At 35.4% G+C, this 144179-nt stretch overlaps 1 protein-coding gene across 13 annotated transcripts; it reads right to left on the bottom strand.

Moving 5' to 3' along the window:
- Positions 1-52192: 52192 nt before the first annotated feature.
- On the bottom strand, positions 52193-140439 carry LOC131046892 (uncharacterized). Of its 13 annotated transcripts, none has more exons than XM_057980712.2 (15): positions 140099-140439; positions 134915-135243; positions 110607-110708; positions 110166-110518; positions 109759-110018; positions 86468-86621; positions 80078-80187; positions 79835-79922; positions 79040-79099; positions 78550-78897; positions 78332-78406; positions 77415-78175; positions 77090-77198; positions 70882-71061; positions 52193-52595 (listed from the first exon to the last, which is right to left on the bottom strand). In XM_057980712.2, the coding sequence occupies exons 4-15, from the start codon at positions 110337-110339 to the stop codon at positions 52419-52421; spliced, it is 2496 nt and encodes an 831-aa protein (XP_057836695.2). In that variant the 5' UTR covers positions 110340-110518; positions 110607-110708; positions 134915-135243; positions 140099-140439; the 3' UTR covers positions 52193-52418. The 13 variants fall into 13 exon arrangements, with proteins under 13 accessions (XP_057836695.2, XP_057836702.2, XP_057836700.2 ...); XM_057980719.2 differs by having other exon boundaries at positions 110166-110536; positions 135183-135243; XM_057980717.2 differs by having other exon boundaries at positions 135183-135243.
- Between the last annotated feature and the right edge of the window lie 3740 nt (positions 140440-144179).

Genomic DNA, 144179 nt, shown 5'->3' with positions numbered 1-144179 from the left:
TGTAAATATGTAGGGAGGATTTCTAGAAGAGGAGATTGATATGGTTACCACCTTGTTCTAGGCGAGTCCAGGACCAACCCGACTAGAGGAGACAAGGTGAAAATTGAGAGCATAGTGCAGAGGTGAACACAAAAACTTAGCCAAATCATTTGGAGAGGTTCATGAGGTTCATACAGAGTTGACACTACAAGGAGAAGCCTTGACAAGGCTTTTAGATACCCATTTCACTAAAATTGACCAGTCACTGCCGGTTAAAGGCCTAGAAACCCTACCAAACCCTCATTTTTGGGTTAAGGGAATTGTACGGTGAGTTGGAAGACCAAAACCAACAAAATATCTTAAGATTGGGTGAGTGTTTGAATAAAAATAAACCTTGTTGCAGGGTCTTTTGGACTAATTTCCTCTAAACCCTTGAAAACCGGATTTTGGAGACCTAATAGGGGCTGATTCCTTGTAGCCCTATTTCTAGGCAAAATGGTGAAATCGGTTAGAAAGATAGTGAATGCAAACCACAAATGGACCCAAATGGAATTAATTCCATGGTAAATGCAACCTCCACACCTCTGCAATGATTCACAATAGTATGGGGGTGAAATTGACAAGTTGGTGTCACGTTAGCATGATTGAGCATATGGAAACACTTTGAAATGGTAGGGTTCCTAGTTAAACACTTGTTGCAAACACCTTGAGATTGGAAAAGAGCAAGAAATAGAAGAGATTGAGAAGGACTTGGAGGTCTTGGAGCAAAGATAGACCTGGAGTGGTTGGTGGAATTGAGAAACACCAACTAGGTGAAGTGTGAGCAAGCTAGGCAATCCCCATCAATAGTCCTTGCAACATCCAAAATTGTTTTGTTCTTTCTTTCCACCAATCCGTTTTGTTGTGGGGTTCTAGGTGCAGAAATTTGTCTCCTAATACCATTCCTTTCACAAAAGTTGTTGAACTCATCGGATGTAAACTCACCGCCATGATCAGATCTTAAGCACTTTATCTTTAGTCATGTCTCAGTCTCAACCATAGCCTTAAAGATTTTGAATTTCTCAAAAGCTTCAGATTTCTCTTTAAAAAATGCCACCCACATCATTCTAGAATAGTCATCAATAAGTAACATAAAATATCTATCACCTTGAAAGTTTTTAGCCCTTGCCGGTCTACACAAATCAGTATGAATTAAGATCAATAATTTTATTAGATTTATCATGTACACTTCTGAAAGAAGTCAAAACTTGCTTACCCATTTGACATTCTCTACATATCGGATTATGAGGTTTAACAATCTTGGGAAAATCTCTGACAATTGGTATTGAACTGATATTTACTATGCAATCAAAATTAACATGACACATCCTCTTATTCCATAACCAACTTTCATCAATCTGAGCAATCAAGCAAGCCTTCTCACTGAAGTTCAAATGAAAGATATTTCCATTAGTTTGAGTTCCAGAAGCAATCTCCAATCCAGATTTATTAATGATCTTACATTTTCTGTCCCGGAATTGCAAATTAAATCATCTATCCACCATCTAACCTACACTTAAAAGATTATGCTTTAAGCTTTCAACATAATAAACATTATCAGTATTAGTCTTACCATCCAATGATATTGTTCCTTTGCCTTTGATCATACATGCCTTGTTGTCTCCAAATCTGACCAATCCACCATCAAATTCTTGCAATAATAAGAACTTTCTTTTGTCACCAGTCATGTGATGTGAGTATCCACTGTCTATAACCCATTCATCCTTTTCTTCAATTTTAGCATCCAAGGCCTTTTCCTCAGTATGTGTTGCTTCAATGATAGATTCTGGAGAATCATCCTTGATAGCAATAAAGACCCAATCTTTTCCAGATGAAGACCCATTACCGGATCCACTCACAGGTTCATCATCATCACCATCATCATAAAAAATACCATCATCATCACCAACATAATAACATGATTTATCCTTATTCCTTCTGAATCTAGGTCTGCTATGATATTCAGGATTAGGTTAATAATTCCTAACAAATCTTTCATGATTCCTAACAGCTCTTTCAAGACATCTAGATGCAAAATGACCAATCTTATTGCATGAAAAACATTTAAAAGGGACTTTTCCTTCATACTTACTTCTAGTTGGTCCTTTAGGAATTCTTCTAGCAATCAGGGCTTCCAGCTCTTTAAGTTAAATGATAAAGAGTCCTTTGCACGTATGGCTAATTAGTGCAGGTCAAGCAATTATACCGGTAGTAAGTCCATCATTGTTGTCAATTGACACCTCGCAGGTTGTAAAGAAAAACATAACTGAGATGAGTCCTATTGAACTCATGATGATGGCTACACAAAAATTAATGAAGGAGGGATCTACGGATAAAGGGATTATTGATCATTCAATCATTGTTTTACACAGATTAGTTTCAGAGTGCAAGATTGACAGGGAAGCGAGCCCATCTGGGAAGCTTAAGACAATTACTAATCACATTTCAAAGGATTTTCAATCCTTGCAACAGATTTCAAACAGACAAGCACTGGAGAGGTTCACATATGCTAAAAGAGCTGCATTTGATTAGGTGATTGAATCCGAGAAGAAGAAGATTGATGACAAGCTGAAACTGATATACAATTCTTTGAAGCAGTGTACAAATATTTATAGGGTATGTTGTAACACATATATACTTACAATTAATGTGGATAAGAAGATAAAGGAATTTCAGGAGAAAATTGCAAATATAGGTAATTCTTTTGATGGATTGACTTCATTGACTACATCCATTGATGGTCAAATTTTGATTTTGGAAGCCCAAATTTCTATTCTCGAGAAGGAAAAAGACAAAATCATAAGAAGAGCCAGAAGTCTTAGAGGCTTGGTGAGTCCCCGATTGGATTCACTCAGTGTACATAAGAAGGAATGTATGGATATGGTTGGGAAGCCCACACTAACAGAGCTAAACGAGAAAGAGTCCTTTGCACATATACTGAATGGAATTGTATCTATTTATGACACTTTCAAATTTGGTTGGGATACTTATCTTGAGCTATTGGAGAAGGCTTATCCGAAAATTTTCAAATTTGTTAAGCTCCGGTAAGATATCTTTGGGATATTCATTGTACAATTTTTTTTGGATCTTTGACATTCTTTTTAGAATTTTTGATGGCATTGATGTCAAAGGGGGAGTGATATAGATGTGAAAAAGAATATAAGGAGTTGTATACATTAGGGGGAGACATGGAGTATGGATTATTTTGCATTGATGAATATTCAGCTAAGGGGGAGCATGCAGGATGAAACCAACAGATGAAACCTTGACCATTTTTCACATGAGTGTTGCCATCACTGCCAAAGGGGGAGATTGTTGGCAATTGACACTCAATTGGTTGGTTTCACTATGTTGTCATTGATGGAAACATGATATTTTGTTCCGGCTTCATGTTTTGGTTCAGTTGTGTACCGACAGGCACTTCACAGACACTACACCAACACTGACACTGGCTCCAACAGGATAGAAGGATTTCTTTGGTTACCGACAATGCAAGCTGACATGGTTTAGAAAAAGGTTATCAGTATTGGAGGCCGACATCTCTTGGATTTGACATCAGCAATTGTTTGATATTCATGCATTTATGTTATCTAGCTGACATGTAATTTGATATTGTAATAATATTTGTAAGCCGACATAAGGCATGATAAGTTGTATAGGGTATATAGGTCAGTTGGATTAGATCATTTTGATATTATTATGGCAATGAAAATGTAATGGAGATGTGAATGTGATATGATGCGAAATATATTAGAGAGATTATGTATGTGAGGATATTTATGTAAGGGTTATTTCGGTAAAGGGTTTAGGGTTTCAGACCAGAATAGACATAGCTTAATCGGAACTGTATTCTGGCATAGAAGATGCTATCTTTTGTAGTTCAACACTTCTCCATATCGTAGTCTGGATTTATATGTAGTCAGTGAGGCTCCTTTTGTGATTGAGCAATGTGCTCTAGGCTGTAAGCCTTCCTGCAAGTGCAAACCCCTTATATTTTGTAATATCTTTTCATATGGCCAGTGGATTGATATTGTGGGTCACAAATCCCACCGTGGTTTTTTCTCTTTGAGGTTTTCCACATATAATTCTATGTGTTATGGTTATCATTTATGTGATCGGCTTATTGGTTGCTTTACTTCTTTCAATACTGTATGTATCGATATACCGGTTGGTGTATGCATGTTTTAATAAGGTTAAAATTGGACTTTCTGGTATAATACTGATTCACCCCCCCTCTCAGTGTTATTGGATTCCAACAGAATTAGGATCATGAGGTGTATACCCTTTCTCCACTATCTCCCAAACTTCAGCTCCAAGACATTCAAGATGAATCTTCATTCGCTCCTTCCATATCTTGCAATTTGTACCATCAAATCTAGAACTCTCCTTCTAGTAAGGATTGAATGTGGAACTAGATGTAGTTGCCATCGAATCTCCTCAAGCGGTTAAGCTTCTGTAGAGAGGACCTCACTCTGATACCAATTGTTGGAATGCACTGATACCAACAGTAAACTGAGAGGGGAGGGGGTGAATTGTTTACTAACAATAACAACAATCAATTCAATTATAAACCTTAAACTAAAGTATAACCTAATGAAGAATATAACATGAAAGCACAACACACATAACACCAATACTTGACGTGGAAAACCCAGAAAGGGAAAAACCACGGTGGGAAACCCTACCCACAATCAGATGAATACTCTGTAGTAGTATTGTAAATAATTACAAAGGGGTCTGAACATGCAGAAAGGCCAACAACCTAGAGCTCATTGCTCATGACAAGGGGAAGTCTCACTGACTTACAAAATCATTGGACTACAATCCAAAAAACAATGAACTATGAAAGTAGCATCTACTAATGCCTGATACCATTTCGGTTAAGCACTGATGTTTTCTCTGCAATACAAAACCTTTCGAACCTTCACCTGAATGATTTGACTTTATTTTCACTTTATCCTTTCTCTGATAATGCAGACTTAACCAACCATAACCATCACATGCCAAATTAAATGAATAAGTCACCTATAAATATAGATCATCAACCTTATTGACAAGGTTGACTAAACCCTAAACCCATAAACCCATAATTATAAAAATTACATCACATGATACCACCAGACCAATATTATGATTTACATTACATAGCATGGACCTAAATAAAGTAATAAACAATTATATCCGCCGAGGATTCCGCTAAGACCAAAATCCAACACGCTTTACTTGTCGGTAGAAACCCTTAGTGAAATTTTAATCAGATTCAAAATAGGACCACCATAATAGCACACCATCCAATGTAAAGTCACCAAACACTCGGGATATGATCAAGAAACACCTTCAACATGAAAGAAATCGATTCCATAAGCCAGACCCAAAATCCACTGACCAAGTCACCAAAACAACATACCGGTAAAGCTAACCGGGAACGCTAGAAACCGGTAAAGCCAAAAGCTAGCCGATAAAGACATAAACCAATCGGTAACCAGAAATACCAAAAGTGATAACCAAACCATGAAACCACTAGAATATAGCAAGCATATAACCATCAGAATAAGCATCCAAAATCGATTCCAGAGGTCTGATCATATCGGATCAAAATCACAGCTAGAACAAAAAAGATCACCAAGACTAACCAGGATATATCCAACCGTGATAGTCTAAAACCGGGATACAATGTTGACATCAATGACAACACTTAACTAAATCCAACATATTGCCAACACTTTTTAAGCACCAAAATGAAGTCACCAAAATGAAGTGTTCACTATGCTAAAAAGACCATCGATTTCAAAATCAAGTCTTCGTCAAACGTCCTGCACCAAATGTCATTAGTAATTTCAAGATTATGATCTTTAAAACATGAGAATAGATGCCCTACACAAGACAAAACTCAAAGATCAACCTCCCAAGGTTTGCAACAAGCCCAACAAACAAAACAAACCCTATAGCTAACAAAAAAAAAGTTTAAACTAATAACAAAAAAATCTAGACCAAAACAAACTTTCTATCCTCAATAATAGAAAAAATATACAGAAAAACAAATCTATCTAAACCATTAGCTAGCTATTCTAAGGTAAAATTAGTCTAGTTTAACCCAATTAAAAAAAAATTAAACTAAAAGTCTAACTAACAAAAATAAAAATTAGTTGATCTAATTAACAAAACTTAAAATCTAATTAACAAATTAAAAATCTAATTTTAATCTAGAATTAAAATCTAATCTAAATTAAAAAATTAAAATCTAATCTAATAAGAAAATTAAAAATTAATCTAATTAATTAAAACTAATCTAATTAAATTAAAAACTAATCTGATTAACCCAAAACTAAATTTAAAAATCTAATTTAAAATAAAATTTAAAAATCTAATTAAGAGTCTAATTGTAAAAAAAAACTAATTAAAAAAACTGAAAATCTAATTTAATTCTAAAAGGCTAAAAAAAAGAAATCTTAAAAACACTAAACAAAAAAAAAAAAGTTGAAGGCCTCCCACGACTGCAAGTAGCCTACGTGGGGGCTCTAGGAGCCTCACGTGGGCCTCACAACCTGCGTGGGTTCTCCAAGGGCAACGTGGGTTTTGGAAAGGCCTAGTTGGAGAAAAACGGTTGTGAAACCTTCAATGCAAATGGCTGGCCAAAATTTATCTCTCCTCGTAGACCACTAGGAGTATGGGTGAGGAGAAATGTCTAATCACAGAAATGCATGCAAAATGCGAAAGCTAGACAAGGTGTGGGTTGTGAATGCATGGACAAGGCGTTAGAACTGTAAACGATTTCTCTGCAAGTTGAAGAGAGGCGTGGAGTGTAGTGGGTGTAAGAGAAGAAAGGCGTGGGGTGTGAGTAAGGGTGAAAGGGAGGTGGGTAGGAGTGCGTGGAAGAGGGGAGTATGGTGTAGTGTAGGGTGCGAAGAGAGGAGTAGAGGGTGTGGGGAGATGAGTGCAGGGAATGCGCTATGGAATGTGAGGAGGAAGCACTGCAGAATGAAAGGCGCAACAGGGAAGGGAGGATGGAGAGGTTGCAAAGAACACGGTATGGAGTGGTATGAGAGAAGCATGGGAAAGAGATAGTTGTGGCAAGCTATCAAAGTAGCCAATGCAGGCACGTGGGAGCATAGGCAAGGCAGAAAGCATATAGGACTGCAGGATATGTTCAAAATGGATTTGCTAATGTAAAACTTATGAACTGTTTTGAAGAAACACACATGGTAATTACTTAGTATAATGTCTCAACCTGCAAACAAGATGTCAAAATCCAAGCAAACCTGCAAGTGAAATATCAGAAACCTCAAATCAACCTGCAATTAAAACTAGTCAAGATCTAAAACTTCTAACAGGCGAAATCAAAACAATAAAAAGACAAATGCAAAGCCAAAAAAAACACAGACACGCATTAACAAGATTTTGCCTCCATTGTTCTCCTATCACTCAAGATCTTGTGTTCAAAATATGGGTGCTTCAAGATGAATGCAAAGTAAATCAAAATGTGAGATTGATCAAGGAACAAAAGTGCAAAAATGCATGAAAGATATCAAAGATACAAAAAAATGGATTTTGAATGCGAAGTTGTGGATGGGAAAATGGGAGAGGGGCTCTTCTTTTATAAGCGTTCTCTGGGTGAATCCATGCCGTGGGATGAATATGGGATAAAGAATAGGACTTGATAGTTCTAATCCCACATACGTGAGGTGAATGAAAATAGGTAGAGAAGAAAGCATAAATGAGCGGTGTAATGCTTATGCACATGTTTATGAAAATAGATGAATAATGCTATTATTATCAAATATATAGATGATAGATGATAAATATGATAAATGGAATAATAATATTAATAATAGATAAATGAATGATTTATAATAATTTTAATGAATTAGTGATAATATTAATAGATAATATTAATGCATAAATAATGGATAAATAAATAATGATATAATATTATTAATGATTAATATTAATGGATAAACGATAAATGATGATATTAATGATAATATTGATGATAAATGATAATAAAAGCATGAACTAAAAATGAAGTGGATCCACCCGGGCTTAGAATGATAAATTTTATGTGTCTACAAGTACAACAACCTGTAGTATGCACAAGATCATTTGAAAAACATTACTTCATCATCATGCATCTAATCCTCATCTTAATACCTCTAGTCCTCATCTCAATGCTTCTAATGCTCATCTTAATATCATCACTGCAATCAATCATAAGCATCATCATTGTCACTATTTTTCAACATATCAACAACATCAACACAACATACAAAGGGTATATATCAACACCGAGAAGGTGGACATCCAAAAAAAAATGATCTCTTCCAACTGCATAATACATCAATGATCACAAACTGCAACACAACATATTAACAACAACCCTCCACAATTTATTATCATCAATCATGACACCAAAGCATGTTGACCATCAACCATGAATTATCTACACAACACACATCTACATTCTTCACTTACACCACATATTCATTTGATCATCTGCACTTCACATCAATGTCAACAACTGGCACCAACACAACATACTGAGTGTAGACATCAAGACCAAGAGGGTGGATATTGACAATAAGAAACACTTTCAACCATCAAGCATCTACATATTCATTTATATCTCCAACAAATAGCTCATCATTAGTAACAACCAATAAAAACATCGACACCAACATATACTTCCATAAGATTCATCATCAACATATCATTAGTGACAACACCTAGTCATTAATGACAACAACTCCAACGATCTTATCATAGCAATCTCCACCATAGCTATGCACACAAATGAGAACACAATACTAAGGGTTGACACTAATGGACAACACTATAATTGTACTTACAACAATCTACAACATCCTCTTCAATACCAAGTCAAAAATCATTCCATAATATGACAATCACAACAATGAACATATCATTAATGATAACAAACATGTTGAGGGTTGACATCAATGACAACATTAAGTCATTAATGACAACAATTACCAACAATCTCCCCCTTTGTCATTGATGGAAACACTATGCACATCACAATACTTTCTCTCCACCTTTGACATCAAGGACAAAGGTCTCTCTCTCTCTCTCTGCTTTTCTCTCCTTTAGAGAAATCGAAATCGACTATATAATTAATAATCTCTCCCTTTGACACATGTTCTTATTATCAACAATGTCAAACAATTGCTTGTTCTACCTAATAGTAGCAAACAAACAATACCCTACTCTCCTTCAGCAGGAGACCACATCAATCTAGAGACAAAAGATATTCCTTGAATCTTCCCCTAGACAGATGCACTAGCATATGCATTTGCAACATCACTTGAATAATCCTCTCTTTTTGTTCTATTTAGGAATCTACCTTCTTGTCTTCATTAGTACCTCAATCGTCTCTCAAAAATAACTAGAACTATTAGCTTAAAAGAGAAGCCCCAACACTTATGGGGAAAAAAATATATGCATTGAATAACTCCCCCTAACACTATGCTTCCTTTAATGTCTAGATAAACCTTCTACATTGAGTAGAAGCTCAGATCCCTTTTCTTCCTCATTGTTCTTATTTGATCCCTTCTTCCATATCTCCTCCATCTTCTTATTTTCTTGATCCATATCAATCTTCTACTATGGAATAAAAGATCTTATATTCTTTCCTTTGTAGAACATAGCAATATGTATTGGTTTATTGTAGTTATAGCATGTAGTACCATGTTGTGGACCATTTACACCTCTTCTCATATTGCATCTACAATATACAACCTTGCGACGAAACTAGTTGCATGTGTAGTAGTAACCATAAAAGGATTGAGCAGTCATAACATTGTTCTTATTCTTGAAATTGTTCCTCATCATTTTACTTTTGCATTCATTTGCTTTATGACCAAATTTATTGCAAGTATAGCACTAACCATTAAATGGTTGAGACTTCATAACATTGTACCTTGAAGTCCTAAATGAATTCATGCCCATCCTACTCCTACATTTAGTAGCCTTATGTCCAACCTTATTGTAGTAAAAGCAATTACTATTGAAAGATTGAGAGTACTTGGTTTGAGAATTTTGATTAGGAGAAGGTTTTCTAAAGTTCTTCTTTTGGTTTCGGACTTGACTGAAATTTATCTTTTAAAATTCATCATGTGCCTTCTCTTCCTTCTTTTCAACTTTATCTTTAGCCTTATTTGTTTCAAATCTTTCCCACTTCTCAAATTTGTGTATCTCATCAATAATGTCACTGTTACCTTTGAGTTTTAAGACTTTGTCCATATGTTCCTTTGCATTTTCTAGTTCCTTTTTTAGACTAACAATCTCTTCCTCAAGCTTAGAGAGTTTAATAATTTTGTCATGAATCTTGGAGTCCAAACAATCAACAAATATCTTGTCTTCTTCAATTTGGATTTTTAGGTTGACTATTTCATCCCATTTGAGTTTGCCTTCACACTCTTTGCTTTCTTTTAGCTTGACAATTTCATTTTCTACTTTTTTAAGTTTGTCCTTGCCTTCTTGAGGCTAAGCGTTCAACTTGAAAATTATTTTTCTGTGTTATTGAATTTGATCTTGCATTCTTCACATTCTACCCTTGTAGCATCTAGGTCATCAAGATAAGACTGTAGTTCTTCTTCAAAATCCACTTCACAATCATTAAAATTAAAGTCCATTACGACATCAACATCACAATTATCAGCTTTACCATCATTCTTTTAAAAGTTCACCACTCTATTTCCTATGTGTTCAAGAGCAAGATATTCTTTAGCTATTACATTTAAAGATATTAAAATATTGGTCTCCTTTAAGTGATAAACATTGCTTCGAGTCCTTCTTCCTTTTTCCACCAATGTTCTAATGTTTGCTTTTCTAATTTCACAACCCTCATTATGAAATGTACAATGGTATCCTTTAATACACATTTGACTAACACTAAGAAGATTATGTTTCAAGCCCTTGACATAAAGGACATACTCAATAATGGTACCCTTTCCACACATTTGAGCAACCTCTTCACCATCGAACTTAACTGATCGACCATTCCATTTCTTAAGGCTGATGAACTTTTTCCTGTTACCGATTAGAACAACCACTATCAATTACCCAAGCATATGGTTCTTTTTTTGCATAGAAAGTAGTCCATACAATTATTGAATTTTCATTATTCTTGTTAGTCTGTATAGTTCCAGACTTATTATATTCCCCACTATCATTGTTACCAACATTCAAGGCCATAAAGAGTAATTCATCATTTGGGTCACTATGGTTAGGATCCTCATCATCTGAGGAATAGCTATCTTCCTTGGAATAAAGACTTTATTTATCTTTCTTATCTCTATCTTTTCCTCTTATATTGTTATACACACGCAAGTACACATACACATACACATACACATACACATACACATACACATACACATACACATACACATAGACATGTACATGTGTATATACATATGTATACGTGTGTGTTTATATACACATGTATATATATGTGTGTGTATACATGTATATGTATATGTATATGTATATGTATATATGCATATATATGTGTGTGTGTGTATGTATGTGTGTATATATATGTATGTATGTACACATACACATACACATACATGTACATGCACATGTACATGTATACACACACACATGTATGTATGCACATATATGTGGGTGTGTATATACACATGTATATATATGTATATGTATATGTATATGTATATGTATGTATACATATGTATATATATGCATATATTGTATGTATGTATGTATGTATATGTATGTGTGTATGTATATGTATATGTATGTATATGTATGTATGTATATGTATGTATGTATATGTATATATGTATGTATATGTATAGATATGCATATATATGTATGTATATGTATGCATATGTATATATGTATATGTGTATATATATATATCTGTGTGTGTGTGTGTGTGTGTGTGTGTGTGTGTGTGTACATATGTATGTATATATGTGTGTATATGTATGTATGTATGTATGTATATATGTGTGTGTGTGTGTGTGTGTGTGTGTGTATTTTAATGTATATATATGTATATATGTGTGTATATATATATACATATATATATGTATATATGTACATATATATACATATATATATGTACATATATATACATATATATATGTATATATGTACATATATATATGTATATATGTATATATATATGTATACATATTTATATATGTTTGTATATATAAGTGTATATGTATATATATGTATATATGTATACATATTTATATATGTGTGTATATATAAGTGTATATGTATGCATATATATGTATGTATATGTACATGTACATGTATATATATGTGTATATACACATACATAAATATCCATATCATTACAAAACACCAATTAGGTTGGCTAGAATAGGGGAAAAGGAGTAATCCTAACAAGTCGACCACCAACACATAACTGTGGTGAAAGTAGTCCTATCTAGGAGATAGAGAGGACCTATAAACATCTTAATAGATCATCCAATGCAATCCAAAACAACACACACATTGATGCACATCCTCCAAGGTTAGCAACATGATAACATGTAGGCAAAACATGTAGCACATAACCAGTTGGCCCAAAAATACTTCTTCCAAATAAATTCATATAATGAAGATCCACACATGGTATAATAGGACTCAAATGCATCTCAACACAAACTCCAACATTGGCAAAGACCCCTAGCGATACACCACAAGTAAGAGAACAAGCCCTGTCGACTAGATAATAGCAAATTACCCTAAAAACAAACATCGAACCAAATGTGATGCCAAACAGACCATCCAACATCATACATACCACATAGAGGCATTTCATAAATACTCAACAACAACATCATATACTTTTTCCATACTATCAAGCCAAAAGAAGTTGGAACAATCCAAACTGACACAAAATTCTTCATTACTAGAGTGCAAAAAATCACAATCATAAGATAAGCATTGACAGACACACTTCCAGTATATTTCATCACCTAAAATTTGAACTGAGACACTACACAAACATTATAAGCATGCATTCCAAGTTTCAATAATAGGAGAATCAATGTGAAGCAATGTAGAACATACTTTGCACTTTTCCTAACCAATCAACACACTGCCAACATATCGCCATCACCAGAAACATCAACTATAACACCATGGGCCTAAAAAGATGGGAGTGCAATATCCACAGAGCATAGACATTATAAATATCCAAAAATGCAAGATCATATCTACAAATTCAGAGGAATGCGAAGCATTCTTTTACACTGAATTCACCATAAATTTTCTACAATTTCACTATTAATCAACTTCCAGATACCAAAACAACATTTTCTTCACTCAGGGGTAATAACGGGGATACTACAAAAACTTTTAATATTGAAAAGATCATTTGAAAAAAATCACTTCATAATCATGCATCTAATCCTCATCATAATACCTCTAGTCCTCATCTCAATGCTTCTAATCCTCATCTTCATATCATAATAATTTATCATCTCTAGAATTAATCATGAGCATCACTATCATCACTATTTTCCAACATATAAGTAATATCACCACAAAATACTAAGGTCAGACATCAACATGAAGAAGGTGTACATACACAACAAAGGACCTCTTCTAGCTTCATAATACATCACAAACTACAACACAACATATTAGAAACAACCCTACACAACTACTTAACATCAATCATGACACCATAGCATGTTGAACATCAAGCATGAATTATGTGCACAACATAAATTTGTATTCTTCATTAATGACATCACACATTCATTTGATCATCTACACTTCACATCAATGTCAACATCTGGCACCAACACAACATATTGAGTGTAGACATCAACACCAAGAAGGTGGATATCCATAATAAGAAACACTTTCAGTCATCAACCATCTAAATATTCATCTGAATCTCCAACAAAAATCTCACCATCAACAACAATCAACAACAACATTAACAATAACATATACTTCATTAGCAACAACATAGAAAACACAAACCACCAACATATACTTGCATAAGATTCATATCATCAATGACAACACCTAGTCATTAATGACAATAATTTCAACAATCTTCAAAACATCAATCGCCACCATAGCTATGCACACAAATGACAACGCTACATTGAGAGTTGACACTAATGGACAACATTATAACTGTACTTACAACAATCTCCAATGTCCTCTTTAATGCCGAGTCAACAATCATTCCACAATCTAACAATCACAACACTGAGCATATCATTAATGACAACATACAAGGTGAGGGTTGACATCAATGACAACACTAAGTCATCAATGACATCAACTGCCAATAGCATGTACTAAAAAATAAAGGCTCCAAGTCAACTAGTTGAAGAGAGCTCAAGAGTCAAAATGTCTCAACCACTAATATCATTCTTGGAATGTGATTGCAAGAGCACATGCAAACTTATGTAAAGAGCAAGATAATACACTAATTGATGAGATGAGAAACTATGATCCAACAACTAGTAAGTTATGTTTTGTTAGGGGTCCATGTGAATATTTAAACCTGAATTACATTGGCCAATTATGTGTGTTATGTTTGGTGATTCATGATTGCGTCATAAATTCTACTTGCTAGAAAGTTGTGTTATGCTAGGTGATCCATGAAAAAAAAGAGAGATGCATGGATTCTACTGGCCAATAGGGTGTGTTATGTTGTGTGATCTATGTAGTGCAACAAATGATTATACTAGTAAAATCCATTATGCTAGGCAACCAACAATGATGGGATAAATGCTTAATGATCAAACTAGCAAGCCTCACTATAGTGGTTGATCAATGCTTCAAAGAGCATGCTCATGTTTTTCTAAGGATCAAACCAAAAATTTATATTATGTTAGAAGATCGAGATCATATGGAGTCACATAGGTCTAGCAAGGTGTATTATAATAGGTAGTCCATAGATAAAAAATTTTCTTAGAAAGATTACACTAGTAAGCCACACTATACTAGATGATCAAAATTTTCTAGAGTTAGATTGTTAACAACATCTCAAGGGTTGCTATGCAACACATCACCACCTCTTTCGAGGTACAACAATGAATAACTAAAAGATAAAAGGAGGCCACATATGCTCTTTCTTAATATGTCAACGTATTATAATCTTGATATTTTAAGGAAGTTAGAGATCTATATCAAGGACAAAAAACCTTCAAAACCAAGGAGACATCCTCAACAAAAATGCGTGTATTCTAAACTAGGAAGAAGATCCTTATAAAGACTACAAAGCTTGAAGCAATGAGGAGATAGTTGTAAAGATATTTTGAAAAAAATGTAAAGGGATCCTTATGGAGGATATATAGCTATTAAGGGGGGAGGAAGAGATATTTGCCTAAAGATATCTACCTCCCAAAAGAGACGAGATCTTAACTAAAGATTACATCTTCAACACTACATGAATACACACCTTCCCTATTGCTAGGAAATGGGATTCTTGATGAAGGATTGCACACTTTCAACACCAAGAAGAGATTATTTATAAAAGACACGCACTTTAAATCAAGGAATATTTCCTAATTAGAGATACATACCTCCAAGAAAGGATATGATCCTCAAGGAAACACAAATTTATGCAACAAAAGATATCCTCATAAAATATACAACTCAATAAAGTGAAAGTGGATCCTTAAGGAGGAACGTTTGAAAACTATTCTTTCTCCCCAACATAGATACAAGTTAAGTTGTGTTGCTCTGACAATTATGATTTCTCATGAAGTTGTACCACCATGAATGAAAGTTAGCCCCCAAAAGGTAAGCTACTAGTGTCACATAGTGAGGAATTACATGATCAACAAGAAAGATTTGAATATCATTTGTTATAAGAATCGAAGCATTAGTAATAAGTTCTCTAACATGTCCCTTAAATGTTCTACAATCAACAATAATATGACCATACACATGTTGAACAAACAATAATTTATGCAATCTTTTGGTAACTGAGCTATATATGCCCATTTATTATGAGAGGAAAGGTGATTTGACCATCATTTAGGAGTCTATAAAAGGTTTTTACTGCCATAGAAAAGGCTCTTTTCTCTTGTTGGGGGGGGGGGGAGATGAGGCTTTGATGAAGGAATTTATAAAGGAGTAGGAAATCATATGCCTTCTCTAGTATATCAGTATGAGGGCTCCATAAAGACCTTGATTCCTTGTTTTATACACCCAAGGCCATGTCCTTTACATCCTTGTTTAGAAATCATGTCAAATCCACGATTGTAATTTGTTTGCAAATGTGGTGGGGAAGGACTTTCATCATAAACCTCACTGAAATTTGTAGAGTAATTATATATTGAAGCACTAGAGGGATGAATAGAGGAATACAGATGGATCCTTGTAGGAGGATGCACATATTTATTAACATCATCCATGTCCACTTCAAAGATAAGAGAGTCCTTTTAGATTGAGTTGTTGTATTGAGAAGAATTACTTTCACCATCTAATGTTACATTTCTTCTCAATGTAATGTTAGGTGACATCATTAAGGATATGCATAACATCAATATTGTCTAAAAACATGTTGGTGGTCAAGATAAGCTCTAAGAGGATAAGGGGATATAATTTTATAGATGTGTTGAGAGTTTGATTATCAATATTTAAAGCATGTCGTCTTGCACCAAAGTAACCTTCTTGGAAGAGGATTCATCACTACTTTTCAATGTTTCATCTCTTTTAGAGAGATCATTGATAGAAGTGTCAACTACACGCTCATCAATAAGAGATACTCTAGTAGAGGTACAAGTATGATTAATCTCAACATCATTTATAGAAGGATTATCAAAGATGCAACATGAAACAACTACTAGATAATTTATGAAATCCAAACATTCTATAAACATCTTTAAAAATAACATCATATAACAAAATGAAATGTTTATGAAAGCTTTTATAAATTAAGTAAATGCCATAAAAACCCTTGAAACTTTCATTATTCAATACATTAAAATGCATTGAATCAATGCAAGCAATATGAAGTGAAATACGCCACCCTTTAACAAATGATTTTGATAGGTGTAGCTACTTAGTAATGTAATCAAATGTGAAAGTGAAAACCAAATAGGTTTTGTAGGATTGTAATTTTAGTGAAAGGGCACCTAGCACATTTGATACACACTTTTAGCTCCAAATTTTAGTGACAGGTTCCTTGCTGGGTATTATTTTCATATTTGTACCTCTTTGATAGCTTTTTGTTCAATATCAACCTGTTTATGCCGAATCTTGTCAATTTTGCATCATTTTAACTACTTCTTGCATCTTCAATTCTAATCATATCAAATACAACACAAACAAAATATGAAAAAATCAAATATAGCATCTATCTCTCATTTGGGACTGAAGTTGGATCTTATTGATTATCTGGACTCCAATAAAAAGTAGAAATAGTGATTCATTAAGTTCTTAGTTTATATTTTTAGGCTAGAAATATTCCTATTTCCTGTTGGCATATGATGAAGAGGTGATAATGAATGTTTTCATTGATGTTAATAAGTGCTCAAGTAGGTGAACCGGTATGAAGATCAGAAGCAACTATGGTCAAACGGGATGGAGTGGACCGGTGTCGGGGTTCACTAAGTGTGATTATCGGTTGGTAGTCTCAGTTCAGCTCTAGGGTTACCGGTTTGGCTTGTGCGGTGCAACCAATGATGTTTTATGACCAGTTAGTTAAGGAATAAGGATAAGGATCAAGATTCCATGTCAGCTATGTGCACGTGAAGGATTTCTTTGTGGTTCTTGCATGTGAAGATTGAATGCATTGAATGCCTACCTCAGGAATGAGTATTTTTCTTAGCGGTGTGTGAAGATCGCGTGATGGGTTATTGATTTTCAAATGCGGTGAAGATTGGATGATGCAGAATGTCTTAAGATCTATTTTAGATCATTTCATTCTATGTAATGTGTTTGGACGGTCAGGATTGGACCGCTTGTAAGTGTAAACTTGAAATATTTAGGGTTTAGGCTACCGACCTAATTGTTGTCTATAAGGTCAATGAGTTTTGTTATCGAAGTGGTTGGAAAAAGTTGTATTTGTGTTTGCGTGTTGGAGATTTGATACTTGCCAAACCAGAGTGAGGAATCTATAGAGTGTGATTGCAGAAGAGAGGAACTGAAAATGATTTGCCTTACCAAGAAGTGTTGTTATCAGATCGGTGTTTTACCTGTTGTCTTCTAACCATTTCAATAGAAGGTAAATCCCTTGACTGGGTAGCTTTAACAAGCTTTATTGTAAATCCTCTAACCAGGTGGCTCAAGGTTATTGAGTTATTTAAATCCTCTAGCGAGGTAACTCCTAACAGGGTTTCAACCTTTAACAGGGTATATAGCCAACCCTTAACCGGGTGATCCCTAACAGGATCGGTTCCTAACAGGACCTTTATTGTAAAGTCTTTAACCAGACTAGGCTCCTAACAGAGCGGACTTCAAAAGAGTTCACAAACAACTTGTGGGTATTCATTCCCACCATGGTTTTTCCCATTTGGGTTTCCACGTGAAAAATCTGTGTGTTATGGGTTGTGAGATTTTCATGTGATGATTGTGTGGTTTTGATTAAGTTAGATATGCATGCATTGTTAAATGGTTGTGATATGTTGGTAAAACTCATGTATGATTATATTAGTGAAGTAGTTATCAAGGTTTGAGATCTATTGAATGTTGTCTAAGGTATTTTTGTTTAACTGGTATAGCTATGGTCAAGTTCAGTGGTGAAGAAAACCGGTCAGCTGTGTTTTGATATGACAAAGTGTTGAAGCAGTTTTTTGTGTGTACTAATTCAGCCCCCCCCTCTCAGTACCAGTTAGGACCTTAGTATTTCATCATTATTCATCAATTGCTATCAGAGCTCATCTAGGTCCTCGGTGATATAAGCTTAACCGCTTGAGGCAAAAGATCTTGTTTTAATGATGAAGAGGGAGGGTCCTAAGTTCAATAGGGACAACTTTAAAATATGGAAGGACATGATGAAGATATATATCAAGAGTTTGGGTGCACAACATCGGAACTATGTTGAGAATGCCTATGTAATCCCCTCTGGCACTCTAATTGATGATTAGAAAAGAGAGATACAAGAAAAAGGGCAAGTCATGGAAGCCCTTATTAGCAGCTTGTCCGATGTAGAGTTCATTGATGTACAAGATAAGAACAATCCGAAAGAAGTATGGGGCAAACTGAAATCCATTTATGGAGGTGATGAACATGTCAAGCAAACTAAGGAAGAAAGTCGTAGAGGAAAGTTTGAAGATATGAGGATGGTTGAAGGAGAGACCATTCAACAGTATGGCATAAGAATCAAGATAGTGGTTGGAGAGATCAAGAGCACTAGTGGAACAATTGATGATGCCACTGTTGTCAGTAAAGTTCTGAGATCACTTTTACCGATCTATGCAATCAGGGTTTCCATTATTCAGGAGCTAAGGTCTATCGACAAAACCAAGGTATCTTTAGAATCTATTATTGCAAAGTTGACTGTATATGAATTGAATGGCTATGATGGTAGTGTTCAGAAGATGGAGTCAGCCTTTAGAGTGTCTGCTTCCTCCACACCAACCAGGAAAGGAAAAGAGGTCAGTACCAGTTATGAATCCAGTCCAAGCAGAGATATGGACAATGAGGATATTCTGATGGAGTTTTAAGCTCTTCTTTCCAAGAGACTTCCAAAAGGCACCAGAAAATACAGAGGTAAGCTTCCTCTGAAGTGTTTTTCCTGCAATAAGATATGACATATAGTTGTTAACTGTCCTAACAATGATAATAAGGATAAACCAGAGAGGTTTAGGAAGTATAAAGGAGTAGTTAGGAGAAATTGTCTTGTTGCAGTGGATGGAGGCGTTACCGATGAGGAATCTGAGAATGAAGAGAATGAGGACATAATGTTTGTGGCTATCAAGGAAGAGTTGTCTAACCAGAAAGCCCTTGTCTCACATATTAACAACTCTAATGAGTGGATCATTGATAGTGGGTGTTCTCACCACATGACTGGTGACCAGAGAAAGTTTCTGTCTCTTGAGGAATATGATGGTGCTGTTGTTCGGCTTGGCAATGATGCACCTTGCATGGTGAAAGGAAAAGGATCCATCTCACTAAATGGAAAGAGCAGTGCAGATGATGTCTATTGGGTGGAAGGCCTTAAGCATAATATTTTTAGTGTTGCTCAACTGAACGACAAAGGACTCATACTGGAATTCAAAGGTGGAGTCTGTAGAATAATTAGAAAAAGTGGTGAACTTATTGCCACCGGTAAGCATACCAGAGGAAACCTGTTTCAGCTGAATGCCAAGATTAGTCAGTGCCTGATGGCAAAATTTGATGATAGTTGGATATGGCATAGGAGACTTTGTCATATAAATTTTGACAATATTATAAAGGCTAGTAAGATCAAGGTAGCAAGAGGATTGCCTTTGCTGAACAATCCGGAAAATGCCTTGTGTAGAGAATGCCAACTTGGGAAGATGTCTTCCTCAACATTCAAAGGTAAGTCTTTTTCCATGGAGAACTTACTTGATCTAGTGCACACCGATTTGTGTGGTCCGATGAAAACTAGAAGCATTCAGGGAGATCGGTACTTCATGATTCTTATTGATGATTGCTCAGGAATTATGTGGGTCACATTCTTGAAAGACAAATCTGAGGCATTTGGAAAGTTCAAAGCCTTTAGGGCATTGGTGGAGAAGGAGAACGGTAGAAGGATAAAATGCCTAAGGACCGATCAAGGTGGTGAATTCACTTCTGATGAGTTCAATAAGTAGTGCGAGGAGAACAAAATTAAGAGGCAATTGTCTGCCCCAAGGACACCACAATAGAATGGCATAGAAGAAAGAAACAACAAGACTATGGTTGAAGCGGCCATAACTATGTTGATCCAAGGAAATGTCGCTCACACATTTTGGAGAGAAGTGGTGAGCACTGTAGTCTATACCATGAACCGGGTACTCATTAAGAAAGGTAAAGACAAAACCCCCTATGAGTACTAGAATGGGAGAACTCCCAATGTGAGTTATTTCAAAGTGTTTGGGAGTAAATGTTATATCAGGAGAGGTGAGTACCTGAGTAAGTTTGATGCTAAGTGTGATGAAGGAATATTTCTGGGATATTCCACTAAAACCAAAGCTCTCAAGTTCTACAACAACAGGATTCAAAAGATTGTTGGGAGTATCAATGTTAGGGTTGATGAATCCCCTGAGAAGCTTGAGGAAACCAGCAACGAGCAAATGGAAGATGAACCGGGTTTAGCCTTCTGGGAACCAGTTAAGAAAGAAACAAGTGACAAACATTGGAAAGACCTCAGTGTTTCTGTACTGGTAGAAGCTTCAGTGGGTGAAGAGGAAGATGAAGCGGAAAAAGAAGAGCAAAAGCAAGTGGAACCTACTACGGTCATTCCTAGGTATGTAAGACTGCATCATGATCCAAAGCAGATTGTAGGAGACAAAGATGCAAGAATACTTACAAGGAGAAAGGTGAAAGAAATTTCTTGCATGATTTCAGAATTTGAGCCTAAGACTGCTAGAGAGGCACTTACCGGTGAAGATTGGATAAAGGCAATGGAAGAGGAGTTGGACCAGATAGAGAAGAATGCAACATGGTCCTTGGTACCCAGACTAGAACACAAGAATGTCATAGGTACCAAATGGGTCTTCAGGAATAAGCTGAATGAAGAAGGCACAGTGGTAAGGAACAAGGCAAGACTTGTATGCAAGGGATATGCTTAGGAAGAAGGAGAAGACTACGGAGAAACCTTTTCCCCAGTGGCTAGACTAGAAGGTGTCTGAATGCTACTTGCATTTACAACATTTAAGGGATTTAAGGTATACTAGATGGATGTGAAGTCCGCCTTCTTGAATGGAATCCTGGAGGAAGAAGTGTATATTGAGCAACCATATGGGTTTTCTTTGTCAGAAGATAGTGACATGGTGTGCAAATTACACAAGGATCTGTATGGATTGAAACAAGCACCAAGGGCATGGTACGAATGGTTACACTCTCATCCTGTGAAGATAGAATTTCAGAGAACAAGTGAGGACAACAACATCTACCTGAAATCTGAAGGTGGTAAGATTCTGATATGTGAAGTATTTGTAGATGATATAATCTTCGGTGGAGATGATGATATGAGTCATGCATTTGCAGATGAGATGAAAAATGAGTTTGAGATGTCTCTGATTGGAGAGATAAAGTTTTTCATTGGTCTACAGATTCAATAGATGAAAGAGGGTATCGTGATTACCTAGTCCAAGTATATCAAAGAGGTATCGAAGACCTTTGGCATGGAGGAGAGCAAACCGGTTGGAACATTGATGGTGACCAACTGCAAACTAACAAAGGAGGATGATACAATGTTGGTGGATGAGAAGTACCAGTCAATGATCGGTAAGTTGCACTATGTGGTGCACAACAGACTGGATATTTCTCATGCAGTGGGCATAGTGGCCCGTTTTCAGAAGAGTCCAAGAGAATCCCACTTGGTAGCGGTAAAGAGGATTCTTAGATACCTGAAAGGGACAATTGATTATGGATTGTGGTATCCATACAATGGTGACTTTGATCTCAAAGTGTTTACCAATGCATATTGGGCAGGTAATGTGGATGATCGGAAGAGCACAACGGGTGGAGCGTTCTTCCTTGGTGGAAGACTAGTCTCATGGACGAGCAAGAAGCAGAGCTGTATTTCCTAGTCTATAGCTGAAGCGGAGTATGTGCCAGCATTTATGAACTGCACTCAGGCAATCTGGATGAAGCATGTACTAAATGACTTCAAAGTGATTATATCTGAACCGGTGAGTATATTTTGTGATAATACCAGTGCAATAAATATTTCCAAAAATCTAGTATTGCATGCTAGGACCAAACATATTGAGCTTAAGTATCATTTCTTGAGAGAAAAGGTTCAAAATAAAGAGGTTGTGTTAGAACATGTTTCCAGTAAGGAGCAGCTAGCAGACACATTCACTAAGCCCTTACCGAAGACTACATTTATCTATTAGAGAGGTGCATTAGGGGTTTTGCCCCTTCATGAAGTAAATTAAAGATGAGTGCTCCACACCACTCAGGTACTACTATGTCAGATCTTACATGATTGATGTGTTGAAGGATGCTACTCCATAGGGGGAGCAACATAGTGGAGCCCGGAAGCTTGTCACTCCACTTTGGCATTACTATCAAAGGGGGAGAAGATATATGTTTGAAGGTCAATATGCAAAGGAGAGATGAAATAAGTGGTGTGAGAAGTGATTGAGCAAAGTGCACACTAACCAATCCAGGTGGTGGTGGTGATTTTTTAAGTTGAACCGATATATTTTTCATCTCTTTTAGAGAGATCATTGATAGAAGTGTCAACTACATCCTCATGAATAAGAGATACTCTAGCAGAGGTACAAGTATGATTAATCTCAACATCATTTATAGAAAGATTATCAAAGATGCAACATGAAACAACTACTAGATAATTTATGAAATCCAAACATTCTATAAACATCTTTAAAAATAACATCATATAACAAAATGAAATGTTTATGAAAGCTTTTATAAATTAAGTAAATGCCATAAAAATCCTTGAAACTTTCATTATTCAATACATTAAAATGCAATGAATCAATGCAAGCAACGTGAAGTGAAATAAGCCGCCCTTTAACAAATGATTTTGATAGGTGTAGCTACTTAGTAATGTAATCAAATGTGAAAGTGAAAACCAAATAGGTTTTGTAGGATTGTAATTTTAGTGAAAGGGCACCTAGCACATTTGATACACACTTTTAGCTCCAAATTTTAGTGACAGGTTCCTTGCTGGGTATTATTTTCATATTTGTACCTCTTTGATAGCTTTTTATTCAATATCAACCTGTTTATGCCGAATCTTGTCAATTTTGCATCATTTTAACTGCTTCTTGCATCTTCAATTCTAACCATATCAAATACAACACAAACAAAATATGAAAAAATCAAATATAGCATCTATCTCTCATTTGGGACTGAAGTTGGATCTTATTGATTATCTGGAATCCAATAAAAAGTAGAAATAGTGATTCATTAAGTTCTTAGTTTATATTGTTAGGCTAGCAATATTCCTATTTCCTGTTGGCATATGATGAAGCGGTGATAATGTATGTTGTCATTGATATCAATAAGTGCTCAAGTAGGTGAACCGGTATGAAGATCAGAAGCGGTTATGGTCAATTGGGATGGAGTGGACCGGTGTCAGGGTTCACTAAGTGTGATTATCGGTTGGTAGTCTCAGTTCAGCTCTACGGTTACCGGTTTGGCTTGTACGGTGCAATTGATGATGTTTTATGACCAGTTAGTTAAGGAATAAGGATAAGGATCAAGATTCCACGTCAGCTGTGTGCACATGAAGTATTTCTTTGTGGTTCTTGCATGTGAAGATTGAATGCATTGAATGCCTACCTCGGGAATGAATGTTTTTCTTGATAGTTCTGATACTTAATATAAGTACAGATCCAATAACCAACAAGATGAGAGGGGGGGGGGGTGAATCATACAAACTTAATCTTCCATAAAAACATCAAATTCAACCTCGGTAACATATATTTCAGTAATATAACCAAAACTGTTAAACATGCAAACTCAAAAGCATATGAACATCATAAACCTCATAACACCAGATTTAACGTGGAAACCCAAATAGGGAAAAACCACTGTGGGATTTTGGACCCACTAAGAAATATATTGTTCTAGAGTATGCTCAGTTAAAAGAAAATCTCATTAAAGATTACAAACACATTGCTAGATGTGACCCGGTTAAGGGATTTCCCTCAGATCTGTTAGGATCTTCACCTTGTTAGAAGTGACCTTGTTAAAGGATTTCAAACACTCAATCAGAATGTCACCTTGCTAGAGGGTTTTACAAATAAGACTATTAAGTCCACTCAGTTAAGAGATTTTTTGTCACTTTCACAAAATAACAATAATAAAATCTATCTGCAACCTCACATCTAAAATGCTAAAGTAGATTCTTATTTGTTCAATACAATCTAGACATAGAACTAATCTTGTCTATCTGCTGGGCTTCTACTGTTATTCAAACAGGTCTTCAAGCTTCTGTGCTCGGTAATCATTATGTAGCATCCCTGTGCATACACTTGCCCGCATACATTGTTTATCAACAATTTCCTATTTATAAACAATTAGGTAACCGCTTAATCTCCTTGATCACATTTCCCATGATCAATCATAGCCATCAGATCTTCAATCTTGTCCAGGTTCAATGCATCTTTCGATCTGAAAATGTTTTACCTCGCCTTGGAACTTGCATTATAGTCTTGGAACTTGTGCCAGGGTATTGCGGTTCAATCTAAGCTGTAGATCTTCATGCCAACTTTTCATTGCCTTAGATTCGTTAACAAACTTCATTCACAGCTCACCAATCATTGATTAGTTCCAGCTCATCAACTTCCTTCATTAAATAACACATGTAAACATTTAATGCATTCTGTTATAGCTTGGTTACAACTCGGTAACAACTCGATGAATACTAAACTTCACTCGGTAGACATTCCACCTTCATTAACCGATAGCGATAACCTTAGGGTTTACCGACTAGGTTCCTTAGGGTTTACCGACTAGGTTCCTTGCTTGATAACATAGTATAGTATTAACCTTTACATTTTACAACATATGTATGATGTTAAAACAATCTAAACATCATGATCTCATCATTGTCTGACTCGGTACTAGTTGCCCATTGAATACCTTATTCACCCCCTTATTCATCATATTCTTTCCTGTGTCTTTTACTGACATCTTTATAATCTTCATATCATACTTCTCAAGATATGGCAACATCATACTGAATTACAAAATCAATTTCTTGACATCAATGACAAAATAATAATATCAAGACAGTAAACATCTTTAATCAGTTATATCCATAATCATCAACCACCTTCTCAATATCCTTATGAAATGCCAACAATCTTTCATTGTCTGTTATAATGCAATGTTGCCAACAATCTCCCCCTTTGGCATTGATGGCAAAACCAATTGATTTGACCTTAAAAGATTCAGATTGTTGTGATTCTGAAATGCTGAAATGCTCTCCCCCATACATTAGACTTCTCCTGTTTTCAGTCTTCTTTCCAATCAGGACCCCTAACTTACTTCTGAGATATTCAAAAGTGTCCCTTGGTAGTGGCTTGGTGAAGATATCTGTTATTTGTTCCTTTGTGCTAACATACTCGAACACCACTTTCTTCTCTTGAGCTTCTTCGCTAAGATAATGATATTTGATAAAGATGTGCTTTGTCTTAGAGTGCATAACAGGATTCTTTGAAATGTTAATGGCACTAGTATTATCACAGAATATAGTTACTGGCTCAGTAACTTTCTCATTTATACCTTCCAACAGTTGTTTGATCCATGCAATGTTGGTACAATTCAATGCTGCAGCAACGTATTCAACTTCTGCTATTGACAGTGAAACACATCCTTGTTTCTTGCTAAGCCAACTCACTAGTCTTTCTCCTAAAAAGAAAGCTCCTCCACTTGTGCTTTTTCTGTTATCAATGTTGCCTGCCCAATCAGCATCAGTATAAACTTTTAAATCAAAATAATTTCCTTTCTAATATACTAAGCCATAATCCTCTGTGCCTTTCAATTATCTAAAAATTCTTTTGATTGCTGTCATGTGTGTTTCCTTGGGATTTGCAGAGAATCTTACAACTATACCTACTGCATGTGCTATATCTGGTCTGCTGTGAACAACATATTATAGCTTTCCAATCATGGATCGGTAAAGTGTCTCATCAACAGATGCAAATTCATCATTCTTTGATAATTTGCAGTTGGTAGTCATAAGAGTACTTACTGGTTTTGAATCCTCCATTCCAAATTTCTTCAAGATTTCCTTTATGTACTTGGATTGAGTAATGAAAATCTCATTTTTCATTTGCAGTATCTGTAAACCTATAAAATACTTTATCTCACCGATTAATGACATCTCAAATTCTTTGCTCATTTCATTTCCAAAGTTCTTGCATAAAGAGTCATTTCCACAAAATATAATATCATCAACAAATATGGCTGAGATCAGTATTCCATTTTCATCATTCTTCATGTACATGTTGTTGTTCTCACTTGTCCTTATAAAACCAATCTTGATCAAATAAGAATGCAATCTTTCATACCATGCTCTTGGTGCTTGTTTCAAACCATATAAAGCTTTGTTCAATTTACATACCTGATCTTTATTCTTGTCTTCAACAAATCCTTCAGGTTGTTCAATGAAAACTTCTTCTAATATTCCATTCAAAAATGCAGATTTGACATCCATTTGATATATCTTGAAATTTTTGAAAGCAGCATAGGCCAACAATGTTCTTTTCCTTCAAGTCTAGCAACAGGTGCAAAAGTTTCACCATAATCAATTCCTTCTTCTTGAGCATAACCTTTGCAAACTAGTCTTGCTTTGTTTCGAATGACCTCTCCTTTTTCATTTAGCTTGTTTCTGAAAATCCACTTTGTACCGATTACATTTTTGTCCTTCGGTCTTGGGATTAGTGTCCATGTGTCATTCTTCTTGATTTGATCAATCTCTTCTGTCATAGCATTTATCCAATCTTCACTGTTAAATGCCTCTTTCACTATTCTCAATTCAAATTCAGATATCAAACATGTGTTCTTTCTCAGTTTGTTCCTTGTCATCACTGGATCATACTTATCTCCTATAATCTGACTTGGTGCATGATGTCTTCTGACATACTTGGCTAATACAGGCTCGGTAGGCTTTGTATGATCTTCTTCATCACTCGATAACTAGATATTCTCTTCATTTTCTTCAACAATCTTCTCGGTAGGACTTCTCAGTTGAACATAGACAAATTCATCATAGTCTTCTGGTTCCTTGGAATTTCCTTCATCATTTCTTTCTGCAAATTCATCAATTTTCACCTTTGCACTTTCTACTATTTTGTTAGATGATTTGATCAGACATTTAAATGCTTTGCTTCTAGAAGAATAACCTAAAAACGTTCCTTCTTCACTTTTCTGATCAAATTTGCCATTTCTATCATCTTTATGAACATAGTATCTACTTCCAAATATTTTTAAATAACTTACATTAGGTTTCTTATCATACCAGATTTCATATGGTGTCTTCAAAGTACCTTTCTTCAATTGAACTTGGTTCAAGGTGTAAACTGCTGTGCTTATTGCTTCTCTCCAAAATGTTTGTGGCACCTTCTTTTCAATTATCAGTGTTCTAGCACAATCCACAATAGATCTGTTTCTTCTCTCAGCTATTCCATTCTGCTGTGGAGTTCTCGGTGCAGAGACTTGTCTTTTAATACCATGATCATTGCAAAATAAGTTGAACTCATCAGATGTGAACTCTCCTCCTCTATCTAATCTAAGACATTTTAGTTGTCTTCCTATTTCATTTTCAACTCTTGCCTTGTACCATTTAAACATTTGAAAAGCTTCTGATTTTTTTTTAAAAACATTACTGACATCATCCTCGAATAGTCATCCACAAATAATATGAAATATTTATCACCATAATAACTTTGAACTTTCATAGGACCACAAAGATCAGTGTGCACTAGATCTAAAATTCCTTTAGAAGTGTAAGACTTACTTGTAAAGCTTGATCTTGTCATCTTACCCATCTGGCATCCTCGGCACATAGCATTCTCAGGTTTTTCAAGACTCGGTAGACCTCTTACTCTGTGCTTCTTGCTTATTTTGATCAGATTATCAAAATTGACATGACAAAACCTTTTATGCCATAACCAGGTATCATCTAACTTTGCATGCAAAAACTTATTCCGAGTTGAGTCAAGGTGAAATGTGTTACCTTTTGTTTATGTCCCAGTAGTAGCTAACTTTCCATTTTTGTCATGAACTTTGACAATTCCCTTCTGAAATTCTATTCGGTAACCTGTGTTGTTTAGCTGTGCTACACTCAAAAAATTGTATTTCAAACCTTCAACCCAATAAACATCATTGCATCTTGCATTATCAAGAAGTGTTATAGATCCTTTACCTCTCACCGGACATGGTGCATAATTACCAAATCTAACATAGCCTCCACCATAATCTTCTAATATAACAAACTTGTGTTTATCTCCTGTCATATGATGTGAGCATCCACTATCTATAATCCAAGAATCATTAATGTTTATGTGAGATATTAGGGATTTTTCTTCATACCTTTCTTCATCTGATCCATCCTTGATAGCCACATAAACTACTTCCTCTGTATCAGTCTCACCTGATTTATCATCGTTGGATTCCTCATCAGCTATTAGGCATGTCTTTCTATCTCTTCTTCTGAAGTCTCGGTGTCCTCTGTAATGATTATCTTTCTGTCTATCATCTCGATAATCTCTCTTTTCAGTAGAATCTTTGTCAGGACAGTTAGAAGCCATATGTCCTATTTTATCACAATTGAAACATTTCAAAGGTAGTTTTCCTTTATACTTACCTTTGCCTCTCGATAACCTTTTGGCTGATAGTGCTTCAAACTCTTCTTGCTTTCTGATTTCCTCATATAATTTGTGTACTGCCTCCATGTTCTTACAAAATCTTTCACTTGCTCCACTGTGATCTCCTTCAGAGTACTTATACTTTCTTTCATTGAAATCATTAGATTTATCAAGATGAAAAGAACTAAATGCAGATTCAACTTTATTTACTGAAGATCCACTGTTATCAAAATTACTTAACTCAAATGCATGTAGCTTACCAATAGTGGCATCTAAAGAAACTAGCATATTAGGTACAGACCTCAATTCAATGATTGCAGAGACTCGGATTGCATAAGTTGGTAGAAGGTTTCTTAACAACTTACTTGTTATATCATTTTCTTCAATAGTTCCACCTGCTCCTTTGATTTGATTGACAATCTCCTTTAGTCTTGTACTGTACTGAGTTATGTTCTCACCTTCAATCATCCTCATAGATTCAAGTTGTCCTCTTAGAATATCTACTTTTTTTCTTTGAACATGTCCATTCTCTCCATATATTGATATGAGCTTATCCCACATTGCCTTTGCATCATTGCAGCCTTCTAGATCATTAAACTCTGAATCGGTCAATGCAGATGTTATTTCAATCATTGCTTGAATATGTTCTTGCTTTGCCTTTATCTCTTCCATAGTCAATGGACAGGTGCTTGGTGTGACAAAATCATTCTCCAGATAATATACAACATATTCTCCAACTCCTGATAGATGTAGCTTCATCATTTTCTGCCATGTAGAGAAACTTGACTTGTTCAGCTTCGGTGCATCCCTCTTATACATCTTTGGATCTTTAACTCAAGTACCTTTAAACTTTCCTTCCAGAGTCCAAAACTCTGATACCTATTGATAGTTCTGATACTTAATATAAGTACAGATCCAATAGCCAACAAGATGAGAGGGGGGGGTGAATCATACAAACTTAATCTTCCATAAAAACATCAGATTCAACCTTGGTAACATATATTTCAGTAATATAACCAAAACTATTAAACATGCAAACTCAAAAGCATATGAACATCATAAACCTCATAACACCAGATTTAACGTGGAAACCCAAATAGGGAAAAACCACTATGGGATTTCGGACCCACTAAGAAATATACTCTTCTAGAGTATGCTCGGTTAAAAGCAAATCTCGTTAAAGATTACAAACACATTGCTAGATGTGACCCGGTTAAGGAATTTCCCTCAGATCTGTTAGGATCTTCACCTTGTTAGAAGTGACCTTGTTAAAGGATTTCAAACACTCAATCAGAATGTCACCTTGCTAGAGGGTTTTACAAATAAGATTGTTAAGTCCACTCGGTTAAGAGATTTTCTATCACTTTCACAAAATAATAGTAATAAAATCTATCTACAACTTCACATCTAAAATGCTAAAGCAGATTCTTATTTGTTCAATACAATCTAGACATAGAACTAATCTTGTCTATTTGCTGGGCTTCTATACTCTGTTATTCAAATAGGTCTTCAAGCTTCTGTGCTCGGTAATCACTATGTAGCATCCCTATGCATACACTTGCCTGCATACATTGTTTATCAACAGTTTCCTATTTATAAATAATTAGGTAACCGCTTAATCTCCTTGATCACATTTCCCATGATCAATCATAGCCATCAGATCTTCAATCTTGTCCAGGTTCAATGCATCTTTCGATCTGAAAACGTTTTACCCCACCTTGGAACTTGCATATTAGTCTTGGAACTTGTGCCAGGGTATTGCGGTTCAATCTGAGCTGTAGATCTTCATGCCGACTTTTCATTGCCTTAGATTCGTTAACAAACTTCATTCATGGCTCACCAATCATTGATCGGTTCCAGCTCATCAACTTCCTTCATTAAATAATGCATGTAAACATTTAATGCATTTTGTTATAGCTCGGTTACAACTTAGTAACAACTCGGTGAATACTAAACTTCACTCGGTAGACATTCCGCCTTCATTAACCGATAGCGATAACCTTAGGGTTTACCGAATAGGCTCCTTGCTTGATAACATAGTATAGTATTAATCTTTACATTTTACAACATATGTATGATATTAAAACAATCTAAACATCATGATCTCATCATTGTTTGACTCGGTACTAGTTGCCCATTGAATACCTTATTCATCCCCTTATTCATCATATTCTTTCCTGTGTCTTTTATCGACATCTTTATAATCTTCATATCATACTTCTCAAGATATGGCAACATCATACTAAATTAGAAAATCAATTTCTTGACATCAATGACAAAATAATAATATCAAGACAGTAAACATCTTTAATCAGTTATATCCATAATCATCAACAACCTTCTCAATATCCTTATGAAATGCCAACAATCTTTCATTGTCTGTTATAATGCAATATTGCCAACATTTCTTAGCGGTGTGTGAAGAGCACGTGATGGGTTATTGATTTTTAGATGCGGTGAAGATTGGACGATGCAGAATGTCTCGAGATCTGTTTTAGATCGTATCATTCTATGTAATGTGTTTGGACGGCCAGGACTGGACCGCTTGTAAGTGTAAATTTGAAATATTTAGGGTTTAGGGTTTATGCTACCGACCTAGTTGTTGTCTATAAGGTCGATGAGTTTTGTTATCGAAGTGGTTGGAAAAAGTTGCATTTGTGTCTGCGTGTTGGAGATTTGATACTTTCCGAACCAGAGTGAGGAATTTGTAGAGTGTGATTGCAAAAGAGAGGAACTGAAAAGGATTTGCCTTAGCAAGAAGTGTTGTTATTAGATCAGTGTTTTACCTATTGTCTTCTAACCATTTCAACATAATGTAAATCCCTTGACCGGGTAGTTTTAACAGGCTTTGTTGTAAATCCTCTAACCAGGTGGTTCAAGGTTATTGAGTTATTTAAATCCTCTATCGAGGTAACTCCTAACAAGGTTTCAACCTTTAACAAGGTATATAGCCATCCCTTAATCGGGTGATCCCTAACAGGATCGGTTCCTAACAGGACCTTTATTGCAAAGTCTTTAATCGGACTAGGCTCCTAATAGAGTGGACTTCAAAAGAGTTCACAAACAGCTTGTGGGTATTCATTCCCACCGTGGTTTTTCTCATTTGGGTTTCCACGTGAAAAATCTGTGTGTTATGGGTTGTGAGATTTTCATGTGATGATTGTGTGGTTTTGATTAAGTTAGATATGCATGCATTGTTAAATGGTTTTGGTATTATTGGTACAACTCATGCATGATTATATCAGTGATGTAGTTATCAAGGTTTGAGATCTATTGAATGTTGTCTAAAGTATTTTTGTTTAACTAGTATAGTTATGGTCAAGTTCAGTGGTGAAGACAACCGATCCACCGTGTTTTTATATGACAAAGTGTTGAAGCAGTTTTTTGTGTGTACTGATTCACCCCCCCCTCCCCCCCCCCTCTTAGTACTGGTTAGGACCTTAGTAGTTCATCATTATTCATCATTTCCAACCATTTCATTTTGGTGAACCCGTCAGTACTTTCATTTTGCATAACTAGCTGCATTTATTTACATCACCTTGGATCATATTTACATTTTCACTTTCACTAATTCTTAGATCTATTTTACATCACCTTGGACCATATTCACATTTTCAAAATTTTCATAGATTTAAACCTTAAATTTTTAAAATTTATAATTCAAATTCCCACCTTTGACCTTTTCAATAGCCATTTGTGCTTGGTTTCTATATTTAAGAAAATCTTCTCATTCATTTGAGATCATATAGAAGATATCGAAGACAATCTAGGTCTTATGCAATAATTTTTCATAGGCCATTTAAGAAGAGAATCAAATTAAAATTTATAGAGGACGTCATCTTAGGTTTATTACATGTTTGATTGATATCCTCGACCATTCTTAGAGTTATACATTTGGTATATTGTTTATGATTGAGAAGAAAATAACAATCATAATCTAATAGAATACCCAAAGGTGTTTATAAACATTTCCTCCATTTGTCTTTCAACACAAATTATATATAAGGATCAAATAAGTGTTGTTTTCATCCATTCAGATCTTGAACCTTTTCTCTTCATCCTCAAAAATATCTTGGTAGTTGCTTTCTTGGAATAAGGTTGGACTTATTAAACTATTTTCTTTAGTAGATATAGCTATAGGGTCCTTGATAGAAATTAGAAACATTGTTTTTACATCTGTGAAGGTATATTTTAATTGCTTTAATTGCATTTTCAAATAGAAAATCAGACAAGTATTTAGTCTAGATGCATTTATTGCCCCTACTCTGTTTCTATATTTTTTTAGCATTGTAATTAGATCAATTATAAATTTCATCACTCAAATTGTAAATATATATAAGCCTAGAAACAAAATATTGATCAAGAGGGATATACAAAAATAAAAAATAAATATTTTATTGGTTATAATGAACCCTCTTAGAACTATTGTTACAAAAATCGAACTCAAGTTAAACTTAGTAGACCAATTTTTTACTTGAACAAACTTGGACACACACACACACACACACACACACACACACACACACACATTTAAATAATTTAAAACTAGCATCATGCACCCTTCAACAAATAAACTCTAAAGGTATTGTAAACCAATCAAATAGACAAGTATGCATTCATCACATGAGTATAAAATACAATTTTAGCTGAAGGAAATACTACTTTTAGGTATATAAATATTGTCAATGAATACAAAACTCATGGACTATGAAATTCATGACATCAAAACAAACATCCATAGTTGTACAAAAAGTCCTATGAAAGTATCTAAGATAAGTCTTGGAGAATGATATAACCATGATATCTGCCTATGTATTAGTGACACCAACATCTAAGGAGTCTAGTTGTGCTTGATCATTCTACTTTACCATGGCTACCGACTCTACCTCTAAATCCGCCTCATAGACTGAGGAGAACAAGAACCTCATATGCTAATAAATGTTATTGGTTATGAAGCCTAATCTTGTGAAAGGTCTATTTTTTGAGGTGTTTTACACAACCATGTTTGGAGCCTATTTCATTTGGGGAGGGTACAGCGGAGGGGGGATTTTTTCATTCATTTTATTATAGATTGCTCTGCAATTCTATTTCTAATGAACTCACCAAAGGTGGTTTTATGTCTTAGAACTTAAGGTTTATAAACATACTTCATTATTTTTTACACTAATACAACTTCCTACTATTGTGGACATGCTATTAGAAGACTTCAACAAAGTTAAGAAAAAGGTGAATGATATGCCCAATAACAAAGATTCTATCACACACAATCATCTACATTGTATGCTAATTTCTTTTGAGGTTGTGACACATGATTATCTTCTAGTTTTGTTGCACCTAGATTTGAGTTATATAATATGAAATGAGTTTCTAATGTCCATTTACAACTCTTAATTACATGAAAATATGATTGTATCCAAATTGTTTCCAATAACCTTAAAGGATTGTGCTATTTAATGGTTTTATTCCTCGCCTCATTATCTATACATTATTTTGATGAGCTAGTTATTTCCTTCTTGAGATATTTTTTTATTAATATGGGCTTAAAGATAATTGTAAGCCTATCAATAATTATACCATTATTTTTCAATGATTATGAGGTAAAACAAAATTCCAATTAAATGATAATGATTCCTTGAGGGACTTTGCCTACTATTAAGAATACTATATATTTAAAAAGTTTTCCTTCTTTATGGACATGTGCACTCACCTTAAAATTCTTGAGACTAAATTGCTTGTATCAAATACTTAAGTGTGGGTCAAATAGCTAATACTTTCGATGTATAATTTTTTAAGTCTCACACATTTAGGAAATTTACCATGTCTTAAAATACCATGGACACTTTTCTTCAAAGTTTATTAATTTCTAGTTTAATTACTCTTCCACCTCTATATCCATTATATATAGCTATAAGGATACCCAATAATTTTAATGAGAGTCTAGGTTGCAGCTTCCATAGAGTCAATGAACATCATATAAAAGGTTGTGTGAATTAGATCATAAGAACAAGATTTGATAAAAAATAATATAGTTCATATTGAGTGAGTTGGTGAGAAATTATTCAATTTCCCCACTAATAAAAAATTAAACTTGTATACCAATTCCTTTCCTAATAATTCTAAAAACATCGATTTATATAATGAACATGATTCTAGTGCTATGAACTAGCATAAACGAGTGTCATATTGATTCTCATGCACATTCACATACACATGAATACAATCTAAAGATACATCTCCATCTCATGATACTCCATTTATCACATTTTAAAATGGGAAAATCCACTAAACAACCATTAGGATTCATTATATGTAGTAGGTCAAATAAATGATAAGAGTTATGTCTTTAAAAAAAAATAGAGAATGAACACTTAGCCAATGATTATGCTCATTCAAGAATGCCATTTAAGTTGAAAAATGGAGTATTGATTTACACTTTTGCCATTTTACTTTTTAAGGTGGGTCCTAAGGATGTCCAAATATTATATCAAATTATTCCTACTTTGAATATATTTTCCATTTTTCTTGGTAGACCATGGATTTAGTACTTGAAGGTTGTTCTTTTATTTGAGTATCAATGTTGTTAAATAAGTTAAGGATTTAGCATCATAAAGATTACATGAGATCCATAAGAACTGGAATACGTTGTTCACTTTTGATATTCATACACATAGCTCCAAAGAACCTCCTTGTAAAAAAGAGAATTGTGTAAGGCATATTTAAAGAGATTAGAATAACAAAGAAAATATAAAGATAAGATGGTACTATATCAAATATAATCAATTCTTTGTTCGGCCCAAGAAAGATAAGGGTTCTACATTGAAAAAGATTATATTTATGATAAAGACATTATTTCATGAATTCCAAAGGAAAATGTTGTTAGAGATATGAAAATATTTTTATTAAAGCACCTCCAAAGTAGCAAGAGAAATGGGTAGTTAAAGAAGTTATATAGAACTTCTTATTGGCAATGTATTCAATAATAACATTAGTTCCTGTAATAGGAAACACATGTAACTGAACAAGAAAGTCATGCACTTGAAGAAGAAGAATATGATACTATTTTTTTGGGGAGTTATATTTTTTTTGGAGGATGACCCTCCTACATATGTTTTGGATGAAACATATTGGGCATTTTTATCTTTTAATTATCTACATATAATATCATCTTTTACTTTTTATATGTTCTAAAACCTTGGTCTTTTAATTATGTCAAAATCTTGTGTTTCTCCTATTCTCATTTCACCTTATATAAAATATTTTAATTATTTGTTTTCCTTTGGAGACATCTTTCATATATTACTTGTATTATTTATCATGTCAAACTCCCTCAATTGCCTTTGTTTCTTTGTTTATTTTTCATGTTTTCTTATGTGTATTGTTTGATTTTCATGTCTTCCTATGGTCCATGTTTGTCATCTAAGTTTTCACATATTTTTTTTCTATTTTAGTTGTTCCTACTTTCCCATGCTTTTTTCATGCGATATTATTATCCAAGTTATCACATTTCTTGGTTATATTGCTATGCTACATAATTTGTGATATTACCATCTTCCATGCTTAAGTTGTGTTTATTATGCTAGTGTTTGCCACAACTACATATTATGATCCCCATCATGCTTGCCTATTTTGATTCCATATGTATGGTCCTTATAATGGTTAGATCTTACGATTACCTGTCATGATCCTTATCATGTCTACATCTTTTGATTCTATACCTATTATCTTTATCATGTTTATACTTGATGAATCCATGTCTATGATCCTAATCATGCTTACACTCTTACATGTTATGACCATTGACATGTCTATATCTTTTTGCCTTTGTTATGACCTTTTTCATGCCCATATCATTTAAATCTTATTGACATTTCCATGATATTTCTCTAGCCATTAAGGCCATCATTACCTTATCACTTGCCTATCTTCAGGAGACATTTTAAACATTAATTAATTATTGTCTCCTGCCTATTTGCTTACATGACTATTATATGATAACATCGTTAACTTTTTTCATGATTTTTCATGCTTATTTTATCTTTATCAAATGTGCATTGATGACTATTTATATGTCAAATGCTTATCATATTATACTAACTTTTAGACAACTTTTTATTCATAAATCTTGATAGTTTTTATGCCAACTTATGCTAAGTGATGTCACAAACAAGGGACCTATTCCCTACAATAATGCAAGGTCCAAACTCGTGGTCTTAGTGTCCTAGCAAGGACACAAAATGTTAGGACTAAGGATGATATTCACCCTGCAATCCTTTAAATTTATTTATTTAATAGGCAATGAATTGTGAACATCTCCAATGATCATGGAGATGGATATATTTGACAAGATGGACATATATATAATTAATTATTCTTTCAAGTGATTTGGAATACATGTGACATAATGTGGCAAGAAACATTATAAGGCATCAATAGACACTTGACATACAATGAAAGGGAATCTATAACAATGCATGACATATAAGAAGCCTCTATAACATTGTAAAAGGTGTATTTTTTTTATTATTATGGTGTGTAAGAAATTGGCTATCTTTATTGTTATTTGTCCTTTAGTGGGTTGTTTTTGCCCTCTAATGAAGTTTGATGACCAAGTTCTCATGAAAATTTAAGAGATGACTGAATCTCTTTAACACATTTCATGAGGCCTCTTTTGTGTGTTGACTAATTGAGTCCATTGTATTAGAAACCATTTATAGTTTCCTAGATTACATTTGCTTATATATTGAAGGCATCTTGTTGTAGTTCATATGGTTGTTTTACATGTTATGTTGTTATTGGTTTGAAGAGAGAAGTTGTGTTAGTGTACTCTATATTTGAAATTAATACAAGCTTGCACTTTCTTTGGTAGTGGTGTTTTATTAGAAAGAGTTTTAATATATATATATATATATATATATATATATATATAAGTGTTCTTGTGGTATTGCATATTTTTATTTTTCTATGTTATTTCTATTCCCACACATGTTCTATTATGTTGATAAACTTGTAAGCACTAAGGATCAACAATTTTGAGTGTATATTTGATTCTCTCCACCTTGATTTACCTAGTGGTGGGCTTGTTTGAACTCAGTTTGTCACCCTAAAGGGTTATAGGGGGATCACCCTATCTATATCCAAGCTTCATGTTGTTAGACTAACCTATCAATTCCCCTCGAAAAAAAATAAATATATTTTTTATATTTGTAATCCAAAACATCAAGATTTGGTATTAGAGCCTAGCTAGTTTGATTAGAGAAATGGACACCTCTTTTGGAGTGTTGTTGGAATTTTTGTTGTAGTGGAAGCTTTTGTGATCTTGTGAAAATCACACTCAGACGATAAAGATCATGACCAACATATCACATACCAATATTGAGAAGTTCAATGACATGGGCAATAAACATTGAAATTTGAAGATGGATGATCTATTGGAAGAAAGGAATCAATGTATAGAAGTATAAAAAAGAGAAAACTTGAAATTTTATTGAATGCAAATTGTATAAGGGGTAAAAAGATAATTTGAGTTACTATAAGGTTATCTTTATGATTCCATTTTTAAATTTTTTTTTTTTTATGAAATTGCCACACTTAAGTTATGGAAGGGAAAAGGTGAAATAGATCTAACAAAGAGTATCATTAATAAATTGTATCTCAAAAGGAAATTATATTCATTAAAAGTCAAGGAATGAGACACTCTTGTAGAACAATTGAATGCTTTCAATTTAATATTGAGTTAGTTATAGTCTATTGATGCAAACTGTGAGGAAATATATAAATGTATTTTACTTCTTGATTTATTACCTAATTCTTGGGATAATTTAATTGTTTCACTTCATGGTTGTGATGACAATTTAAAGGAACAATGAATGTGTGAGGAAGACTTGAGGAAAAAGATGGTGGTAAATATAGATCAAAATCTACGAGTGGATCTAAAACCCATAGTAAGAGTAGGTTGAGATGTTGGTGTTGGCATTTCAATAGAAGAAGATTGTTGATATTTATTAAGGATATTGAGAAGGTTGTTGAAGATTATTGATATAACTGAAAAAAGGATGATAACTATCTTTATAACATTATTTTGTCATTGATGTCAAGAAATTGATTTTCTGATTCAGTATGATGTTGCCATATCTTGAGAAGATTGATTTGATGAGAATTAAGATGTCGGTAAAAGACACAGAAAGAATGTGATGAATAAGGGGAGAAATAAGTTATTCAATGGGCAACTATTACCGAGTTAGACAATGATGAGATCATGATGTTTAGATTGTTTTGATATCCTACATATGTTGTTGATTGTAAGGTTAATACTATACTATGTCACCGAGCAAAGAACCTAGTCAGTAAACCCTAATGTTATCGATATCGGTTAATGAAGGCGAAATGTCTATCGAGTAAAGTTTAGTATTTACCGAGTTGCAACAGAGTTATGACAGATCGCATTGGATGGATAAAAGCATTATTTAATGAAAGACAATGATGAGCTGGAGATATTTAAATGATTGGTATGTCATGCATGAAGTTTGTTAAGGATCTATGGCAATGGAAGATCGACAAGAAGATCTATAGCGCAGATTGAACCGCAATAACCTTATGCAAGTTCCAAGAAAGGAATGCAAGTCCCAAGGCAAGGTAAAACGTTTTCAGATCGAAGGATACATTGAACCTAGTCAAGATTGAAGATCTGATGGCTAAGATTGATCATGGGAAATGTGATCAAGGAGATTAAGCAGTTAGCAATTGTTTATAAATAAGAAATTATTGATGAACAATGTATGCGGGCAAGTGTAAGCACAGGGATGCTACATAGTGATTACCGAGCAACATAAGCTTGAAGACCTGTTTGAATAACAAAGTAGGGAGCCCAATAGAGGGACAAGATAAGTCCTATGACAAGATTGTTTTGAGCAAATAAGAATCAACTTTAGCATTTTAGATGTGAAGTTGCAGATATATTTTTATTACTGTTATTTTGTAAGTGACAGAAAATCTCTTAACCGAGTGGACTTAACAGTCTTATTTGTAAACCCTCTAGCAAGGTGACATTCTAAATGAGTGTTTGAAATCCTTTGACAAGGTCACTTCTAACAAAGTGAAGATCCTAATAGATTTGAGGGAAATCCCTTAACCGGGTCACATCTAGCAATGTGTTTGTAATCTTTAACAGGATTTGCTTTTAACCGAGCATACTCTAGAAGAGTATATTTCTTAGTGGGTCCGAAATCCCACAGTAGTTTTTCCCTATTTGGGTTTCCACGTTAAATCTGGTGTTATATGTGTTATGATGATTATGTGTTTGTGAGTTTGCATGTTTAGCAGTTTTTGGTTATATTGTTGAAGTATAAGTTACCGAGGTTGAATCTATTGATTTTATGGAAGATTAAGTTTGTATGATTCACCCCCCCCGCACTCTCATCTTGTTAGCTATTGGCATCAGAACTTTACAGTTGGAACTATGATAAGCATGAGAATCCTATGAAAGAATATAGAAATAGAAAAAAATGATGATTCGTCTATGGATAATCCTTAAATGATGAAGGTAGTGGTGTCTCATTTATTTCAATCAACTTTTCTTGTGATGGCTTTTGTTTAATATACTTGGTGCATCCTACCATTTGAATCCTCAAAAGTAGTCCTTAACATATAGAACATATGATGGTGGAGAGGTTTTTCTTATGGATAGAAACACTCAAAATATTGTGGGATAAAGAGAGGTAAAGCTGATATTAATTTATGGGAGAAAAAAAAACTCTTGCTTTCAAGATTGGCTAAAAAATTATTATTAATTTTATCTAAAATAAATGATATTAGGTGAATGTATTTTGAAAAGAATGGTCGTAAATTTACCAAAGGAAACTTCATGCTAACTAGGGGTATTTGTTGTAGGAATGTATTAAAGATAGATGCATCAACATTCCAATTCTACACCTATAATTAAAAACTCAATTTTATGTAAACTATGGTACCACAGACTATGTCACATAGGTGAAAATGGTCTTAAAAATATCATTAATAAAACTATGGTTGATGGTTTGTTTGGTTATACCAATGACTTTGATTTCTATGAAAATTACATGTTTGAGAAAAAAAACATAGAGTATCTTTTAAATTGTGTGGTTCAAGACTAAAGAAAATTTTAAAAGTGATTCATAACGACATGTTTGGTCATGATGATTTTCCTTCCATTAGTAAATTTTGCTATTATGTTACTTTTATTGATGAATTGCTAGAACTTATGTTCAAAAATACTTCTTGGAATATAAATCTAATGCATTTTCTAAGTTTGAAGAATTACAAGCATTGGTAGAGAAATAAATATATACTAAAGTAAGAGTTTTGAGGTTAGATAATGGTGTTGAATGTTTCTTTAGGGAGTTTGACAATTATTTCAAACATATATTAATAGTTAGGTAGATGAAAAATCTATATACAACTCAACAAAATGAAGAGGAAAAATAGATGAATAAAACCTTGATCAACAAAACATCATGTATGATAAGTAGTGTTAGCATATATCAATCATTATAATTGAGGTTGTCAACACTACTTGTTAACTGATGAACATATGCCTCACTTATTCTCTAGTTGACAAGACACGCTACAAGATATGAATAGGTAAAACACATTGGCTTTCTCATTTTAGAGTATATGGTAGAGATGCTTATGTTCATGTTCCTAAAGAGAAAGTGTATAAGCTAGAATTCAAGGCTAATAAGTGTGTTTCCGTATGTTGTGGAGACAATATAAAATATTAGAAGGTTTAGGATCTTGCAATATTAAAAATTGTTTATGCTAAGGATGTAATTTTTAAGAAGTTAAGAGTACTCTTATATGTTGAACATTCCTAGGAAAAATTCAAAGAATATTGCATTTTGAAACTAAGAAGAGAAGGAAGATATACACATAGAACAAGGACATGTAGATGGAAAATAAGGTTTAGGGGAGAGTTCAAATGAAGATCAACAAAATCCTCCCATTACACCTCTACAAAGGTCCTCTAGATAATGAAAACTTCTTGAAAGGTATAACCCACTTGATTTTCATTGTGTATTTGCATTATCATGTACAAACAATGAACCTAGGTTTGTGAAGGAAACTATACTTTTAGAGGAGTTCAAGTCTTGGTTGTAATACATGAAAGAAAAAATGGAAGGCCTTAGATAGATTTGAGACTTGGGACCTTGTTGAGTTGCTTGAGGGAAAGAAGCCCATTGCATATAAGTTTGTATTCAAAAAGAATTTTAGAGTAGATGGTAAGTTGGAGAGATACAAATCTTGATTGGTAGCTAAAGGCTACTTCTAGATTGAGGGAGTGGATTTTGGTGAGTTATTATCTCTCATGCCTGAATTAACCTCTATTACATTTATTTAATATTTTGGTGTTGTTTATTCCTAAGAGGTAGAGAAAAAGAAATTCAAAACTATAATTTTACATGGAATCTTGAAGAGGAGTTTATATGAAATAGCTTGACAATTTTGAGGTAAAATGAAATAAGCATATAGTTTGCAAGTTAAAGAAGTTCTTATATGGTTTGAATTAGTGTACACATTTGTGGTATCAAAGGTTTGGTGTTTTTGCACTAGAGCTTGGTTTTGTTAGAATTGAAGTAGAAGTTTGTGTATTTTAATTAATTGGTGGTTGGTCATTAATTGTAATTTTGTATGTTGATAACATGTTATTTATTGAAATTGAAAAGGGGATGAATGGGAAGCTTAAAAATTAGCTCTCTAGTAATTTTAATATGAAATATTTAGGGGTCATAAAAATATATTCTTGATATGGAAATTTGTAGGGATCAGGTCAACAGAAGGGTTTGGTTAAATCAAAACAACTTTCAGTTTAACTAGACAAATGAGTGGATTCCTACTAAACTCAAACCCCTTGATGACACCTCTTTATTGTACTATGTCTAGTACATCAAATTGGATATATCCATGATAGTTATGCTAGACAATAAGAAGATCCATTCCAAACTTAGACTCCTATATGGCAATGTTTTCTTCTACTATATTTGAGCCATCAACTTGGATATAGTTGTGATTTTGGAACTACTTTCTACAATATTATGCTCCCATAAAACACATTGATATGTAGTATCATTTTTTGTGAGATGGTAGAAGGTAGACAAGTCATGGTTCAAAAGATAGACACTTGGGAGAATGTTGCAGATTCACTCGCTATGTTAGTGAACATTGATATCTTTTGTTGGTATAAGGAGGCTATGGGTATTTCTTTTAGCACTTGATTTTTTTTTTATTCCTTATTGTGTGATTGCAATGTAAATATCAAGTAGGAGAATGTTAGGGCTAGGAATGCTATTCAACTCACAATCCTTCTAGGCTATCACAATTTATTTATCTAATAGTCAATCATGTGTAAATCTCTAAAGATCATAAGAGGGCCAATGTAGATGCTCACATGAGGTTTGGGGCATTTATAATTAATTATTTTTATGTAGGTGACTTGGAATGTGTTTAAGTAACAATAATGAGGGAAACATCAATGGACATCATTGGAAACTTGACATGAAGTCAATATAGCATGTAGGAAGCATCTATGACATTATAGAAGATGTAAGAAACCATCAATAATGATTTGTAAGAGGTTGATTGTCTTTTTTAGAATTGGGGGTTTGTTATTTTGTTCTATAATGGGTTATTTTTGTCCTTTAGTGAAGTTGACAACCAAGTTCACAAAAAAGGTATTGAAGCTTCTGAAAAGATACTTGTAAGTTCTAGACACATCATGAGGTCTCTTTTGCATGTTGATTAATTGGATCATGATTTAATTCCATTGTATTGAAAACCATTAATGGTTTATTAAATTACATTTGCCTATATATATTAAAGGCATGAGATAGTAGTTTGTATGGTTATTTTATAACTTGTGTTGCTATTAAAATGCAACTAGATTGAAGGGGGAAGTTGTGTTGATGTAATCTACGTTTAAGATTAATAGAAACTTTTACTCACTTTAGTGATGGGGTTTGTATATCCGAAAGATTTTTTCCATGTATATTAATGTTCTTGTGGTATTGCATGATTTATTTGTGTCATGTTATTTACGGTTTTATACATTTCCATCATGTTGATGAATTTGTAAGCACTAAAGATCAATAGTTTTTGCTAAAATTGTACCCAAATTATCAACATAAAATCCCACAAGCTCAAAATTGCTTCGAGAGAGTTTGAACCTCAATGACAACAACAACAATATCAACTTTTTACCAATAGACTATGCCCTTAACAACACTATATTTTTTAATTGTACATACTTTATCATGCTTATTTTTTTTCTTCAATTTCTTGCATCCTTTGTAAGCAACCAATCGGATGAGATCATATGTCACTAATATTCATTCATAAGTCATGTTTTACAATCAAAGATTCAACGTGTCATTCCCAACTTGAGTGAAGTACTTATCAACCTATTTGGTATCTAAAATAATTCTTGAATGCAATCAAAGTCCTTTAAAATCTCATCTAAGATTTTTTTTTACATAGTCAAAGCTTTTTATCACCTTTTTGTAACACATGAAATCTCTTATGCTTCCCTTCTCTACAATTCAATTTTTGAGGATAGGTCCATTAAGTAAGTTGTAATTTAAAATTTGTTAAAAAAGATTCCCATTACATGCCTTTATCTGTTTTGTAGGTTTGATGGAGTGCTAAAGAAGAGGAATTCAACAATAATCTATTACTTTATATGGATAAGATATCCTTATATTGTCTAAATTTAAATATTCACTTTTCATGTTGATTGTTTGTTTGATTATACATGCATCTACCGAGTAATTCACATACACATTAAAGTGGAGGCCAATATAATTGTGAAAATTACAACCGATGCCCTCTTCCCTTATGTTCTAGGATTGAAGTATCATAAATGCAATAATCAACTTACAAGTGACATAATTGTGCGAGATTGGCTCATGAATCCCATACCCTAATCCCTTTTATCATTGATCCTTGAATTTGCATTCTTCATCCTAGACACATCGTTCCTTACCCTAGATTAGATATGTGGGTGCAAACTTGATTCAAGTCACTTCCATGATCACATACACATTTTATGCTTTAAACTTCACATTTTCCACTTTTATTATGAGCTAACTTAGTAAACAATAAATTCATTTGTGTTCACTTCGCATTTTTCACTAGTCATTATGAGCTAACCTAGTGTACAATAAATTGATTTGTGTTCTTAGTTGTATTTAAAGGCACTCACTTGTTCATTTGAAATCATGTAGGAGTTATCCATGACAAGTTAGGACTTATACAAGACTTTTTTATATAGCATTCAAGAAGAGCATTATCACAAAACTACAAAGCATGTACAAAATAACACATCATCCAAGATCTATTGCATTCTTGCTTGTCGTCCTCAATCCTTTTGCCCGAAGTTGTAAATATGGTCTTCAAGGGGTTTGATTGAAAATAATGACACATGCAATTTGATAAATTTCACAAAGGTATTTTTATATATCCTTACAATATGAAAACATTATTGATTGACACATGAATCACAAGATATATGTCGAGGCTTGCATATGTTGAAATCATGTTTGCAAGCTTATAGAGTTTGAAATCTTTGTCATGCCAAGCCTTAAAATTTCATAATCATGATAAGTCAATTTCTAACATATGACAATACTTTCCATCAACAATTATTAAACTAAGTATCACAATCAATTTATTCAAGTTCTTGATTTAATTCAACATTTACTTCAACATCAATTAAAGTTGCATTAGGTAGGTTAATAATTGATTGGCTAAATGCATTTATTTAATCAACCAAGATAATTCAAAGAAAATAATGTTAGTTTCTTTAGAATTGCTAATAAATTTAATGGTATTCATTATTGTTTTATTTTTATCATATACTTATTTGATGTTTTTGATAAAGAAAGCAGTAAAAACAAGGGTGTTGACCCTCAATACAACAGCTCGTAGGCAATAAGAGAACAACAAATGAGGGGAGCAAGCCCTAAAAATAAAAGGTCAGACAAGCCGAAAGGAAAACACCTGTCAAACCATCAACAACCTAAATCCAACTCAAGGAGGGGGAGAAACACTCGAGCCTTGACAATGAGGAGTTGGGGGTGGGCGGAGGGGTTGGGGTGAGGGGGAGGACTTCCTCTTCCACCTGCGACAAACCATAGTCTAGGTGATACTGTCATTAGGACCATCAAGAGAGATCAAGCGAGAAGCACCTCGCAGGGTTATAATCTGTAGCGCCAACAAAGTGTTGTTGTAGAACAACATTAGGAGAAGAATCAATAGGAGTAGAGTGGAGCTACAAAACAGGGGCAACGAGAGTTGAATCCTCAAGGATGGAAGAAGCCACAACAGTGGCATCAATAATAGCATCAACATCAGTAAGAGGCACTTCATCCCAGGAGGAGAACTCATCCTCCTAAGAAAGGCCAACTGAATCAAAATAAAAAACATAGGTAGTCAAGTGATCAGCTGTAGCATCCTTCCACCGAGTAGTAGCACCTTTGTGACGCGGAATAGAACAATCCAAAGCTAAATGACTCATAGAGAAGCATTTCTAACAACGAAAGGGGAGGCCTTCAAAATCCAATAGTTGTGTCCATTTAAGTTTTGAATCAATTATTAATTTATTAATTATTAGTAAATTTAGTCTAAAATAATAATTATTATTTATACAATTAATAATATATTATATTTACAAATAACGATAAGGAAGTGTATAACATGACATTTATGACTTCTTCAATCCCTAGGGTTTTCACTTGAGGTGTCCTCCACAAGGTGCTCATCTTCTCTTATGTTTTCCACTACTGGCAATGCCCTTTTTAAGGGTTTTAATTCATCTAAAAAGGAGTAGGTTTTGGTGGGCACCATCTCTAATGTGGTCTCTTTCTTTGTTGTGACCCCTTCTTTAGATAATTTGGCTATAATAGGTCCTACTATGGGTACCAATTTTTTTTGTGGCAATTGTTGATCGGGTTAACTCTAGATGATAATGTCTTTCAATCCCCACATATTATGCATAAACCAATTCAATCCCACTTGTGGTGGTTACAGGGCCTAAGGTCTTTAGGGGAAAAAAAACTCAAAGTTGGGATTAATATGTCACTTCCAAAATCATTGGTCAAACTAATAGTTGTTTGTATGGATTTCCAAATCTTAGAAATCATTGTTATCTATTGATTTGATACTATACCCTATGCATAAACATTTTTCATTGTTGTGTGGTTTGAAGGAAGGTCAACATGCTCTTTTGGAAGTCAATCCATGGTACTAGGTATCAACATTGCTTTGTATTAAGTTATGACACCCAATTTTTTTATATTCATCTACATGTTTTGCTTAAGCCATGATTGGATTTGTGTAGCAAACTTTTGGGAGCCTACAAGTATTTCAAAAATAGGAAACACCTTGGACAAACCCATTTGTATTGCCCATTAAAACATTAGCCCTCCCTATGAAATATCCCATTTACAAGTTCAGGATTGCATTTAGAAACAACCTCCTAACTATGAAAAAGACAGTTTTTCATTGCATATCATGTTTTACTTATGGTCACATGGCGAATGCTTAAAGCAAAAAAAGATGAAAAGGAATCCTCTTTTATTTTATGAAATGGATTAGGTTTGGTTATCCTTCGTTGGAATCTCCTCGTGAGGTTGGAATCTCCTTGTGAGGATCTTCTTGTAGTGAAAAACCCTATCACAAAGCTTGCTTGTTCTTCTCTATATCTCTCTTCCCAGGTTGTGTGCTCTTCCTTGACTTTGCTCTGCTTTGGGTTACCTCCTCTATTTTCATACGTGGTGTGCTCCACCCTTTCACCTAAGGGGTTCCCTCTTTGGCTTTGGTTGTTCCTCCCTCTTGGTTCTTACCTCCACTCAAAAGTAGTTGTAGTGTTAGAGGGTCCCTCTTGGTTCTTACAATGGTTCCTTGATTCTCAAGGAGAAAAAGTCTCCTCGACCTTCCCTTTTGCCCTCTTAAATTTATTTGATTTCATTGATAGAATGAGTATGTTGGTTAGATTTTTGTAACAAAATGAAAGTTGTTTATGGGAAGATATATTTGTCAATGATCCCTAGGATTAGTTTAGCTTCTCTTCCATTTTTTTTATCGATTTTCTTGCTTAATGGTGCCAAATTGTTTACGTTGTAATTTAATATTAAGGGAGGGCTCAACTCTTTCCTTTGTTTATTTTGTTGCTTGTATTTTCTAGTTTTGGCATGGTCGACAGCATAGTAGAAACCTTTATAAATTATATGATAATATATTTCAAACATTTGCATATAGTTTTTTATTTTAATATCTAGTATTTTCATAGGTTAAATTTTGAATTTTGATAAGCATGTTTTTTGTGCTATGCTTAGTTTTGTTGTATTTAGATAATGTAATACATTAGATTTTAATTCAATTAACTATCAATGGCCTTATAGGTATTTGTTTATGTAGAAATGCAACTTTGATTGAAGCCCAACCTAGGTCTAATAATCCTTTTTAAATAAATTTAGGGTAAATAAACAACACATATTCAAAACCTACTCTAGATTAAAAGAGTTGGGGATGCAATGATTGTATATAAATTAATGCTTCACAAATTTAAATAGTAAAATAATGGTGCTTAGCTAGAAACAATGACAAGTGACTTACGTATGATTCGATGTGTAGGGATGTCAATGATGATCAAACAAATGCTTCAAAATTAGTAAATGTTTTGCATGGGTAACCTCTATGACTCTAAAGTCAATCTTGTAAGTGCAGACTTCACCTTGCCATAGATATGATCTAAATCACAGACTAATCTCTACACGTTCCATAATGTCACTTTCAGCTCACCTTGATGTTGGCATTAAAACTAATTTTTGGTATTTGTTTACTTTCACTAGATTGGATAGTGGTTTTTCTTTTATCAAGCCATGTAAAGATACTAATTTTATTGGCTACATAAATGATTGAGGACACCACTTTCAAACATAGACAATACCTTTGATGCTTGGGAAATGCAAATTCTCTAATAAATGTTGTCTAATAGTGTGTGCAAATAACAACTGATAGTTCTAAGAATCAAGTCTAGCATGTAACAATTAGATCTAGGTGATGATGATGAGAAGATCTAAAATGAACTAGTGTTGCCCCTTTAAACATAACACCAAGGGTCAAGCAAACCGGTTTCATGCATTGGGTTGGCCCACAACATTCATAGAGGTAAAAGTTAGCCTCAAATTTGAATTTGAATTTGAAAATTTATGGGGTCATTTATAGGACTTTGGAAGTAATGTAGACCACTTATTTGTAGATCTGTCCTAGGGTAAGAACAGGTTAAACTAAAAGTCAAGACCAGTCCATGGGAATTGGTGCACGCTTCTTGTATGCTTGTTATTGCAAAAAGGGTTAATTAAGGGAAAGTGAGTGCTAAAATAATGTTAGAAGTTTGAGATATGCATAGTGCAAACATAATTTAGATCACTTCTACAAATATAGATGTAACCTCAATCAAGAAAGGGGTAAACTTAAGGTCTATACTGGTCCGTGTGAACAAATACAAATAGGAACAAACAAAGTTTAAATTTTGTGCCCACTCTCAACTCCATATGAGCTATCTGTATGCTTGTTAGTACATAAAGGGTTATTTGAGACAAAGAGAGGCCAAAATAAATGAAAAAAGTGAGATATGCACACCTTTGATTTTTTACATTTGCTTTTATATATCTATCATGTTATTTGTATACTTGCTATTGCACGAAGGGCTAACTTTGTTTTGGATTCATTTTGTGCTTCTATATATTATCCATATTGAAGGACCTTAAAAAATAGTAGTATCTCAGACAACTTTGATCAAGGCCCAAACAAAGCATAAAATTGCTAATAATAATATGGATGCTTTTAATGATCAACACATAATATATCTTTAAAATCGAACAACAATGGAGCCAACATTTGGTGGTGTTGATATGCTTGAGATCATGTTGCTCAACTATTATCATGTAAGATAAAAGATCATGGACTCTAGCGCACTGCAGAGACGTCCGCTTGCCATGCTAGCGTCCAGCGAATATGTTAGTTTGTAGGTGGTTGTTTGAGGGTTACGCTTGCACTCAGAAGAGTTTGTAACACCTTTGTTTGAGGCCACCGATGTCGGGATTCCTCATCGGGGGCTATATCTCATTCATTTGAGTCTTTCTTGGGACTTCTTGATCACTCAACAAATTTTCTAAGCTCTGGGTATATTCTACATCTCCATTATAGGTTTTCTAATCAATTTCCGCCATTATCACAATTATTTGGAGAGCTCTTGGAATTCAAATCTACTCATCCGGGTGAAGGTTCTTTGAGTGTTGAAGGGGAGTTTCTATCTTTCCTTATTTGCTTCAATGTCTATTGCTTCTATCTAGTTTACCAATTGCTTATCTATTTTACTTCTATTTTTATCATTTTATCTCTCAATCGTTGCTACTATTTGTGTTGTCCGTGGAGGTGGAAACATCAAAACAGGGGTCTGGCTAAGGCAGACCTCTAAACACAACCCCCAACATTTTCCTTTTTTGCTTGTGTGCAGGTTTTTGACCGAGGAGAGGAGTTTAATTAGCAAGAGGCTTCAATTGTGGACAGGTTGTAAGCTGCCAACCACCTTTTCTTGTCTCCTTTTAGCTTTTTGTATTCCGTACTTTTTACTTTGCTTGTTATAAAATCATTTGTTTAGTCGTACGGTCGTGTCTGTGTCTTCTATACGGTCTCTGTACTCTATCCGTACAGGACAGTAGCGCGCCACGCTGGTGTCCTAGTTTTGTACGTTCATCTCAAAGACAAAGGCTTAGCAGAGTCCTCCAGGAGTCCTGTCTATAGTTCATTTATTTAGTTTTGTACTTTGCATCCATTGTCTCACCTTTAGCGCCAATATAAGTGAGGTAGAGCGAAGGTTGGTTTGTTCCTTGAAGTTCATCACTTCGAGGGTAACAAATACCGTCCTCTACGGAATGAAAAAAGAATTGTTTGCAACCTTATTGCAGTTGATCATGCAATGTTGAAGTAGTTGTGAGATTCTAGACCGTGGTTACATCATCTTGGCAACAAAGAGGACCATTTGATATTTTTGTCCCTGTTGCTCATAAATCTTCTGCTAACACGTGCTTCTCTTCTACATAGTAGGGAAAGATCCAACTATTCTTACCCCTGCCGAATGAGCACTTTGAAAAGAGTTTAGTTTTTTGATAAAGTTCCATACCGTCTCGAGTAGAGAATAAATATTGATAGCATCACTTGCTCTCTGTTGTTACAATCTTAGTACCTCTCTAGGTAGCTAATGAGAATCCGCCCTTGTGAGTAGGGTGAAAGTCACTTAAATAACAGACTAATAAATTTTTTGCTACATATGCTTATCTTCCTAAGTCGAGAGATCCAGCTCTTCTTGACCCTGCTCAAACAAGCACTTCGAAAAAAGTAATCCATTTTTTGGGTAAGTTTCTAAACCATCTTTGTGCAAATGAGAAGAAATGCTGATAGAATCACCTGCTCCGTGTTTTTAGGATCTTAGCGCCTCTAGGTAACCTGAGAATCTACTCTTGTAATTAAGGTGAAAGTGACTTAAGATAAGACAGACTGATAATTGTTTCCTTTATATAACATTTAAATGAGAACTTTGCAATAAGAAATGGAAACAATAACATGTCAGTTGAGTCTATACCTGGTTTAGTTGAAAAACAGTCACTAAGAAGAACAAAACTGTTGATCACTCCAACATATGTACAGATAACATAGCTTCCATTAAACTGAAATTTAAAATGCATACGATGCAATAAACTAGCACATGGCTATACATGTCCTGCTGGCAAGTTTTGGCCAGTATCAATCAAATGACCACAAGTAACAATTTGTTCTCAGTGGAAGGTTTTCTCTAACGCCAAATTGGTTGAAGTGAAAATGCAAAGTTTGATTGATAATGACTTTATTCCCTAGTTGAGAACCATTTTACGCAGCTGCAGCATTGTTCATCTCATTAATGATGCCAGAAAATGTACTATAATCGGATGTCTGTGCAAAATTTGGTACAAAATCTGTACAAAACCTTAAAACAGAAGCCAACTTCTGCGAGTCCTTGGTCAAAACAGCTGCTTCAAGAAATAAACTGGGGGAAATTGAATGTACCTGCATCACACAATGTTTACTGCTTATGAATCTGAATTATTAAATAATGAACAAATATCTCTGACACCAAACTGCCACTAAATACTAAAAAGAACAACACACAATGAGTCCAACAGAACAAATCCATTCTATAATTATCCACAATAAATAGAGAATATTATTGATAAAATGCAGAAGGACGTTCTATGGGATGCTGGCATCATATGTGTGTGTGTGTACAATTGCATTTATAAGGCATTCAACACTCGAGGGTCATGATGATAGGTTTTAAAAATATATATAATTATTTTGTCATTAAATACAATAAAGCATCAAAAAAGTTTTGATCGGTAAAAGTAACCTTGGCTTGAGCCAATATGTAAATACCAGAATGTTATATTATATGCAAAGGGCATACTGCATTCGTATGAAGATAATTTCATTACTCCCCAACTTTTGGCCAATTTATGTGGGTTGCATATATAATACAAATATTGAGGATAACATCCCAACTTTCTACAATCGTGTTAAGAGCAATGCTCCATTAGGCTTGTCAGATGACCAAGAATAATTTCACTGAGTGCTGAACAATATCAGACAGAATTGAAATTAGAGAATAATGTAAAGTTAGAAGTTGGTGACTGATGATGGACAAGAAAAGTGTGGAAGGAATGGAAACAGGCACAGAATTGCAGATGATACACCTGAACTCAATAACAATGCTGCCTGAATTAGTTCAATGTTGTGGGATTTTTATCCTACCCTTCTCCCAGCAGATATTGCCTTTATTAATGCGTGCACTGTGGATTAAGTAAAACACAAATCACATATGAAGCAACATCATCTGTAAAAAAATTTAATCCCCATTCTGGTTTTTGAGTCTACCATTGCAAGATAGATGGAAATGAGATGAAGTTTATACCAGTAAAACAACGATTTTTATGAGGCAGACCTTATAATGATTTGACATGCTGATCAAAGTGTGTATTAAGCATAAGTGTGATCAGCTGCAAAGCAATGAGTGTTGACTAGCTTTTCCTTATTTACAGACACACATACACCAAGTTTTGTTTGTAGATCAGCCTTTCTAGGAATTGGACAAGAACTACTGACATGTGTGTCACATAGGAATTACCTTCACAGGAAGTAAAAACTTCCAACTAGAAATCCACAGAGAATTACTAGAAACATTTACAACCAACAGTAAGCTACCATCAATCTTAGCAGTTCAATGCCACAGTGGATCGCTGGCTGTAAGCCTTTATAAAATATTTTGCCACCTTGTTAGACTCACTGCTAACTTTGCAGTATAAGAATGCTTAATGCTTTCAGTACTCATGTACAACACCCCATGGTGGAAATAGCCAGTTTCTATTAGCCAAAATTAAGTTTAAAATTAGTTTGAGGTGGCAGGACCCACAGTCTACAAGCCACAAGGCCTTACCCTTAAAGGCAAAACCTATAGCATACTGGAAAGGGTCGAAAAGAAGTGAGAACCACTGCCTGATATCAGAGTGCAGAATGAGTTTAAGCAAAAGTGGCATATGGCAATGCTGAGAGAAATGAATCTGTAGATTACACTCCAATCAGTGTCCAAAAAAGGAAGAACAGAACGACACTTAGCATGGTAAAAACATGTGACTGTTCGTAACATGCTACCCAAGACACAGGAAACATAGGGGAGAAGGTAGTTCCCTTTATGTAAACACAGGGCATGGACAATGACAGCCCATTTTGCACAAAATCTTACATGTTAAGATCAAAGTTTGTAAAATAAACAACCTAAAAACTTTAATCTTTAGCAAGCTTGAGACTGTCCAATATACACTTGAACTTTAAAGCCAGGTTCATAAGGACCAATACCAAGCAAGAAGAAAATGATAGTATATATAACAGAATATTCAGTGCTTCAGACTTCAACACAAAACCCATTCATTTGTTGATGATAAGAAAAACAGTCTTACGGTTATCTAACTTTCTTCAAGTAAATTTTGAATTACAGGCTAAGATTGATACATACACAATGATGCCAAAATTGATGTGTTCCATCAAAGGCATATGGGGACGAAGGAAGAGCATGATCCCACAAAAGGCTTAATCTTTATGATCAAGATAATATTGAAGTGATAAAAGAATACTTAGGACAGTCAAACTTTAACTGATGACTAGGCAAAAACTGGAGCCACATCGTAGGCTAAGAGTTTAGTTACAAATAAAAATAAACTTGCTTGGAATAGCATTACAACTTAGGAGGATTTCTGCTGTGTGATATTTCAGACCCAGGTGGTGTAATGGAAATTTCAAATCCTAAAAATGCAAAGAATGGTACCATTCACACATTCAATGGACTCTATGAGGATTTCATAAAAATTGTGTACACCTTTCAGCTTTACTAATAACAACACTTAGAACAATGCTAATTTTAGGCACACTAGATTTACATTGATTAAGGATATAAACATTTGTTAAAATTCAGTCACGGTGAGAGAATTCTGCACTCAAAAAATAATCCTAACTGCAAACTGACTTCTATCAAAACTGCTGTCTTCTAATTACATTAACTTCCAAAACTAATCTGCTGAACGTACAAAAACTAATGAATAAATGAAACTAGAAAAAGATGATTTTTTCTGAGTTGGAAAAGTGAGCGTCCATGGTTGTTAAATAAACCTGCTGACTTAATGCCCAAAACAAAACTAAAGCACTAATTAAAACTGGACCTTTATCCCTTGCCCACCACATAGAATCTTTAAGAATGGTAAAGCTGATTGCTTGCTCTTGCACGCAAAATAAAAACAAAAAACTGTCAAAATTGTACCTAAATTTAACAAAGATAACATCAAATATAAAATCCTCAATTTAGGAAAGCTATCAATAAATAAAGTGTCCATTTATAGCAATTTTATTTGCTAAACATAGGATGTTTCTGCACCCAGCTAATTCACCAAACAGAGGATATTTATGCACCTAAATCTGCTACCATTGTACCAGCTGAAAAGAACAACAGCTGAGCGATAAAAAAAAATAATCTTTGCAAAGAAGTTATTCTCCACCAACCCCAACTTAGCTCTCAGAATGTCAAACATTCCTTTTGACAGGGACTCTGTCAAAATGTCTACAGCTTGGTCACCTAAGGATACATATTGACGAAGTAATATCTTCCATTCTAATCAAATTAGATTCAACTTTGGTTTCTTCCTAGATGGAATCATCCCATTGAGTGGGAAGCTTCTCACAAGCAGAGACACCCCGAACAAAAGGATCCTAAGATAAAGAGAACCCAATTAAGGCGCTGAGTTCAGTGATATTCATCGAGTAGATGGTTGCTGTGTATGTCATTCTTATGTGTGGCACTAAGCTTAATTTTTAGCAGAATCTTATGAGAGATGTTCAGACTTTGATACAGAGTGGTTAAGGTAAAATATGTTTCCTTTGTTGTTTCTTCTCTGTGATGTTAAGAATCAAAATATTCTTCAATGATCTCAAATGATTTGCTTTGACCTGGCCAGGATTTTGTTATGTTCAACGAATTGGATAGCATCAATAAGAGGTACAACCTTGGTTTCCACATAGACCCAATGATCAATTTCTTCCAATAGCATCTACACTAAGCACTTTCAAGTTGTAAAGTCAAACTAAACAGCTTAGTTGAAAATAAATCATAGTAGTAGCCTATCACATGTATAGATCAAAACTTCAATCACTAAAGCAATTAAAGGCATCACACCCTACAACCTCTCCTAGATTCAGATTACTTCAATCATTTAAGAGTACTAAAATCTTCTAGCAACTCCCTCCAATAGGTGACAACAAATTCATTCAGACACTACACAATTTCAATTATCATGCTCTGTTACCATGTTAAAATTCAAACCATGGTCAGCAGATTCTACACTCGAAAAATATCTCTAATACAGACTAAAACTTCAATCAAAACTGCTGTCTTTAGTATTTTAACCTAGAAAACAATATTTTGAAAGTACAATTACCAATGAATAAAATTAAATCAGAATTAGATTACTTCTTGTCTGAATATTCTTTTATTCTAAATTTTTATGTGTTACAAAAGGAAGCACCCATGGTCAGTGAATAGACCAGCTGACTTGGGTGCCCAAGCCCTTTACCCTTTTCCATCACTTAGTTACTCTCTAAAAATTAAAAAGCTAACTGCTCCAGCACCCTAATAATAACTAGCATCCGCTCCACCTCCGAATCAAGAAGATAATCAGGCTCCACTACCAATAGGCTCATGTTATGTTTGCAATACAGAGAGAGGGAGAGATAGGGATAGAAAGATGGAGACAGAGGAGGGGGGCAGAAGGGAGGGGACGGGAGGTTAAGGAGATAGAGATAGGGGATAGAGATATAGAAGAAGATAGAGATAGATATGGAGATGGAAAAGAAGAGGGATATGAAGAGGAGAGGGGGAGATAAAGAGAGAGGAGAGGGATATATAGAGATGGAAGAGATGAAAATATAGAGGAAAAGACAAGATAATGAGAGAGGGAGAGATAGAAAGATAAAGATAGAGATAGGAAGTGATATATAGAGAGAGGTAGAGAGAAGGAGAGTTATTGATGGAAAAGAAATATGAAGAGATAGAGATAGAAAGGAAAAGAGATATAGGTATAGAGGTATAGATAGCGAGAGAGATAAGAAGATATAGAGAGAAGGGAGGAGAAAGATAGAGCGATAGATAGATAGACATACAAATAGAGATGAAGAGAGGGAGAAAAGTCTAGGGAGATGGAGAGAGAGAGAGAGAGAGAGCAAGAGATATAAGGGAAGAGAAAGGGAGAGAGGTTGAGATAGAGATATAGATAAAAGGGATAGGGAAGGAGCGAGGGAGGGTGAGATGAGGTGAAAGTGAGAGATGGCCCAATATAACTTGAGAAAGATAGACAGAAGTGGGAGAGAAAGGGAATGAGAGAAAGGGAGAAACGGAGAGAAATTCTGGAGGGAGAAAGAATAGGGGGAGAGATGGAGAGATCGCCCAATATATAGAGGAGAGGGAAAGGGAGAGGAGAGATATCGATAGAGGGCAATATAGAGAGATAGAGAGGGATAGGGAAAGAGATTAGAGAGAAAGGGAGAGGGGAGGGAGAGGGAGAAATAACTTAATAGAGAGAGAGCGAGAGAGAGAGAGAGAGATGGGGTGAATAAGAGATAGAGATATAAAGTAGGAGAGATGGAGTAAATGAGAGATAAGTAGAGATAATGAAGGGGCATGGAGATTCAATTGTCACTATTAAACCTTTTAGTTATAAGAAATATTCAAACCAGATAGGATGTTTGAAATATATATTTGTAAAAGAATCTAACATGTAATCTCAAACTTCCAAGCTTAGTAATTTTTAGAATACTCAAGTGGCTAGTTTCATCAGATAATCTAGACACATAAAATCTGTGCACATGTATATACAGTGTATATATGTTCATGATTTGGACATTCAAGTAGATTTAGCCAACTACACTTAGAAATAACTCAATGGGTATCCCTCAAGGTAGGTGACTGTAGGGCTTAAATATCCTACAAGTCTCAAAAATTCGATATACAAGGAGCTGATTTCATAAAAGTAGTGAGAAGCTCATTCACATAATTTCAGCCAATCGTAGTAGTTCTATCAAACACAGGACTTGGTGAGGACATTCCATAGCTGCCTGTTGGACAAGGATACTATACTTTCTTGTTTCCTTTGCCTCTGGCATTGACATTCCATCTTCATTAACATCGACTAATATTTTGGTATGTTTGAAAATATTGCATATACAAAAGCTTGACATGTTTATTGGAGATGCTTTAAAATCAATGTTTTGTAGACAATGCTTTGTTAGCAACATACCATAAATACGTAATATACATATGCAGAAGCTTAAAATGCTTATTGAACATGATGCCTTGTTACCAACGTATCATAAATATTTCATAGTGTGTATACAATTTATGGAATTGATATGGATTGGCTCAAAAAAGAACAGAAAGAATTTAGATTGAGTTTGAAGGACACTCCATTAGAAAAATCAACTTATCAAAAGAAATTAAAATTCTTTCACCATTAAGAACCTGGGTTTTTTGTTCTAAGAATTAAATTACATTTTTAATAGCAATTTTACTCTACTAATTGGAAAATACTTGATATCTATAAAACTACACAAAATAGGATCTGTGAACCAATGTGATTTGTAGTAATAAAGCCAACAACCATGCCTAAAAAACTTGTGCATGACAGAAGAATGAAGCTTTATACCTGTTGTGACCATTTCACACATCGCCCCATTTAAAATGGGGACCCCCTCTTTTTGCTCGTTTTTGCTCGCCTTTCGCTTTGCTTTTTAGGATTTTGGTAGTTTGTCAGTTGTCTGGATTAGGGTCAAGCCTTAGGGTTTCCGTTACTGTCTTTTCAGGCCAGAGTCCAGTCAGTCTTGAGAGCTTTTTAAGCTTCCTTTTGTGGGATGCAATTTTGAATGGAATGAATTCGTCAGAGTGGTCTATTTTCAATTGGAATTTTGAATGCAGGGTCTTAATTTGTCTAAGTGTTGATGATGAAATTGCGAATTTTGTCCAATTGAGTGATTTTGACCCAAATTTTGAGTTTTTTGATATTTGATCCTGGGCATGGGGAATGATTTGTTTTTGCCTTGTGAAGTGATTAAACTCGTGAAATCATGATATTTTGGCCTGTAGGAGCAAAATCGCTCCTGTCCCTCAGTGAAGGACCGGAGCTCGTTTTCAAAAATCTTACTTTCTCTGCAGGATCAAGATGATTTTTCGAATGAAGGTAGTAAAGAAAGGCGTGATCTTTCCGTTGAATATAAATTGAAGAATTTCACGAACACAGAAATGCCTCAGGAAGCAAAATCGCTCCTGTCCCTCAATGAAGGACCGGAGCTTAAGATCAAACATCACCTCGTCCTTGCAGGATTTTAACAACTTGACGATTTGGAGAGATCCAAGGGAGTGCATTTTACCAGATGAATATAATTTGAAGGCACAAACACGAAGAAAAGTGGACCAGAATGCCAAGATCGCTCCTGTCCCTCAGTCAGGGACCAGGGCGAAATCCATTGTAGCTCCTGTCCCTCTCCCAGGGACCAGAGCGAAATTCTTCATAAGGCATGTCTTAGGCAAAGATCAAGCAAGTTTTATGTTTGATGGCAAGAAAGGAGGTGAATTGAACCCGTTGAAGACAAATTGAAGATTACAAAACATCTACAAGGGACCCAAATGCCTAAGTTCGCTCCTGTCCCTCAGTCAGGGACCAGAGCGATTTTTACCTTAGACAAATTTCTTGCCAAGTAAGAGCAAATTCCAAGGCATGGATGAGTGAAACGGAGCACTACAAGACCATTGAAGATAATTTTTGAAGTTAGCAAAGTGAGATGAAGCCTACAAGAGCAAGATCGCTCCTGTCCCTCAGTCAGGGACCAAGGCGATATGATGGTTATATTGCCTTTCCTCCAAGTTCAAGACACTCCAAGACGAAGTACAAGGTGGTGAGGACGTTTTAAAGCGTCTCAATGAAGAACGAAGTATCCAAGGTCGCCAATGTTGAAGGAATTACACCAAGACACCCAGTTCGCTCCTGTCCCTTAGTCAGGGACCAGAGCGAAAGTGTTCAAATGAGGTTAAATTTGGGTTGCTATTCACATTTTGAGTGTTTGAAAGGGAGTAAAGGATATTGTTTTGCACTTTGAAGATAATTGCAAGTTAGTATGATGAAGATTTTGCACTAAATACCCTAGTTCGCTCCTGTCCCTCAGGCAGGGACCAGAGCGAAATTCCTATGAAGACCTAGATTTTGAAAGTTTAACAAGTATCAAGTGGCCAAGAGGGATCAAAGGACTTCATTTTACACGATGAAAGTAATGGCAAGTTGTTAAAAGCAAGCATGAGCTCAAAACCTTAAAGTTCGCTCCTGTCCCTCAGTCAGGGACCAGAGCGATATTTACCATATTGGCCAAATCTCTCAAAAATCACGTTAAGTCAAGGTTGTGCGAGGTGGTAAAGGGTCTAAGGTATCTTAAGAAAATGATATACAAAGGTTTCAAATGTCAAACGACTATCAATTGAGCCAAGGAAGCTATATCGCTCCTGTCCTTCAGGCAAGGACCAGAGCGATTTTCATTAAATCCTTCATTTTCCTTCAAAAGCATGTCAAAACAAGGTCGCACAAGATCAAGATCGTCGTTTGGAAGGCAATGAACAAGAAGTTAAAGGTTAAGTACGAAGAATTTTGACTAGAACATGGAGATCGCTCCTGTCCCTCACCAAGGGACCAGGGCGATAATCCTCCAAACATCTATACGCCTTGTGGAAGTCAAGTGAAACAAGCGTGGAATGGAGAAACTATGTCATTGCTTGCCATATAAAGAGTATTGGTGATTAAAGAAGCAAGATCAAGGAGAGAAACACCAGGATCGCTCCTGGCCCTCACCAAGGGACCAGGGCGATATTTGTTAAAACACTTGTTATCCTTCGAAGATCATGTCAAAACAAAGTTGCAAAAGGTTTAAAACGTCGTTTGGAAAATCATGAACGAGGAGTTAAAATCAAGAACGAAGAATTTCAAGTAAGAACATAGGGATCGCTCCTATCCCTCTCCAAGGGACCAGAGCGATATCACCTCAAGAGGCACTCATTTGCAAAGTCAAGTCACCCAAGTTCGAAATTCATAGCAAAAATGCCAGCTTCAACGTAAGGATGAAGATTTTGAACGTCAAAAGCACAAGAATCAAGACCAAATTGAAATTTCGCTCCTGTCCCTCAGTCAGGGACCAAGGCGATGAGGTTTGCACTTTTCCATTTTCAAATTTTGGGCGCTCAAACATTTTTTTTTGAATTTATTTTAAATGCTAAATTCGATAAATTAAAAAATTCAATTAAAATAGCATTTAAATTTGCTCAAGATATTAATTAATTATTTTTGCCTTGTAAAAAATCGAATTTGTTAAATTAAAAAACGATGGCATTTAATTAATTAATTATTATTTTAAATAAATAAAATGGGGCACTTGGAATTTAAATTCTTTTATTTACAAAGGTCGGCCTCTTTATTTTATTTAAAATTTGCTTTTAATTACCAAAGTCGGCCTTAAGGTGAATATGGGATGAGCGCTTATAAAGGGAGAGTGAAACTTTCATTTTCACATCATCATTTATCATCTCTTATATGCGATTTGGAGAATACAAAGGAGAAGTGCGAATTGTGTTTGAGGAGTGCGAATTCCCATTTAAAGCAAGGTGTGCGAAGTGTTGGCAAAGGGGTGCGAACCTTAGTTTCCATTTGAGCGAACTTGCCAAAGACGTCAAAGACATCTCCAGAGGTGGCGAGATTGATAAGAAGGACGTTCACTTGAAGATCACGTGCAAAGGGCTATCTAACGTTAATTTTGCCTAGGCGAATTCCTCTATTTTGCATTCTAGAGTTAGCTCTCTAGTGAGGTATGACGATATGGTTTTATTGTTTTAATTTTGAATGTTGATCGTCATAGCTTCAAATTTTGAATTTTGAAGTTTTGAATTCCCCTAGCTCAATCGTTTTTTTTTTAGGAAATGATAACTCAAAGACTTATCATGATGTTTCCTAAAATTTACTCTCTAATTTATGATATATATTGCAAGATCTAGTTTCTCATTATGAAATGTTGTGTAGGTATGGCGACCCCGAAGGCGGGAGCATCCACCAGTCGTCCGGCTCTCATGAAAGAAGATCAGAAGACCGAAGAAGTGGAGACGAAGATCGTGTCTAAATGGAGCAACATTGGAGATACTAACTTGGGCAACTTCAGCACGAAGAAGTTTCGAGATGTCCCTTACATTGGCAAGCCATCACCTGTCGCCTGGAGGATAATTGAAAGTGGCATCATTAAGGCGGCCAGCTTCCCTTCAGCAGTACAATGTCATGAGTTGATGATCGAGTGCGCTCGTCATTATGATCCTCAGTCCAGAACGATCGTGTCCAATGAAGGAAACACTTTGGCGTACCTTTCAGAGGAAGCTATAAGTGAGGCTTTCCATCTTCCAGAGCACAGAGATATGGTCTACAAGAGCATAGAAGGAGCCAGGTCAATGTACGAAGATGATCCAGATGCTTGCCTAAGCATCATCAACAAGAACTGGTTACTCAAGAGTCGTCCTCGCCTGAGTAAGGTACCGAACACACCACACAGGATTGATTTCCAGGAGGAGTACAGGGATTTGATTACAATGCTCAACCGAGTTACAGGAGTCCCTCACGCTTTTTACTTTGAAAAGTGGATGTTCTACTTCATCCAAGTGATAGTTCAGGGTAAAGGAACAATACATTGGGCTAGAATGATTAGCCATTGCTTGGACGTACAGTTGAGGAGACTAAAAGCTACCAAGTCCTTCCACATGAGTTCATACGTCATCTATGCCTTGATCAGGAGCTTCGAGTATGCAGGACTACCTCATAGAGGAGTGATTGGAAGAGGATCCGGCGAGGTCAGGGTTTGTGATTCCTATGTCCACTTGCATCATCCGCCAGGAAGCAACTACAAGCTAGTTAATGATACCTTCACGATGAACATCACAAGGACGTTGCAAGGTGGGATTCACAACAGATTATCTCAGGATGCACAGAAATTAGTAAAGAGGTACGGTGCTTGGTTTATCCAATTTTCGAAGTTCACTTATATTAGAGTGCATGGATGTCCTTTACCTCCATACATATTGCCGAGATATCCGACAGACAGAATTGTGTTACTTGAAGTAACAAGACAATTAGCAGCTTATGCGAAGGCATTCAGACACAGACATGGGAATGGAGTTCCGGTACCTATCATTTTGGGCAATTCAGTTGAGGTATGTCCTAATGCTTTAGCTATGGATGACGCAGAGAGGGAGTTAGCCTTGTATTCTTTTTCATCCTTTGCTTTGAGAGAAAGCTTTGATCCACATGGACATTTAGAGGAGACAGTCGGTAGGAAGTTTAAGCATGAGTACCAAATTGAAGATTTTATGATGAATCTCTTAGATGATCTTGAAGTGAAACGAAAAATGCATTCTAGATTGCCTTTGGATTTCATCAGGAAATGTAGGATTTACAGGGTGATCAACCCGATCCAGGACAGAGTATTTGAGGTACTACGTACCATTCTTGGCAGGAGGATCGAAGTTGAGACAGATGTGGATATGCAGGAATTAGAGGATAGAATCAAAGTCATCTTTTGTAAGGACACTATCACAGACGAGCAATATGATCAGATGTTTGCCACCATGCTCCTGATTGAAAGAACAAAGGAACTTGAATCTACTTGGGACGCAGCTCTTCTAGATGCATTTGATCAGGTCATCCACTTGGAAGAAAGTATGAAGAATCTTCCCGGGATTCCAATTGCAGAGATCGAAGGAATTGTATCAAGATTCATTGCATATGCTAAAAAGGAACATTGGAAAGGGAATAAGATTCTAGATGAGAGGTTGTTATAGATGACATGGCACCTTAATTGTCATTGGTTTATGTCTCCTAGGTTTTTGTGCCAAATTTAATATTTGGCTATGCATTTAATATTGTTCAATAAAAAGGAGGCCATTTGTAACAAACCCTAATTAGGGTTTAGGTGTCATGATCTTGACCGTTGATCTGCTTTCAATCTGGACCATTCATTGTAATTGAGGATGCTATTTATACCCTCATTTTCATTTCATTTGATATATAGGAAAAATAGAGATAGTTAAGAGATTAGAGAGAGAGTTTGATGTATTAGAGAGATTAGAGTTTAGAAGCAATTTATTTTGTAGCAAGATTGAGTTTGAGGAAAGGAATTCAAGCAATTGTTGTACATGATGACTTTGGAATCAATAAAATATTGAAGTTATGGTGTTTTGTTGCAACTTTCTTGGTTATCTTCATGGTTGTTCAATTCATTTGAATCATGCTCAATCAAAGTAGTGTGTTAATTTGAAGGACATAGTGTGAGACTTGATCTTTGGTAGGATTCGTAATCCAAACCACTAGCTTCTTGCTGATTGTAGGAACGCCTTACGTGGTCGACTGGAGAAATTTGAATCACTTAACCTTCAATCATTATTGTATCTTGGATATGTACCTTCGTGGTAGTGTCTTTGATCTTTGATGCGTTGAAAATCTTTTGTTACCTTAGAAGATCGCATCAATTTCAATTGAGTTGTTATTTTATGGCGAAATTGAAGTTGGTAGAATCTTGCCAAGTCTTGTCCACATGAAGTCATTCTTAGGGTTAGATTAGATTAGACCTCTTGCAAACCCTATCCTTTTGTTATTTTTTGAAAAGCTTCTTTAGTTTAGTAAGACTTTCGGAGTGTAAGGCCCCTTAAGGATACAGCAAATCACATCATACCGCTGGAGCTTATCCACATGTAGAGACCCTACTAACCAGAACATTGGAGTCATCCTAACTGATCCTTCATGCGAATCTTCAGCAGTTAGAGACTTTATTCAAGAGAGGATAAGATGCCTTTAGGTATTTTATTCTGTGTATGATAGTGTACAAAATACACGTCAACAATACCCTTTTAAAATAAAGTAATAAAATACGATAAGAATCTAAATAGAATCTGTTATAAATGACAGTGAAATCAATGGCAATACAGTAGTGAAGGACAGTGTTGATTGTAACTAGGTAGAATGCGGATTCCAATTGCCTTAAGGCAACATTGGAATCCGCCAAGGGTTGGGCCCTTCTCATCCCACACGCCACTCTTAGGGCTGGGCCCTATACATCACGCTACTCCTCAATACCACGCTACGTGCAAGATAACATGCTTACATGAATAGGGCCGACCCTATCTAATAAAGGGTTTCAGTTAAAGTGATGCAAATAAATTAAAGGTTATGAATTCATCATAAGCCGACTTGATTAGGAGTGGTTGCTCTCCTATAAATAAGACATATACCTCTCACAATATAATTAATGCAGTTCAAGTAAATGCGAAATATAATTAATGTATGTGCTGATCTAATTGGTGATCACAGCGAACTCCATGTTGTGCTGATCTAATTGGTGATCACAGTGAACTCCATGTATGTGCAGCAGATCTAATTGGTGATCACAAGTTATCATCAAAGACAGGGATCTCCATTGAAGGCTCAAGCAAAGGACTGTGAACTAGTTGAAAGGTGCATGCACAGCAAGACAAGTTAGAAGGACTGTAAATCATGATCACTGTCAACAAACTAGTTGTGTAGTCCTCTATATCATCTTCCTTGTGACTGCAACTTCTATACTCCAGATAAGTGTGTAATTGTCAATTGAATCTAAAACCATAATCAGATCTGAGGATCTTTTCTGGCTGGGTTTTTCCTCCTAGGAGGTTTTCCCAGGGTAACTTTGTCTTGTCTCTTTTGCATTCATTTCTTACTATGCTTAAATATGAAAACCAATAAATCTAATTAACCTAGTTAGAAACAAATTCTGATTTTCTGAGTTTCATCTAATCTGAAAGTACTAAAATTAACATGGTATCAGAGCTATAGGCTAGATCAACTTTCAATTTTCAGAATTAGTACTCCTTTATTTCCAGATTGTTGTCTCATTCACAGGCCAGGTTAATGGGGCTGGAAGTTGAAGATAGGCTTGATGGAAATATTAGAGATAGGTTCGTACTAACCAGCGATCATATTTAATCATGTAATTTCAATCTCTTGTCCTTTCCTTCTTTGATGACATGTTTGTAAATATAAGGATCTCTCAATAAGACGAATTTGATAACAATGAAAACATTAAATGTTAAATGAATGAATCTTCTATTTTAGTCCCTGTTAAACCGAATATTATAAGAGGATGCTTGGTTAATTAAGATTGTTGTTAAGGGCTTATTATTTTTGGTTGCAACTTTATGTAGTGGTTAAGATCTGATCTAAATAAGAGTTGCAGATCTGATTGTGAAAGGGTGTGTCTTGCCAAAGAACATACATGATGAGGAGGTGTGACCTCTCCCTCATATTGAGAGACATAAAGGAAAGAAATCAAAGCATCCAGTGATATCACCTCGGATCGGATCGGATCATAACTATTTTTAAGTTACAAGTAGTAACATCTTTGTTCTAGGTGGTATGCATGGGGATGTGCTTAGTGCATGCTTAATATATGATACCTAATAATGATCTTATGCAGAATTTAATAATAATATTAATATGGACTGCAATATGTATGACAGTTATACTTAATTTCATTCATAATACATGACAAGTTAGTATACTTATAGCCTAATACTTGTTACTACTGTCAGTATTTAAGAAAGTTGAGAATGGAGTTGTTTCCAAAGAGGGGCAGTCTAAATCCAATCAATAGGATGATTCCCAAGATAGGGTAAGGGCTTGGAACTCTAAACCTTGAGGGAGCCTATTGTATCTTTGTCTCTGAGCGCTTTGGTAACATAGCCATCCCCTTCTTCCTTAGAACTGAAGTAGTAACGTAGGTTGACTCTTGCATTAAGAATTATGGATGATAAAATTAATTATCTAGTATGATACAATTAGTTCTCTAGTATGGTAAATGAACAATTTACTTATCAATAATTGATAAATTAATTGAAGTCATAAGTATTTTGAAATAGATTAAATTATGGTTAAAACAGACCTAAACCTAGTAGGGGAAATTTTGTGTACGTGCCTGTCTGTGACCTAATCAATTAAATACTAAAATTAAATATGGAAGTATGCCCACATTAAATATCTAGTGCTTAATTGTTCCAATGAGTGAGATCAACACAAAGAAGAAAAGTTGAACTTCATATATTTGTAAAGACATTGCGAACTTGACTATTTTCTCTCTGTTTTGAACTTCGTTTAATTTGTGTGTGCCTTTATCTATGTGCGTAAGGGAAAATAAGCCAGTTACATAAGTATCGCTGCTAATTGAGTAAATGAAGTATTCATTAATGCCATAAATAAGTGAGTTAGGAATTTATTGTTCAATGCTTGTATTTGTTGTTGGATATCTAGAGGTTGATCTGAAATCCTTTATCAGAATTATTTTATTATATATTGTAGCTTACTAATTGCTATTGATTCATGGAAGTATAGGCTCTCACTATCATTGCTTGGTTAGTATCTTCATTGGTAAGTATACTTCTTGTAAACATTCTATTATTACTTCCTCGCCTATGATCTGATTGAGCTTTTGACTATCAATTGAATGATTCTATAATAGTTACATAAAACTGACTTTTCGGTTGAGTATTTACTATCATGAAGTGTGAAGTATGGTGATGTACAAGTTTTCAAGGTTATGTGTTAAAGGCTGGCTCTTTTAATTTGTGTCATATAAGTATTGTCTCAGCATTCTATGGATCATTGGTTATACTGTTAAAAGAACGCATCTAACTTATCATGAATGTTGTGATCCTCACCCAAGGTCATTTTTATATAACCTCATATAGTAGGTGATGTATGTCGAGGAGCAAGGCCTTACTAACATCAGAAATCCATAAGCTTGGATTGATGCGACTTCAGAGGGAGCTTTGAAGTAAGGCATAAGGATCTTCTCACTCAATTAAAAGAAGTTTGAAGATATGTCCTGATCATAATTGCACCATGGGTCCAATTCATAAAAGGTGAAGTTGGCATTTCTCATCTTTGTTTATGAATAATTATGATCTATGATGCTTGGCTATCAGTCTGATATTGAGGATTAAGAGGGAGCCCTATGACCTTCAATAAAACTCTTGGTATGAAAGAGTATTTGATAAGCCTAGGGTTTTTGTATAGATTCTAACCTGTTCCTTAAAGTATTTGAAATGTTAATTCTGATGATCAAACTCTGACATAAAGATAGTTTCGTGATTTAATATAAGAAAGAATTAGCTCAGAATTGAGATAGAAGATCTAAACCTAAAATGCATTACTTCTAGGTTAGAAGTGTGGCAAGGATCTAATGAAATTGTTCTAAGCCAAGTTTTCTATTGTTGTGTTAGAATTATGGATTATAAACTTATATGGAAACTAACTTGAAGAAGTTGAGTATGTCTGCAGCCAACTATGATCTTGCAGATTCATCTGAATAGAGGCAGGTTGATTGGCGAGTGCTTCAACTAAGCATATTGTTGCAAGCAAGCATATTTTGATGTTTGCAAGACACAATTGATTATGGGTTGAAGTTGCTTAGGTTCAGATTGGTCAAGAAGTGTTACGGACAAGGAAAACACTTCGAGCATTCACCCGCTGCGATCTCTTGGACCTACAGGGACAGTCCTCAGTTGCATTAAGTATTACTGTAGCTAAATACATTGTTGCAAGTGTTGCATCAAGAGAAGCAGTGTGGTTTCTCCAAATTCTTGTTATGTTGTTTTGATTTATTATCAGAATTGTATAGTGATACCTGACAATTCAGTGTTTTATGGCAGGACAATCGTGTGTTGCAGATGTTCTCACCAAGTCTCTTGAAGCTTGAGATAGACTTGGAGCTATGGAGAACACCGCCTTGGTTGAGAGGGAGTCTCAACCTCTGTGATACATTGTGTTGTATCAACCACCCTCTGCGGGCAATGTAAGGTGGTATTGTAAACTTCTCAGGGAGAAGTGTAATTAGTAACCATCCTCTACGGGCAATGTAAGATGGTATTGTAAATGTTAAACCATCCTCTACGGGCAATGTAAGATGGTATTGTAATCTTCTCAGGGAGAAGTGTACTTGGTAACCATCCTCTGCGGGCAATGTAAGATGGTATTGTAATCTTCTCAAGGAGAAGTATAATTATTAACCATCCTCTGCGGGCAATGTAAGATGGTAGAAAAGATCCTCTCCACCCTCTGCGGGCAATGTAAGGTGGATCCAGTCTATGCTTGTGTGCGAGCTGGAAGATTATGTTATGTAGTTCCATTCTATGCTTGTGTGCAAGATGGAAGACTAAAATATTTCGATTATGTTTATTCCATTCTTTGCTTGTGTGCAAGATGGAGAACTATGTTTTCATTCCATGCTTATGGAGAGCAATGATTATGTATCTCCACTCTATGCTTGGGTGCAAGATGGAAGATTATGATGTTACATTCTTCTTTGGGAGAAGATTGAGGTAAAGACAATGTATGATGGATATACGCGATTGATGGCATGGAAAGACTCTATGATGTGCATGAATAATTGTGCATGTGTGCATCCACTCTCCACAGGCAGTACAAGATGGATAATATGGGCTACTATTGTGGCTACTTGTTGTGATCCTCTCTCAGGAATATTTGAAGTTGACAACTAAGTTCAAATTACAATTTAAACATTGTATGTATTACTTAGGGTTGGGCCCTAATCTTGTAACCGGGTTGTAAGATTATCTTTCTCCCTAGTTAAGAGGGAGTGTTGATTGTAACTAGGTAGAATGCGGATTCCAATTGCCTTAAGGCAACATTGGAATCTGCCAAGGGCTGGGCCCTTCTCCTCTCACACGCTACTCTTAGGGCTAGGCCCTTCTCATCCCACACGCCACTCTTAAGGCTGGGCCCTATACATCACGCTACTCCTCAATACCACGCTACGTGCAAGATAACATGCTTACATGAATAGGGCCGACCCTATCTAATAAAGAGTTTCAGTTAAAGTGATGCAAATAAATTGAAGGTTATGAATTCATCATAAGCCGACTTGATTAGGAGTGGTTGCTCTCCTATAAATAAGACATATACCTCTCACAATATAATTAATGCAGTTCAAGTAAATGCGAAATATAATTAATGTATGTGCTGATCTAATTGGTGATCACAGCGAAGTCCATGTTGTGCTGATCTAATTGGTGATCACAGTGAACTCCATGTATGTGCAGCAGATCTAATTGGTGATCACAAGTTATCATCAAAGACAGGGATCTCCATTGAAGGCTCAAGCAAAGGACTGTAAACTAGTTGAAAGGTGCATGCACGGCAAGACAAGTTAGAAGGAATGCAAATCATGATCATTGTCAACAAACTAGCTGTGTAGTCCTCTATATCATCTTCCTTGTGACTGCAACTTCTATACTCCAGACAAGTGTGTAATTGTCAATTGAATCTAAAACCATAATCAGATCTGAGGATCTTTTCTGGCTGGGTTTTTCCTCCTAGGAGGTTTTCCCAGGGTAACTTTGTCTTGTCTCTTTTGCATTCATTTCTTACTATGCTTAAATCTGAAAACCAATAAATCTAATTAACCTAGTTAGAAACAAATTCTGATTTTCTAAGTTTCATCTAATCTGAAAGTACTAAAATTAACAGACAGAAGGATGCAAAACAACTATAATTAGCCAATAAACTAGAAAAATGGTGGGAGAAGCAATCAGTAAAATTTAAAAGAAAAAGCAAATAAGATGTGCACTCAAAAGGTAGAAGGATCTCACTTTATTTCTTCGAATATATCGTAAAGCTTCCATAAAGCGTCCCTCTTGAAGTAGAAGTGCTACATATTCACTATGACAAGAAAGCTGTCTTAGCATGTCTATGCCCAGCTTACGAGTTGGTAAATGACAGGAACCTATTTCCAAGAGTTGCATTCCAACCTCCTTTGAAGGCTCCACAATCTACACCCAACATAAAAAGTTAATTTTATAAAGCTTCTGCTGCATATATAAATAATAAAACGCATTAAAATTCAATATACAAGAATGAATGAAGTTGCATTAATGTATAAAAATGTAATGTCCCCGCTTTGAAATATAATTTAATAATAAATAATGATAATAATATTAAAATACAATAGAATAAAAATAAAATTAAAATTAAAATATAAAATATTATGGTTAAATATAATTAAAATTTAATTAAGTTAATGAATGGTCAAAGACTCAAAAGACATGGAAGGAAAAGTTGTGACTCCCTCAAACATAATTTATAAAAGGGAGAAGAGAACCTCATTTGAGAAGGGGTAGAATTTGGGAATCAGAGGTGCAGATCTGGTTAAATAAGAAGTGCAGAACTGATTGTGAAAGGTTGTGTCCCTTTCAAAGGACAGGTGTGTCTCTTGCCAAAGGGCATACATGATGAAGAGGTGTGACTCTCCCTCACATTGGAGGATATAAAGTGGAGAAGTTTTCAATTGAGAAGTAGGGATCCATGGAATAGAAAAAAATATATGAAGCATTAGAAGCAGATTTAGGAGCAGACCTAAGTCAGAATTATAAGAAAATCTGGAAGAATGATATGAACATTTATCAAAGAGATCAGAACACAAATACAAATCTGTGAACAGTAATAAAGCAGGCATTGAAGGAAAAGAAGAGGAAATATTAAATCAATAACCAGAGAATCAGACTTGATGGAATAGAAAGGATTCTCATACACACATACACACATATATATCTGAGTTTAGGCAGCAGATCAGATTGATATAAACAGCAGACCTGTCCATTTGAAGAGGGAAACAACATCAAACTAAATCTGTCCAAATTAGCACAACAGGCTGAAAATAGACAACCTACAATAATTCTACAAGTTTATTGGGCAAAATTTAGTGTCCTCCCAAAAGGGGACATTACAAAAAATAACAAAAACCAACTGATTGTGTTAGCACCTACTGATTACAAAGTTCTTCAGCAGACATCTTCAAATTCAAATGGCACAAAGACCCATATCTTTTCAAATTGAGACTACTAAAATAGTTTCAACTCAATTTTTTTAATAATGTCAAAGGACTGTAAAGCTTCAATAGTCCAAAATGTTTTTAAATATAGCTTTTAGAAAACCACTATAGAATGAAAATGGAATCTCATTTTGAGTCCTTCAACATCCATTGTAAAGATAAAGTGACTAAAGATTGCATATATAGAACTCCTTATATAAATAATTTAAAAATTCCCATTAATTAACCAACCTCGCTCGCGTCCAAGTCCCACTACCCAAAAACAACTAAAAGTAATCAATAATGGCAATAATGGACCAAAAACAATATTGGCTCAAAATGGTAAGACTTAAACAAAGAAAACATTATTAACTAATTTCCAAGTACAATTGGGGGAATGGAAATAGTCAATAAATTAGTTAGTGAATACAAAAGGATAAGATTGAATCAAAGAAAATGTGAACACTCAGGTACAAGATAAATTAACCATCTCCCAAGACTGGGTTTTTTTCTACGTTACTCCGAGTTTCTAGGACAGGGACGGCAAGGGACAGGGGGACGGGTTTCCAAGGCGGTCATTTTTTTGCCAATTGTGAGGATGGCTAGGGGACAGCAAAGGGGATGGCTATATAAAATAGAGAAAATTTTAAATATATAGAGAAATTTTAAATGTTCAAATGAAAACATGGATAAAGCATGCATATATACATTATATTCATATGAAAACATGGATATAGCATGCATATGTAAACATTATAGAACCTTAAGTTTTAACAAACAATATTTGTGTTCAAAATTCATTGTCAATACTCAATATGCATCCATAATTCAGAATTCATTGTCAATATGCATGTGATATTAAAAAAAATAACATACAAAATGCCCAAAGGCCTAACTGCTTCGATAGTTTCATTTTCAATTACGATATTACAGAAAATAAAAAGTACATTGCTGCCCCTAATCTGCATCTCCTAACACAACATCAAAATCAAAGTCCTCCTTTGAGTCTCTACCACTGTCATGGTCAATGTCCACCTCATCCAATGAAATCCCAACCAATCCCCTTGATGTCTCCTCATCGACCTGGGCCACGTCTTTGGGATCAACATCCCACCGTAGATTCAACCACTTTTCCTTCTATCATGCTGCTCTTTCAATGGCTGCTTGCTTCAAACCCTCTTGCTGCTTCACTTTTTTTCCTCTTATACAAATGATCAAATGAGTCAAAATCTTTTGCCTAATGACTTTTAGGGCGACTTGGGAGGTAGGGGCCCATAGAACAATTAAAAAATGCCTTATTTGCAACTTGAAAGTGTTTTTTTTTTTCTAAAACTTTCCCTGACGCCAGGGATGCCTGGCTGTCCTTGGGACGGACAGACACTCCCAGCAACAAGGGACGGCATTTCTGAAAAAGGGGACACCATTTCTGATTTCGGGCAAAAAAGGGTATGTCAGGGAGACATCCCCTGGCTGTCTCCACATCCCTAGGACGTCCTTGGTACAGGGATGAGGTTTTCAAGACGGGGAATGTGTCCCTTAGTTTTGTAGGTTTATTTAAATAAAAAGAAAAAAAGGGCAAGGACAATAAATACATTATGATACTATGTAATGTCCCCACTTTGAAATAAAACTTAATAATAAAATTAAAATATTAAAAATTAAATTAAAATATTAAGGAATATAATTAAATTTAATTAAAATTTAATTAAGTTAATGAATGGTCAAAAGACATAAAATGGAAAGTTCTAACTCCCTCAAACATGAGATATAAAAGGGAGAAGAGAACCTAATATGAGGGAATATAATTTGGGGAATCAGAAGTGCAGATCTGATTGTGAAAGGTTGTGTCCCTTTCAAAGAGCAGAAATAATAAAGGGTTGCACTCTTTCAAAGGGTGCTAATGATGAAAGGGTGACTCTTGCCATAGCTAATACATGATGAAGAGGTGAGACCTCTCCCTCACATTGAGAGATATAAAGGAAAGGAATCAAAAGCCTCTAGTGACATCAACATCGATCAGATCAGATCAGAACTGTTATTAAGTTACATGCAGTAACATTCTTGTTCTCGGTGGTATGCATGGGGATGTGCTTAATATATGACGCCTGATAATGTTCTTATGCAGAATTTAATAGTAATATTAATATAGACTACAATATGTATGGCAGTGTAATAATGCCTTTCTATCTCTAATTGTTCATATGACGATTAAGTAAATTATATGATATTATGATGGAGTCTGTAATACCTTTCAATCTCACCATCCAATTATGGAGGGAGAATACAAGGAAGCAAGAGCATTGGGCTCCAAAAGGTACACCAACCCCAAGTGTGGGCAAGAGGCCAAGTTGACGAGGTCCTTGGTGCTCTTGGGCTTGTTGGAGAGGTATAGACTTGAGGTGCCTTGTGTGATTCTCCTTGAGCTCCATAATGGCGACAGGTGTAGGGAGAGAAAGGGTTGTTGAATCCTTCATATAAAATGGGCAATATATAAAGAATGTTGAATATATCATCTATGATAGCATAATGTCCCTCTATTGTACTGTGCACTAAAATTGTGATTCTACGTCAGAATATAAGAGGGTCCCATCAGGGGACATTACAAATGGTATCAGAACTTTGATCCTGCCATCCTACAGGGTAAAGAAGAATCAAGGAATCATTCTAGTCAATAAGAAGGAATCTAACAATACATGTATTTGCGTGTATGCTCCATATTTGCATACATCCATGTGTATGCTCCGTGTTTGGTTCATGCCTGATATGTTTGCAGCATGTTTATTCCATGTGTGTTTTCAAAGACATTTCATGTTGGAAGTCATTTTGAACACTGATCATTGCTTGAGGACAAGCAATCTTGGGTGCGGCGAACTGTAATGTCCCCACTTTGAAATAAAATTTAATGATAAATAATAATAATAAAATAAAAAATATTAAAAAGATTATTAAATTTAATTAAAATTTAATTAAGTTAATGAATGGTCAAAAGACATAAAATGAAAAGTTGTGACTCCCTCTAACATGAGATATAAAAGGGAGAAGTGAACCTCATTTAAGGGGGGATAATTTGGGGAATCACAAGTGCAGATCTGATTTAAATAAGTGCAAATTTGACTGTGAAAGATTGTGTCCGTTTCAAAGAGCAGAAATAATAAATGGTTGCACTCTTTCAAAGGGTGCTAATGGTGAAAGGATGTGTCTCTTGCCAAAGGGCGTACATGATGAAGAGGTGTGACCTCCCCCTCAAATTGAGAGATATAAAGGAAAGGAATCAAAAGCCTCTAGTGACATCACCATCGATCAGATCAGATCAGAACTGTTATCAAGTTACATGCAGTAACATCCTTGTTCTTGGTGGTATGCCTTGGGATGTAATTAAAATGAATGCTTAATATCTGACATCTGATAACGTTCTTATGCAGAATTTAATAGTAATATTAATATAGAATACAATATGTATGGCAGCGTAATAATGCCTTTCTATCTCTAACTGTTCATATGATAATTAAGTAAATTATATGATGGAGTCTGTAATACCTTTCAATCTCACCATCCAATTATGGAGGGAGAATACAAGGAAGCAAGAGCACTGGGCTCCAGCAAGTACGCCAAACCCGAGTGTGGGCCAAGAGGCCAAGTTGACAAGGTCCTTGGTGCTCTTGGGCTTGTTGGAGAGGGATAGACTTGAGGCGCCTTGTGTGATTCTCCTTTAGCTCCATAATGGGGACAAGTATAGGGAGAGAAAGGGTTGTTGAATCCTTCATATAAACTGGGCAATATATAAAGAATGTTGAATATATGATCTATCATAGCATAATGGAAATGTTGACTAACCTGTTGTGCAAGTTCCAAACCAAGCTTTAGTTGACAATAGTGTCCCTCTATTGTATTTACTATGCACTAAAATTGTGATTATAGGTCAGAATATAAGAGGGTCCCATTAGGGGACATTACATACTAGGCTCTATCTATGTCTACCCCTATGGATGATGGTTCTCCAAGAGTTACCTAAGCTAAGGTCCTTGTCCTTCTTGAAACTATCGGGATGCTTACCAATTTTTACAAGTTCCCCAAGGCATCACTCGGTAAATTGATTCCCATTTTCAACAACCCAAGCTTTCGATGCAAATATGGTGATTTGTCAAGCAGGAATGCTCTGCCAATGTTGATCTGTCAACCCTATCAAGAGGTATATCCCTTGAGTGCTCACAGATTCTTGTATCAATGGATCTCCTGGTCTACGAGAACAGATTATCAGATAAACTTCATTCCTTGGCTTCAGATCTATCATGTCCATTACTGATTTAGGTTTCTAATGTTGGGAGAAGCAAAAGTCAAAAGTATTTCTTCTCAAGATCTTTTTGATCTTGTTTAAGCCCTCCTCAATGTAGGGAAAGGAACCTTGAGGTTGTTCTCTTGACTCTGTAGACATCTGTCCTACTTATCTCACATTTGAAACGTACTAGAAACACATTTATTTTGTAGCCATAATATAAGCTGAAAAGATAGCAAATAAAGAAGTTTCCAAGCATTAAGATTCACTGCCTCGTGAACATAGTAATTATAAAAATAGGTTTTAGGCCCAGTAATTTGGCATAAACAAGAATACGCTATCCTGAATAAAAAAATGAAAACAGCCAAATACAAATGGTAGATAAACCATGAAATTGCTCTGAAAAATAACAAGGAATTGTAAGGAAATATTAAAAATGTGCATTGACGTAAATGTGAATTAAGTCTAGACTCTAAATGCATATAATATATTTTATGGTCACTACACATTGAGAGCAATAAATGATTGAGTACAACAAAAGGGAAGAGATCAAGATAGCCCTAGATGATGCACATGCATTGTTTTCTTATGACAGCCAGAAAACCCCAAAGATGAGAGCTATGAATACAAAAGAAAGCACCATTGAAAGCTTTCTACAAAATGCCTACTTGTTTTGTGAAGATGCTTCCAAATTTATATAGAAAAATAATTATAATACCTTGCTTGAAACAAATTGTCCTAATTCAGCATAGCGCTCACCACGTGCAAGTAACTGTACCATTAGCATATGTAATCCGGGAGGAACTTTGAGCTTCTCTACAGCTACACTGCAATTTTTTGTTTTAAAATGTCAACAGAATAACTGCAATCAATACAAGACCAGCATGCAACATCTCAATCTTTGGTCCTAGACTCCTAGCAACTATGTTCATACACACATAATAGCTGTTGTGAATTTGATGCATCACTTCTAATTTTCTTTCTTAGGAGACAACATAGGAAAAAAATATTATAAATCTCAAAGAAGATGGCAGATAGCAAACCTGCGACAATACTCCACAATAATAGCAACCATGTACATCGGATCCCCTGACATTTCTTCCTCAACAATAGCAAATACATTCTCAAACATTTCATCTGGTGAAATCATGGTACTTGTAGTTTGGGGTGTATCCAAATCTAGTATAACTGATTCTAGAGGCCCTCCAGCATCAATTTCACCACTTATGGACTGTGCAAGTGATTTTTCATGCCTTATGCTTGATTTTGCAGACTCAATACTGGCCCTTCTTTCAGAGCTTGTATTGGTGTCATCCTTGCTATTGTCCTTGATTATGTCAAAATAAATAAGACTTTGGGTTGCAGAGCTACCTGCGGTATCTTCTGGTTTGGCCCTCTCAACACCAGTGTTTAAATTTTCCTGAGAGTCTGCATCTCCAAGAGAGCTGCTTGAAGATTCCCTCCTGCCCGTTATTAGATTAGCATAAACATGTTCTTTCTCAACATCAATAGGAGCCATCTCAACCTTGGTGGCTTTTCCATTGAAAGAAGTAACTGGCCAATTCTCACTCAACCGAACATCTGACTTGAAAGCTTTCTCACTTTCATGTAAATGTGAATTCGAAGACTGCTGATTAACAGCTCTACTGGGTGCAGTAGTTTCAGGGGCTCCAGGCAAATAATTTGCCAATCTCATACCATGAGAGTACGAAACTGTCAGAATCTCCATTGCATTTGCAATCAAAGAAAGTGCTCTCCGCTCCAAAATGATAGAACGCATAACTGCCAGAGACAATTGCTTTGCCTGTTCAAAAGAATTTCAATCAGTGCCTTCTCCACGGAATTGTGCATAAATTCCATCCACAGTCCTTCCTAGTGGTATACTGAGATATTGAGCATAATAAATATCATATAACAGTTCAAAATTGAAGAAATCTTCTCCTTTAAGTATTCTTGTTACCTTGTCTGCTTCCAGCCTGCGCCGTTGCAGAAATGCTAACAAAGAAGGTACTTCTGAACTACTAGCTGCAATAGCCTGAAGCATATCTCTGGTTAGATAATTTTCCATTGCTCAATCTCATTTTTTTTCCTTTTACTGTCATAATATTAAGCACCAACTTCAACCATTCAAATTTTATCTAAATCTCAAGAAGGATATATCCAAATATATTTCATTACCTCTAGATCCAAATGAATTCTCCACAAAAGTCCATGAAGGTTGTCACATATCATATCAGGATTGAGGAAAGCCCACCCATCTATGTACACGCTATCTTGCATGGTTGTCAATGTTTCCGTTTCAGCTGACTGTGAAGAGCTGCTTGATTGCCTGTCTTTGTTTCTAGCAGAATTTATTGTTGATCCTGTTGGACCCCTAACCAAGAGAGGAAGTGGGGCAGATATTGGAGCCCTGGAATCTGCAAATATATCATATAGTAAAACAACTTTTGCATCCACCTGATGCACCAGAAGTACATTATCCACAACGCTGATGGCCACCTTTGCAGAGTAGATTGGCAGAGAACCCTGACAAGACATCTAGGTCTGATCAAAACCATAATACTATAAATGGTTCTCAAAAACTTAATATTTAAAATTTATCCAATATGGTGAGCTCCATGCAGTTTCATTTTAGTTTGAATGCTAATAGAACTAGCTTATGACAGACCTCTGGGTTCACATTCAGTGAGTCCAAGCAGCAGGTTAAACAACTAATATGTCGAAGTCCCTGAAACCATAAAATGAGAGACTTACAAGATCTATATGTTCCTACGATAATTTTGTGAATGAACTAAGAATGCAACTATTACCAAGAAATCACTTGGAGAAGCTTGAGCTTCTCACACTTTAAACTGAAACATGCTAGAAGAACACATTTACAGGTAAAAAAATTAAGAATGTCCAAAGTAGAAGTAGTTTATAATAATATTCAAAGCTTACTAAAAGACATGTGAAGTATACTTTTCCCTAGCTTGCTAAAAGACATATGAAGTATATTTTTCCCTAACATGTCTTGTTGAAATTTCACTTACAGTGTGTCCATAATAATAAATAATGTAGTCCTTGGGTAAGTTTTTTGTGAAAGTTGGTTCTTATGTATGTTTAACAGAAACTTGCTCCTGTGGAACAACAGTAGATGGAGGAATGCTGATTGTGTGGAAGGAGCCTTATGTACACATATTGAAAATACCAGGTATACTGCATATGCTTAGAGAAATTCAAAGATGCATGCATAATATATATAAGATTTTGAATCAATAAAAGCGCACACACACACCCCTTCCCCCATCCCCAATTTTCCTTGCCAAACCAAGACCCTACATAATATACAGAAGATATTTGTATTATTTAATTTATGTGGTTATTTGTTTCTATTCCCTTAAAAAAACTTAATGCAAAATTAGAGAAAATGATAAAGGGCTTCGTCACAATGAAACACGATTATTTCTGTTCTTGTATTCACCTGATGCACAACAGCATCCCGATAAAAACGATACAAATGAAGCTGCATTCCAACCCTATCAACCTGTAGACAATAGATTCTTCCATACCTAGTCACAACAAACAGTGGAAATATAATTCAGAATATGTTTTATTTCAAAGTAAACAAGTGGATGCTTGCATCAGAAAGAAGAAATAACTGCAAAAAACCTAAAGAACCACATCAATCAAGAAGATCCAAAAATAATAATTAATATAACCTCACATTGTAGCTATATGGACATCTTCCTGACATAGAATAGGCTTCTTATTCACTTCAGCTTTCATCATTGTGACATCAAACTTTGGCAATCGGATGATGCCTCCAGCAGAAAACTGAAAACCAGTAGTTATTAGACAAATCAACCACTCATATAGGAAGCAATGCAACTAAATTCATGTAACATTTTAAAATAAAATAAAATATTTAGCACATTTATTTTTTATTACTAATGAAACTTAACTAGTATAGATATCTTAAATACATCTATATAAAAAATTCTAAGATATATCATTCTAGAGCTATTTTATTTACTGAAAGAGTTATCTTATTTTATTTTATTTTAGAATTGTTTTATTTTATTATATTGTTTACTTTATTCTTATTTGAAGAGTTATTTAACTTTTGAAAAATCCACCATTCATTATTTTGGTAATTCTCTTGTTTTATTTTTACTTCAAAAAGTGTAGTAAATATTATGTGCTTTATATATTACTTTTTTAAAAGCTTGATTTTAAAGTTTTAGTTTTAGTTTTTTATTTGTTCAAATATATGTCAGCTGTGTTTTTGTTTTTATGTACATGGTCACAACTTGAGACTCCATGCCTTACTGTCATTGTTATCTTTGACGTAAAAGGATGTGGCATATCGCTACAGATGCATTGATATGATCAGTTTGGCTTGATGATCAGTTTTGGCCTTGGTTTACATTTTTCTAAGCTCTCTAGTTTGATTAAGGTTTGCAGAAATGGCTCTGTCAAAACCTCTCTAAAACCCTAAGGTTTGTTTTGGGTGAATAAACTGCATTATTGAAAATTGATGTTGACTCGTAATTGCCTGTTGTCAGTCACTTAAGTGATAACTTAAGCCTTTCTCAACATTGCAAATACTGGCCCTTTCACCTAGTGTGTTACCGACTGAACCAGGTGTCAAAGACCTTAATATTTCCTAAGTTGAGAGTGTTGATACATTCAGCTAGATTAATGGTTCAAGCAAGCTCGCAGCCCTCTGACATGTCAGAATTATCAGTCTCGCGAGGCTGCACAATTTGTCCGATTGAGTCTAGGAGCTGCTCATTCTACAATACATTGAAGCACTAAGCTTGTTTTTAATTGGATCGCGCTCGTGCAGTGTCAAAGCTGTCAGAGTTAAGTCAGCCTTGCGCCGTTGCGCAATGTTGACATGCCCGCTCGGTGTCTGGAGAGGTCGACGATTTGCACACTTGCACAAGGTAGTGTGTGGGACCAGACCTCCTTTTTGCGATTACAAGCAATGATGCCACATCTGTGGAGGGCCCAGATGGTAGTGCTTTGCAGGGGATTACATCTCGAGCATTCATTCTGTCGCGAAAAGAGTAAATCAACAATGCAGATTTAATCTGGAGTAGACAGCTGGTTTATGAATTCAAATGAACGTATTTTTGGTGTGATTGTGTCAGGGTATGGAAGAAAAACACGGTATGGACCGACATGAATCTATAGTGGTTAAGAATTTGCTAATAGGCCAACATTATTGACAAATCAGGTTTTAAGAAAAACCCTAGCCAACATTTAGATGGTACAGAGACATGTATATAAGTAGATCAATTCGTTATCTAACCATGGTGTGTATGAGGCAGAGAAAGAACAGTGAGTGCGATGTGGTACAGAAGGTTGCCAATAAGTGCGAATCATGCTATATCATTCAATGCTGCAGTAAAAGGTGTGCAGAATGAGTCGTTACATGCAGAGAGTCTATTAGTGACAGGTAGAGTTATTGTTGCTCAGAGATCATGCTCCACAATATAATGCAGAGGTGAAAGCAGTTACTGTTGTAGAAGATTGAACCAAAGCATAGCTAAATATCTGAAGAGAAGTCTGTAATGACAAAGCAGAATTACAAAGGTTCATTCAAATAACTTTTATTTTTTCAGACAGAGGTATGTTTGATTGTGTTAAGGTTGTTGTTTGCTCTTCCTGGGCATTCTCCTCCAGGCGAGCTTGTTGTGCCAACGATGCCTGTGCAAGCAGCCGGGGAAGATGGTTCATCAACCGATTTACTGCCGGGCTAACCTCCAACGCTGTCCACACGGCACTTGGTGGGATATCCGCCTCTGTGGCCTCTCGTCAGACGTAGGTCTCGATGGCTACCTGGAGCAGAATTGAAAATTCCCTCGTCCCAGTGTCTTCTCCGTTGTAGAGCTCTGTTTGCACGTCGTTGGCCTCTGGGTTTATCTCACCAACGGGTAGGCCCATCGTGTCCGTGCGCCATCCGTTTCTTCCGTTGCCGAGTATGTCTAGGCAACGGCGCCAAATGTTTACCCTCTAGGGTGAATAACTTAAAGTACACAGATAAAACACGTAATGCAGAATAATAATGCCATAGATATCAGATAAAATATAAGAGATGTTATTCCATTCATAATTGTCTCCCGTCACAAGTTACATTCGGAGTATATAAAGATACCGAGGGGGTGCGAGCGCCAACCGTCGCACCGCAACTGCCACCCCTCGATTGCCAACTAACCAAGACAATTACAACTTAATTAACTAGTTTTATTTTCATGTACAATATTGCCGCCAACAGTTGTAGCCTTCCGATGCATATAGGTTGGTGCCCTATTTGTTGTTATAAGGGAATTGGTGTTCTCATTGGATCGTTGCCCTAAAAAGATTCATTTAGTAAAGAGGATTGGCGTCTCCTGAAGGTTGGTGCCTTCAAACAGAGAGTAAACGTTTGATTCATATTTGAGGCTGGATTTGGGTAGTAGAGCCAAGCAGCTTGCTCGTCATGGTTTTTCCCATCTAGAGTTTTCCACGTAAATCTAGTATTATGAGTTTTGTGTGTTCACCTTCTTCATTTGCTTAGGTCAAAATTAATGTTAATGCTTTTTAAGTTTATTGGATTGTATGCAAAATTAGAAAAGGGCAAATTTGATGATACACTGATTCACCCACCCCTCTCAGTATTTTCGTAAATAGTAATTCTAAATAGTAATCGCTAACATGTTGCAATTAAGAAACAATGAAGGAAATTCAATAGACTATAATAGTGATCTTGTAAATTACTTGTGGAGGGATCTCCAAGGAGGCTTGAAATGTCAGAATTGAAAACTATACTCAGTGGTATCCAAATACATGATATTATGTTTGACTGTGAAAATCTAAAATATTTAAATACAACATATATGTTAAGATAGTTAGACCAAAGAAAAATTACTCTGGAAAAAATTGCGATTCAGAAAAAATCGCAAGGGGCGCTGACTGATTCCCCAATATTCGGGGAAGTCAACGATTTTTTGCGGATTAAATCGCTAATAATCGCGTTAAAAATCGTGATTAAAACCAGCTTAAAAATCGTTATTTTAATTTGCTGCGTAATTGCTATAAAAAAACCCTAAAAACGGCAGTAAAACGTCTTAAAACTCATTCTCCCGCCATAGACCAGGCACCATAGTCGCAGGCTAAGTCACTGCATTCAAAATTTGGCGAATTTCAATAAAACATTAAAAATTTGTTCAAATTCGGCCCACAATTCGTACAGAGCAAAACTAGGGCTTTTAAAACTGAAATAAATTTTGCCGTCTGATACACATTCACATTCAAGAGGAATAGGCATGAATCTCGGGCGGAATGAATAAGCGTATTCTCCTTCAGCTACGCTGGAACCATCGATTTGATTAAAATTGCTCTCACGCCATCGATCCACTGCGGAAAGACTTTCGAAGAGGAGTTTATTGGAATTACTATACATATTAAATATAATGATAATGTATAGCAATAATGATTAAAGGCTCGATATACAATAGTCGTGGAGAGCCCCCTACTCCACCACTTCGACCATTTAATGTATAAACTATAAAGAATGTATTTAAATTATAATAATTAAATAATGTATTTTTAATTTAGTAATATATAAAGATAATGTTTTATAAATTACGAAATATGAAGAGGAGTTTTTTAAATTTATTATAATGTATTATAAATTTATAATATAGATTTATTTTTAATAATTTAATTAACATTGTTAAATATTTATATTAATTTTAAATTTAATATAATATTATGTAATTTTAATAAATAATAAATTTGATGATTTCATTTCAAATTTATTTTATTTTATAATACTATTTCGAATCTATTTAAAATTATAAGTTATTGAATTTATTTTTTATATATTTAAAAATTTTAAATTTATATAGGCGAATTTAATGTTGAATTTTTTTCCGAATTTTTTGCCCTCGCCGAACTTCATCTGAATTTTATGGTTTCCGAACTCGAATTCGAATTTGAACGCGGTGACTTAGGTCGCAGGAACGAGCTTGCACAATCGCACGAGGTTTGGCATGAGGATTTCTTCAAGTCTCTGTTGTGACACAATTTAATAAATTTGAAGCCAAAATTTATATTTGTTTTGCTAATGTATTTACATTAATATATTGTTTTAATAATTTGATTTAGAACAAATGTATTTACAAATAGAAAAAATTTATTCAATTAGAATAAATCATAATAAGAAATTTAAGACTACTATTTTTTTAAATAAGTTTTTTTGAGCGAATGTTTTTTATAGCTTTATTATAACTATTTAATTATTTATGATATATTAATATACTATAATTTAGTAATTTTTTATAATTAACTGTAATTATATAATAATTTTTAATATACAATTGATTTGTTTAATATAGATTATTTAAAACCAGTAATATATTTATAATACAAAGAAACATTATAATGTCATTGAAAGTTTCCCTACACTGAGATATTGTAATCGACATTTTGACATCTATCACCATCTAGATATTATTTATGTTGTGGTATGTTTTTGTGCAATGTAATTAGCAATATGAATATAAACAACGAAAAACTATTTTCTACAATTCATGTGTTGAAGTGTCTATTTTATTTGCCTACAATATCTCTATGCTATGGAAATGCCCTTAAATATTAAAAAAAATAGTTTTTGATTGTTTTTTTGCAATTTTTTACGTTTTTTTGTAAATTCAATTTTTTCAAAAAATCTTATACTTTTGTTTTGTTGATTAATTCCCCAAAAGATTAAAGTTTCTTTGAGTTAGACCATACAAAAATTTAATATTTCACTCAAAGGATGTAATATGAATTCATTAATCAGTCATTGGGTGACATGTACTTAAAAATATAAAAGATTTGAACGTTAAGAGTTTATTCAAAGCACATTGAAACCATAAGAATATGAAACTTTAAAGGTTAGCTTCAAGGAAAAAAAGGTTCTAAATTAACAATACTTTCCACTACCTTATTCTTCCATTTCGCTAGCATAGAATTCCCTCATAAGGTTTGATCCATCAAGATTAGTATCACAAGACTTAGTCAAAGTCATGTTTGACTTGCAACCTGAACTTAGCTTAGGCCAGAAATGGAGAAGCTTAGGCTTGACTCTTAAAAATGATTATGTTACAAACTTGACTAAATCAAACTAAGTCAAAAAGTAATTTTTTTTGTCATTATTTGTTTTAAGAGTCCATACAAACAATTATACAAAGTTGCAAACTATAGTTATAAAGCACCCAATGTAGACTATTAAATTTGGATGTATGGGTGAGAGAGTGAGTGTCATATTATCTAATATATATATGGTGTTTGTCTTCAATTTTGGGGCATAGGTCAAAGATCATGCTCGTTTTTGAAGCTCACGCACAAAGTTGGGATGCTATTACATTGCCTATCTCCAAAAACAAAATCCAAAACTCAATAGATCAATGCACAAGAACGCAAAGATATGGTGGTTGCTATTACATCACTCTAAACCAAATGTTTTCAAAATATAATTAAAAAAGAATAAATAATGCAATGTGTCATTGTATGTATAAATGTGAGGCATAGTCCTCTATGTTACACCTAGCCCTAATATGATGTGAGGGAGAATAAACACTCTATGGCATACATTGCCAACAAATTCCCAACATTGGTAACTTCAATGGGCCTGATAAGAAATATTTTACAACTTTAAAAAGTTCCTTAAACACTCTTGAGAGAGCCCAAAGGAAGCATTCACTCACCAAAACTTGTATCTATTATCCCCCTAAAAGAGATAATAGAAGGTTCCCACCACCAACGACACAACCTGCTCCCCCACAAGCAAAAACTAAGGCATAATGAAAGATGCCACAAAAGAAAAGATGCATTAGACTAAAAGCCCCGCTAAACAATCAACTTTCTCAATCCAACAGATGGTGATGAATTAAAAATTTAAGGCCAACAATGATTCATGAACATATTAATCACCTAACATTTCCAGCCACAAGATATGATTGGACATTTCCAAGCACATGTCCTCATTTATCATGTTTTATAGTACAAGATAACTAGCATGTCCTCATTGTTATTAAAATTTGAAAAAAAACATAGAACCAAATAGTGCAACACTATGTACCTGAAACCCAGTCAATGTCTTGCACTGCATTCCCGAAGCAAGAAGTACTAACCGACTCTCATGTGTGTACACATACCAGCTGACATTAAATCTTTTTGTCTCAACAAACTTAAGGCCATTTAGTTCAAATTGCAATGAATATAGATCAAGTCCACTGGTGCACAAATTTATACAGAATTAGAACATGAAAACACACGGTCATGAAATGGTATATATTTCAGACTTCAATAAAATTTAGCGAAACATAATAGAGAGGTCATGGTGTCCTACAATATGGGAATACTTAATTATTACAACTTGAACATTTAAATGATATTTTTTTTACTTCACTGCTGCCCAAAGCATTAAAGAAATTTTCAAAGAAATAAAATGAAATGCCCTTGAAAACTAACTTCTCAAGATGTTTACGGATTTTTCTGACTATAATAAAAATATAATGCTATCATGCATGATCCAAGTATCATGAAAACAAATAAGAGTGCAAGAAAATAAACAAGATACTGTTACCTTGATTCCTTACAAGATAAGACAACAAAACTGGCAAGCCAACAACAATTTACCTACAAATCATCTATAGAGACACAACCTATTTTGATATCCTCAGTTATCCTTCACTTTTGTATCATTCCAAGAAGCAAGAGCCTTAGGTTATGTTATTTTTACTTCATCTGAATTATTACGTAAATCACTCAATTTTTATAATGATGGCCTGGCAAACACACTTGGAAATTCTGCTTTTTGAGAAAGAAAACTTAAGGATGCTTTTTCTATTCCTGGAAAGCAATAAGATCATCCCTCAAAGCAAATTAGTATATGGCTTCATATAGGTAATTGCATATAAGTAGAAACATCATGAAGGGATATTTGAATTACAGTAGACACAATATTGAGAAAATTAGATACTAGGTTCTAGCATCAAGCAATGGAGAGAGAGAGCTGTTAAGAGTTCTACCCATTGCTCTGAAGGTGTTCTTCCTTCAGCAGTACAGTAGCTCTCCCTCAACACAAAAGCATACCTAACAGCAACTTCGATCTATGGGCAGGTGATTTAAGGAGTGGTGAAGAGAAGTATCTGTATTTGCATGGCATGACACGGCAGTGATTATAGAATTTACCTTGGTTTCTAGGCAGCTGAGAGAACAGCATAGAGAGGTCATAGTTAAATTGAGAACAAGACCCATCCATGTAGGGAATAGTCTTGAGATAAGGGCCATGTTACTTACTTGAGACTTAAGTGATTTGTGGACATAACTTAGTCTCAACTACTTTGATTAGGAGTTATTAGTGGTTAGACCAGGTTGATTGTTTAGTAAGACTAGTTGATTGTTCAGCCAAATTCTGTATCACTCCAATGAGTTACAAGCTTAGCTTGGAGATTTACTCGGCACTTCAAATAGTTCCTCTTAGTTAGATTCATAGTGCACTTGTTATTTAGGCACATAGTCTGATTTTAATCATGACAAATATAATCTATTTCTAAAATTTCATTTCAATGCACTGTATTTCTTTTCAGATTTAATTTTTTTATGAGAAGACAGTTGCAGGTTTGAGAGTAAAATACTGTGTATTTGCAGTTCACATTTACAGCAATAGGTGTTTGTAGATTAACATAGTCAGATATTATTGTTTTGATTGAAATTTTTGTGTTTTAAGCTACCTAGTTTTAGGCATAGTTGGAAGACTCATGCGACTCTCCAAGACTCACGAGTCTATTGGTGGGCCAAGTCAACTCGCCAGGGATTCGGGAGCCGAGTCCAGACCAGTCCTAACACAAGACTCGTGAGTCTATGCCAAGGACTCGCGCGAGTCCTAAGTTGGGACTCGTGACGCACAGAAACATGCCCAGCAAAGGAGATAAGAACATGTCAAAAAATTATCTAAATTTTTTTTTTCAAGACAGTCTCATTCTCTTCATCAAAATATATACATGAAATAAAACTTAAAAGTATAAAAAAGGAAAAAGACATCTTTACATTTCAATATGTCTTTTTCTTTTCTTATACTTTAAGTTATATTTCATGTATATATGGCAGGATGTTTGAGAGTGGTTTCAGATCTCTAGGAGTTATAATACAAATTCTAGATTTTAGAAGATCTTTTAAATTTTCAGACAATCAAATTCTAGTAATCAATAGGCTCCTATTAGCATTCTCTCGCTCTCTCTATCTCACTCACTTTACCTGCCCTGAATTTTAGACCTATCTATCTCCCTATCACTCTTCCTCTATCCCCTCTCTCTACCATTCTCTATCTCACTCTCTCCTCTCTCTACCACTCTCTATCTCACTCTCTCCTCTCTCCCCCGAGATCTAGACCTATCTCTCTACCCCTCTCTCTCTCACCCTCAGACCCCAGCAAGTGGTGCTACCCTCAGCCTAATTTTGGCGAGCTGGAGAAGCCACATCAGACTCCTACAACAAGACCCTCTAGTTCTATCTCTCCCTTGGTTTTCACTAGAGCTGGGAAGTGGAAGATGTAGTCTTCTCTTTAGTTGTTCATTGTTGTTTTTCACATTTGGACATATCATTATATGTAATTTTGTAAACATTTATAAACTTATGCTGCTGTTATACATTTTAAAGCCAATTCAAATAATTCACAAGCAAATTGTTTGTTGCTGTAAAATGTAGTTGAAACTTGTATTCAAATAAGTCACATTATTTGTTGTCTATCCTTGTGTTCTGATTATAAGAGAATTAGGCTGGAATGTATCTGAATATTAATTGATGACAATTCTCCACCTTAAACCCTTGATCTACTTCTAGCAGCATTTTTTATATTCCTCAGTATTTCCATGAGCTTTTGTTTTTTATAATTTTGTAGAAGAATCAAAATCAGTTTGATTAGAATAACACTATGTTACCCCAAGTTTCTGGGACGGGGACACCAGGGGACGAGGGTACGCGTTTCCGGGACGGTGATTTTTTTGCCAATTTTGGGCACGGCTAGGGGATGGCAAAGGGGGTGGCTATATAAAAATAGGGAAAATTAAAATATATAGGGAAATTTAAAATATTCAAATGAAAACATGGATAAAGCATGCACATATACATTATAGAACCTTAACATATCAGAACTAGCAGAGTTCTTATGCTAAATTTGTGTTAAATTGAGAGTCAAAGTCAAATTGCTTATAGAATTCATTGTCAATATGCAGAATTTATGGGGATGTCCCCTAGGAGTCCCCTGTCCTTGAGACGTCTCCGGGACGAGGACGCCTAAAAAAACTACCGGGGACGCGTCCCCGGGTAACATAGGAATAACATGATTAAGAGAGCACTAAACTGTTGAAATAGAATCTGACTTCAAGAATGTGTTGATTAGAGATTCTGCAGAAAACCAAATCCATTAAAAGCACAACAATGTTGCTGATGGTACTTTGAATGGTACCATACTACACAGGGGTGCCAATTCTACCTCAAGTAGTCATACAAACCTAAGTTGCTGATTTGGGTACGGATGCAGGTACAAGAATAGGACCCTGATACGGTGGTATAGTAACTTTTTTTGCTTGGGTACGGGTACGGTATATATATATTATGTTCAAAAATATAAATTATAAGAATAGTGATACTCATAATTGCCAAAAAAAATGGAATTTTTAAATACCTCATATTCATAATTTGCAAAAATGAAAATAATCAAGTCTCAAAATGTCATTACACAATGAAAGTTCAAATTACAATTGACATGTAATATTCATATTGTTCTTCACCAGAAGCATCATATATAGTCTTGGGTACTCCATATTTTGCATACACTTATTTTGGTATATTTGCTTGGGTTAAACCCTTGGGTACTTTCGGGGTGCCTAGGTTCGTTGTGGGTCCTTCTGTGAAGGACCCCTAGTGAACCCGGGCACCCAAGGAGTACCCAAGCCATACCCAGGGCCGTACCCGAACCATACCCATACCCATACCCATACCTGTATCAGTACCAATACCCAGGCTTTACCAGCAGTACATGATAACATAGATACGAACCAAGAATTCCTGTTTGAAGCAGATGGTGAACTACACAAGACTTGAAACATGTAATCCAATGAACAAGAAGTTCAATTTGGTTATAGTGAATGTGATGAGCCACAATGAGATTCTATTCCTAAAAGTTGGATAACTCTACTTGAGAGAAGCTGCTTCCATAATTCAATAAACATCTATAGGTATTGAGTAGCAACATACATACGCCCTATGAGATCAGGAAAATAAGTTGAATAAGAAGCAACAGTTGAATCAACATGCCAAAATGAGGATATATGAATGGAAAATAATAAAATAATAGAAACAATTGAAATCCAAGAAGAGATTACCACAACAATGTTGAGGGATGAACTTCACCTAGCACAAACTTCAACCATATTGAAAAAAATTGCAACCATGCTGCGACAAGCAAAAATGTAAGAACCCCAACTCTATTTCTGCCCTGAATTCTGAGTTTAAGTTTGAATGATAGTCTTTGACCAACATATGCAAACAGGTGATTGATTTTTTTTGGTTTTTGCTGTTTGTAATTTTTTTGTTGTTTACCAATACAATATGGAATTTGAATGCAAAGCATAAACTAACAATGGACTGATGATAAATTGCAGACTTCTGATTTTATTTCAGCAAACACTAAAACCAAAATTTGAATAATTTGTAACATCCAGAATCAGAAGTGGCATACCAGGAGTCCTGTGCTGATCTAGGAAGGACTTATTTATTGCTAGAACTGATGAATTGAGCAATACAGGAGCTTCCAAGTGAAGACAATGGCTCCAATGCTATTTATTTTCTATAACTACAATTATCAAAAACTTTTATTGCAATAACAGGTAGATCTGAAGCTAATTCCTCCAAGTCGCCAGGCAAGGTGACCAAATTGAGCAAATTTCCTCAGTGTTTTGCTGATTCCACTCATGTATGCCTTGTAGAGACTGAAGAAACCTTAATTTAATTATTTACTGCTGCTAACAATGAGATTCCAACCATTTTCCAACCCTAAATACTGAAGATTGCTGCTGCAGGTGTCACGTGGACCTCTAGGAAGGTACGACTGCCATGAAGGGTCTAAGAAACCCCAATTCAATTGCAGCAAATCTGATCTGTATCTTCTGAATAAGATTTCTGCCTCCTCACTTACCAATATGAATTATCAAAACAAGTTCAACCACCAATCTACTCAAAAAGCTGATAAATCACTGTAACTTCTTCCACAAGCAGGCTGGGGTATCGTCCAACCTGAAAATTCTTCAAGAGTTTTCATTCTTGAAGAGAAATACTGCTGCAATCTCTGTGGCCAGAGCTCTGCCTCAATTTTGCAATGAACAAAAATAAACGAGAATGATCCAAAACGACCTCAAAATGCCTTTTTTAAAAGGCTCCAAACCCTAGGCGTCACTTTTAGGGTTTCCATATTCTCAACTTATTATTTTTAATAAAATACAAGTGTTCCTTCAAAAATCGACCCCTTAAGCATTATATTTTATTATTATAATGTTTTCCCCTTTTTATTACAACATTTATGCTCATACACCTAGGAAAAAGGCAACAAATTATTATAACTAATTTTATTATAAAATGACTTATGATATCACTTTATTACCAATTTATTTAATTCCAAACATAGGAAATATTAAAATAATCCAAATCTAGTCTCAAAACTGAATTCCATCTGAAACACTGTGATCTTTGATGCTGCCCGAGTCCTATAGGTTAACTGGCAATTCCACCTAAAAAATAGGAACTCCCCTAAAAATAGGAACCTCACTCCAAACTCTAGAAGCTGCTCAAGAAGATCATACTCTGCTCCATGGTCCCCTGGCTGGTCATCCAGTCAACTACTAGTTCTCCCTAAAAAATAGCAGACCTCCCTAAAATGTAGGAATTGCCATCAGAAAACTCAAAATAGCTCACAGAGCCCCTGAAAATCTCTCTGACCCTCAAAACAAGTCCCCTAACCATACCTTTGACCTACGGAAACTCAAATGATAGGTCAACCCTCTGCTCATCTCCTGTTGCCTAGAAAGGGAACATTACAAAAACAAATTGTGTCATCCTAAGAAATTGTGACCTTATTTTGAATTGTAATTACAAATAACAGTTGGTGAACATATGCTCCCAAAACTTGGGATCCTATATAAACATCTTACATGTATAAGGAGGCCATTATTTAAAATTCCAATCATGATTAAAGAAGATCTCAGAACTAGTACATTTAAATGATAACATGGGAATCGTGTGTTAGATCACTGCAGCTGGAGAACTCGTAACATAGTTGTTGTTTTTCAAAAATCAATTCCAAATTGGTAAAAATTCCAAGAAAATGTATGGAAAGCAAACCTATGATATTATAATTTTTTAGATCATAATAGCAACAATAGGTTATCCTATGTCTTTTAAATTTTATCTATTATTCCAAAAGAAGAGAAGATGAGTGGACAAGACCTAGGATAGATGAGCTCAAGCACAAGGAAAAGTAATCAAGCCGTCACAAAGAAAGAAGAATGCCAAATAGACTGAAAGCCAACTTGCTTGAGAAACCCTTGATCGAGGGTGCTTCAAAATTAACTTTAATGGAGTGTCAAGATGGAGCCTTGAAGAGATAGTTGCAAGCAGGGTATGTAGAGATAGTTGATAATCAAGGTAACAAAGTCTTTTCTAAAAAAGTTAGCAAAACCCTTAATAACAAGACTGAATTTAAAGCCCATCTCTAAAGCCTTAGTGTTAGCAAAACCCTTTAATAACAAGGCTGAAGTCAAAGCCTTCTCTAAAGCATTAGTATTGCAAAATTAAATGGACTAGAGAATTGGAAATGGAGGGGACTCAAAACTAGAATTTTTTGCTATAAAGGAGAAAAAAATTCAAAATTAGAAGTTAAAAGTAAGCCTGGAGGAAACAATTAATATCATTAAGTCCTTTAGAATCATCAAACTAAGATGTGTTTAAAGAAAGAATAAGGATGAAGATAGGACTGCAAATTTGGGAATAATGACAAAAAAGTGAATAACTGATAAGGAGTCAACAATATACAGGGTACCTATATAGCGTAAGAATGTAGGGAAAAAGTCTGGGAGCAAATATAACTTGTAAAATGCCCTTTCAAATGGATAAGAGTTTATACAACATGCATAGAAAAAGGATAGAAGGGAAAGCAAATATATCTTGTAAAATGCCCTTTCAAACGGATAAGAGTTTATACAACATGCATAGAAAAGGGATAGAAGGGAGAGCAAATAAATATAGCAGAAAGAAAGAATGAATTATATTAATGTCCACAAATGACCAAGAATAGATCAATGGAACCCAAAAGTATAGTTGTTTACAATAGAAAGTTCTAGGAAGATAAACCTAGAGAGGTCCCACGAAGGGGAAGAACAAAAATTAAAGAATACAAAAAAGAAAGGGACAACCAACACAAGTGGTCAAGAAACTAGTACAAATAACCAATATGGGGGAAACAAGAACCCCAAAGAGCAAAAGTTAAGGAATGCTAGAGAGATGAGAGAGTCTCATCGAGTATCAATATCTGGGCCAAAATGGTGAAGTCGTTGGTGTCATCGTCAATCACTATGAAGGCACCAATAGAAGATCAAATAATGCTCATCGAGGAGTGTCGAAGGTCGAAAAGGTTGTGCAAGATACTCTCCCTAGGATCACACCAACATCCAAGACCAAAGTAACTCCCATAATAGTGAAAAAGCTTGTAATATATGTTTGCCCTTGTGGCTAGGGGGTGGCCTAAGAGGAGTAGATCTATGCCCTCAAAGACGAGCAAAACCACACTATCAAAAAGAAGCAGAACTATGATGTTGTGGGAGAATGTGCTGGGGTAGAAGTTGTGAGAGATGTTGTTTCATAGGTCTATCCATGTCCATGTGTAATATTGTTGCTTGAGTTTGTGTCGAGTTAGTAACATCTCCCTTGAATCTCATTGCAAATGGGGCACCTAAAGATGAAAAGCTCCTTAGACTCCACCTCCATAAGGGAGGCAGTAGATCAAATCTGGGTGAAGAATATGATGATCCATTTCAACTTGTAGCTAGTGGAAACACACCCTCAGTTGGGCATGGGGAAACCTCAAGCCATGTGACTAATAATGCTAGAGATAGTGAGGGCAACATAATATACCATCTTCTATCAATAAAAAATGCTCAACATAAAAGGGAAGCTTCAGGATAAGTGGTATAGGAAGGGAGGTCCAAGTAACCTGGATGCATTGTTTGTAGATCTCCCTTCTATTGGCTTCAGTGATGGTCTCCTTCAACAAATGAACCGAGGAGGGTACAAAGAATAAACGAAAGGAGGTAGTCTATCAATGGAGATGATGATGGAAAGGAGCAAGCTAGCCTTAGAGTGCCAAAAATGATGGTACTGAATAGAACCCAATGAATTAACTCTCTCAAAAGAACGAAGAGGTAAGTACAGATAACTGTCACAACCCAAAGCAGAATCCCCCATGAATCAAGACACAACAAATGGGCAGTAAACCCAACCCAGACAATGCTCCAAGGAACAATTCACTTAGACCCAAAGAAACGGGAATCGCCATGAATCGCCTAAACTCAGCGAATCCAAGTCCGAGTCATGCTCGCCGAGTCTCTGGGACTTGGACTTGGACTCGCCGAGTTGGCGAGTTTGGCTCAAACTCGCCAAACTCCACGAGTCTCGAGCCCCAAACTCGGCTATTGCCTGGGTTAAGTATAATGACAAAAAAAAAAAATTAAAAAGTTTTTTTAAAATGAATGGTCTTGTCTTTGTTCACTACAACCTCCGCCTGAGAATGAAAAAAATTAGAGTTACAACATGTCAACCAATAGAAAAATAACACCCGACGCCTTTATTAAATAATAAGTTTTTTTGGCCTTGCGGGGCATTGCCTCTCAACCCCGCCCTGTATCGCAACAGGAAGCGCGCAAGGGGCGCTGCCCCTTGACCCCACCTTGGGGGCACTACCCCCAAACCCCCATCGAAAAATATGGGGGAAAACTGCGTCAATAGAAGTAGGGAAAATTTAACCTCCGAGTCTGACACTGATTGGATCGACCAGGTAGATATAGAGGCAGATAGTGACACGGATGTTCCTGATGTTGGTGAGCATGGCATGGTGTCACGGGGAGCGGCTATGGCTGTCAAACTCGAATCATCTAGAACCTACCTTAGACACCTTCGCAGGGGGCCGGGGCCGGAGGGTGCTACCATGCAGGCTCCTCTGAGCCATAGGCTTGTAGTTGTATTTACCTTTGGTATTTGTATGAAACATTTGATGATGATCATATGAGGACATGGATTTTTTATTCCATGAGTTTTGTAATATTGTATACATTTGACAATATTTATATATCTATGTTTGTTATTTCCTTCAACTACAATTTGCGTTTATGCTTATGTGATTGATGTATACTTGTGTATGTAATCAAATGAGCCGAGTTTGATGATGTTATTGTGTCTTTAAGGTGTATTCAATAAAGGGTGCCTGAAACAAGTTTTAAATCTTTAAAAATCTCTAAATTTCTTGATTTTTTCACTTTCCCGAGTCCAGCTGAGTCTGGAGCCGAGTCTGACGCCGAGTCCTGAGTCCGAGCCGAGTCCGAGTCCCATTTCTTTGTTTAGACCACATAATGTGGGGATCACTCACAATGGGAGAGTGATCACTACCAAGATTGGAAATGATTTTAAATGGTGCTAAATGAATTGTTTAAAGCTAAATACATGTTGTTCTACAGTCTGATTTTACTCAAAATAGATCTTCATTCCAAGAATACACTGTCAGTGCAAAAGTGGTATGTTCAGTCATCTTCAGGTTGATTGGAAAAGTAATTAAGACAAAAAACATAAAGAACATTCCATAGGACGGCAACAACAGAATTTGAAACCAGATCATTCCTTACTCATCTCAATATGCCAAGATAAACTATAATTGAGATAAAAAGAAACCATTGAGGGGAACCACATAAGCCAAGATGCAAGAATGATAGTTTAAAATACATTTACCATTCTCCCTCTAGATATCAGAGGTCAAATGGATTCAAGCAAATAAGATCACAAAGAGATGGGTGCCAACCCAGCAGGATAGCAAAGGAGGCATATATGCTGGTAAGTTTATGCCTTGCTAGCATTTGCAGCCATGTAAGATTTCATTCTATAATTATTTGAGAATTCTGAAAACTAATTACAAAATTAATAAAAAACCAGTAATATGATATTTGTAATTTGCACATGTGATTCAGTTTGATTGGTGCATCAATGACAACTCTTGAAGGATATGCCCTGTCATGTAGAGTGTTGTCCTCATTTTTGAACTTTCAAAAAATTAGGCAACTCCTACAAATTTTTGCTCAAAATGTGTCGTTTTTGTCTCTAAGGCACGTTTTACGAGGTGCAAAACTCATATTTGTTAATATCAAATCATCAGGGGATGCATTTGCCATCGTTGTCCAAGTTTCAATTGATTTTTGCCTTCCTTTTCCTAGCTTTCTGTGCAATTTCGAGTTTCAAGTCAGTCACTGCAAGTAGGAACTTTTTGCTATCATTGCAAGTTAAGTCATTGCAAGTAGGAACTTTTTGACCTCACTGCAAGTAGTAGGAACTTTTGGATGACATTACAAGTAAAAGCACTTACTTGTAATCAAGCCTCTAAGACCCGATTACAAGTTAGTTCATTATTTTAATTGTCAAGTTACTTGCAAAGTTGGATCTCTAGAGCATCATTACAAGTTGTATTATAACACTTGCAATCGGGTCTTCAAGACCCGACTGCAACTAAGGTCCCTTTAGTTGAGCGTTCTTGTCAAAGTCAAGTGGGGGTTTTATGTCCAACATTGCAAGTAAATCAACTTTACTTGTAATTGAGGTTTTCAAACCCAATTACAAGTTCGCTTTATAAAAGAAAAGAGACACACTTGGTCACTTGCAGTCGGATCTTTAGAACCCGATTGCAAGCCCTTCATGCTTCACCATTGGCAATGTATATTTTACTTGCAATTGGGTCCTTGAAACCCAATTGCAAGTGTGCAAGTACTACCCTTCCACTTGTAATTGGTCCACAAAACCCCAATGCAAAGTGTCTTAGCCAACTCACCTATCTTTTTGAGTGATGAATGCAAGCGTCTATCTATCTTGCTAAGCCTCTTTTATGTGTAATCGGATCTTAAGTGTTGAAGATTCATCAGATTTGAATATAGGGTATTTGAAATTTTTATCTTAGAATATAATCTCCAATTCTTATTTACTGTATTAGCAATCTCTAAGAATATTGATTTACTTTCAATATGAACTGCTGTTCACAATGATCGATTTATATCAATATCGTTCTCTTTGTATGTGCTGTTTAGAACAACGAAGTAATTGATATAATGCTTATCGAATTACCAATATGTATATCGTTGTAGTGAAAGTGGCTGTAGATACTTGTATCAACACTTAATGTTTTTTGTATGTCCACAAGTACCAATCGACCACCTCTATATATATATAAAGAGGAGGCATGCCTCTACACGGAGCATGTCCACGTAGAGACATGTCTCTACATGAGCATGTCTCATAGTTTCGGCTGTCACTAAATACGCCGATTCACAATAGCGATATATATTGGTTAATCAATAATTATTATCAATTTTGATTTGCTTTATCATTGATACACTTTATCAATTATGATCCACTTTGAATATATAATCTGATCAATACTCAATATCGATTTACACATGATTAAAGTATAATTAATATAATCAATTTAATTATGTGTATGTATTTAATAATATATAAATATAAATTATTAAATACATACATATGATTAGTTCATAATCATGTTTCATAGATTAACAATTAAAGCAAGTAATCTTAATAAGCACATAAAGCAAATAATCCGATTATGTCTTGTGGAGGATAGATGTCAAATGCTTAAGGCCGACAAGCCAATTAAGTATTTGATTTCATCAGTTAGAATAATCTGACTGAAGCTACAAAACATTAACATTAAGGTCCCTGCGGCAAATTTATATGCAAACTCGCTTACTTGCATTCGGGTCTCCAAGTCCCGATTGCAAGTGAAAGTTTCAGCATCTCTTCTCCATTTTGCACATCCCAAACATTCAAGACTTGCTAGCTTGCTATCAAATCTCCAAGACCCGATTACAAGTGCAAGTGTAAAAGTTTTTCCCTACATTTGCATTGGTCATTTCCACCTTTTCAAGCTCGCTACTTTTCCCTCACATTCCACCTCCCAAAACCCGAAATTGGTCCAAAATGCACTCAAAAACACTTGAAAATGAGTCTCTAGGATCCAATTACAAGTGCAAACTTGTATTTTCCCATTACACATATGAAGCTGCATGTTCGTTCTCCACAATTGCAAGTCAATGCTCTTGTTTTTCCACACATGTAATGCAGTCCTCAAAACCCGAAATTCACTTGTGAGCCCATTTTTGCATCAATTTATCCCTTCCCTTGTCAATCTTGTTTGCACACATGACCTATCAAACCAACAAATCAAGGCATTGGCATTGTTTCATAACAATTTCATCTTGAATAAGGTGTTATGGGTTCTACATCAATGAACAAAAGAAGAAGAGATACAACAGTAATTCATGGGACAGCCCAAGGGTCAATAATCCTCATGAAGTAATCTATAAATAGAAGTCATCCAATGACGAAGTGAATCAAGCATGGAGAAAGAACACAACAAAGAGAAGAATTTCCCTCTTGAAGAAATGTTACTACCAAAAGCAAGTTCCAGCATCTTGTAGCAGCATGAAAACCTCTTAGACAGAGGATGATGTAAATAGAGTCATGTCTTGGACACTTAGATTAATTATGCATTTGTAATTTCATTTTGACAAATTACATGTAATGTCAGAAATTGTAATTGCAGGAGATCATATCACTTGCAAAGTTGTAACTTGCAATTACATGTAACCACATTGCAAGTTGAAATGCAATAGGACTTGCAATGTTGAAAAGGTCATAGTTGGTTAGTTAGTTGTGGAAAAAATCTTACTTAGTTAGAGACTTCTCCCACATTTTTCTCTCAACCTCTCACCTATGATAAGACAGGTGCACTTTGTAATGATCATCTTTTGGCAATGCAACAAAATTCTACCAATTTGTATGTGCACTCTAAGACTTTGAGCTTAGATGTAAATCAAATTGCTTTCAATAAAAGAGGCAAGTTGTGTTGAGACTTTGTGCCAATTCAAGTTGTTATGTGACGACATTTTCTAGAATTGAATGTGATTTTTGTTCTATTGTTCAAAAGGAATTTAAATTCAATCTTGCAGACTTTGGGCTGCTAATTGTATTTAGAGTCATAGGTTTGGTTTTCAGACTTGATCTTGCAGACTTTGAGCTACTTATCACGTTTGAAGCTAGTGTAGAAAGCTCAAGTAAGGAGTTAACTTGTAGACTTTGTGCTGCTTTTATTTTTTAAGACTTGTGCATGTAAGGTGAAGTGCATCATATAGACAAACTTTGAGTTGTTGTGTGTTGTACCCTGTTATCATTTTGAGAAGGTTGATAAGACAGTAGGAGTGTTGAAGACTTTGTGCTTTCATTTCTATTTTCCTGTCCGAGGGAAGTGACAGAAGTCTTTGTGCTTTCATGGAAACTTTGCTTCCCTTTATGTTTTAAAAATCCTACAAAAAGTTTCATTTTTGTATTTACTGTTGTTGCTGTAACTTCTTTTCTGAAATAAGAAAAAGAATATCATTTCATCTGAAGAAAGAGAATAAGATGTTATCCCACCCAAATTAGATTAGTGTTAGTAGTAGTAATAGAGGGGGAGCCTTCCCTAAATTAGGAGAGTTTTATACTCACACACTGTGGCTGAAACCACAACTTTGCACATCTTCTCAAGTGTACAAAATTTTCAACCAACAAAGAGATCACTTACACTGGGAGAGAAACTAATACAAAGATTAGGCATGATTTTAGATGGTGCTGAGTTAACTGTTTAAAGCTAAATGCCAGTTACCTTAATTGTCCTTCTACTATCATTCCTATTAGAAAGTAGAACTTCTAAACAAGAATATAAGATCAAGGATCATGGGAAATAAGTTGCCTTTAGCTCCCTGCCTCCATATTACTCTGTGTGATAATGCATGCAGGCTCACTGCTTCCCATCCTGATTTATTTTGATCACGAGGTGCCAACATCAAGCCTTTTGAGTGGCTTGTTCCACCATTAAGAAGTAGGATCATCCTATAATTCCAAATTAGAAGCAGACAGAATGACATATCTCAAGGAAGAATCAAAAAATCAGGGGAAGGTGGGGACAAATTTTGCAGACAAATAGTAAAAGAGAAACAAGCTTATAATGGATTGAAATAAAGCATTAGAAGCTCCTGTTAAGGTGATGAAAGAATCAAAAAACAGGCAAGAGGAAAAAATCCAGACAATGATAGGCTTAGTAACAGAAACATATAAGTTGTCAGCCTCTTGTGGAGGAATATAAGTTGTGAGCCTTTTGTGGAGGAGGTGGTGGAAGTTTAGGGCAACAAGCTGATCCTAAGCAATGGTTGCTGCATTTATGAGCAACTTCACCTAGATGAGGACTTGAACCACACAGGTCAAGATTAAGTATGTGGGTTCTAATTCTAGTTCTAAAATTATATTTTTTAGATACAAGGACATATCCAAACCAAGGAAGCAATAATCGTTAGGGGAATCAATCGGCAAAACAAAAGTATAAGATTTTTTCAAAAAATCGGGAGAAAATAGGATTTACAAAAAAACATAAAAAATTGCAAAAAAACAATCAAAAACAATCTTTTTTTTTTATTTTAGGGCATTTCCATAGCATAGAGATATTGTAGGCAAATAAAATAGACACTTGAACACATGAATTGCAGGAAATAAATTTTAGTTGTTTATATTCATATCACTGATTACGTTGCACAAAATATACTACACCATAAATAATATCTAGATGGTGATAGATGTCAAAATGTCAATTACAATATAGTTTGTGACTTTGAACAAAGTCAACTTGTAAACTAAGTACAAAATTCCAAAATATCAAATGTAGGCAATGACATGCTAGAGGGCAGGAGGCCCTGATGATGAAGCTCCCAGGTGAGAGTCTGTCCTAATTCGTTCAACCCATTGAGGACCAAAGTTGGCTTGCCTCATGATATCAAAATCTTCAATCTCAAGTGGACGATAAGCAACATCATCATCATCATAAACATCATCATCATAATCGACATCATCAGCAGCAATCAACTCACACTCTAGATATATCTCATCGAGGTCAATTGGCAAGCCATCCTCAAAAGTTCCTGATTTTGCCCATGTAGAAATTAGTTTTTCCCTTACAAGTGAAAAACACAATGAATAGTGAATACAATTTCAAAAATTGCAACTATATATTAATATTCTCACCTTGAGCTTTCCTTATCTTCAAGCGGAGGTTGTGATGAACAAATACCAAGTCATTTGTAATGTCCCCTACTAGGTTTAGTCTCTTTTTGACCATAATTAATCCATATCAATGTACTTATGACTAAAACCAAATTGATTAGGAGACAAAACTATCTTAAACATCACATTTCTTAAGGTACTGATAATCATAACAGAGAAACATAACCTTCTAGTTGATATCAAATTAATAATTCCATCTGATTTATAATCTTATATTTACTTACTCATTCAAATTACTATATATATATATATATATATTCAACTAGAGAACATCCCTTATAAAATATTATAATAATTGCAACCATTATATTATTCTCTATAATTATATTATTACTTATTTTAAATACTATTGTAATATACATTGTAATTCAGAGCAGTTCTTATAAACTATTATAATAATTATAATTTTATTATTATTATAATTATATTATTATTTTTATCTAAATTTATACCATTATTAACACTAACAAGTCAGATTTATTATTAGTGTTAATTATATTCTTAATACCAAGCAGAATTAACAGTCCCATATATTCATACTTTACCAGTCCGTATAACTGCTGCATTAATAGTATTATATTTTATTAATAGTATGATATTATGTTAACAGCATCATAATGTGTTAACATTAATAATATTATATTAACATCATCATGTTGTATTAATAGTATTATTGTTATATTATCGGCCATCATATTGTATTAATAACGTCCTACGATTTATTAACAATCTTAGATGTTCATATTCTTACCAGCTGTATTACCCAGGTCATGGGACTGCTGACCTCTCTTTATTTTCCTCTTTCCTTGTCCCCTTGTTTCCCTCCTTTTTCTTCGTAAAATCTCCTCCTCCTTTTCTTCACAAGATCTGATATAAAATATGTATGTGTATTTCTACACGATACACCACTCACATCACTCTTTTCTCAGAGATAACTTTTATTTTACATTCAACACGTATTCACAACATTATTCACTCCATACTCTTTACCCATGCAATCTCTATTTCTTACACACAGAATTATATATTCAGCATTACACTCCACTCTCTTATTCCACACCTACTTTATTCACACTCTCATCATATTACCCATTACTGTGGATGTTATATATTTTCACTCACTTTTTCAGCACTATATTCACCATATATCACGTCACAATGATTCCATCTCTACTTATATGTGTCTTACGTGACTCTTCACCAAGGGTCTTTATTTCAAGTCACCTTTGGAATAATATTACTTTGAAGAGACGTGTCTTCCATTTACTAAATGCTGGCTTTATTCCTCATAGAGCGTGGATACCTTAGTCAGCATGTTTCTTTTAATTGATGCCCGTGCCTTTTAATTGCAACCACGATATGTATTATAGTTAATAAACCAGCCATCCCTTTTACGTTTGCTTAATTGATGACATTTAATCGATGCATACACATTTTATTTGTTTGCTTGTTGACTTGTCTCTTGTTTTATATTAAGTCGGTATTATTTTCTTGATACATATCGTATCATAGTAATTTTTGTTCACTGCAGATATAAATTTATTAGTTCTGTTTTGTCAACGTTGTGGTAAAGTCGTGGTCTATAATGACTTTTACCACTATGAATTGAAGCGCTGTCTTCTCATATCAAATTGCTGCCCTTATATAATCGTTGTGTTGTGTATATTCATTTTAATACTCTTAACAGATCGTTGCGTTATTCCGATCACTACATATTCGTATAATCACTTTAGTTATTTAATCATTAACAATTATGTTCTCTATGAGTGCTGTTATACTGATTTCTGTGTCTTTCCACGGAGGCATCCTCTTCATATAGAGACGTATGTCATCTTCTAGCATGGAATCGCATCTTCTAGTATTTGTCCAAACATATTTTATTATTAATCACCTTTGACTATTTCTTAGTTCGGAATTGGTCATATTAATCTTTAAATCGTTGCCTTCTTCATGATTATGGTTGCCACTCCTTTGAGGTAATCGCTTAAGTCTTAATCATTGATCATATAATCATTGTCTTCACTCAACATACAGAATCGACCCACAATAATGATAATATTTCTTTCTTGTATCACTAAGAACATGTCGCACCCATAGAATATTAAGTCGCATTTAGGTTCATTCAAATCTTTAATTTGAATGAACAAATAACTCATGATTAAATAATTGGTGCATAAGCCCATTCAGATATAAATTATTATTATTATTTGACAATACGGGGATATCACACGTCACCAGATGTGGGGTTATGACAACCCTCTCACTTTAGAGGAAAATCGTGAAGTCTCATAAATGAAACGATTTTCCCATATTATTAAATGTTAATTAATAAATGTTTTAATTATCGTATTTATTTAATCACAATAATCCAATGTCCAAAGAGGGGTTATGACATCATTCATCCGTTGTTGTGATAGGCGGTTGCGTTTCTTGGAATGTACATGTTCAAAAACACTCCAATTACACTCACAAGCTGATGAGCTGCATGGTTGGCTCAAATGCGCACTGCCATCCACCTTAAATTTGGTATTTCGTCTCCAAAAGAAGCCCACCATGCAGCTGAAAAACACATTATATGGAGATGATATTGTAAGACTAAGAATATCTTATAATCTTGTGGGCCTTATTGAGCATGTTGGCAAAATAAAAAGATTGTTAAAAGTTTATAGAGTCTACCTAGTTGAATGGTCTTTTTGCTTTGTATAGCAGCCCTAGAAGAGAGAAAACCCTTAGAATGCTTGTACACTTCCAACTATTTCGCAGCCGCATCAAATTTTTCCAAGTCAAGAAACATTTTTTCCATGCACTTGAAGAAGCCTTGTTTGATCTCAACATCAATTTTCATGAAGTCAGTCTTATAGAATAACAAGGGATTGAGCAAGTATCTCACAGCATGGAGAGGAGTGTGCATCTGTCCATCCCATCTCCTATCAATTATGTCCCACAATGGCATATACCTATCCATGTTATTTTCTAGCTTACTCCTTATCACCTCCTTGGCCCTATCCATGGCCTCATACACATATCCCATGGGGGGTTTTTCCCCATCCACTAGTCTCAAGACTTTTTCTAAAGGCTCTGAAAAATTCTACAATCTGTTCAATAGATTCCCAAAAGGTGGTAGAATACATATACTCTGCCACAGCTATGCCATTTGCTTGAGTTGTGAAGCCAGACTCCATCCACTCAGCTGAAACAAACATTCACCTCAAATTACCTTTTTGTTCACATAATGTTTGTAATGCAAGAAAATTTGTTGCCAATCTTGTCAGCCCTGGTCGAACTAGCTCCTTGCCTCCTATGAAAGAGCACATTATAGCCAAAACCCTCGTGTGATTATAAACAAATTTGGTAACCTTGTGAGCCTTTTGAAATGCCGCCTTAACCAATTCAATTTTTCCAATGTCCTCTAGGGTTAGATCAAGGCAATGTACTGCACATGGTGTACAAAACATGGAAGGGTATTTATCTGTCAAAAGTCTCCCTGCAGCAACACAAGCAACAGCATTGTCTGTGATAAATTGAACCACATTTTGTGGCCCTACATCCATAACTACCATGTCATACATCTCAAACAATGCATTTGTGGATTTCATCATATTAGATGCATCCACAAATTTCAAAAAAACGGTGCCAATCTCACAAAAGACAAGGAAGTTAATGAGAATTCAGTCCCTTCTATCTGTCCAACCATCTGACATGATACTGCAACCAGTTCTAGCCCACTGTAACCGATGTTGTTTGACATCTTGAACATCCTCTACTACATCTTTCAGCATACCAACCCTCAATGACTCATAAGATGGGCCTTGAAACCCAGGTCCTATAGTTGCAATAGCATCCTACCATGGGTTGCCAATATGGATTTCTGCAAGCATGGAATGCCATGTGAGAGGAGTACCAAAAATTACCAATTGCCTTCTTTGCTTGTTCAGTGACAGTTTTCCTCCATCCTATACTCTCCAAAGTGGTTTGTGATCCTGGTGTAGTATGAGGTTGGAAGAAAGTATTAATGTTTCCTCCACCTGTGTTTGGTCCACGTGCTATAGAATTAGGTGTTGACCCATCCACATTCCCTGAAACTCCCATCTTCGCCATCTCCCTCACGCAAACAGTTGCTCCTGGGATCTACAGAACTAGAACCTAGTTCAGCTCCAATTCTTGCCTTTTTGGCCTTACTCTCAGCAATCCCGTCAAGAGATTGCTTTGCCTGATACGAGACATCTGTAGGGCGTTTTTTGCATATCTCGGTGTTATTTCCTCGTTCTTTTGACAAATGCCATTTGAAACAATAAATCCCACCACTAATGTCCTCTAGACACCAATTGCACTTGACCTTCGTGCTACCTGGAACTGCTGTGCAGTGTGTCCACCCAAAGTCTTTTTGACGTGGCATTGTGATTGATAATCAAATCTGCAAAAAATTACATTCAGTCTTTAACTTTTGAGGGATCTAGGGTTGGGTTTGTGTACAATAATTGCATTTGAATTTCATTGACATGGGAAATTGTAAGTGTTAATCTAATTGAATATTAAGTTTACAACAACTGAAGATATGGTAGAAACCTAGCAAAATAGAAATTTCAAAAGTATTTGTAGAACTGTCAAATGTATTATGAATCCTAATTGTTCCTATCAAATGTAACTGTCAAATATATTATGAATCCTAATCTAATTTAAGACATAATAATGCATACACAAATTACAGTAAATTTCAAATTATTCAGATGATAAACGAAATAATTATGCACAAAATAAATCTGTAATATATCAGATAATAAACGAAATAATTATACACGAAATAAATCTCTAATAAATCTGATAATAAACAAAAATTATTTATTTCTGGACAATACTGATAAACACAGAATTATTATCTGTGTAATTGATTATCTGTTGTGATTTTGTATATCTGTGTATAATACATAATAATATACACGAAATAAATCAATAATAAAATGCAAAATAAAGTATCACAGAATTATTTCTGATTATCTGATTTAATTTCAAAATAGTAATAAGCAACATACAAAATACAAATTACACTAGAAAATTACAAAATAGTATCATAAAAATAACAATTGTCTTATTATTATTTTTATTTTGTATTATACACAGAAAATAATAATCTGTGTATTATACAAAATAAAAATAATAATCTGATTATTACCGACCAAAAAATAATAATAATAATCAGATAATACAACATACAAAATTATCTGTGTATAAAAATAATAATCTGTGTATTATAGTTTCATAAAACAGATTATACAAAATAATATAATACACAGATTATATAAAACAGATTATACACAGAAAATACGGAAAGAAATTAAAGAAATAAAGAAAATAGCACAGAAATAACACCGAACATTACACAAAGAAAATACACAGAAAAAAACCTGGCTTCTTTGCTGGCAATGGCGGGCTTCTTTGCTGGCAATGGCAATGACAATGGCTTTTTCCTTCTTCTGCAACCCGTCGACCTCTACTTCCCGTCATCCACTCTTGCTTTTCCTCCCGTCGTCCAGACACTCTGCCTCTGATCCGAGCTCATGCCACAAACTTATAAGCAAAAATTCACCTTTTTTCAATTTTCACGCTGTTTAGGGTTTTCACGGGGTTTTTTTTGGCTGCGCTGGCAATTTTTTCCAGATTAATCACGCCCGACTATTCCGTTTTTTCCAATTAACCCAAAAAAATCATTGACCCATTGACCAAAAAAACCGCGATTTTTTTGGGAGTTTTGATCGGCAAGGCTCCCGATCAACAATTAATCGGGAATAATCGCATTTTTTTGCAGATCATTGCTTCTATGATCCAGACCACTAAGGTTTTTACCATATGGTTTTTGGGGCTATACTGAGCCATGAAACTCTCAACCTTCTCAGAGACAAAACTCACTGGATTTGGTATAATTATTTTTATAATATATTATTTACCTTATCAAAAAAGAATTTTTATTGCAATATATGCATGTTGTAATGTCCCTTTCCTGTATTACCTTTTAATTTGCCCTAAATTCAAAAAATCCAAATGAAACAAGGAACATAACTTAGTTAGAGGGATAATCCTTACCTAAGAATAGAATGGTAAGTCTGTCTTGGAAACCTGCAACCAAGTTAGATAATAATGTAGACATAATACATATAATATATCCATCTCTAGGGTTAAAGGAGACTGAGAAACACACTTATTGTACATAAATCCAAATGATCTCATAGGCTCAACCATAACGAGGATGGAATTAGGATGGTCATGTTGAGGTGCCCTAAATATCTCCGGCCCTAGGCCCAAGAGCGAAACCCCTGTCCCTCTTGGCCTTGTGGTCCTTAACCATGCTCATGAGGTGGTGTACCTAGCGGAGCCTACACACCGTTCCCCTCCATCATGCTATTCTTCTCTCCCCTTATGATTGAGGATCCCCTTTCTTGTCTACCTCAATAACTAACCCCTATAGAGTTTGGAGGGAAGATTACAATAGGGTGCCCTTGACTCAACCCTAGGCCCAAGGTTAGGACCTTATCCTCCTTGGCCTCATGTGGTCCTTAACCGATGATCCTTAACCATCATCATGAGGTGGTCTCCTGATCCTTAACCAATGGTCCTTAACCATCTTTATAAGGAGCCATACCTAGTGAGGAATCTTTCACCATTCCCCCTATTGTGTCCCTTATCCCTCTACCACAATTGGAGAGACCAATAACATACAAATCATGTATCACAATACACAAACATTGTGCAGCATTATCTTTACTATCGATATACATAGAGCATGTTTGCGAAAATATGAATTGCATGGATATTAGATTATTCCAAGAAAGTAGTTTATAAATGCATAAACATTGTAAATGCATAAATATTACAAGTGCATGGATATTATAAGTGCATATTATTATATCGTTTTCATCTATTCATACCAGATCACAAGGGTTACTGTCCTCCATGCTGGATGCCTGAGATCTGATGTTTCTTCCTTTTCTGATTTGATCATCCCTGCAGGTTATATGTATTTGTACATAGGGATTTCTGATCTGCTATTTCTGCTATTTTCTAATCTGCTCTGATTCTACCATCCATGGGATATAGATGATGTTTGATTCCTCCACTCAATTTGTTTATATAGCCCCAAACACCCATTCACCCAAAGGAGGTGACTTCTCTTAGGAGGGTCGGCCTTGCAACATATTAAATTTTATTTTATCCTATCTAAATGTGGCACTCCACCTAGGCAGGTCGGCCAGCACCAAGGGTGTTGTCTCTTCCAAGAGACACTAGGTTCAGCCTGTTAAATGCAAATTTATTTTATTTTTAAATCCTTTCATGGGCGCCAAGATAGGGTTGGCCCAATTTGCAAAGGTGTGGGTTAAATGGTTATTTAAGGCTGTGACTTGTGGGATAAAGCCCTAATCTCACATGGGGCACGACATATATTTCTTATTTAAGAAATGGAAAGACTTGCCAACTATTATATACATGTAAAAAATAAACTTAGGTCATTAAAGATTTCTCTGTAGATAAGCAAATTATATTTTTAAGTATCTAAGCTGCACAACAAGTTGATGTGGACCTTCATGCTTGCAATAGTGAATATTACATCCAAATATAGCATAATTGATCTCTTATAATGCATTTACAAGGTGATGTGTATCTCTTCAGATTGAAATTTTGCACCGCTAAAGCAAATATATATCCAGAATACCTAACTCCATTCTTCTTTAACAAAATCAACCTTTTAAATCTAAATTTAGTAGACACAACACCATCCTTAAAATGATCAAGAACCATAAAATATCTTCAGGTGATGAAAAATGCTCAAAAATTGGACTCTGCCTCGTCCCTCATCTTCAAGTTCAACTTTACACTATACAGATAAGCCTAATCTCTATGAATACATACCTTGTCTTTACAATCACTATATCACAGCTTGGGCAGTCTGTCCAGAAGAAGCCAAGTATACATTCAGATTCTGTCTTGCAGCGGTGACTAAATACAGTAGATTTTTCTCGATTTATGAATTCAACTTCTTGTTGTGATCGTTGAACTCCTATAATTTTGCCATCCAAAGAATACCTAATAGATAAAATAGGTCCCTCATTTATTGTAACAACATTAGGAAAGTCCATTGACATAAATTGGTTTACTTGCCACGAAAATATCTGCAATAAATATTACAATAGTTTTAAGATTTAGCAAAAGAAAGTTATCTGCAGCTATATATAACACTCAAATACAATTGAAAATGGGGATTTTACATTAGTGCATGTGATCTCTTACTTAATCAAAATACAGACGAAAACAAATACCTGATTGGATGTTGGTGCAAGAACTAACTTATTTCCATCATCATAGTGCAGTCCCACAACTCCTGGAACACTGCATCTTAAAGGTGGGTATTGAATATAAACATGAGATAAAGCACCAGATCCAGCTAAAGCTGCTCTGGACCGAGAGCCAAATCCACCTTGTGATCGAAACATATTTTTAGCTTGCTTCCTTCAAATAACAGAAGTGGGCCACAGAGCAAAACTGAACTTGCCTTTTCTTCAGACAGTAACTTTGAGATCAAACTCGTGAGCCAATGGAATCTAATAAATATCCATATTTACTTTGCAAGTTATTCTTCAGATTCTAAGTATTATTTGCCTTTTCTTTTCAGCTGCACAAAGATTACAATCTGAAAATTCAAACTTCAATGTGTAAGCAAACTTTGGACCAACTTCTAAGAAGACAGACTTCAGACGTACCACATTTTGCATACAGGTCTTCAGTGCCAAGAACTCCTTTAAGCACATGTCACGCTCAACCGCTGGAACTTTATTTGCTACACAATACCCGTATTCCTTGACCTGCAAACATGGCTAGAACATAACCTTTTAGAGGCAATACATCTTGGGGACAATGCTGAGAACATCTCTTTTCTTTAAAAAATGATGACAAAATAACAGCAAAAGTAATGCTAGCAACTTCATTCAAGCAGAATTAGAATAACATATTTTCCAACTTTCACCCATTTTCCTTTTCTATGGTCCTTTCTTTTTCACTACCCTGTCAGAGGATTAATCAAGAAATGAGCAAGTCACAACTAAAACTGCTTTGAGCTTTACAATAGATTAAAGAAATACAATTGATAAAATCATAGAACATACATGGAATATCATAAAACCAACATGGTCATAACTACTAGAAACACCCAATAGCTCAAAATCCCTGCACAGTATGTTCTGCACTAAAAAAATTGCTGCATAGTTCCTTCTGTACCCAAAAATCCAATTTGCAGTATCTTATGCACACAGAAATTTGATGTGCAGTACTCTGCCAAATTCTCTATGCAGCCTGATATTCTACCAAACATGTGACATAAATCATAGCAGAAGAGTGGCAACTACTGCATAAGTATAAATTCCATATTTTCACAATCAAACCCAGGATCCATTGAAGCCCACCATGAGAAGGATGGGAAAAGCTGAACTTTGACAGAGTAAGGAAGAACAATCCTGGAGATGCTGCCATTGGAGGAAACACCAGAATCCTAAATGCTACACATGCCTTCACTTTCTAACAATATATAGGATCCAGATTAAACATATGGCAGAACTATGTGCTATGTAAACAAATATAACAAAGACAATAGAAGCTGTAATTACAAAATTAGATAAAGGAGACTTTCTGCTTACAATTGAGAAAGATCAAGACATCAGTGACAATAGGCTCCCCAGTTTAAAGTGAACAATGGACTTTGTTTGAACCAAATTCTTGAATTGCTGAACTTTTTCAGGCAACCAAAGTTAACAATAAGCCCAGGAAAGCCAACTAAATTACCATTTCCCTAGCAAATGAAGCAATTGGTAACAAAAACAGAGAAAAGGCAACTTCCCAACTGAATTCAAAGGATGATTTGTTCACATTCAAAACAATGTTAATGATAAAGAGTTTTCTACCACAGCAGAGATGATATCTTAAATTCAAATTAAAGCAAAAAAGAACAAAGGCAATATACTTCCAACGAGTAGGGAAGATGAAAGTTCAAGTATTAGCACAAAGCCTCAAGGCATGATATTCATTTCAAATCTACAACCAATACATCCATCAGCTAAAAATTAACTTGTACCAAAAATCACCAGAGAAGAGAAAGGATTTGAACTTGAGACCAAATGGCTATTTTGTCTAATCAACCAGTAAACACAATACAGTCAGTGAAACATCTTCGACATCATCCACAAACAGACAATAATAGAAATAACTCAGCTTACACCGTGGACTCATAAAAGAAAAGCAACATGAGGACAAAAATGAGGTCAACTCAACAATCATCAACCCAGACTGCAACCTCATGCAAAAGGACAAAGTTGTCACTGGTAACATTACAGCAATCATAAAAGACACATCCACAAACCCTCAAACCCACATTATAATCAATTGCAACAACTCTGCTATTGAAAAATACATGTCCACAGGCCCTATTGGACTCATGTATACCAAACACCTCAAGTCTGTAATTTCCACAAATTAATAACCCTTAAAAAGCAAACAGCTGTCTCCCATAAATCAAATGCCGCATACTCATAGAATGGTGGGTGATTCAAAATGGAATTTCCATGCCTTCTTCAGCTATTAAAGTTGACCACCATCTGTTCATTACTTCTTATAAATGCATCAAAGAAAGCTGCACCATGATAATATATTCTGCCCGTCCAGGATTGCCATAAACAATCTAACCTAGATGCTGCATGTCTAGTAAAGTTGCCCAGATGAATTTTCACAATAACATATAGATCCAGCATCCATGTCAAGCAGGAAAGTGATAATGTTTACATATGCACAATCCAAAGATGCACTTCAGAAAATCAAAATAAGGTCGAATATATCCAGATCACCCCTATTGAAAGCATAAAAATTGAACAAATTCCAGAGAATAAAATCAACTTTAACACCTTGATTCTTTATGGCACAAGGACTTGGACAGTTTCTCACTCAATATCTTTGTCAATTCTGCAAGCATTTCAAAAGGTCATTTCAAATAGATTTGTTATCATTAAGGATTCAGATAGCCATCACAAACACGAAAACCCAAGCAAAGTTACATGGGCACGGATACAGATATGGATACGGATACGGTGTCAGATACAGATGCAACCAAGACCCCTAATATGAATACATCTAGATGCAATATTCATAAAAAACACATACACGTATATTTAACACAGTTTTCTAAGTTATTAGAGGAAATTTTTATTACTTTTGTAATAATATAGACACAATATTGCTACAAAAATAATTATAAGTTGATTTAACAATTTACAGTATAAAACCCAGGACCTATAATTAAATTTACAATAATGTCATTTAAATCTAAATTAAAATAAAATAAAGTAAAATTAAATAATAAACATCTAAATATATTAGTAATTTAAAATTTAAATTTAAATATAAAGAATTATATAAACAATAATAATCTAAACTTGGGGGGGATGACCCTGCAGAGTGACAGTAAGTCATGAGCCTTGTTGATAGGGCGGTCATCCCCGCAGGTGCCCATGGCATGGCACACACTGGCAGCAATGTGGATAGCAGGGTGCAGGACGCTGCTGACGGTGGAAACACAATGCTGCTGGCAGAGGTGGTACGTGATGGTTGGGAGATATAAGGAGAGGCGCTTGATCGGCAGCGCTCCAATAGCACACATACCTGCACACCACGTAGTAGGAGAGATGGTGGTGTGTGTGACTGTGGAGGACACCTGTGCATGGATGACAGAGTGATAAGGATATGGTGACCCTGCACACAGGGATGGAGTGATAAGGAGATCGACACCTGCACGCGGGGATGGAGTGATAAGAAGATGGACACCTATACACAGAAGACAGAGAGATAAGGAAATACCTGCACGCGATGATGGAGAAATAAGGTGACGCCTTGGCACGGTGACGGAGAGATAAGGCAATGCATGCGCTAGGCAAAGGAGATATAAAGGCAAGCTACCATGCACGCGCAACAGAGTGATAAGGTGGAGATGCTAAGCATGCGCAATGGAAATAAAAACATCTCTGAGGATGAGGTCCCTCAAAAATGTGGCCTCACTGGTTCATAGCTCCAGTCAAAAGCATAAAAAACAGCTTCTGCCCCTTACCAATCAAACAAAAATAATAATCTAAACTTGAAAAAATAAAAAATTCACTTTCATGTTTCACATTTTATTTTTTAAATTTAATTAAAATTAAAACCAAAATAAAATAAGTAAATATAAATTTAAATAATATTTAAATTTAAATATTAATAATTTAGTAAAGAATAAACAATTAAATAAATATTAATTAAATTTTATTTATATTCAAAAAATAACTTTTATTTTTTAATAAATCTCTAATGTTTAAACAACAACATAAATAAAAAAATTATAAACAATTAATTTTCAATATCTGTAAAATTAGAAAACCAAAAAAATTGAACAGTTGCACTAAACAAGACCCAAAAAAATGGGTCACTGATACTGAAAAAAAAAATTACATGAAGTTTTTTTAAATTAAGTTTAGGAAGGTTCACGTCAAACGTTTTAAAAAATCAAATCACACAATATCCAACATGGCTAGATAATTAGTGTTTATTGGCACACATGGGTACAGTATCTGAAGCATATCCGAGTTGTATTGTACCCGTATTCATATCAGGTACGGCAACATGCACGCCTGGGGAGGGACATGAGCATACCTGGCTACTCTACATTCAAGGATTCTCACAAATCTATCAAATAGATACTGTAAATGCAAATATCTTGAGCAAATTAACACTGTAAGTAGAAGTGTCTCCCATTACATATTGCCACCCAAAACATACTCAAGGAATAAAGCAAAGTTCACTACTAAAAACATGGAGATGTTCAACTTGCTGCACCAAGCTACAACAAAAATGCGCAGCAGCAAATATGAGTACATCACATGCTATTTACTTTGAGGATGACAGTTCCCAGACAAGGGAGAAAGAGAGAAGTTATATTAATGTCCACGAATGACCAAGAATAGGTCAATGGGAATGGATTGTAAAACTATTACAATAGAGAAGAACGTGGGATCCACCAAATCTTCAATTTGGAGAACAGCTAAAACACTATCAAAATCTGCCATTTTTTACCTTTCTTCAGCTCACCACCTGGTCCCTACTTTGCCTATTAGAATCCTATGTGATACAGGGCTTTTTAAAGGATCCCATATGCCACCTTATTCACAGTTTTTCTTCACCAGTTACACAGTCTATACCAAATCCTTAAATTTTTCCAAACTTAAGTTATAACTGTAAAAAATACCAATTTCTTGTCAGTTAGGAATTAAGAATAATGGCACCAAAACCTTCAATCCCAATCAATGCACTACTCACCTACCTTCCATTAGAGCATGTAGAAATAATTTACATAGAAGACACTAATCTATATGCATAACATTGTCCAACATATATGATACTCCCAATGGCCTGCTAAGTGCAATGGACTCCAAATAAGTTGAAATTCCTGAGAAAATATTGCATTGTTGGTATCTTACATGCAGCCGCAGAAAGACAAAGGAATGCCTCTTCAGCCAATCTGAATGCTTCAATCTTCTGATGCAAAACTTTGTAAGCCTAATGAATAGGGCCAAAGCAATAGAACAGATTCTATCAACAGAAAAGGCAAGACAACAACTCACTGATGTCATTAAGCAATATAGAAATTGGATTGCTGACTGATTCTCAATACATACAAGGGGTCATTCCTCTACTGAGACATACTTCAAAGGTGAAGAAAAGAATGCCAATTGGTGAATTCAGTATAGAAGAGAACATGGATGGGTTTGGGCACAAAAAGACCAAGAAGTGAGGCAATCAGTATTAGAATAATATCTTTATTCAGTTAATTTAATGGTCAATTTGGTAATATATTGTACATATTAGGAGTTTTTATGTTTGCGTCTGTTATCAGTTGTTTCTTTTTAGAAACATTGATCTCTCTTGTAATCTATTTAATGATCGTTTGATCATTCATTAATTCAATTCAGTTTTTACCAATAACTTTGTAATATGGTATCAGAGCCTGCCCAATCTGAATCTGTGAACCGATGAGTCTGGGATCTTTGGTCCATCCATAAAGGATACAAAAGTCTGAAGTGCCCTGGACATAGCGCAGGATCCGCCTCACTGCAGCCCAATGTTCTGATGTAGGAGCTGTCATGAAGCGGGATATGTAACTCACTGCATAGCTCAGATCAGGTCTAGTGGAGGTGAGATATATTAAACTGCCCACTAGTTGCCTAAAATTGGATTCATTCTCAATTGGAGAACCGGATTTGGCCGACAATTTCAGGCCTTTCTCCATAGGTGTAGATGCAAGTTTGCAGTCCTGAATTCAGGACTTCTCTAACTGAGCCCTGGCATATTTAGACTGAGAGATGAAGATGCCATGAGACTGCTGCCAAACCTCAACACCTAGGCAGTAGTGCAGAAACCCAAGGTCGGTCATGTCAAAAGACTGGCATAAATTTTACTTGATTCCCTGAATCAAAGATGTCGAACTGCCAGTGATGATCAGATCATCAACATAGATAACCAGAATGATGATATCACTGCCATAGTCTTGACATACATATTTGAGTCAAGACTCCTCTAAAAACCCTGATCTATGAGGTACTTATCAATTTTCATGTACCATGCACGAGGAGCTTGTTTCAGGCCATAGAGTGCTTTCACCAGTTTTGAGTACTTGGTGTTCTTTTCCGGCAACCTTGGTGTTGTGTCATATAGACCTCTTCCTGTAACTCACCATTTAGGAAGGCACTCTTGACGTCCATTTGATGGACCTTCCAGCCACACTGAGCTGCCATGGCTAGGACTAATCTAGTGGTGCTCATCTTTGCTGTCGGAGCAAAGGTCTCCTTATAATCAATTCCTTCACGCTGAGAGAAGCCTTTGGCAACGAGACGAGCCTTGTACTTATTAAAAGTACCATCAGCCTTGTATTTGACCTTATAGACCCATTTGCATCCAATGGGTTTCTTCGTTGGAGGAAGATCTGATAGCACCCAAGTGTTATTTTTCAACAAGCTTTGGTGCTCAGTTGCTCATGTGTCTGTTCCTATGGGTATGTCTTCAGTTTGGGCACAGGTGTTGTCACTTGGACCAGTAAGAAGCAGCAGGCCGTAGCTCTTTCTTCAACCGAAGCTAAATATCGAGGAACAGTCAAAGCAGCTTGTGAGGTAGTTTGGCTTTGAAGAATCCTTTCAGACATTCGGTTGTCTCAAGCAGGTCCTACACCCCTCTTTTGTGACAATCAAGGGGTGCTAAAACTTGCCAAAAATCTAGCCTTCCATGAGCGGACCAAGCATATTAAGCTTCATTGTCACTTCATCCACAAGCTGGTTGAAGATGGATCCGTGGATTTGCAGTATGTTCCTACTAAGGACCAAACTGCAGATATCCTCACCAAGTCCCTACATTCGGATAAGTTTGTTAAGTTCAAGGGGCAACTTGGTGTAGTAGACAAATTGACCATTAAGGGAAGGTATTAGAAACATATCTTTATTCAGTTAATTTAATGGTCAATTTTGTAATATATTTTAAATATTAGGAGTTTCTATTTTTGCGTTTGTAATCAGTTGTTTCTTTTTTAAAACATTGATCTCTCTTGTAATCCATTTAATGATCATTTGATAATTCATTAATTCAATTCAGTTTTTACTAGTTACTTTGTAATAATCAGATGCACAAATGTACCCTTCTAGCAGCCATCACTGCCTACATCCTCCTAAAAGATACTCAGATCTTCCTTTTTATTTCTGCTTAATAAGTGTCAAAAATAGCTATTGAATATTACCATGTGGCAATAAAAAACCTATGTTCCTACTGATTTGTATCTCTTTTAGATATTGCTGTTATTATGTAACTACCGATATTTGTACTTTTCTTTATTCATCAGCCTATGGCTTGGCACAGCACCCCATGGGAATTTTGTAACATCACCTCTCTCTCTCTCTCTCTCTCTCTCTCTCTCTCTCTCTCTCTCTCTCTCTCTCTCTCTCTCTCTATATATATATAGTAGTTAAAAAAAATCCAAGATTTTATTTTCTTCGCAAATCCAAGATTTTATTTTCTTCGCATCCCTTGAAAGTCTATATTCTTCACATCATTTCCCTTCTTGGAGATACACCTGTTGAGGATCTCCTTGTAGACGTCTACAAATGCATATCAAACTTCTTTCACATTCCTTTCAAATCTAATGATAAACTTATTGATACAATTCCCTTGCCATAGTTTCAACCTTTTGTTGCATTTTCATCATCATCTTGCAAAGAGCTGGTGTAGGATTCACTATATAACATTTAGAACCCAACGATTCCTCACTGATATTCCTCATCTTGTTTCTTCCAGATTTTCTCCTTTATCCTTAAGGTAAGTCGAAGGTTATTGTTTTGCATTTAAACAATCCCTCATAGAACCATTTCTGAAAGGACAAAGGATGGTGTTTGTAAGAACCTAGGTTACCGATACGGCTAGGTTTTCCTCCGTATCCGAGTACGGATTCGACTTGGAATTGGATTCAACTTGGAATCCCTGTGGAATCGAACAGGGTTCCTCTATTTTGTCTTGGAATCGTATCTGCGTTTTTACACCCGTATCCGAACGAATGTGATGCTGATGTGGCGTATTTCTGACGTTTTTTCAACGGATCCGCGTCGCGCGCGAATTTCAAGATTTTTTTTGTTGACTTTCGCAAAAGGAAAAGGTCATAAAACCCTAAAACGTAAAGCGGAAGGAAAAGGTCATAAGATTTTTTTTGTTGCCTTCGTTTGTCTTCGTATTTCTCCCACCAAAACGCGCGGCAACTCTGTCTTCGGCGACGCAGGTGATGCAACACAAGCAACGCACCACTCACGCGACACAGGAACGCGCCGCTCACGCCGTCTTCGGCTCTCAAGCGACACGGGCTCGGCTCAAGCCGTCTTCGGCTCAAGCGACACGACGCAGCTCCACTCAGGCGTCTTCGACAGGCTTGAGGTATGTAGTTTTAAATTTTTTATTTCTTTCAAAAAAAATTTAAATTTCTATAGTTTGTTTATAAATTTTTAATTTTTTATCAGTTTATAATGTTTATTTATTATTCTAGACTCTATTTTATCAGTTTAATCGATGAAAGGAAATATAATTTTGAATGATTTAAATTTTAATTTATATAAATAATAAATGTGAAATATTTATAATTTTGAATGATTTAAATTTTATTATTTTAATTTATATAAATAATAAATGTGAAATATTTAAATTTCATTTAATGTGAAAATAAAATTATTCATAATGTTTACAATTTAACTTTTTAAGTAAATGTATAACCATATTAATATATGATAATAATATTTTTACAAATTTTTAAATTACAAAATTGAAAATAGCTGAAATATTCATATTTATAATTTAAAATAAATTATAATAATAATATATTGATATTTAATTTTAATTTGTATTATTATTATTTAAAATATGAATATTTTAATTTATAATTATTGTGTAACTTAGAAATATATAAATTGTTAAATAACTTAAATACTTAAATATTTAAATTTTAATAATTATTGTTTAACTTGTTGCAGATAGCATTATGGCAACGTCTTCTAGCTCTATTCCTCAACGGACTTTCAAAACCGACCCAAATTCACCTTTATGGAAATATGTCAAAATAATAGACCAAGTAAAAGGTGGTGGAACATTTAATTGGATATGCAACTTTTGTAGTGTGAAAAAAACTAGCTCCTACAGCCGTGTCAAAGCCCATTTTTGTGCCATTCCGCAACAAGGAATCAAACCATGTCAAGGAAAGGAGGGAAATGGGTTGCCACCTCAACAAATCGCAAGATATATTAGAGAGCAAGAGGAAGCAGATGCAAGAGTTGGTAATGCCTCAAACCATCCTTCGTTGAAAGGAAGAGGAAGTAGATCAAAGAGGCCCCCTACTTCTCCATCTCATAGTAATTTTCTTGATATCGTGGTACAGAGCCACCCATTCTTGAGCATAATTGATGAAGAACCTGTTATTGTGAAGAGAAGCAGGGGCCCATTAGAGAGAGCATTTAAAAATGATGCTAGAGAGATTGCAGATCAATCCGTTGGAAGATGTCTATATGCAAACGGTTTGTCATTTAATGTGGTACGATCACCATATTGGCAGGATATGTTGAGAAAGGTAAATGAGGCTCCACAAGGGTACACAGGGCCAGGTTATGAGATGGTGTGTAGCACCTTACTAGCAAAGGAGGTAAAAAGCTTAGAAAATGCATTGGCTCCCATTAGAAATTCATGGAAACAAATAGGAGTGTCCATCATTTCTAATGGATGGAAGGATACCAAAAATCGACCATTAATTAATGTAATTGCAATGTGCCCTAAAGGGGCAATGTTTTTGAAAGCTGTGGATTGTGAGGGACAGGTGAAGGATGCACAATTTATTGCTAACATCCTTATACAATGCATTCAAGATGTGGGACCTCAAAATGTTGTCCAAGTAATAACGGACAATGCAAAGAATTGTAGAGCTGCAAGTATGTTGATTGAGACACGGTTCGAACACATATATTGGACACCTTGTGCTGTCCACTCTCTCAACCTCATGCTACAAAAGATGGGCAGGAAAATTGATTGGATCAAACAGATTTATGATGAGGCTGAAGAGATCCAAATGTTCATCCAAACCATAGCATGTCACAGGCCATTTTCAGATCATTTTCACAGTTGGAGTTGCTAAAGGTAATTGAAACACTTTAATTTCTAAAATCTACATTTCACTTTAGTAATCACTAATCCTTAATTTATTTTTTAAATTTGATCACGTCTTCTTTGTATTCTAATTTTTATTTTTTAATTTTTTAATAGGTTGCTGAGACTCGATTTGCATCCAACACAATCGTCTTGAGGCGACTTGTGAAGGTGTGGGAGCCGCTTGCTAGCATGGTAATTAGTCAAAGTTGGTCCCTATGGAGGCAATCCAATACTGAAAGGGCAAGAAATGTAAAACACATGATCCTAGATGACACTTGGTGGGATCGAGTGGAATATCTTTTGAGTTTCACTGAGCCCATCATGAGTATGATCCGTTATACTAACACGGATCAACCATGTTTGGGAGAGGTATATGATGGCATTGACTCGATGATTGAGGAAATGAAAGTCATCATCAATGCAAAAGAACAAGATCCCGAAGAAACTTTCTTCAAAGAGGTTCAATCTATTTGTGTTGAGCGGCGGAACAAAATGACCACCCCACTACATCTTCTTGCATTTGCATTGACTCCCAAATTTTATAGTGATGAAATGCTTGCTAAGCCATCAAGGTTACCACCATATAGAGATTTAGAAGTTAGTGAAGGGTGTAGGACAGCACTTGCTAGACTCTTCCCCGATTCTGAAATGGAGGATTTAATGTCAACTGAGTTTGCTGATTTTGTAGCCTCCAATGGTCAAAGTGTTTCTGCTCTTCGTGACAAGTATAAGAAGGATGCTCATGCTTGGTGGTACCTTAATGGCCATACATCACCAAACCTTCAAATTCTTGCAATCAAACTTTTATCGCAAGTGAGTTTCTTAATTTTTATTGCTCTCTAAATTCATATTTTTTACTATCGTCACCCTCTAACTTTGTGTCAATTATTCAATAGGTTGCCAGTTCCTCTTCATCTAAGCGAAATTGGAGCACATACTCCTTTATCCACTCAGTGAAACGCAACTGATTGGCAGCAAGTAAGGCGGAAGAGCTAGTTTATGTGCATTCAAACTTGCGCCTTCTTACTCATAAACAAAAAGAGTACAACGATGGGAGCACAAAGTTTTGGGATGTAGATCCAGAGCGAACTGATTTGGATTTTTCAGCTGCCACACAATCTTTACTTTCTGGGGAGTCCAATAGCCAATTTGCTGCGAGTGCAAGTGGCAGTGACGCTGCATGTGGTTCCACTACTCTACCTACATCATCTGATGTCAATGATGATGTTGATCTTGATCTTCCTAGTGACCCATATGATGCTGATTATTAATTGTGTTATTTTATTGTTGAAACAATGAACAATGAATTCGATATATCTATCATAACTGATTCAAATTTTGACAAATGGAAATTAGATTAGACTTACAGTAAATTTGTTATATTTATATCATATATGATAGTTCCAAGTTTTGTTTAGCATATGGATGATATTTGGGATTCTAAATTTAATTTTTGTTTCTACTGTTTAGGCTGCATATATGTATATATTTATGATTTTTACTTTTTTTTGTACGGACGTACCCAAACCCCCCTCCAAAAAAATTGCCGTACCGGCGTATCGTACCCATGTACCCGTACCCATACCCGCAACTTAGGTAAGAACCCAAGTCTGATAAAACTATAACCATTATCATTCCTCAACCATATATGATGGAGATGACCAAACTAGAAAAGCAATCACAATCCCGTGCAATTCTCTTATATAAATGACTTTGTCTCTATGGCAAAATTAAAGTCACCACTGCCAAGGGAGAATGAAACAAACTCACCAACATAAACACCCCCGCATACCGCTCAAAAGTTTCTTGACTAACACACTAAAAGTAAGCAAGCATGGCTGTTTATCATATAGAGCGGTCAAGCATTATATGTGCATGATTGAAATATTATATTATCATCACAACAGAGTTTAAGAGTTGAAGAAGTAATAAATTAATAATACCAATAAAGAAAATCCAAATTTTCACATAATGAAAGGATACAGCAATTATAGAAGACGAAGCAGATCCACTCCATTCCAAGATACTTTTCCCAAATACACTGATATATGAAAGCAAATACCAACCTCATCAATATACTAATTTCTAACAGCAATTATACCAGACATAACATCCTGCAGTCCCTAAGATATCTCTTTAAATACCAACCTCATCAATATACTAATTTCTAACAGCATTTATACAAGATATCTTTTTAAATAATCATGTTCTTTTGTTAGACTTTTATTCTTGATCGCTGCTATCAAATAAACTTTCTTTTAGACTTGTAACTTTGTTTTGATTGCTGCCTTAAGAGTTAAAATAAACTGCCTTTTGCTGCCATTATACTTTGTATAAACTTTGTCTGTGAAGAGGTACCATAGAATTATATGTAATTTGTTTGTGAACTTTGTCTTAAGGCCACCTTGATGGGAATCAACCAGCATTAATATACCTTCTAAATACAGAATCAGCCAACATTAAATCTTCAGAATTAATATGTAATTTAATGTAGTGATCAGCCAGCATTTAAAGTGAATTTGGGCAATGCATAAGTGAATCGATGAGGGCAACTAGCAACTAGAATTTAATTTTATTAAGCAAATTCCTTTACCCCTTTGCAAATCAATGACTATGTAATGTAAAGCATAATAATCCAAACTTGTGTATGTTCAACAAGTGTGCAAGCATCATCCAATATGTTCATCGATCTCCATGATCCTTTGACATCAACAACAATAATTTCAACAATCTCCCCCTTTGTCATTGATGTCAACCTAAACAATCTATGAATATGGTATGAACATAATGCTCCCCCTGTCTTTATCTCTTCCCCTTTGACATCAATGGCAAAGGGAAATTTAGTACTTTCACAAAGAAAACTTCCTCTTCTTGCAATACTTCCTCTTGACATCAAGGACATCATTTTGCTTTCTGCAATAACTCTACCCCTTTCTGAAATCAATGGCAATGAGATGTTTCATCATACTCCCATCCACAAATAGACCACGGCAAAAATCTTATTCTCTAGTATTCTATGAGACTTCATCCTTTGACTTGTCTTCTCCATGGAGTTGAAAGATAATAAAATGATTAGCTTGCCCAGAATTCATACTTCTCCTCATGAACTTAATGATACCTCTTGTGCATGAAGTAGAATTTGCACAAGCATGGACTTCTCCCTCTCATCATCTTGCTCTTGTTTTCTATTCCAAACTTTCATAGTTTTTCTTTTAGCCATGGTATCTTGTTTCTTTTTCTATCTAGGTGGTTCCACAAGACCACTTCTACAAAAGCGTTCTATATGTCCATAATTGTTACACTTATAGCATATAACATTATAATCCACTAGAGGAACGAATGAGTTATATTTCCTACTTGAAAACCCATAAGAAAGAATGTTGAAACCTGGTCATACACACCTGCCTTAGGGGAAAGGATTTTTTGAATTTGTCCTTGTTAACTCTTGCAAGAGTGCTTGTTTTTAGTAGAACTTTATTTTATTTCTTCATGCTACTTTCACTTTTGACTAGGCTTTTTAGGGTTTCCACATAACTCTTTGGTTCTTTATTTGACTTCTTTTGTGCCTCTTTGGAATTTTCTATGTTGCCCATTTGACTTTCTCCATATCCAAGGCCAATCTTTATGGATTGTGACCTTTGCTCATTTATAATATCATTTAAGGTCTCAGCGCTTTTCTCAAATTTGAGACTTCTATTTAACTTGGAGGTTGTTTTTTCTAGTTCCTCTCTTAAGGAAACAATTTCAGATTCCAACCTCTCATAATCTTCTTCCTTTTTTTCAACTAGTTTCTTACCTCCTCTTCAATCCTTTTCCCTTTTGCAATTTGAATTTTCAGTTCAATGATCATTTTTTTAGACTATTCAACACTTTGTGATAACTTCACCTTAGAATCATAGTCCTCTTGGAGTTGTTATTTTTGCTTCCAATTCTTCTTCTTAAATTTTGTTAATTCATTTAAGGCACATATGAGTTCTCCTTCTAAATCGAATTCTCCTTGATTTTCGTCATATTCTTCTTCTTTTGACTCCATCTCTTATTTTTCTTCTCTTACAAAGTGGTCTTCAGTTTCCAATACATCATTCCTTGTTTCTATTGCCATGTGTGCTTTTAAGATCTTCCTTCTAGCGATTAAGCTATTCTTGAAGGAACCTGGCTCTAATACCAATTGATGAGCACGCACTTATACTAAGAGGGGGGATGAATCAATATAAGACAAATCTTTACTTTTTCAAAACGTGGGAACCATAACAATATCAATCACACAAGATCTAACAATTATGCAACACAAGAACACATGATTTACATGAAAACCCTTTCAAAAGAAACCCACAACAAAAAATTGCTTATATAAAATTCTCTTTACAAGCTTTGTAGGCACCAACCTATTGGAGACACCAATCCCCTCTTCAATGATTTGTAGGCACTAACCCACTAGAGACACCGATCCCCATGACCAAGCACCAACTTAGTAAGAGACACCAATCTCTTCTATGGAATGGCACCAAATTCTTCCCATCACAAGTCTGCTCAAGATCTCTTCTCGAATCTGCCCAAACTCTCTTCACAAGTCTGCTCAAAACCCCTTCTAAAATCTACTCAAAACTTTCTTCACAAGTCGGCTATAATGCTGCTCACAAATTTTCTTAAGATCTGCTTATAATTCTGACTCAAATCTGCTTCAGTATGCTTTATAAATCTTCTCAATTATGTTTCATAAATCTGCTATAATCTTTCTCTTAGGTCTCCTTCAAAAAATCTGCCTTTGACTAATCTTCTACTATATTTTTTTCACATCAATCTGCTGGTGTTATCTATTTATCTTGTACACACATTCACAAATCTGCTCACGTTTTAATGATTTATCTTTATACCACCACACTTCTCTCTTGAATAAACCTTTCTTTTATTTCTGACATATCTCTATTCAATTCATATATACTCTCCACACATTTATTATTTCATTTAGTATCCTCATGAAAAGGATCAATCATTTGAAGAGAGGCATTCTTTTAAAAGGGAGATATCTCTTTAAATTGTGATGTCCTTTTGTTAGGCTTTTATTCTTGATCCCTGCTATTAAATAAAATTTCTTTTAGACTTAAGCACTGCCATAGGGAATTAATTAACTTTGTTTTAATCACTGCTTTAGAGTTAAAATAAACTTTCTTTTGCTGAACTTTGTTTGTGAAGTGTTACCATAGAATTATATGTAATTTGTTTGTGACCTGTGTCTTGGGCACCACCTTGATGGGAATTGATCAGCAGATTCAGCACTAATATATCTTCTAAATATGGAATCGGCCAACATTAAATCTGTTAAACCCTATTTTGTCATTAATGTCGAATTAAGTTAGAATCAGATCGAAATGCTTTCTGATTGAGTGATTTATGATACACATAGTACCGAATATGGTCATATGATTGATGGTTTAGTTAATTGCAGCGATACCTCAATCTGCAGATACAAATGGTCGAATTCTTTGTAGCAAAATTAACTTGTGTTTGACGCCATCATTGGGTCTTAGAGGCGGTCTGCATATTGATCAATATGTTTTATCCATAGTTACTAGGAGACCCGTACCGGTACCGGAGACATACCGGATGCTTCTTCGGAAACTTCTTGACGCATAAGGTGCTTTTGGCTGCCGTCTCCTGTCGTCTCCAAAGTCTCCTGACCAAAAATTGACGTCTCCTCCTAGATAACTTAGGGCAAAATGCAGTAAAAAGGCAAAAAAAATAAAGCAAACAAATAAGATAAGCTTGCAGCAAAGCAAAGTCATAGGGAAAAGACTAATAAGGAAATTGTTTCACAGGATGACAAAAATCCATGCAAAGTTATAGCGATCAGATCTATTGACGGTGTAGACTTTTTGAGAGGACTGATTTCTTGTTATTGTAATAGTCTAAAGAGAAATTGCCTTTACTATTTAGCCGACAATATTGAGTGTGCTCAACATCTATAACAGCTTACTTTTGTTGAGAAATGGACCAGCTAGGACTCGAACCTAGGACCTTCCATACGTGCTGCTGGAGTGCTCTACCACTGAGCTACTGGCCCCTCTTGGACCAGTCCATCGTCGGTCCGGGTGTGGCTTATTTCCAACACCAACACCCCCCCTTAAGCCACACCTCTCGTGTGCTTGGGGCTCCTAGCCTAGACCTAGCTCTGATACCATGTTGAGACATGGACCAGCTAGGACTCGAAACTAGGACCTTCCATACACTGCTGGAGTGCTCTACCACTGAGCTACTGGCCCCTCTTGGACCAGTCCATCGTCGGTCCGAGTGTGGCTTATTTCCAACACCAACAACTTTCACTAAACAATTTAGACTGGCTAAGGTATCAGCAATATAAGCAATTTTAATTTCAATTTTTGTTCAATTTTAAAGTTAATGTTAAACTTTACCACTATTCTTGTTTTCGAAGTTCTCTGTCATGATATGTTTTGGAAATTATTAAATATTATTTATTAAAAAAAATTGGCGTCTCCAAGTACCCTCGTCTCTTATTTTTGAAAATTAGTCGTACCAGTCTCCGGAGTCTTCAAGTACCCCTGTCTCCTGGTAGCCTTGGACTTTGATCTAAATTATGTCGATTGATTTCTTTTCAGAAGATAGTATGTTGGCATTGATGTCCATTTTGACAAGATCAGATTTGTCTTCTGATAGATTGTTACTGTTCCTGTATATTGAAAATAACAGTGAATGCGTTATTGCAGACATATATCTTTACTACATGAACACAGAGCACAATAATGAAAGAACAGGATGTTGTTACCATGTAATAGTCACTGGAAGTTCAGTCTTCAAAACACACGTGAATAGTTATGTTTTGCAGTATCCTATATGCTTTTATTAATGAGGAAAGTTGGTTTGAAAGTTAGGAATCGGTTCATAACTGTCTTCACAAAATGCCTAACTAATACTATGATCCCTACAAACTTATTCATATGGTTCTTGGCAAGTACTTTATTTATATGTTTTGTCATAATTTGTGCTTAAGGAAGTTCGAATCTTAAAACACTTACTAAGACAGTTTTAACTGTCTTAACTTGCATCCTTGTTTAATATATGTCGTTGAGGGAGTTCGATGTATGTTGGAGTTGATGTGAAAGTTACAAGATATGTTGAAGCTTACATCATTTATAGAAGACAATAAGCACGAGAGACAATAAGCATGATCAAAGACAATAAGCATGATCCATTTGATAATGAACAAGGTTATGTACACATTCGAGAATTGAACTTGCAGAAGGGTTCGTTGACAGTAATTTCTGAAATAAAGATTTCAGGTCTCAGGTGATAAGGTATTGTCAGATATAACTGTGTCTTTTTGTTTAAGACTGTATTTCGTATATATCTTTCATATTAAGAACCAGAATATAATAATATATTCAGATTGGTTCAAATTGGTTAATATAAATGTGAATATTGCTAGAGCTCTGAGAAAAGGTTTACAGGATAAGCAGTAATCTGAAGTTTGCAGATCTTCACATTGATTTCCAATTTTGTTACAGAGCTTGATTCCTGCAGAAATACAGAGACACTTGGCATTAAGTGATATTTCTTACTTTTCAGGGCATCTCTCTTCTGTTTGAATTGCTTCAAATTGTCAAAGTTAGTATATCTGATTTGAAATTGAACAACCTATATAACTGGACTGTTTCAGAGATTGAATTTTGAGTTGGTGCTCAAGTCTTTATTGTATTTAGTTGGAGAGTTGGTGCTCTCATAAGAACTTTGATTGAGTTAGTGCTCATATAGATAGGGGTTTGGTGACTCCTTAGGGTTGGTGCCCTTAAACATTGTAATTGTGAGGCTGGATTAGGACAGTAGATCCTAGCAGCGTTCTCACCGTGGTTTTCCCATCCTGGGTTTCCACATAAATCTTGTTGCAGTTGTCTCATGTGTTATTACTTTGCATCATAGTTTTCAGATTCAGTTTAAAAGCAATTTTACAAAAAGAGTTAATTTGATAAAGTTTTAAGATAAATTTACTACTGATTAACCACCACCACTCCCCCCCCCACTCCCCAGTAGTAAACCTGTGTTCTACAAAATCTTCAGCATTAATATGTGATTTAATGTAGTGATCAGCTGGCATTTAAAGTGAACTTGAGCAATTCATATGTGAATCGATGAGGGCAACCAGCAACTAGAATGCATCTTTATCAAAAAAATTCCTTTACGCCTTGCAAATTAATGAGAATATGTAATGTAAAGCATAATAATCCAAACTCGTGAATGTTCAACAATTGTGCTAGCATCATCTAGTATGTTCATTGATCTCCATGATCCTTTGACATCAATGACAATAATTCCAACACTTACACATCTTTTTATAGCTAATGTTTCAAATATTGTATGTATTTGCATTGTCTCCCCACTACCCCACCCCTCACTGTCCCCAACATCAAATCAAAAGTATTTGTAGCTGGAGAACAAGCTTTCTTTATGTCAAATTATCGAATTCTATAAACATTTTCTAGATGTAGCTATCATAATGCCAATCACAGATACCAATAACCACAGCTGAATGCATATTCAGATGACGCTTTCCCAAAGACACAAAAAATTCTTTCAAATGTTAAATTCATAGCCTAAGTCAATAGAATAGTACACAACTTGAAGCAGTCACCGGTGAGGAGGGACCTCAAGGAGATCAGTCTAGACCGGTCAGCAAGAGTAAACACAACGGAAACACACAGATATGATGGAGGCAATGCAGAACAGATAGTTTTTATTGCATGAAACTTGATTACATCCAACCGGTAACAACCGGATTACAACATACCAGCACACAAGCCTAGTAGAATAGGTCACAACCGAGACCTTGAATCAAAAGATCTACCTTCTAGGCACAGTCTATCTATCTGATACTCTAATTGATTCTAAATTGATTACATTCTAAAGCATGATTACAAATATATATATCGATCCAAAGGATCCAGTCGGCCCAAAAAGGATCAAAACCCAAAGAACAAGACCTAACGTGCAAAATGAACAAGGTCAGCCTCCACCAAGAGATTCCTCTGGAAAATCCAAAGGATGAAACGTAGAAGGTCGGCCACACACCAAGAAACGTCGATATCAACACACACAAGGCTCTGCAAGCTTCGGAATGGGTTCTGGTAGATCACCAAAATAGGTCTCAGGCAACCGGTAACAAGAAACTGTCATGGAAACCGGTGGCGATATCTTGCCGGAAAGTGATCCAAATGAGATGCGGTTTGAAAGCAAGAAAGATGATCAAGTCTTCAAGTAGAATCCAACTCCACAGGATCCGATGAGCCAAAACCGAGACACACAAAAAGAAAAACTAAAACTACAAACAGAAAGGAAAACGTTTTTTTTTTGGTTGATGCAAGATTGCTATGAACCAGGGATGCTCCTACATCAGACATCTGAGGTAATTGAAAAAGTGAGCCTCTAACTTTGCTAGGGTCAAAGGGAAACCAAGGCGGTCTACCTCTGCGTGAGAAATCCAAGATGAATCTTCAACTGGTCTGCTCTTCGACTTCACAAGATATTCTTTGTATTGACTGTTCCGAGTACCATGCCCAATCCTACTATCCAAAATCTCTTCAATCTGATCCGGTTCCTTCCGAGGCAATTGTTTCTCCAAGTCTGCAACACTGTCCTCACTGAATTTTGGTTCATGGTACTCCTGAAGATCTACAATGTTGAATATAGGTGAAATACTTAGACTATCCGGTAGCTCCACTTCATATGCATTTCCAGAACTGAACTTTCTCAAAATCTTACAGGGTCCAAACTTTTTCATCTGCAACTTATTATAAGTTCCAACCGGGAATCTCTCTTTTCTCAAGTATACCATCACCTCATCGCCAACTTCAAATTCCTTGTCTCCTCTTCTCATCTGCCTTCTCCTTATATTTGTTGTTCATGTCTTCCAAATGTTGTTTAACCTGAATATGCAATGATGACATATAATCTGCAAAATCTTCTGCTTCTAAACTCTTCCGGTCTTCACTACTAATGTCTCTCAATTCTGCTATTCCTCTAGGATGCACTCCGGTAACAATCTCAAAAGGTGTTTTTCCGGTACTTCTATTCATTGAATTGTTATAGGCAAACTCTGCTTGTGCAAGGATCAAATCCCAACTTCCAGTTTTATCTCCCACTAAACATCTCAACAAGTTTCCCAAACTCTGGTTAACTACTTATGTCTATCCATCAGTCTGTGGATGAAAAGTAGAACTGAACTTCAAATCTGTCTTCATCTTCTTCTAAAGTGTTCTCCAAAAATAGCCAACAAACTTAGTGTCTCTATCTGAAACTATGCTCTTAGGTAATCCATGCAATGCATCTAATGTCTTCTTACAAGGTATGTAATGAGCCATCTTCAAAAATCTATCCACTACCACAAATATGGAATCATTCCCTCTCGGTGTCTTGGGCAATCCAAGTACAAAATCCATGCTTATATCCTCCCAAGGTCTTACCGGTACTGACAAAGGTTTATACAATCCCACATTCTAACTACTACCTTTTGCAACTTGACAAACTCTACAACTCTGCACATATCTCTTAACATCCTTATGAATCTAGGGCCAAAAGTACTACTCACTCACCAATGCAACTGTTTTGTCAATGCCAAAATGTCCAGCTAAACCTCCACTATGTTTCTCTTTGATTAGGTTCTCTCTCATGGAACTCTTAGGTATGCATAACTAAACTCCCCCGAATAATATCCCATCCTGAATGAAATAATCCAACCATTTGCTCCTATCAACCATAACCGGTTCTCTACATGCTTTCCAAGGTTCTGCGAAAACCGGGTCTTCATCATACAAAGGTCTTCAAATCTTCAAAACCTAATATTGTCACTCTCATTTCTATCAGCAAATTCCTTCTCCTACTCAATGCATCAACAACTTTGTTAGATTTCCCACTTCTATGCTTCAACACAAAGGTGTAACTCTGCAAGAATTCTACCCATCTCATATGTCTTTGATTCAACTTACTTTGACTGTTCAAATACTGCAAAGCTTGATGATCTGTATACAACACAAACTCCTTAGGCAACAAGTAGTGTCTCCATTTCTTCAAGGCTTGAACTATGGCATGAAATTCTTGATCATACACTGAATATCTCTTCCGGGCATCATTCAATTTCTCACTGAAATATGCTACTACTCTCCCTTCTTGACTCAAAACTGCTCCTATTCTTGTTCCACTTGAATCACAATCCCACTTGGAATACCTTATTGAAATCCGGTAAAGCTAACACAGGCTGCTCAGTCACTTTTTGCTTCAACAATTCAAAACTTTTGTTTTCTCTGGTGGTCCACTTGAATTCTTTCCGATCTCCTCTCATGGTCTCAGTCATAGGGTTACAAACTGAACTAAAATTTTTGATAAACTTCCGATAAAAACTAGCCAATCCATGAAATGATCTTACCTCTCCAATGCTTTCCGGTGTAGGCCACTCAACAATGGCTTTCACTTTCTCAGGGCCCATCTTCAAACCATCCTCAGATATCACAAATCCTAAATAGACCAACTCATCCTTCATGAAAGTACACTTCTTGGTATTGATCAGCAACTTTTCTTCTCTCAACCTCTATAAAACTTGTCTTAACTGCAACAAATGCTCCTCTTTTGTTCTACTGAAAATCATAATGTCATCCAAATACACAATGACAAACTTACCCAAGAATTTCTTTAATACCTCATTCATCAGCCTCATGAAAGTGCTCGGTGCATTAGTCAATCCAAAAGGCATCACCAACCATTCATATAGTCCTTCATTTGTCTTAAATGTTGTCATCCACTCATCATCTTCTTTGTTCCTGATCTGATGATATCCACTCTTCAAATCTATCTTTGTAAAGTATTTTGCTCCACTCAAACAATCCATTATGTCATCCATCCTAGGCAAAGGAAACTGGTACTTCATTGTGATCTTGTTTATTGCTCTTGAATCGGTACACATCCTCCATTCTCTATTCTTCTTAGGTGCTAATACTGTTGGTACTGCACAAGGGCTCAAACTCTCCTTGATCAAACCCTTTTTCAACAGCTCCTGCACTTGTCTATTCAGTTCTTCATTCTCTGTCGGTGCCAACCGGTGTGCAGCTTTGTTAAGCAAACTAGTTCTGGGAACCAAGTCCATGCAATGACTAAGACTTCTAACAGGCAGCAAATCCATTAGGTACATTATCTAAAATGATGTCCTAATATTCTGTCAGCAAATCTCTTATCTCTGTCGGGTGTTCTCCTTCTGGTTTCGGCCTCTCAGTCTTCTTAGGAATTAAGGCAAAGCACACATTCTTATGTCTCGGTCCATCCATGAATTTCCTTCCATCTACTAAACAGATTTTGGCATTTGTACAGACTTCACCCTTCAAAGGTTCCTCCAAAGGTAACAAGGTTTGCTTCATCCCATTGGCCACAATAGTGTATGTATTCTTCCTCCCAGCATGTATTGCCTGTCTATCAAACTGCCAAGGTCCCAACAAAAGATGACAAACATCCATAGGCATAATATCACACAAAACTCCATCATGATAATTCCTAATTTTCAATTTTACCAAACATTGTTCACTTACTAACAACTTATGCTCATCCTGAATCCATGCTATTTGATACGGCTTAGGGTGTTTTAGTCTCTCCAATTTCAACTTATTCACCATCTCTTCTGAAACAAGATTATTTGAACTACCACTATCAATAACAACTTTACAACACTTACCAAATACCTTACATCTGGTCTTAAACAGGTTCTTCCTCTGCAAGGGTTCTTCATCTCCTTCAGTATGACACAAAGCTCTCCTCATCATCAACAGTTCTCCATCTTCCAGTTTATTGTCTGATCCGGTGGGGTTTTCTTCCACCACTACTGCTCTTCCGGTAGCCTCTGTCTTCTTACATTCAAATGCACAGTGTCCTTCTCCTCCACACTTAAAGCAAGTTCCTCTAAATGTCCTCTTGTCTTGTCTTCCAAAGTTCTCATTCCGGTAATCATTCGGTTCTCTCCTTCGGTAGAAATTTCTATCATCCTTCTGGTATGAATTACCTTATTTGCTCACTTCCTTGTCCTTGTTTTGATCTATATTGGTTCCTCTTCCTCTGGTATATCCTTTTCCTCCTTGAAATCTTCCTCCAATAAACCTTCCACCTCTACCTGTCTGTCTCTACTCATGTCTTTTGTTCAATTTCTCTTCAGCCTTTAGTGCATACTGGTAAGCCTCTTCAACACTCTCCAATTTGATCATATTGAGTTCATCTTGTATAGGCATCCGCAATCCATTCAAATATCTTGCAATTTGTTCAACTTCATCATCATCATGTCTGGATCTGATGTTCAACTTGTAAAATGCTTCGATGTATTCCTTCACACTAGATTCCTTCTATCTCAGGTTCTGCAATTTCCGGAACAAATCCACTTGATAATTCGTCGGGACAAACTTTGATTTTAACTTAGCAATCATCTGATCCCATGTCTTAATCTTTACTTCACCTCTTCTTTGTCTATCAACTTGCAAATGCTCCCACCAAAGAGATGCATGACCTTTCAACTAGTGGCGATATCTTGTCGGAAAGTGATCCAAATGAGATGCAGTTTGAAAGCAAGAAAGATGATCAAGTCTTCAAGTAGAATCCAACTCCACAGGATCCGGTGAGCCAAAACCGGGACACACAGAAAGGAAAACTGAAACTACAAACAGAAAACAAAACAGAAAGGAAAATGTTTTTTTTTGTTGATGCAAGATTGCTGTGAACCGGGGATGCTCTTGCATCACAACCCCAAGCATTTATCTCAAAATAATATCCCAGTTCACAATACAATCTGCAAATACCATCAATCAGGCCCGCATAGTGACTTTGAAAGTTATTTTACCGTTAACAAGTTTCTGGGGTTCTAAGAAAAATCAAAAAGCCAATAGTTATAACTCTATGAATAAAGCCTCGTCATCTGAAACAAGTAATTGCATTTCATCCATTTGAAAAGCTTGTCAGCTTTGTGAGGATACTCTCCCCTTTTTCAAATCAGTGGATCATTCTTTTGCACCCAAATTCAACATAGAATTTTTAAAATCAAAACTTATGGCCGTGATTTTCTTAAGCTGATATCTAATCTAACATAAGTTGAGATTAACACACAATTTCTATGAATTCTTACTAACAAATATGTTAGGAATAACAACCATTTCAGAAATACCTTACACATATAGAAGAAAGCCAATAATATTATAAGCATGACCTTGAAATCTTACATCACAAAATTATGATTTAGCAGTAAATCAAACACACAGACCTGAGGAGAACATTGTACCAATATTCGCTTAAATGGTGATGGCAAAGATGCAGAGCGGTCTGTCATCAGTGTTCTCTATGTATGGCCATTGCATTCACAGTATTCAAATTTCAATAGCATTATGCTTGTGAAGTTTTCACAGACATCAGTATACACTAATGCATTTTTGGATGCTATAGCAATATGTCGGAGGATGTGGCAATTGTATTCAATGAAGCATCTGTTCAACTTAAATGCAATTCATAAAAATGAGCAAAATGTAACATACAGCAGAGGTAGAACCTGCATGCCCTGCATTTCAAGAAAATTTACCCTGGTCTGAGCTCTTCCTGTCGAAGAAATTGTAATTAAAGTAGATAAAAAATTTGTGCATAAATATAAATAGAACAGAAAGCATAAAACATTTCATGCAATTGAAATTCTTGGATACTCCAAAAGAACAATAAGTGCATTACTTTGGCAGCTTCAAACATCTTCCATGAACAAAACAGGAAAAATCAATGACACAGACCGAGAGTCATTGTGTAATATTTGTGTACCATTAAAACCAATAATAAAACTCGATACAATGTGTTCTTGCAGATTAGCCAAAAAGAACAGAGGAAAATGTTACAACAATTGCATGGCAGAAAATATAATCAGCTGCGCATTCAATTAAACAATAAGCATATGATTTAGCTCAATCTAATTTGATGATTCCTTAACTTACCAAGTTTGCCTAAATGCAAGTATAAGGTTATCATAAAAGGAGTGAATTTCAATATACTAATTGAACTTAATTATAATATATTATGCAGCTTAAACCAAACATATTATTCTTGGTGTTCAACCCTACACTAAATGAACCTGAGTACCCTTATCTTTTCCTACAAAGACAACACCAATTGATCCAAATTTAGCGAGTAATCCAGTGGACAGCATGCTAAATTGTGGCAGTTTAATATATTATGAAAGCATTGAACATGCAAAGCTAATAAACACAACACATGGCATACAATGTGAATAAAGCTTTATTCAAAAAACGAACAATTTGAGAGAATATAGAAACTTCTGAGAAGAAATGTGAAGCTAAAACACTCAGATGACAACTCCGTTACAGCTAATTTTAAAGGAAATTGATAAGTCTTACAATAGAAAATATGAAAATGAAATGATTAGCACTTAATTTTTAAAACTAAGTGAAATGCATTCCTTGAGAAGTCAAGAGAATCTGTCATGACATAACACTAATTTAAACACAATTTTTCAATCTCTGAAATTTTCTATTTTGTACATTTTTGTATTTTACAATTTGGGACCCTTAAAGCGTTTCTCACAAAATCTGGGATTTTCAAATGAAGAAGATTAACTTAGAAAAATCCTAGAATTTCTCAAGCTCATCTGACAGTTTCAAATTCCAAGTAAAGGTAAAGGAATTGCAACCCTAGGAAGATGACTGTCTTAAGGGAATGTGCCCCAAACTTCAACCCAACTCGGTCATCCCTCCTTAGGAAGCAATGGACAACATTCCATCTAGTTCTGATTTCAAAATGGACGACAAGACCTTTTAGTGCAAGAGTGAGTATCCTCCAATTATGTGGGATAATTAGAATTCATGTCTTATTGGTTGCGAAGATTTCTAAATATGAAATTCAGCAAACCAACATGTATCTATGGTGTATCAAGGAGATTCTCTGTTTATCAAAGGCCATCATTCTTGGGCCTCATTCTTGCATTGAGGTTTTTGAATTCCATAACCATCTTTGCAAAGAACTTGGCCAACAATTCACAGTTTCTTCAACAGCTTGAGACTAATACTTTAGTGTGTGTTGAAACTTCTGTGTGAATTTCATAAATAATCAAAAGGTGTAAGATGATGTGGTGTATTTCTATTAGGGCATCTTTAGTTGAGTCTACTCTATCTGCAATTTCTGTAATGTCCCCACTTTGAAATGGAATTTAATGGTAAATAATAATAAAAAAATTATAGTGCAAAAGAATAAAAATTAAATTTAAATTAAAATATAAAATAATATAATTAAATATAATTAAAATTTAATTAAGTTAATGAATGGTTAAAAGACATGGAATGGAAAGCTGTGACTCCCTCAAATATGTAATATAAAAGGGAAAAACCAAATAATGAATGCCATGCCTAACCTATGTATAATGAAAATCAAATATAATAAAATCATAAATTGTAAATACAATGGCTCAAATTCTAATCCATAATCCTTTTTATGTACATTCATGTTTGGTCATACATAATTTATCAGTACTAATTACTGATTACTATTTACTAATTGCTAATTGCTAATTACTAATTACTGATTACTGGTTGTATACTAATTACTAATTCATGATTATATTTACTGATTCTAATTCATGATTATATTTACTGATTACTAATCAGTAGTTGATTACATCATACAGTAATTTAAAAATAATAAATAAACATTTATATGAGTCTCTTATATTAAAAGAATATTAACCAAAACAAAATGAATGCTAATCAAAAGACAATCTGAAGTCACGATAAAAAAAAAAGGGATAAGCAGCGATTAAGGACGTGACTCTCATTATAGCGACATTTCTTCCGAAGGGGCCCTCTTATCATATTTAAGGGAAGCCCGGTACCTCTCACGGGATAGGGAAGGGGGAAGAAAATAGAAAAGGAGAGGCACGGTGGAGAATAAGGAGAAGAGAATACCACGGTGGCAGTCCAGTCTGCTACAAAGATATTCCAGCAGCAGCCAGTCTACAAAAAGATAAGTATAATACGAATGGTGTTTTATTATTAATTCTCAGAATTATGTATAGCACATGGTGGATCTTTGGGACTATATAGTAGGTAGGATCTTGTTTAAATATATTACAATTTAAGTAGAATGAATAAGACAATCAAATTCAGTTTGCGCAGATTGTTAAAATTCATATAGTGTTAATAATATACCAAACAGTGTAGTGATTGTAATGGAATGAAGATAAATAGTGATGAATACTGATACAAACTAGTAATAACAGAAAGCATTGATGACAACCTAATACAAGGCACTAATGTAATATAATGGAATTGTAATAACTATGTCAAGTATAATTGATTATCATAATGAGCTGAATTGAATAACAAATATAACTACATTAGAATATCACAAATGGTTCATTGCATATGAAGGACTCTCTCTTAAGTACGCCACTCCATAGTGGATGCCTAAACCCTGCCACATGGGGCCAAGAGGGGTGTAGCATCTGCTCTTGGGCTTAAGAGAGGTGGTAGCTGTGATAAGAGGGAACGGCGATAGGACTCCTCAGTGGGTACGCCACTCCATGATGGATGCTTAACACCTGCCACATGGAGCTAAGAGGGATGTAGCATCTGCTCTTGGGCCTAGGGTGGAGGGTCTCTTGGACACCCTATCCAGCTAGCCTACCCTAGTGCACTAAGAATTGGATAATAAAGGATGGCAACTAACCTACTATCTGATTTTATCTAACAAACATAATACTAATGGTAATTAATACATTAAAGAATTTTACTAGTAAATGTTTCAGTTTATAAGTATCACTTCATATAAGTTCTCTAATTTTGTGTTGCAGGAAAATACTATACAAAGGTACTCCCATAAACTTAATTACCTATTTTAGATTTGGGCAAATTTAGGTTAATTTAAAGTATATCTAATTACGGGGCATTACAAATAATATGACAAATTATAACATTCCTTAACATATGAGACAGAGCATAAAACATAAAAGGTGAAGAGTAAAGTTCCTCTATTCACACAAGGGAGTCTCAGAATGCCCATGAGGCATGCTGACTAGGCTGCAACATAAAAAATTACCTTTGCTTACTTGACTGTATACCAAAACAATATTTCAAATTATGAAGTGCCTATTCCATATAAAACAGTATGTCAAACATAAAAGGTGAAGAGTTAAGTTCCTCTATTTACACATTGGGGTCCAAAAACACCCATGAGGTGTGCTCGCTAGGCTGCAACATAAAAAATTATCTCCCCTTACTTGATTCCACATCAGGACAATCTGTCATATTATGAAATGCCTATTCCATATGAAATTGAGAGCAAAACATGAAAGGTTAAAAGCAAATTCCTCTAATTGGCAAGGGGGTTTCAAACACTCATGAGACATGCTGGCTAGGCTGCAACAGAAAAAAATACCTTCCCTTAATTATTGTTTACCAGAACAATATGTCAGTTTATGAAGAGCCTATTTTATATGAAAGAAAAGGAAAAACATTAAAGGTGATGAATAAAGTTCCTCTATTCACACAAGGGAGTCTTCAATGCCCAAGAAGCATGCTGGCTAGGCTGCAACAAAAAAAAAACCTTCCCTTTACTCAATTGCATACCAGAACAATATGCCAAATCATGAAATGCGTATTCCATATAAAACGGGGAAAGGGACACAAAAGGGAAAGAGTAAATTTCCTCTATTTGCACAAGGGGGTCTCAAATGCCCATGAGGCATGCTGGCTAGACTGCAAACATAAAAAATTACCTTCCCTTACTTAATAGTTTATTGTATACCGAAACAATATGAAGAATTATTAAGTGACTATTTCATATGAAACAAAGCAAAAAAAATGAAAAACAGAAAACATAACTCTATATTAGAAGCTCTCTTGAAGCTATAGTAAAACGAGAAGAATTTGGGCCAAACGAACATGCTCGATTATGTTGCCGGCATTTTTAGAAAAACATGCAATGAGAAAGCAAGAGCAACCAAGCAATGCCCGGAGAAATTTTGGAGACTCCGAGAAAGCAGAAAGTTCCCCTTATGTCTTACAGTGTCACAGAAATTCAGCTGAGAGGAACTATTTAAAATTCCATTGTGCCCTAAAACTGCAACAGAATTTTCTATAGAATTATATGATCTGGACATATTACTTCCTTTCCGATATTTCAAAAATCTACAAGCCTGAAATTTCGATTAGGGTTAATTATATTGTTGAATTATGCATGCAGCAAACCCCTCGAAGTGGAATAGTGACTACGTTTATATGCAAATAAAAGCTAACTATTGCAATCACAGATTCCCTGTATGAAATTAACGTGATAACAAAACTATTCGATTGTCATAAACCTCAATCAACCATCAGTCTACCAGACCATAAAAACTACTTAGCTTCACATGTAAATTTAGAATTAACATAATTGAAAGTCAACTGAGATTGAACCAAACCATAATGCGGATGCGCAAAGGCCGTCAAATCTGTAGAGACAAATGTTGCTCGTCGTTTTACTGCCGATCAATTCAATTTAGCAAAAGCCATTTATGAGACCTAGTAATGCCAACTCAACCGACATTTGCACCATGAAATTATTTAAACCAGAAAATCTGAGATGGAATGTATAACACAGAACTATGTTTTTCCCCCGCTGACTGTTTGGTGCGAGATGTCAAAGCTAAGCACCTTATGTGAAGCTGCCATTCTTTCCCATATTGAGCGTCCTGTCCGGCCCTTAGTTGCAATGTCTTATTCCAACCTTCACTATTCTAATGGTGAAATGTGTATCCATTTTATGATGGTCATGTGGTGATATGAATATTAGGTTGTTGATATTTTTAATTTGGAGTTTCATCAGTTTAAAAGTTTTATATTGCTCATAAGGTTTTGTCTATTGTGAATTGTGAGTAGGTCATGAGTAGGGTTTTGTGTTGCTAAGAATAAGATGTTGTATCTAATTGGTTTATCATCTAGGTCTTATTCACACTAGTTAGTTAAATTTATTTAGGGTACATATAAAAATACTTATCACTATATGACTCATATCATAGGATCAAAAACTTTGTCATCATTCTAGTATGTCTTATCTCTCAACCTTGCCTATTTAAACAAGGTTTCATTTGTACATCTATGAGATATTCATCAATCACTATTGATCTATATTATTTTATATTATTTTACATCCATTATTGGTAAATTATGCTCTTATTTTTTCCTTGTAGAAGGATATTTTGGTTTTGTAAGTGATCCTTAGGAGCTTTAGTCCTTGAGTGACTCTAATATGGTACCAAAACTCTTTATTAGCTCTAACACGATATTAGAGCTTCAGATTTGTGAATCCCCTTCTCAAATTTGAGAATGATTTAGATATGGACTTTTGTTAGGTGTCAAATCTTGGTGCATCTTAAAAATTTGAATATGGTCTTCTATTCCATCCAATGATTACCTAGAGAATAAAATAAATAAATAGAAATACTAGATTTGAAGGGGAGTTCCTCTGTTAGACACAATGCACCACTGAGAGGGGGGTGAATCAGTGGTTCTCAAACTTTTCCCTTTAACTACCCTATGCGAGTATACCGGTTATGAGATCTAACTCAATGCAGACTTACCGGTTAGTGAGGAGACTAAATACAAATGCATTCACACAAGAGGGACATCACATAACACCAGCATATACGAGGAAAACCCAAGATGGGAAAAACCTCGGTGAGAAATGTTGGTGTTATGTGATGTCCCTCTTGTGTGAATGCATTTGTGTTTAGTCTCCTCACTTACCGGTAAGTCTGCATTGAGTTAGATTTGATAATCGGTATACTCACATAGGGTAGTTAAAGGGAAAAGTTTGAGAACCATTGATTCACCCCCCTCTCAGTGGTGCATTGTGTCTAACAATTGGTATCAGAGTGTAGGTTCCTAGTCATACGAGCTTTCTCCAGCTTGGGTAGATTCTGGCTTAAGGACACAATGGTTTGTTTAGTGTCAATCCCTACTCTTGTTTTTGATGGTTCAAACTATTCCATTTGGAGTTGTAGAATGGAAGTCTACATATCCTCTCTAGGGTTTGATGTGTGGATGTCTGTTGTAAATGGCTAGTCCAGTAAAGTCAATCCTCTCACCGATTATAATGCAGAAAGAAGAAACCTTTTGTAATGTGTAGAAATGAAGGTTATACTCTGTGGGTTAACAGATGATGTCTCCTCACAGGTGGACAAATGCAAATCGGCAAAAATCTTATGGGAGAGATTGAAGAATCTCTATGGAAATGAGCCTACTACTACAGAACTGGCTTGTGATGATACAATGGGATAGGATGAGAAATGCATCTCATGTATCTACAAATGATCAAGGCAAATTTGCTAGCAGTTGCAGCATCGATGAAGAAGTAACCCACCTCTTCATGGCTCAAGAATTAGAAGATGAGAGGCACACATCTGAGAATGATCATGCAGATCACTCCTACCGGCAAGATGTGTTTGGCAGTGATAGTGAAGGTGAAGAAGAAGAGGAAGCAGAAGTTGATCTTGAAGGAGAGCTTGTAAATGCACTTGAAGAACTTAGTAGAGTAAGAAAGGAATACAAGCTATTCAAGAATGTTGTTATAGTGGAGCAGAACCGATTGATCAATTGCCTTGAAGAATCTGAGAAATGCATCTCAGAGTTAAAGATTCAACAAGAAGACACCAAGGAGTGTCGGTGCAATGATCTAGCCTCTGAGCTAGAAGTAAAAGATGAAGAATATAAACAGTTGCTTGGAGAAATGGAGATTCTCCGAAATGACCTTGAGAAATGTTAGGATGAGCTCAAGGTGAGAATCCGATTTGATGGTAGTAGTGATGCCCTGGACAAAATGTTGAAAAAGCAAATGCATGCCAATGACACTTAAGACTTATGAAGTGGATTTAGCATGCTTGAACTTGTGAGGATAATGACTGCCCAAACTGCAGATGATGGAAATTGCAGTAGGAATACCCAGGAGAATTTCATGGTTAAGGGTATCTACTTGTCATTTGGCTGGTTGTATTCATAGTACAATCACATTTGATTCTAAAGAAATTTGGGATCAAACGGGAGGTGATGCAGTTTGACCAGCAAGTAAGTAGTATTCACTAACACATCCTTCTGCAATTAAGTGCTTTAACAATTGGTATCAAATTTGCATATTCAATTAGTGTCAGTTGATGGTTGAATCATCCATCTCAAGTATTGTGACTTGAGAAGATGTAACATCCTCTTTGTGGTTTTGTATTATAAATTCATTTTTTAACTTTGATAGTACATGTTTGACCTCACCATTGAGTTTAGAGTGTTTAGTAAGGTTAGTGTTGCCTTTTAACTTATCAAAATCAGGCATGTGGGGCCAAAACTATAAGGGTTTGAAGTTGAAGTGGTTGTTAAATCTATAAGGTAACTATAATTTTGGATTATTTTAGGACAAATCTAATCATGGCATCATATTTAGGAAGTCTTAGAACCTAAAGGTTATATGTCAATTCATTCGATTTGGACATTTTTGCTCTAAACTCTCAAAAAAAAATTAACCCTATGCTATATGATTATTTGTACAATTGTACAAGCAGAGTCCCTATGTGTGCATCAAAAGTTTATCAATAAAAAAAATGATTGTTGAGAATAGCAAGTCCAGGGAGCGAGGAGAGTAGGCGATCTAGAAGGAAAACCCTGGTGCGAAGTTGAAGATCCCGAACATATGAATGGGAAACACACTGGAGGAGGATCACATGAGAAGACAAAACACGCAACACAGTGGGTTTTTGAGAATGGTAGATGGGTGGAAAAATACTTTAATCAAAAGAAAGAGTCGAGAAGCTCTGGCAATATGAGGGAATGGCATGGAAGGAAGCGAAGCGATAACCCCAGACACTCTAGGTGGGAATGGAACAATCGCAATAACAACTACACATGGAAGAGATGGCACGAAGCTCCCGATCGGAGAAGCAATGGTAACAATGCAAATTTTTAAACCTTAATGAATTCAAGGAGAAAGGATGTAGCGAATATTGGCAGAAGGAAAGGAAATGGACAAAGATGGGTCAAAAAAGGTGGAGGAATGAATTAAACATTGGGAAGACACTATAATGAGCAACGGAATGGGCAACCTTTGCTAGATAATCGAAATAATGTGGACTCTTCGATGAATTGGTGAACCTCCAATCACGGCGATAACCATAGAATAAAGAGTAGAAGAACCAACAAACCCTGGAAAGGAAAAGGGGCACTTTATTTGGAGACAATGTCAATGCCAAACTGGAATAACAAAAAAGGTATGTCGTATGATCCCAAAAACCCCAACAAAATCACTGCCTTTTTTTTTTGGATCAAGATCAAATTAATAGTTTGATAAAGAGGTTAAAATAAGTAGGCCTTTATTTCAAGTGGGGGGAAAATGACATGCATATGAGAAAATTAGGGCATTGTGTGATCAACATTGGGGAGCACGTGTCCATATTAGAACCCTAGCCAATGGCTTCTTTTTGGCGAAGTTTGGATCGAAAGTAGAAAGATGGATAGTCCTAA

This window comes from Cryptomeria japonica, chromosome 2, assembly GCF_030272615.1.
Source record: "Cryptomeria japonica chromosome 2, Sugi_1.0, whole genome shotgun sequence".
In the NCBI taxonomy this organism is placed as follows: Eukaryota; Viridiplantae; Streptophyta; class Pinopsida; order Cupressales; family Cupressaceae; genus Cryptomeria; species Cryptomeria japonica.
The sequence above is the reverse complement of the archived record's forward strand: the minus strand, read 5'-3'. Positions and strand labels throughout refer to the sequence as shown.

Excerpts from the sequence above, each read along its gene's own strand:
- LOC131046892 (XM_057980712.2), bottom strand. The coding sequence starts at position 110,339 with ATGTTTCGATCACAAGGTGGATTTGGCTCTCGGTCCAGAGCAGCTTTA. Across the intron at positions 78,407-78,549 it reads GAATTCATTTGGATCTAGAG|GCTATTGCAGCTAGTAGTTC; the intron begins GTAATGAAATAT and ends GATATGCTTCAG. Across the intron at positions 78,176-78,331 it reads GCAGGCTGGAAGCAGACAAG|GCAAAGCAATTGTCTCTGGC; the intron begins GTAACAAGAATA and ends TCTTTTGAACAG.